The following is a 110,233-nucleotide window of genomic DNA, read 5'->3' on the forward strand; positions in this document are numbered from 1 at the left end:
TCATGTATATGCTAATTATCATATAGCATATACATTGTATGTTGAACCAGAATAAATTCATATGTTATATATAAATACACGTATTTATATATACATTACAAGTATTTGAAAAAAATCCATGCCAGGTTTGATTGGTAATATCTGGACTTTCAATCAGCCACAGCAGTAGGGTTGTCTTAGAAGGAATTCTCTTTGAATAAAGGTAGATTCCTGTAATGCTTTTGAACACTTAAACCAACCATTTTCTGACCCACCTTCAGGTCTTATTGTGATACAGTCATTCGGAGCATCTGTAAATATGCCGTGTCAGCAGCACCCTTATGACAAACCCTGTAGAATCCAGGCAGAAAACTCTCTGCCATCACAGCATCATGGCACACCCAGGGACTCCTGCACCTCCCAGACAGGCATGGAAGGAGGAGATGCTACATTCATCCTCCTAGAGACAAATCAAAACTCCAGGAAAAACAAAAAGTCAAAGAGAAGAGAATCCATGATGTCAAGTCGTATTTGACTCATTTACTGGAATACTTGGATGAGTGAATTTACGGATCAGTACACATACATAAAATCACACAATTTATATATGTGAATATTGATGTGCAAAACCAAACGTTTGTGCATCTAACAACAGTAACCATCTAACACCGACCATGAGGTAGCCATCATTCTGTTCTGGAAACTTGCATTATAACACTGAGCAATAGAGAAATACTGGAAATGCACATATCTCTACTTCTCTAAATACTGAACCTACTATATTAAACATAATTTTGCTGAGCACTGTTGATCCATGACTGTAACACTAGCTACTCAGAAGGCTGAGAGCTGAGAGTTCAAAGCCAGCCTGGGCAGGAAAGTCTGTTATCTCCAATAAAACACCAAAAGCCAGAAGTGGAACTGTGGCTCAAGCAATAGAGCACTAGCCTTGAGCACAAAAGCTCAGGACCACCACCCAGACCCTGAGCTCAAGCCCCAGGATGGCACAAAAAAAGAAAAGGGAAACTGGCAGGACTTTTAGAAGGACTTTTAAAAGTTTATTTAAGAGCCTTTTAAATTGTGACAAAACTTGAATAATATTGATCTTTTGGGATCCAAATGTAAATGCCCAGTCCAATTTGGCAACATTATACTATTACATTCTCTCAGGCAAAGTTTATTGATTCCTGCTATCCATTCTGGAAGAGCAAAGTACGTTTACTATTAGATATCAATACAGCATCAATTTACAATACCAGCCAGGAGCTGGTAGCTCACGCCTGGAATCCTAGTTATTTAGGAGGCTGAGATCTGAAGACTGAGACTCAAAGCTAGCAGACAAATCAGAAAGGCTTTGATCTCCAATTAACTAGCAAAAGTGGATACGAAGCTTGAGTGGTAGAGCACCACACTTGAGTGAAGAAGATAAGCAAGAACATGAGACACTAAGTTCAAGCCCTGAGCCAGAATATATCATATGGTATATCAAGTAAATATCAGCTTTACCTAGCACAGTAATCACCCAAAGCACATATCAAATTCAAATCCATTAAAGAAAAATGAGAGGAAAAGTAAATACCTGAGTATATAACATTCTAGTTTATTTACATACATATAAGTTGTCATCTTAAATGCATGGGCAAAAAAAAAAATAAAGAAAGAAGGAATGAGTGAGTTAATGAGCCATCAGAGAGACGTAATAGACGCTTTGCTATCCTAATAAATGAGGAAACATTTCTCTAAATTTACTCAATAAATACTATATGGTACATTTGAGGCAAGCCACATATTTACTAAAAAGTAGATGATTATGCAAAGAAGTTGTGTGCCCATATTAAAATATAAGTTTGGGATTGTGCAAGGAATACCTCTTCTCTCTGGGCACTGATGTCTCATGCCTGCAATCCTAGCTACTCAGAAGGCTGAGATCTGAGGATTGTGTTTTAAAGCCAGCCTGGGAAGAAAAGTCCGTGAGGCTCTTATCTTCAATTAGCCAGAAAAAAAAGCTCGGAGTAGAAGTGTGGCTCAAGTGATAGAGTGCCAGCTTTGAGTGAAAAAGCCAAGGGAGAGCAGCAGGCCCTGAGTTAAAGTCCCATACTGGAATTGTTGTTGTTTTTTAAAAAGGAATTTTCAGCCCAGTGCCAGCGGCTCTCGCCTGTAATCCTAGGAGGCTGAGATCTGATGATCATGGTTCAAAGCCAGCCTGAGCAGGAAAGTCCGTGAGACTCTTATCTCCAATAAACCACCAGAAAACTGGAAGTGGCACTGTGGCTCAAGTGGTAGAGTGCTCGCCTTGAGCTGAAGAGCTGAGAGACAGAGCCCAGGCCCAGAGTTCAAGCCTCGTGACCAAAAAGGAATTTTCAAGTTGTTTGTCATAGGAGATATCCAGTGCTGACTAATGTTGTTGGCTCATTACTTGTTTAGGTTATCCTGAAGATTATATTTGATGACAAGACGCTGGTATAATGAGCGCTATTAAAGTTGAAATCGACTTAGTACATTTTTACAAACCACCACTAGGTACCCCTTACTAGTAATTTTTAATTTTGTTTAAATTATCTTTAAGTAGTTGTACAAAGGGGTTTTAATTCATTATGTCAGTTTCTGAGTATGATGTATCTTTTTTTTTCTTTTTATTGTAAAGACGATGTAGAGAGGGGTTACAGTTACATATGTAAGGAAATGAATACATTTCTTGTGGAACATTGTTACCCCCTCCTTCATTTTCATCCACTTTTCCCCACACTCCCCTCCCCCCCAAGTTGTACAGTTCATTTCCAAAATAGTGTCGAGTGAGTATCACTGTTATACAGCTTCATCCTTTTTCCTTTGTCTCACCTTTGTCCTTTGTGATTCCCCTTCCCTTCCCCAGATCAGATAAATGTATATATAATACCAAGGGTACTGAAATCAAAAACAGTGACAACAGGGGGTAAACAAAAGGGGAAAAATACCCATGATCCTCAGATCTTGATAAAAGTAGATATATTAAGAATTTTGAGGATAAGTATTTAAAAATTTTAAATGTAAAGATTTGCTTACCACTACTAAGGATTTCACCTGTTCTCTCTGTCTAAAACTGCTTGGCTATTTCAGTCAGGAACCAAAAAAAAAAAAAATTGAGAAAAACAGGATGAACCAATTGAATACCTATCTTTGGGTGCGAAGGGTGAACAGGCAAAAGCGCAGCTCAGTGAGTCCATGCACAGTGGGACAGGTCCTAGTGGGGGAGTTACACATGGTGGAAGAGGCAAACTGGCACAAAGGCAGATCACCTATCCCTAAAGAGTCGGATGGGTATAGTCCATTCTATCGGAAAGGCCGAGTGTCCTTTGTCCTGTCTCTTTTCCTTGCAGATGGACAATGGAAACCTAGTGGTAAAGTAAGCGATGTGATGATGGGATTGATATTGCTAGAACTGCCCCTTGGATGTATTAAAATTGAAGAAGCTTTAAAAAGAGGGTTAAATGTTTGTCTGGGTAATGTAATTTGGTTTTTATGCTTATTTTGCAATTGGATGTATTTTTAAAAGGCAATAAGGGCCTAGTGTTTTTGCTTTTTTTGCACAAGGCTGGCACTGTAACACTTGAGCATGCCTCCACTTACAGCTTGAGAGTAGTTCTTTGGAAATAAGAGTTTCTTGAATTTGTCTTTCCCAGGCTGGTTTTGAACCTCAATCCTTAGATCTTAGCTTCCTGGTACCACCGGCACCTGGCTCTTGTTTAATTTTGACAACGTAAAATATTATCTCTTTTTGTAGGAATAAATGTGTGACCTTCATCATATCACACAAAAAAACAAGCCATTATCAGAAACTGTTGTGGTTGATCTGAATGTTTTTAAGAACACAGTTGCACACTAGACACTGGTGGCTCACGCCTATAATCCTAGCTACTCAGGAGGCTGAGATCTGAGGATCACAGTATACAGCCAGCCAAGGCAGAAAAGTCTGTGTGATTCTTATCTCCCATTAACCAATTAGAGCTGGAAGTGGAGACATGGCTCAAGTAGAAGAGTGCTGGCCTTTAGTGAAAAAACTAAGGAACAGCCCTGAGGCTCTGTATTCAAGCTGTAGTACTGGTCCCCCCCAAAAATAAGAACAGTTGGAAGGCAAAATTCCTACTATGTACCTCTTAATGTCGAGCTCTGTGTTTTAGAAGTATAACCCCATAGAAGGGAAAATATGATTTGACCACAACAAGCAGGCCAAGGCTACAAAACAGGATCATTTTAGAAATGGCCATCTGGGCCAGGCACAAGTGGCTCTCACTTGTAATCCTAGTTACTGAGATCTAATGATCACAGTTCAAAGCCAGCCAGGGCAGGAAAGTCCATGAGACTCTTATCTCCAAATAACCACCAGAAAACCAAAAATGGCACTATGGTTCAAATGGTAGAACCCTACTCTTAAAAATAAAATTGGAAGAAGATAAAGGAAGGGAAGTAGAAGATATTTTTATTCTTCTCTGCTGTCTCCAACTCCTCCAAAAGCAAGCAAGCAAAACTAAAAAGGAATAAGTAGAGAGGGAATACAACAGAGGGAATATAACGTATGTTCAGTGAGGCATGGAAAGGCACAGGGCCACAAGCCACAAATGAGGCTGCAGCAGTGCCAGACCCTGTGGCGTCTAGACGGGGATGAGAAGAGAGCGAACCCCAGACCTGCCAGCGCCTGTCCCGAAGGATCTTCACCAGGATAACTCATCCCCCCCCCCAAAGCACAAAACACCAAACAACCAAAAAAGCCCCTTGGTGGCAAGATTGAGTTGTGTATGAATCAGAATCCATGAGGAAAGGGACAGGGGTAAAGGGTGCCCCTTCAGAAGAATTAGGGTGGCATCTCAGAATACAGAGGCAAAACAAAAGGATGGGCTATGCCCATTGGAATTCATTTGCTGTGGGGAACTGTGGGGAGGAGAGGGAGAGAGACAGGGAGAGAGACTGACAGAGGCAGAGAGAGGGGAGGAGAAATGGAAAGGACAAGGGACTGAGGGGAGGGGAGGATTTGGGAAGAGAGATGTTTCACAGTTCAGTGCTTTAGCTAAGGGAGACCTCTGGAGGTGAAGGTGGGTGAATGAGGGAAAGAAAATAGCTATATCAAAACTGTAATAATCAATATATTCTTCTCTCATTTTTGTTTGTGACTGTCCTGGGGCTTGAACTCAGGTCCTGAGTGCTATCCCTAAGCTTTTATGCTCAATGCTAGCACTCTACCACTTAAGCCACAGCTCCACTTCTGGTTTTTTGGTGTTTCATTGGAGATCAGAGTCTCACAGACATTCCTGCTCTGTCTGGCTTCGACTCATGATCCTCAGATCTCAGCCTCCTGAGTAGCTAGGATTACAGGCGTGAGCCACAGGCATCTGGCAATATATTCTTATCTTAATTTTATATTAATTTTTATTACCTTATATCAGTTATACAGTAAGGAAGTTTGTTGTATCTCTGTATATATTAATGCAGATGTAATTATGTATACGTTATTACAGATGTAGTCTTGTGTGTGTGCTGGTACTGGGCTTGAACTCAGGGCCACTCTCTCCCAGATTTTTCAGTCAAGGCTAGCACTCTACCATTTGAGTCACAGCTCCACTCCAGGCTTTTTGGTGGTTATTTAGAAATAAGAATCTCATGGATTTTTCTACCCTGGCTTTGAACTTAGTAGCTAGGATTACAGGTGTGAGCCATAGCTGTCTTAATAGTGTTAATAGTATTCTTCTATTATCATGGTATGTATGTATGTGTATATGTGTGTGTGTGCATGCATATGTCTATGGATGGATGGATGGGTGGATATATGTATATATTTACAAATAAATGAAATGAAAACCAAAATCTGGATAGTGTAAAATGGTTAATTTTATTTTACAGAGGGCAGTTTGCTTAAGAGAAAACAAGGGGCTGGGCACCAGTGACTCATGCTTATAATCCTAGTTATTCAAGAGGCTAAGAAATCAGAGGATTGAAATTCAAAACTAGCCCAGGCAGGAAAGTCCATGCGATTTTTTTTTTTTTGGTTGGTCATGGGGCTTGAACTCTGGGCCTGGGCACTGTCCCTCAGCTCTTCAGCTCAGCTCAAGGCTAGCAATCTACCACTTGAGCCACATCACCGCTTCCAGTTTTCTGAGTGATTTATTGGAGATAAGAGTCTCACGGACTTTTCCGGGCTGGCTTTGAACCGTGATCCTCAGATCTCAGCCTCCTGAGTAGCTAGGATTATAGACCTGAGCCACCTGCGCTTGGTGTCCTTGAGATTCTTATCTCCAGTTAAGCACCAAAAAGGCAGAAGTGGAGCTGTGGCTCAAGTGGGACTGTGCCCAGACCCTGAGTTCAAACCCCAAGACTAACATAGAAGAGAAGAAAAGAAAAGAAAAGAGAAGAGAAGAAAAGAAAAGAAAGAAGGAAAGGAAGGAAGGAAAGAAGGAAGGAAAGAAAGAAAGAAAGAAAGAAAGAAAGAAAGAAAGAAAGAAAGAAAGAAAGAAAGAAAGAAAGAAAGAAAGGAAGGAAGGAAGGAAGGAAGGAAGGAAGGAAGGAAGGAAGGAGGAAAGAAGGAAGGAAGGAAAGAAAGAAAGAAAGAAAGAAAGTGCAAGAGAGGAAGGAAGGGAGGAAGGGAAGGAAAAAAGGAAGAAAGAGAGGAAAAGAAAAGACTTGAAGGAAGGAAGGAAAGAGAGAGAATCTACATCTCAAAAGCAGCTTCAAGAAGATGGTAGGTTCACACATTCTTCAGTACAATCGGAATATGAAAAATGGCTGCAGAATCTAGCATCTGTGGCCGATAGCTACAATACACAAACCAGTCCAGCAAGTCTCAGTAATATCTGAAAACAATGCTCTGACTTTCTGTGATATGATTCTTGCACTGAAGTGGAAATTCAACCTTTGGAAAAAGTAATCTTGAGTTTGGGTGTAAGTAAAGATAACTGAAAATCTCCTTGAAATACTAGAACTGTGGATCAGAGTGGAGCAAGGTTTATGATTTTTTTTATGGCTGAGTCTCCAGCTCAGCCAGGGAATGTGAATTTGAGAGAGGAGCAGAGACAAAATTTCTTGTGCCAATACTGGGACTTGAACCCAGGACCTCATGCCCTTGATTGGCTTTGTCTTTTTTTTTTTCTTCCCAGAACTAGGGTTTGAACTCAGGGTCTCATACTTTCTTTTGGTTTTTCATTCAGAGTTAGCTCCCAACCACTTAAATATATCTCCCTCCCAGTTTTTTGCCTTTTTGGTGCTTAACTGGAGACAAAACTCTCATGGACTTTCCTGCCTGGGCTAGCTTTGAATTTCAATCCTCTGATCTCTCAGCCTCTTAAATATCTAGGTTTACAGGCATGAGTCACTGTGCTCAACCCCTTGTTTTTTCTTAAGCAAACTGCCCTCTGTGTAATAAAATTAACCATTTTATACTATCCCAGTTTTTTGCTAGTCATGGTGCCAGATAAGAGTCTCTCATCTCCATTTACGCATTTGTGTTTGTTGAGCCTTCCTTCCCTGGAATGAATCAACTTACTACTCATGGTGTCATGTTTTTTCATGCTATTTAAAGAGGAAATTATAGGCAAGAATACCTGGAGAAGAAAAGGCATAGAAGAGACTAACAGGTAACAAAAAGGATGGGAAGGAAGAAAGGCTAAGGTAACAATAATTTTTTTTTTGGTCGGTTATGGGGCTTGAACTCTGAACTTGGGCGCTGTCCCTGCGCTGTTCAGCTCAAGCGAGCGCTCTACCCCTTGAGCCACAGTGCCACGTCTGGTTTTCTAGTGGTTTATTGGAGATAAGAGTCTCATGGACTTTCCTGCCCGGGATGGCATTGAACCACGATCCCCAGGTCTCAGCCTCCTGAGTAGCTAGGATTACACAATAATTTTATTTTATTTTTTGGGGGGTCCGGTCGTGGGGCCTGAACTCTGGGCCTGGGCGCTGTCCCTCAGCTCTTCAGCTCAAGGCTAGCGCTCTACCACTTGAGCCACAGCGCCACTTCTGGCTTTTTTCTTTTTGCTTATGTGGTGCTGAGGAATCGAACCCAGGGCCTCATGCATGCAAGGCAAGCGCTCTACCACTGAGCCACCTTCCCAGCCCCCACACAATAATTTTAATAACAAAGAAGAAGGAAGTTTTGGACAAGGTATGTAAGTACTGGTAACTAGGTTCTTACATGTCCTTCCTCTTCTACAGAAATACTGAAAGTTAAACAACATTCTGGACAACTTTGGAGATAAGAGTCTCTTAGATTTACTTGCCTAAACTGGCTTCAAACTAGGATCCTCACACATCAGTCTCCCCAGACACTGAGCCAAGGCATTGGCTTATAGCTTTCTTATTTGTAATTGCCAATTTTTGAAGCAATTAACATGTTTCAATAGTTAACTAGAGAAATAAATTGAGCTTCTGGGGAAAATGGTGGGTTAGATATTTCCTCTGTGTAAATTATTGGATGAGAAACTAAGGAACGTCATATTCTAAGGAGACAGAGAAAAAGCACCAGGAGTCAAAGATATAACAGGACAGTTAGAAATCACAGAAAGTCAGGCACTGACTTTCCTGTAATCCTAGCTACTCAGGGGTCTGAAATCTGAGGATTTCTAGCCCAGGTAGGAAAATCTGTGAAACTCTGATCTCCAATTAACACCCCCCCGCCCACTTAAGCTGTGGCTTAAGTGGTAGAATGCTAGCTAAAGGCGAATGGTCAGGTGCTGAGTTCAAGGCCCAGTACCAGTACAAAAAAAAAAAGACGAAGAATTCTGTCAACATTTCTTGCATTCAAGCTGCATATCATGCTGTAAAATATACCACAGACACACTAACTGTTGATGCAGGCTGGAACATAGCTCAAGAGGCAAAGTGCCTGCCTACCCAGTCCCTCTTCAATCCCAATCCTCAATGCCACCAAAGAAATCAAAACTACAAAAAACAATTGTGTTAGAAGTTAGAGGTGCTAGGGGAAATTATTTCAATATAAGAGTGAATTCTGAAATAATAACTAACATGTGTCTAACCTTTATCTATCTGCAGAGCCTTGTTTTATCTCCTATTTTATTTTTGTGCCAGTGCTGAGCTTGAACTCAGGGATTGGGTACTACCCCTGAACTTTTTTGCTCAAAGCTAGTGCTCTACCACTTGAGCCACAGTCCCACTTGTGGCTCTTTGTTTTGTTTTGTTGGTACTTTGTTGGAGGTAAGAGTCTCACAGACTTTCTTGCCCAGGCTGCCTTTGAACCACAATCCTCAGATCTCAGCCTCTTCAGTAGCTAGGATTTCAGGAGGGAGCCACGGTGCCAGCTGCCACAGTTTATTTTTTCGTGTGTGTGTGTGTGTGTGTGTGTGTGTGTGTGTGTGTGTGTGTGTGTGTGTGTTAACAGACTACTTGAAGGATAAAAAGAAAAGGCTATTTTCCCATTTTTGTCTCAATGTATTCTCCTCCAATAAACCCCATGATTTGTGTAAAGTTTTCCAGAATGTTGTTTAACTTTCGGGATTTCTGTAGAAGAGGAAGGACATGTAAGAACCTAGTTACCAGTACTTACATACCTTATCCAAAGCTTCCTACTTCCTTGTTATTAAAATTATCATTATCTTTGCCTTTCTTCCTTCCTATCCTTTTGTTACCGTTAGTCTCTTCTATGCCCTTTCTGTTCTTTCTTCTCCAAGGTCTTCTTGCCTATAATTTCTTCTTTAAATAGCATGAAAAAACATAAAACACCATGAGTAGAAAGTTGATTCGTTCCAGGGAAGGAAGGCTCAACAAACACAAATGAGTAAACAAACCAGGGCAAAAATTAGGTGTTAGCCAGGCACTGAGGATCGTATCTGTAATCCTAGTTACTTAGGAGGCTGAGATCTGAAGATCACAGTTCCAAGGCAGCAGGAGTCTATAAGACTCTTAGCTTCAATTAACTACCAAAAAAAATCCAGAACTGGAGCTGTGACTCGTGGTAGAACACAAACCTTGAGCAAAATAAAAGTTCAGGGACAGTACATAGGCCCCAAGTTCAAGCCCCAGGACTGGTACAAAAAAAAATCACATGTTTATATCAATAGATGCATAAAAAGCCTTAAGCAAAACCCAATATCCCTGCATGATTAAAAAAGAGTATCTGGAAAAATTGAGAATAGAACTTCCACATAATTAAGAACATAATAGAACATAATAGAACTTCAACATAATAAATATATAATAAGCAGATGGCTTGTTATGTATAGAACAAACTAAAAACATTTCCTCTCAAATCAGAATGACACATGGTAGGCCATTCTCTCCTCTCCTATTCAAAATAGTGCTTGAATTCTTAGCTGCAGAAATAAGGCAAGAAAAAGAACTAAAATGAATACAAGTAACAAAGAAAGCAGTAAGATTATTCTAATTTGCATATGATTGATCTTTTATCTAGTTAGTTATTTTAGGCCAGTCCTGGGGCTTGAACTCAGGCCCTGGGTACTGTTGCTTTTGCTCAAAGCTAGTTCTCTATCACCTAAGCACCATTTGTGGCTTTTTTTTTCCTGTTTAATTGGAGATAAGAGTCTGCCCAGGCTCACTTTGAACCAAACTCCTCTTCCTAAGTAACTAGGATTACAGGCTTGAGCCACCAGCACCCAATTGTGAGCCTATATTTAAAAGACCCAAAAGACTATACTAAGATACTCTTAGATCTGATAAATGCATTCAGTGAAGTTGCAGCATACAAAACTCAGTAGCTTCTCTATATACCAATAGTGAAAAGGCTGAAAAAGAAATTCATTCACCAAAGTCTCAACAACACTAACAACCCAAAAACTTATCAATTACAGGACACAGAAGAAAGAAACTGCCTAAGACACTAGAAAATAGAAAAGTTCCCATATTCACGTATCAGCAAAAATAATACTATGGAAATGAGCTTTTTACTTACTACACAGTAATAAGTATATACTTAGTTCTTACTACACAGTAGATGCAAAAGCCATCAAAATTCTAATGTACTCTAATCCCAGCTTCTCAGGAGGTGAGAGCTAAGGATTGAGCTTCCCAGGCAGGAAAGTCCATGAGCCTCTAATCTCCAATTAATTACACACACACACACACACACACACACACACACACACACACACACACACACACACACACACACACACAAAGCTGGAAGTGGAGCTGTGGCTCAAATGGCAAAGCACTACCCTTAAGGGAAAAAAAAAAAAGCTCAAAGACATCGCCCAGCCTCTTCTGAGTTCAAGCCCCAGACCTGGCACCAAAATAAACAAACCCAAAAAAGTCAGCAGTTGTCATGGCAGGGAGAGAGACAGCTTGTCAGAGAGACATGAATAGAAAGAATATATGCACTTATAAGGCAGCCAAAGTGCTTTATATGATAAAGGAATTGTGAACGGATCAGACATTTGTCCAAACCCATGAGATACATAACACCAACAGTAGAACCTGATGCCCACTGCATGGCCTGGGCTGGGGATATCAGCGAAGATGTACTTACAGCCCAGGCTTGGGCCTGCGCAGGTTGCGGGAAGGGAGGGGCTGTGGAAAGGCTCAGGAGAACTTGGTGTGTACAAGGCTCCACAGCCATTGACTCTAATATAGAGGCTCTGCCTGTAAAGCTGCCATTATCAGTGGCCCTGTGGAAAACCCAAGCCCTGTCTGTTTGGGTTTGCAACAGGCTGGTAAGGTTCTAACCTTTGTTTCCCTTGTGGACCCAGACCCGACATCCCATCACAGCCTTGATTGTTGAGTAACAACTGGGCTGGAACTGTGGATGTAAGCACCCATCTTAGACAACACATCACAGCCCCACAGATACACTGGGAGATCAGGCAAAATAAACTGTTGAAAGACACCCAGATGACCTTCCTTGGCAGAACTTCTTTGAGTGACTCTGAACAGCCCTGTGCCCTGCAGCAGGGTGAAGCTATCTTCTTGTGGCCAGGAGGGAAGCCAGTGTATGCCAGACATAACAGAAACACCAGCTCTGGGCCTGTAAAAAGCTTCCCTCCTATGTAGTGTCCTAACTCAGGTCACTCATGTCCAATTCTCTGAACCCAAAAGGCCTTATCTGTGGAGCCAAAGCCTGGATTTCCCTGGTTAGGTGCCAGAGACTCAAGAGAAAGAGGAACTAAAGGAAGCAAAATCAATTAAGCAATTAAGTATGGGCAGGGACAAGCAAAGTTCCTTTCTTTCTCCAGCCTAGCCATGATTTGAATCTCTCCAGTGTAATCATTATCAATGACACCCAGGTAGACAATCAGTCCTTTCATGGTCCAGCTGGACCTGCTCAACACCAACCCTTCTGTCCCAGGTGGCAAAGGGCCCCAGGTCGGTGTGGTGACTGCGACTGGAGGAAGATCTCCCTCCAAATACACCTGTCTACTGTTTGCCTCAGTCTTGTAAGACAGGACAAAGTTGGAAATCCCCAGTCCCCTTCCCCTCCCCCCTCCAGCAGTCAGTGTAGCCTTTTGGACTGCAGACATAGGTGGAGGAGTCTGAATTAAGAGTGGCTGGTACTGCCTTCCCTATGATAAAAGGGGAAGGCAGTTTCTCACAGGGCTGGGATTGGCCCATGACCCTGGAGGGTCTTTGTCTTCTTCACAGAGAGTGTCTAACACAGACTTTCAGTGCTTCTAACACTCCCATACTCTGACTGACCGTCCTCTCTTCCTCATCTGATGCACCGAGCATGGTCTCTTTATTCTTCCCCTCAGACAGGGATTGTATAGAAACAATTTCAGTCTGGTTACTGGGATCAAGACTCTGTCGAATCATACTCCACCCAGAAAATGTCTGAGAGGACATAGCATGTTTTCCTCTGATTTTTATCTGATTCTTTAATTCTGGACCCACCTTTTGCCGTATGGCCAAGTCCACCGTTCCCTCTTCTGGGAACCAGGGGCAGAGATTCTCTATGTAAGATACATTCAATAGGTAGGTTTCATTAGGTAGCTGATGAAGAGAACACCACTCTATTCAGATTTACCGGATTGCTGCCCGCACCATGCATGGTGGAGAGGCATGGCTGAAAAAAGAGGTGGGGGGGGCACCCATTCCTGGCCAGGACTTATCTAGGCCAGGGACAGGAAGAGGTGTGGTCAGGTGGGGGAAAGGTGTGGCCACACTGGATCTGAATGTGATTTCAGGGTCTGGGACCCTCCTAAGGTCTGATGGGAGGCAAGTGTGACCAGAGGTGGCCCAGGATGTGACCTAGCAGGAGGGGAAGGTGACTGCTTCCAGGTCTGCCAGTTACCTAGGTAACAGATACTGGTGGAAACTTAGCCAAGAGGGAGGGAGGTGTCCCTGTGCAGACCTTACTCTCTACAACCTCCAAAGGTTCTTCTAGCCCCTTGGAACTAATCTTTCAGCCTGAGGCCAAGAGGGCCCTCAGAAACAGTTGCCTCTCTTTGCTCTGTTTTGCCCCCCCCCCAACCCCCTGCTAGTCTCCCTTTCCTTTCCCGGTAGGCGCTTGGAGGCCCCCTTACGAAACTACTTCTGTCTCCAGCAGAGAGAACTCCTACCTGTGACTTCCTCGGGTCTCTGTTGGGGCGCCAGTTGCCGCCTGGGCAAGGGTATTGATGAACGAGACGCAGAGAAGGCTGAAGGCACAACTGTTCATTCCAGCCAAAGCCTCAGCCATATACACTGTCTATGTTTGCCAAGTGCGTGCATCACCTCATTCTGAGACCCATTGTGCCCACAAGCGCATTCTATTTCCGATCAGACTTTGTCCACCACGCTCCCTCACAGAAGCCCCAGGCCAGAAGCTGCGGGGACACTTCCTCAAACAGAAGGGCCAGTACTTGCAGCCCGAGGGCTGGAGGCCGCAGAGCCTCTGCTCACACCACCCCAGGGTCTGAACACCGGGAGGAAAAGTCCCTGCCACTCTGATCTCCAGTTAATCGCCCGAAAGCCAGAGGCAGGGCAGCGGCTCCACGCAGTAGGCGAGTGCCAGCTTGAATGAAAAGCCAGGACAGAGCGCGAGTACAGAGTTCGAGTCTCAGAATCCCCCCCCCCACACACACACAGAGCACGTTTAACCGCGAGGCATGTTAATGAAAGAAATCACACACAACAACAAGACTCACGCTCGCAGGCAAACGACCTCTACACCGCAGACCTCTAAGTGCGCGGAGGCCGGGGAGGCCCTGCGCGCAGGAAGTTGGGGAGCCCCATGAAGGCGTCCCCCGCGAACCTGGCCTGCGGAGACCACGCATCTGCGCGTGGGCGCGTGCGTGCGGGGACGTGCAACCGGGGGTGTGTGCGTGTGCGTGGGGGTGTTGCAGGTGTGGGCGTGCGCGCGCGTGTGTGTGCATGTGTGCGCATGTGGTGTGCCTACGTGTGCACTGTGCACTGTGCAGGTGTGGGCATGCGGACGGGTTGGGCGTGCATGCGTGTGCGGGTGTGTGCGGGTGTGAGCTCGTGTGGGGTTAATCGCAGACCCGCATCTCGCACACATTCCTGCCTGGCTGGCTTTGAGCGGCCTTCTGGGCCCGGCACACACCCTGCGGGCCCAGAGCCTCCCCTTGGATCCTCCGGCCTCTTTTGCCCAGTGCCAGAGACACACCTGAAATCCAAGCTGTAATCTCAGGAGGCTGAGATGGGAGGATCGCAGTATAACCCAGTTTTGATGGCTGGTTTGTTACAGATAAACATCTCACAGATTTTTCTGTCCGGGCTGGCTTTGGAATATGATCCTGGAATAAAATGGATTATAATATATTGTATGTAATTATATATTATATATTGATGCACATTCTATATTATATTATTAACATATTTAAGTAACATAATTAGTGTATATTTTAGGTATAGTTATATAGATATATATGTGTGTCTGTGCTCTGGTTTAGCTTTTCTGATTATGTTCACCTTTCTAAATCATTTAGATAATTTTAATGTACTAATCCATTTTTTAAAAATGAGCATCTTTCCATGCAACAATGTATTTCCTGTCAGTTCACAGCACGAGTTAGAAATAGACTGTAGAGGATCTAAAATTAGGGAAAACTATTATCTTCATCATCATCATGGTAAGTGCTTTCTGGTAAAACATGTTCCATATTTTTGGTCATCTTTTGCATGAGGACAGGATCCCTTCTACCAAGAACAGGACGGTTTCTCAAGTCCATTATGAAGGGCCATCTGGGCTGGGGCAGAATGACCTCAGACAGCCAGCAGGAGCTGCCAGCCCACACCCAGAACCTTAGCTACTCAGGAGGCTGGCATCCAAGGGTCAGGGTTCGAAGCCAGCCCCAGGAGAAAAGTCCTCAAGTTTTCTTTTCTGTATGGATTGCCTTTCCCCTGTGCTATGCCCAACTTCCACAGCTTCAGAGTAACTTCCTCTTTACCTGCATCCAGACATCCCTGCACCGTGTGTGTGTGTGTGTGTGTGTGTGTGTGTGTGTGTGTGTGTGTGTGTACTACAACTTGAACTCGGCCTGGATGCTGTTCTTTCAAACTTTCACTTAAGGTTGGCATGCTAACATTTGAACCACAGCCTAGTGGTTGAACCACAGCCTGGTGCTGGCTTCTTGCTGGAGATAAGTCTCACAGACCTTCCTGCCCAGGCTGGCTTTGAGCCTTGATCCTTAGATCTCAGCTTCCTGAGGAGCTAGGGTTACAGGTGTGAGCCACTAGAGACTGCCTGCCCTTGGATTTCCATGCACCCTCAGCTGCTCTGCCGCAATGGCCCACAGGATTCACCTGTGACTGGAGTTATAACTGAACCTCTTTCACAAGTCACCAGTGGGTTCTTGGACAGTAGAGAAGACCTCACTAGCTTCTCATTGCATTTAGACATTTAGTCTGAAGAAAGGAGACCAGTGCTGGCGGAAGGAGCGGGTAGGGAGTGGTCCATGATTCTACCCTGGATTCAGGTGAGTCACTTGATTCAGGTGAGCCACTGTTGCTAAGAAAACTCAGGTCTAGAAAGAGGGCCAGCCAGGAAGCAGAGCTATGGCTCAAATGGTAGAGCACCAGCCTTGAGATTACAAAGCCCAGAGACAGCATGAGGCCCTGAGTTCAAGCCTTAGTACCAGCACAAAGTAGAGAGAGAGAGAGAGAGAGAGAGAGAGAGAGAGAGAGAGAGAGAGAGAGAGAGACAGTCTCATTTATTTGGGTCCACACAGGTCACTTGCTTCCCTGGGTTACTTTACTTAGATGGAAAGCTCTCTGTAATACAACTATGTCTAATAAATTAAAAATGAAGCACAGGAAAGTATTTTTTCTGGTAAAATCCTGCTATTATAGGTTCTTTGTAAATATTAAAGTCAAGTGTCAGTTCTGACATTTAGCCAGCTAACTTTAATTTGAATATTTAATAATTGAGTCTTTGCATTTATTTTCTTAAAGAAACACAGAAAGAATTGTTGTCAAGGAAGCTGTTCAAGCAAGCTATTCAAGTGTGTTGACATGAATAACGACTGATTTGAGTTGAATATTGAGAACTCTTAGAATGGAAGTGTTTACACATTTTTCTTTTTACTCCTCAGGAAAAGAAAAAAAAAACCTCCAGAGAAAAGAAAAAACATATAGGAACCTGTTGCAACAATGAGAAGTACAAGTTGTCATGTCCAAAACGAGCTTTACAACGTCGGTGCGGGGGGGGGGGGGGAAGGGGGGGAAGGAGAAGGATTGGGATTGGGGGGGAGGGAGGAGGCTGGGAAGGGATGTGAAGGGTAAACAAAGGAGGAGGCTGCAATGCTTGGTAAGAAATGTACGCATTATCCTGCCCATGTAATTGTAACCCCTCTGTACAGTATGTTCACAAATAAAATTAAATTAAATTTAAAAAAATGAAAAAAAGAAAAAAAAAACATATAGGACAAAAAATAGACTACATACACACAAAAAAGAAAAGGAGATAAAGGGAGAGAGAAGGAAAGAAGGAAGGGAGGGAGGGAGGGAGGGAAGGAAAGACCCAAGCTATAGAATCAGCCTAGGCATCCATCAGCAAATAAACAGCTAAAGAAAATGATGGCATGTTATGTCATTTGCAGGAAAAATGGATGGCATTGTTAATCTTTTTTTTAAATTAATTATTTATTTATTTATTTTTGGGTCAGGTCATGGGCCTGAACTCTGGGCCTGGGCGCTGTCCCTCAGCTCTTCAGCTCAAGGCTAGTGCTCTACCACTTGAGCCACAGCGCCACTTCCGGCTTTTTTCTTTTTGCTTATGTGGTGCTGAGGACTTGAACTCAGGGCCTCAGGCATGCAAGGCAAGCGCTCTACCACTGAGCCACCTTCCCAGCCCTGCATTGTTAATCTTTAAGTGAAATAAGCCTGACTCATAAAGACAAGCACCCTGTTTGTTTTTCTATATAGAATTTAAAGAAATCCATAGGACATTTAAAAGTAATTTAAAAAAAAGAAAAGTGAGGGAAAGGTGGGGTTGGGAGGGTGGGTGAGAATGTGGAAAGGGACATTGATCAAGACCCACTGTATTCTTAAACTGCTTTGGTGAATAGCAATTCCTTCATACAACTACTTCAAGATAATAAAAATATTTTTAAAGCAATGTAGAAAACAAATGGGAGAGGATGAGAGGGTAATGGAGGAATATGATTAAGGTATGTTGCAAACGTAGGTGAAATGTTACAATGAAGCCCATTACTTTGCATAATTAATATACAGTAATATAAGAATCATAGAACTGGAGAGAGAAGCCAGGTGCTGGTGGCTCACACCTGTAAGAAAGAAAGAAAGAAAGAAAGGAAGAAAGAAAGAAAGAAAGAAAGAAAGAAAGAAAGAAAGAAAGAAAGAAAGAAAGAAAGAAAGGAAGAAAGAAAGAAAGAAAGAAAGAAAGAAAGAAAGAAAGAAAGAAAGAAAGAAAGAAAGAAAGAAAGAAAGGTCATTACATTATTTTGTAAGAGATTAAATATTACAGGAATATAGAAATACAGCTTCACGCACATTCATTCAAAAACCATAAACATATATCATTTCAAGTTGAGATGCTGTGACTATTCACCACCATCATTTTTTAATTCTTTTAATTTGTTATATTTAGTTTCTTCCAGTTTCAGTTGCAAACTGAAAATAATGATAGTGTCTACTTCACACAATTTTTGTCCAAATGAATGAATAGATGAAAAGTACTTACAACATTGTCACAACTAATAGGTATTCATACAAAAGCTGAGACTTTCAGGCATTAGGTATTTCTTCTAGATTCTTCTAGATTTTTCTATAATGCAAATGACAGAACTGTATGAGTTGACATCACCAATAGCAAATAGAAGTGCAGTTAGAATAAAGAAAGCCTTTCTCAAACCCTGTTACACTGTAGGTGAGAATGCAAACTAGTGCAACCACTATGGAAGACAGTATGGAGAAGAGGCCTTTAAAAAGTAAACCTGTAACTAAGCTACGATCCAGAAATGCTGTTCCTGGGCATTTATCCAAGATGACAAGTTAGGATATAGTAAAGACACCTGCACATCCATGTTCACCATGGTCAAATTATGGAAATAGCTCAGATGCCCTAAAATAGATGGGTAGACTCAGAAAATATGGCATACATACACATATATATACATATATGTGTAATACATATACATACCCATACATGTATAGATATGTATAGATGTATATACATATGTATGACACATTTTCTAAGTCTGCTTACATATATGTATATTTTATGTATATATATATATGTCGCATGTGTGGCATATACATATATATACATGAATTTTACTCATCCCTCAGCAAAAATGATGTATGTCATTTCTTGCTTTTTTTTTTTTTTTTAGTTTGCACTTTTATTAAACTAGTCATAAGTCAGAGTACAGGTTAGGCCCTGGTTTACTCCATACCTCAACCCTTTTTCAGGGAGACCATAAGCCTTCATAAATCTCCAGTGTATGGGAGGGAAAGAAAGGAAGAGGACCATCATAGCTGATTCAAAATAAAACATTCATATTACATAATTTTCACAAAAGCAATGTTGTCACTTTATCTCAAATTGGTACAATAGCCCCACAGATAACACTATTATACACAAAAACACGATTAAATTTTTTGGTCTAAATACTGTGCTCTTGTTTCATTGATGGCTACCACTTGAGCCACACCTCCACTTTGGGCTTTTTGCTTGTTAATTGGATATGTCTCATGAACTTTCCAGCCAAGACTGGCTTCAAAACCCAATCCTTAGATCTCAGCTTCCTGAGTAGCTAGAATTACAGGTGTGAGCCACCACTGCCTGGCAAATTTTTTATTTTTAAAAAAATGTTATAGGGCTGGGAAGATGGCTCAGTGGTAGAGCGCTTGCCTTGCATGCATGAGGCCCTAGGTTCGATTCCTCAGCACTACATAAGCAAAAAGAAAAAAGCCGGAAGTGGCGCTGTGGCTCAAGTGGTAGAGTGCTAGCCTTGAGCTGAAGTTACATTCTTCATGGTACATACAAGTTTAGACTTAGGTCCCATCACTGAAATTGCTCATTATGTGTAAGTAAAGATGCCCAAATCAGGAAATACCCTGTCTAAAACACATTCTGGTCTCTCACATTTTGGCTAACAGCTTTTCAGTGCAATCTCTATAAAAATAGCATGAAAAAGGAAGCCTTGCTACAACATACAATTGCCTTCTCCTAGCAAATCCCACCTTCAGGAGAAGTGTTAAGGAAACAAAAAGATATAAAGAACCAAAATGCATACAAGGGAAAGTTTTATTAAAGAAAAACTGTGCACTCTTTACTTTTCTCCAGTTTGTTCTGGCATGCTTCTAATGATATTAGAATCACCTGGATCAATGATAGCCAGTGTGCATACTCTGTAGTATTTTCCACATGCTGTACCCAGTTCAATATTATTGCCACTGTAGTGATGGACACCAGTTTTTGCCAACATAGCATAGTATTCTATTTCAGATTTCCTCAAGGCTGGGCAGTTGTTGGCAAGGATGACCAATTTCCCTTTGCCCTGTCTGATCATCTTCAGCGTCTGCTTGTACCCCAGCACGTACTTTCCACTTTTCATAACAAGTTGAAGTCTGGAGTTGATCGACTCCAGGGACTTTTTCGTCTTCTTGGCAGCCACCATCTTCCTGCCTTAGGTGCGGGAGGGCTCCCAACCGAAAGCAGCAGACAAGAACCATTTCTTGCTTTCATAGGTGGAAATTAGATCTAAATTATAAAGTATATAAAATACATCTAGAGCCATATGCACATATACACAGATAAACGTACTGAAGCCTGTTCTGCACAGGGGAGAATCCCCGTGGTGTCGCTCCTCACAGAATGAGCACTGGGAAGCTGGAGTGCTCAGAGCGTGAGGTCACGAGAAGAGGCAGATGAGTGGAGAAAGAAAGGCTGGTCACAATAGTCAAGGTTCTTATAGTCGAATTATTCAATGTACATATGTGGAAATGGAAGCAGGGAACTTGAAGGAATGTGTGGAGTTGAGACAGATGGAGAGGAGGAGGAACGGTGACATTGATCAAGATTCACTGTACTCACAATTCACTTGTTGAATTGAAACCCCTTTGTACGCCTACTTAAAAGATTTTAGATATTCATATCTTATTTATATGTATTTATTTTATAATCATTATATGTGATATATATTTAACTCATAAAATGTATATCAAGATAATCAAATTCAAATATAGTTATATTAATATGTATAATATAGTTACATAATATCTTATATATTGTATTAATATATAATTAAATTATATATCACAATGTATATTTAATATAACATTTAAATATATAATAGATTTATATTATATAAATTATATATAATAAACATAATTATATGAAAATATTAAAATAAGTTAGAAAATTATATGTGGCATATACTTATATATTGTATGAATGATGATTATTTATATTACATATTCTATAACAATATATTAATAAAATTATGTTCTATATGTAATGCTATATATTTATACTATATAACATTACACATAATATACTGTATCACATATTTTATTAAAATACAATGTATGAATATATTTATTTAATATATATTAAATATTAAATCCCTTCTTCAGCAAATGGTAGCCATGGAACCAGGTTGAATTTTCCATGTGTGTGAGGGGTCTTCATTATTTGTGGAACTGGAAAGGTTGATTTGTGTTACTTTGAAGACCAGGGGTGTACTCTTCAGATGATATTTCAGTGCTGCGTGTGGCCTGGTTTTAAGTAGGCCAGTTGGAGGCTAGGGAATGGATTCCGAGCTGATGCAAATAAAAACTACACAGAAATTGTCTCATCCCGGGGGGGGGGGGGGGGAAGATTGGGTGGGGGGGTGTATGGGTGGTATGGGAAGTATCTTGCCCATGTCATTGTAACCCCTCTGTACAGTATTTTCACAAAAGAAATTGTCTCATCCCAGTCAAAATGGCTATCATCAAAAAAGATTGTTTTAGTGAAAATGGGGCGGGGGGGAGGGGAATCCATATGTACCGTTGATTAGCCTAACCAGTATTGAAATCAGTGTGGATGGTTAGAAGGAAAAATACTGGGAGAGAATGAGGGAGGGAGTGACACTGTTCTAAAGGAAATGCACTCATAGCCTTACATATGTAACTGTAACCCCGGTACATCTCCTTTACAATAAAATTTTAAAATAAATTTTAAAATAGAAATTAAAAAAAAAAAAAGAAAGTGAAGGTTCCAACTCACTTGGTGAGCTCACTCCTGTAATCCCAGCTACTCAGAAGCTTGAGATCTGAGGATCTCAGGTCAAGGCCAGCTCAGGCAGGAAAGTCCATGAAACTCTAATCTCCAAATAACTAGCAGAACAGATGGAAGTGGGGGGGGGTGTCTCAAGTGGTAGAGTGCCCTGGCCCTGAGTTCGAGCATGGGAAAAACAACTAAATAAATAACAATAAAGATTGTATCCTCAATAAACATCATTTAATTATGTACAACCCCATTAGCGAGAGAAAGAAAGGAGAGAGAGAGAAAGAAAGAAAGAAAGAAAGAAAGAAAGAAAGAAAGAAAGAAAGAAAGAAAGAAAGAAAGAAAGAAAGAAAGAAAGAAAGGAAGGAAGGAAGGAAGAAAGAAAGAAAGAAAGAAAGAGAGAGACTGACTTATTCCTGGCTTTGAGGGATAATGTGGGGAATGAAGAAAACATCTGAGAGCTAGCGCAGCCTGGCCAGCAGCCAATGAGGAAATGAGCCCCCAGAGCTTCAAGGCAGCCTGCAAGGAAATTCTTTCAACTAATTGAGCAGCTTGGAAGAGGACCTGATGTCACAGATGAGGTCTTAGCCTGCTCAAACCTTACCATTTCCACCTGCGAGCAGAGAGCCCAGTCTTGCCTCCTCATCCCCTGCCTTGTCTTCATGGCTGCCCTGCAGCTTTTGAGCTGATAACACATTATTTTAAACCATCCAGCTGTGGTAATTGATTGATGCAATTGAGAATGAATTCAGGGACTTTGAACAAGGAAGTCCACATTCTGTAAAAAGAGATCATAAGCCCCAAGCACCAGCCTTCTAGTTACACAATACACTATTTTTTATGATGCTTTTGAAGATAAAAACTGAAGCTGTTTCTGTTATCAGTTAGGAGATGTTATCAGTTAGCAGAAATATTACTTGTCCTTAAACAAGTACTAGGGAAAGGTAGCATTTCTCTGAAAGAGAGACACAGAGACAGAGACAGAGATTCCCAGCAACCAATGAGTAAATGAGCCCAAGAGCTTCATAGCAGCTAGCAAGGAAATAAGGAAATTCTCTCCAACTAATTGAGCAGCTTGGAAGAGGACCCCTGGTTACAGAAGTTTTATACAATTTCCCATTTTAGGATGTCATTACATGACCCAACATATTATTTTAGACATGTTTTGTAGGGTTGTTTTGTTATATATACTAAGTAAGAACTTCAAGACAGAGTTACAAAGAAATACTCCTCCTATGGAGTTGAGGAAATGGTAAGTCATTAAACAATGGCAAGGGAGAAAAGACTTTGGAAAGAAAAACCTGTCGAAGTGCTGATGTGAATGTGAATTAGTGCACTATGAAAGGAACTATGGAGATGCCTCAAAAAAATTAAACATAGAACTTCCCCCATAATCTTGCCATGCCACTCTTGGGCATTTATCCAAAAAAATTACAAATCAGAATACAGTAAAGACACTTGCAGATCCATGTTCATTGATGCACTGTTCACTATAGCCAAAATATGGAAACAGCCCAGATGCCTTTCAATGGACAAATGGATGGAGAACCAGTGGTATTTATAATATATGAAATAGATGTAATATATTATATATTCATATATAAAATGTATAATTATATAAATATATGATAGGTTACATATTTATATGTATGTTTATTTAACCAATTATGTAATATAAAATATAGTATGTAACAGGTTATATAGTATATATATATATATAATTTTTCCAGGATATGAAAAGTCATATATGTGAAGTAATATATGTATATATATATGGACATATGAATATATCCACAAACATTAATTACAGTATGGCATGTGCTGAGAGGATTCCAATGGTGTAGTTCTCTTCAACAACTGACTTACAGTTTACCAAAATACACAACAGGTGGCCAGAACTTGTGGTTTTGCGGGAGGGAAGGGGGAGGTCAAGGAGAGGGGCAGAGTGGGGCAGGGAGGAAGAGTAGGAGACTGCACTCATAATACTCTATGTATGTATGTGAAAATGGAAATAGGAAAGTGGAGGGGATGGGTAGGGTTGGGAGAGATGGGGAAAACTAAAGATGCATTGCACTCATAAACTGACATGTTAAGAGCCCTCGGTATAACTACTTAAAGATAACTTAAAACACTAAAATTTTAAGCTGGGCACTGGTGTCTCAGGCCTATTCTCCTCCTGGCCACGCAGGAGGCTGAGATCTGAAGAGGATCCCAATGTGAAGCCAGACGGGGCAGGAAAGTCCAGAGGACTCTTATCTCGAAGGAACCACCAAAATAAACAAACAAACAAACAAATAAATAAATAAAACCCTAGGTGGAGCTACCGCGTGAGGGGCGCAGTGTGAGCCTGGGGCGGAAAAGCTCAGGGACAGAGCCCAGGCTGCGAGTTCGAGCCCCAGAGCCGGCACAAAAATTAGTTTTTTTTTTTTTTTTTTTAAAGAGAAAGTGGAGGTTCGTTACGGTATCATTCATTCACTCGCTTCTCTCCCGCGACCGTGAGCCACAGTGGGTCTCGGAGGCTGGGCAGCGTGGGGACGGCCGGGCTTGGGCTGGCCGCTCCCGGCCCGGGGCGCGCGGGCGCGCGGGGCACACGCGGGGACGCGCCGGCCGCTCACACTGGAAGCCAGCTGCTCGGGGGCGGAGACGCGCACCGCCGCAGTCTGAAGCTGTCCCGGGCGGGGTTGGGGGCAGCCCGTGTGAGCCTGTTAGGGCCACGCGGGAAAACGGCCCCTTCGCCCCGCGTGGCCGTTTCCTGGTCCTGGGAGCCCCGGCCCGGCGTTCCTGGCCGGGCAACCCCGGGGGCCGGGGGCCGGGGGCCGCGCGGAGCCACACCCTCCCGCTCTCCCACATCAGCTCAGCCCTCGTTCAGCCGCCGCGTGCTCAAGCCCTCTTCCCTCCCCCTGAACCCCTGCACCCCTGCACCCCCTGCACCCCTGCACCCCTGCACCCCCTGCACCCCCTCCACCCCTGCACCCCTGCACCCCCTGCACCCCCTCCACCCCTGCACCCCTGCACCCCCTGCACGCCCTGCACCCCCTGCACGCCCTGCACCCCTGCACGCCCTGCACCCCTGCACCCCTGCACGCCCTGCAACCCTGCACGCCCTGCATGCCCTGCACCCCCTGCACGCCCTGCACCCCTGCACCCCCTGCACGCCCTGCACCCCTGCACGCCCTGCACCCCCTGCACCCCCTCCACCTCGTGCCGACCGGTAGTTCGCCCTCCCCCCAGGAGACACTTTTCTCTCCACGTGGAGAGGCCTCCTCTCGGTCCAACCTTCCAAATTCCATCTCCGGCTAACCAGCCAAAAGCCAGAATGGAGGCATGGTTCAAAATACAGAGTGCCAGCCATGAGCAAGAAAGGCCGGAGCTTGAAGTTCTCAGCGCAAACCCCGACACACACACGCGCGCGCGCGCGCACACACGCACACACGCAGAGTCGATTAAGCATTTTTAAAGAGAATTCTATTAAAATACTTACTGGATAATGGTCGTGTGTGTGCACGCACGTGTGCGTGCGTGTGTGTGTGTGTGTGTGCGTGCGTGCTGGTTGCTGGAGTTTGAACTCAGGGCCTCAAACTCTTGTGTTTCTGCTCAGAGCTGGCACAGTACCACTTGAGCCACAGCTCCGCTCTCAGCTTTTTGCTCCTGAATTGGCAAGAAGAGCCTTGGATTTGTCTGCTGAGCTGGCTTGGAATCGGAATCCTCAAACCTCAGCCTCGGGAGTAGCTAGGACTGCAGGTGAGAGCCACCGGTGCTCAGCTTGACCTGGTCTCCAACCACACATCTCCAAAGATACCTGTGGGGATGTATGGAGACACGCCTATTGACACATTCCACCCCAGACTGATTACCTTCATTTACTTTTTAAAGTGTGTCCGTAACGTCTGAGCTGGCTTTGAACCAGAATACTCCTATCTCTGCCTCCTGGGTAGCTGGGATTCCAGGCGGGCGCTATTGGTGCCCTGCTGATTGTCCTCAATGCTGCCGATTTATCTGGGAGTTTGCCTTGTCACACCGTCTCGGGAAAGGGCTCTATTTTGGGGGCCTGGCCATCTCTCCAGCCAAGTCTCGGTGACAGCGCCAGGTGTGTCTTTTAGAACGGAACGAGGGCGGCACCGCCTGCCCGCCGTGCCCCGCAGCCGCCACCAGGCCCGCACCGGCCCGGAGCGCGCAGAGCCGCTGGCTGCCTCCGGAACTCGCCCACCTCGGTGTCCACCTCTGGGTGGCTGTCTTTTCAATCCAGTGCTCGCGGATTCTCCCAGGGTGCCTGGCTTTCGCTGGGGATGTGCAATGGAGGAAAAACGAAACAAAGCTGGGGTCCCTCCCGGTCTTTCTTGCTAGGGGGGAGGCTGGGGATGGACCGTCCTCCAAGGGATCAGGGGGCCTCCCTCCTCCCTCCTCTCTGCTCCTCCTTCCTCTCCCCGAGTGACAGCCGCGCGGCCCGCGCCGCGGACGGAGCGAGCGGCGGGACCCTGCGCCTTCCTCCCGCCCCGGGCGGGCGGGCGGGCGGCGGCTGCGGGCGCCCCGCGCGGACGATCGCGGGCGGGCGGCGGCTTCCCCGCCCCACGCCGGGCTGCCAGCTGATATATAGAGTCACTGGGGAACCCCGGAGCAGAGCCGCTTCCCGGTGCCCGGACCTCCTCCCGCACTGGAGGGCGTCGGCGTCGAGTGGAGCGCGAGCTGCCAACCCAGAGCCCCGTGCACGGAGCAGGTACTCCGGGGGGGAAGCGAGGCTGGGGGCCCGGGCGCGGGACTCAGGGGCGAGGCTAGGGGCCAGGGCGCGGCGGGGAGCGAGGCTGGGGGCCGGGGCGCGGGACTCGGGGGCGAGCCTGGGGGCCGGGGCGCGGAGGGGAGGAGCAGCGGATCCCCCGGGTGCGCTGGGCCGGGTGTGGGGAGCAGGCGAGGGAGAGGTTGCTCCGCCACTGCCCGGATCCCGCGCTCGTGTGTCCGTGGCGCTTCGGGGGGTCGGGCGCCACCGGGGCTTGGGGAGCGTGGAGCCCTGGGAGCCGCGGCCCGAGGCTGGCGGTGGGCCTGAGGGTGTCCTGTGCCCCAGGCGGTTCCAGGGTCTGCGCCACGCACCCCATCCCCCGCCGTTCCCGCACCGGCCCGGGGCGCCCACCCGGGTGGAGCAGGAGGCCTGCGCGGGACTGGTTCCTGGTTCCGGGTCCTGGACCCTTCTAGAGCGTCTGGGGAGGGCAAAGGGGCGGTGGGGTGGGGGGACATGGAAGGTTCCTTCTGGAAGGTCTCACACACGCACGCATGCACATGCACATAGGCACATGCACGCACGCACACACCTGTGAGCGAAGATTGTGCCCAAGGCAATTGCCAAGCAATTAAAAACCTTATTCTAGAAACCGGAACAATGTGTCCCAACTGCCAGCCCTTGTCACCATTTACAAGGAGTAAGGTGATGAATATATGACTATACATACATTTGAGTGAGCAGGCCCTGCCCTGAGTTCAAGTCCTGCGACCGGCAAATAATCATAATACTATTATTATTTGTCATCTTGGCCGTCTCTCTTTTCACTTGCCTTCTCTCCTCTCCTCTTCCCTCCCCTCCATCTCTGTCTGTGTCAGTACTGGGGCTTGAACTCATGTTCTCCCTTACCTTTCTCTCAAGGCTGGTGCTCTGCCATTTGAGGCACACCTTCACTTCCAGATTTTTGCTGGCTACTTGGAAATAAGAGTGTCAAATCTGTCTTCTTGGCCTGGCTCTAAACCATGATCCTCAGATCTGAGCTTCCTGGATAGCTAGGATTACAGGTGTGAGCCACCGGCGCTGGCTTGCCTTCCTGTTTCTTTTTTCTTTTTTTTTTTTAATTGTGGAAATACCATACAGAGCAGTTACAATTACATGGCAAGGTAATGAGTACATTTCTTATCAAGCATTGTTGCCTCCTCCTTGTTCTTCCTGTTTCTTGAAGATGCATTTATTGGTAACATTTGGTCTGCTTTAAGAATCTTCTGTTTTCTAGTTAATTTCTTGTGGTCATTAAAACTCACTTCCCAAATAGTGTGGTGCAGTGTCATAGCTAGCATGCCGGTTCCTGCTAATGCTTTCTAGTGTTGTGACTTCTGTTGGGTTCATTTATTTCTTCTTAAAAAATTGTGAGTGTGAGTGTGTGTGTTGTTCTCACAATCTTGACATTTTTGCTCAGTGCTGGTGCTCTACCACTTGAGCCATACCTCCACTTCTGGCTTTTGGCTTGTTCATTGATAATTAGAATCTCATGGACTTTTCTGCCTGGGCTGACTTCAAACCATGATCCTCAGATCTCAGCCTTCTGAGTAGCTCGGATCACAGGCATGAGTCAGGATGAGTTTTCTAGCAGGAACTGGAAATTTCATGTTCGGTGTCCTGAGACAAGTCAGAAAGCTTTTCCTTATCTCATTTTCCCCATTGGCAAAACAAACAGAGCACACAGTATGTTCCATTTTATTTAGTTGTATTATCTCTGAGAAAAAATGTCTACTGTAAAAAATGTCTACTGACCTTGAATGGTTTCATTGTCAAAGGCTTAACCTTTCTATTCCATCTTTCAGAAGTAGGTTGAGGAGAATTGCAGAACCTTTATAAGTTCATAGAACAGAGAAGAGAGAGAGAGAGAGAGAGAGAGAGAGAGAGAGAGAGAGAGAGAGAGAGAGAGAGAGAGAGAGTCAGAAACAGAGTCAGAGTGCGATGCAAGCACTTTCTACCATTTGAGCAATGCTTCCAGCCCAGCTTTTCATAATTAGTTATTTGGGAGATGGAGTCTTTTTTTTTTTTGATCAGTTGTGGGGCTTGGGCACTGTCCCTCAACTCTTCAGGTCAAGACTGGCGCTCTACCACTCGAGCCACAGAGCCACTACCAGTTTTTTCTGTTTATGTGGTGCTGAGGAATTGAACCAAAGGCCTCATGCACTCGAGGCAAAGACTCTACCACAGAGCACCTTCCCAGCCCAAGATGGAGTCTTGAAGACTTTTCTGCTTGGGCTGACCTTGAACCATTATTTGCCAGATCTCACAGGCTTGCAGCTGTGAGCTGCTGAATGTGCCCTGTAACCCTTCTATTGCAGTAGAAGGAAAATCAAACACAAAGTAAAGTAGTAGTCAGTATTTTCAACATTCCTTCAGTATTATTATCTGGACCAGATTGAATTACCTCTTAGGTCTCAAATATGCTTCCTAAATTAAATTAATGTTTTCATCTAATTCATGGATAAATTGAACCATGAGGAAATGAGTCAATGTTTGAAGTTTTTTTTTTTTTTTTGCTTCATCTAATTTTTTAAAAGGTTGTAGGAGCCAGGCTCCCAACCACTCTGGAGGCTAAGATCTGGAGATCTGGGCTATGAGTCAGCCCTGGCAGAAAAATCTGTGAGACTCTTATCTCCAATTATCCAACAAAAAGCCACAAGTGTGACTCAAGTTACAGAGTGTTGGCCTTGAGTGAAAAAGCCAAGCAGGAGTACAAGGCCCTGAGTTCAAGTCTCACTACCAGCCCCAAAAGTAAATTGTATGTTCACAAAGTCTTAATCAAATCATCTTTTGAAATATCCAAGAGATGTCTAATCAATATAAAACCTGCTTCTCCCTTACCAAGCTCCTCTCGGCTCCATAGCTCCGGAGCCCAGTGAAGAAGAGCCTGGAACACTTGGACCATCCCTCCAAGCCCACACCCCATCCTAGACTGCCCTCCTCTGAGGGCAGATAACGCGTTCGGAAGTTTTGAGTGCACAAAGTAAAAAGAACTGGATGAGACTTCCATACTGGGGTCTTGTAACGGGGGTCGAGGGGGATGAAGATGGCTGCCCAGGGCTGGGTGTGGCAGAGGGCCTGAAGTCCAGTCCTGTGGGCAGTGAACTTGAGACTTCATTGGCAAGCCAGAACAGGTAGCTACCAGGTTTTAATTGAGTTATTAATTTTTAATTAGAATGTTAAGTGATTAAGGCATTTATTAATTAGGTATTAATCCTATAATTCAGGTGTTAAGGTATCAAGGGAAGGGGTGGGAAATGCTTTGAACAAGGAAGTGAATAATAGAACAGTCTCTCTGGTGGGGGTCAGACTTTTCTTGCTGAGTTTTGACTTTTTAGGGAATTCTACAAAATTCCATCCAGGTGATCACCCCCCCCCCATAAGAGCAGCTATAAAAGTACTAGCAATATATATATTTTTTAAATCATGTAATGCAGTCATACCTAAAGAAGAAGTAATTCAGGAAGTGGAAGCATGGCTTAAGTGGTAGAGCATCAGCCTTGAGCAAAGAAAAAAAAAAAATGCTAAGGAAGAGCATGAGGCCCTAAGTTCAAAGCCCAGAACCAGCATACACAGGAAAAATGAATCCATAAATAAATAAATAAATTTACATTAAATTAGATTCAAACATAATAGAAAATGCCATGGGGAGGGGATTAAAGCATTTCCCTACTTTTTTGGCCCCTCTCTAAAAGCCAATACTGGAGCTTGAACTGAGACTTTTCCCCTGGGCCACACCTCCACTTGCAGCATTTGCTGATTAGAGATAAGAATTTCCCTTTTCTGCCTAGATTAGCCTTGAATTTCAGTCTTCAGATCTCTCGGCCTTCTGAGTAGCTGGCATTACAGGCAGGAGTCACCATTGCCCATCCTTTCCTTTTTGACAGCATGTTTCAAACAGTGTGTTTGTGGGCCCCTGGTTTCTTGGGCTATTCATCGTTGGCTAAGTGATTAAGAAAAGTTTCTCAGAACATATAATTCTGATAAATACTTGGTTTAACCTAAGCAGGTTTATTGAGGGTGTTGTCGATGCCTTTAATATACTAATTCATATTAAGAATCATTAAAAAGAGAGAGAGAAAGAGGCTGGAATGTGGCTTAGTGGTAGAGTGCTTGCCTAGCATGCATGAAGCCCTGGGTTTGATGCCTCAGTACCACATAAACAGAAAAAGCTGGAAGTGGCCCTGTGGCTCAAATGGTAGAGTACTAGCTTGGAGCAAAAGAAGCTAAAGGACAGTGCCCAGCCCCTGAGTTCAAGCCCCAGGACTGGGGAGAGAAAGAATGAGGGGGGGGCGAGAAAGAGAGAGAAGGGGAGGCATTTTATGTCACTTTTTCAAACTCCTTTGACTTGAGTTTTTTTTTTCTTTTTTTTCTGATATGTAACAGAATCAGCATGTAGCCTCCTCTGGGAAACACTGCCCTATATTAATAGATTAAATTTTAATAGCCCCAGCTCTCTATTAACCATAAGCTTTGTGGGGGATGGGGAAGTACTAAGGCTTCAACTCAGTGTCTGGGTACTGTTCCTTAGCTTTTTTGCACACAACTGGTGCTCTACCACTTTAACCACACATATCTCCACTTTTGGCTTTTTGTGGTTAATTGGAGATAAGAACCTCACAGACTTTTCTACCTGAGCTGGCTTCAAACCTTGACCTTCATATTTCAGCCTCCTGAATAGCATGTACCACCAGCTCCTGGAAATAGTGGGTAATTATGACCTTCAAAACCTAGTAGATATAACTTCTGATCCTGTCAACAAAATGGGTTCCTAATTCCTAATTACCAATCCCAGGTAATACTAATGTCTTTGTTTTTTATTTGATGGATTCATTAATGATTGGATGTGGAGATAGATAACTTATTGTCATTACTCTAACAATACCCTATTTAAAAATAGATGAGTAATATAGCTAGCATAGTATTGCTATATGCAATGTGAATTGAAGATAGTGATTTATATTTAATTTTTGACAATACTGGGATTTGAATTCAAGCCTTTGTGTTTGCTAGGCAAGTGCTCTACTAAGGAACCATGTCTCTCCCTGCCCCCCCCCTTTATTTTTGCTAGTCATTTTCTAGATCTGCTCAGGCATTCACATAGACCATAATCTGCCTAATATGTAGATTCCCAGGAAGCTGAAATGACAGGTATTTGCAAGTGAATCCAGGTATTTATCAGTCATTAAGATCCAATCGTCAGAATGTCATCCTCCCAATTGATTCAGATTATAGACATGAGCTACCAGTGCCTAGCATAGTTGTATTTTCCTTTATCTTCTAAGTAACCCATGTTCTCATAGTGAATTCAGCCTCATTACAATTGTGTTTTGTTTACATGAGCACCTCAGCACACTCTGTTCTACCGATAAGCTCATGATGGCAAAGATAGACATTTGTTCTTTCACCCAAGGAGCTTTGAGAACCTGGAAATCCATTTATGGGCTTTTGCAGAGCAGCAGGGATCTCTGATGGCTTGAACGTGTTCCTTGCTCTCAACCAAAACGAGTAGCACCCTGTGCTTGTCAAGACTATTTTCTTTAGTAAGATTATAAGATTGCCTGCCTCTTCTTTTTCTCATACTATTTTGGGCTGGTGCTGCTAACTCAGTGTTTATGCAAATACTGTTGGGTGCAGGACTGGATTTAGGTAAATACAGGTCTCTGCTTTTTTTTTTTTTTTTTAGAACAGACTAGGTCTCCACTTTGTGTGTGTGTGTGTGTGTGTGTGTGTGTGTGTGTGTGTGTGTCGGTCATGGGGCTTGAATTCTGGGCCTGTGTGGACTTTCCTGCCTGGGCTGATTTGAACTGTAATCCTCAGATCTCAGCCTCCTAAGTAGCTAGTATTACAGGCATGAGCCACCAGCGCCTGGCATTCCACTTTTTTTTAGAAAAGATTTTGAGTCTTTTTAGAATTAGTCTTCCCTGAACTCTGAGATTTACTCAGTGTTGGCATATACCACACCATCTCTGTGTGTGTGTGTGTGTGTGTGTGTGTGTGTGTGTGTGTGTGTGCATGTCAGGACTTGAGCCAAGGGGGGCCTTGTACTCTCACTTGGTTTTATCACTCTAGGCTGGTCCTCTGCCACTTGAATCATACCTCCACTTTCAATTTTTTGCTGGTTTATTGGAGGTTAGAATCTCTTGGCCTTTTCTGCCTTGGCTGGCTTTGAACTATGGTCTTCAGAACTCAGCCTTCTGAGTAATTAGGATGACAGGTGTGAGCCACCCTCACATGGCCATTTTTGGTATTTCCACCATTTTAATTCAGTGTGCTAAAGAGGCACGTATTTCAGTAGTGAACTAAGAAGAAATGAAACAAGAAGTGCCTTTAGAAACCTGGTTTCTGGGCTAGGCTTGCTATTTCTTAGCAAGATGCTAAAATGTTCTGTATCTGATTCTTTCATCTGTAATGTGCCATGAAACACAGATTAAACAGTGCCCCTGCCATCTTGGTCTGTAGGACTGGGTGTTAGTTTCGTAGGGCTGAGTCAAATCAGTCCTGCTCCCGCTTTGTTCCAGGGTCGTCACATCCAGAGGACAATGAAGGGCGTCACAATGCCCTGGAAGTGCATCCCTTACTTCTGGCACTCTGCCGTTTGTTCAGAATATTTTGCACCAAATTTAATCATGAATTTCCCTTCTCCTTCTTTGACTTGAGCAATCCTGAGGCCTTGGTTAGACAACTAGTCCTTCAAAGACAAATGGTGTTCCTGTTCATCATTGGTTGAACTCAGGGCCTGAGCACTGTTCTTGAACATCTCCCCCTCCCCCCACCCCAAGATAGTGCTCTACCACTGGAACCACAGCTCCACTTCTGGCTTTTTCTGAGTAGTTTGTTGGAGATAAGAGTCTCAAGGACTTCCCTGCCTGAGCTGACTTTGAATGGAGATCCTCAGATCTCAACCTTCTGAGTAGCTAGGATTACAGGTGTGAGCATGAGCACCAGCTGACATGATTTCTTTTTGGGTGCATGTATGAAGCTATTCGATCACGGAGCTCTTCTAAGTTTGATGGTGGTCTCAGACTCAAGCTCCTGGTGATCTGTTTCCTCTAGCAAGGGTGGCTTTGGCAACGTGTGCACACACAGGAAGGAAGGAAATACTCCAACGGTCAACTGTTGGATAAGAAGTCAGGGCTGATGAAAATCACCCTTATTGCTTAGTGAATGTTTTTACAAGTGCATAGCTCTGTTCAAAAGCAATAATCATATCACTTGTGGAGCTCACACATTACACACAGGTGGCATCTGAGACCCAGGAAGCTGAGGACATAGCTGGGAGGCGGATATAAAGGATCAAATGTGATCACTGTCAAAGCATGACTTCAGTGAAGAGAAAATTCCAGTGCAAGACTCTACTCTAGAAGTGGACCAAAGTATTTTTAGAGCCAGACACAAGTCGCTCACACCTGTAATCTGAGCTACTAAGGAGACTGGGATCTGAGGATCATGGTTTGAAGCCAGCCTGAGCAGGAAAGACCACTGTATCTCCAATTAACCAGCAAAAAGCTGGATGTGGAGCTGTGGCTGAAGTGGTAGAGAACCAGCCTTGAGTGGAAAGGGGGAGTGAGAGCATCAGGTTCTGAGTTCAAGGCCCACAAATACCTTTAGTATTAAAATATTCCCATTTGGGGCCAGAGGCATGGTTCAAGTGGTAGAACAACTGCCTACCCCTTAACTGAGTTCAAACCCCATTATGAGCAAAATAAAACACAAACAATTCCAATTACTTTTTTTTTTTTTTTTTTTTTTGGTTGTAGGGCTTGAAGGGCCTGGGCGCTGTCCCTCAGCTCTTCAGCTCAAGGCTAGCGCTCTACTACTGGAGCCACAGTGCCACTTCCTGTTCTGGTGGTTAATTGGAGATAAGAGTCTCACAAATTTTCTTGCCTGGGCTGGCTCTGAACAGCCATCCTCATATCTCAGCCTCCTGAGTAGCTAGGATTAGAGATGTGAGCCATCAGCACCCGGCAAAACAATTCCCATGTTCTTTGGATAGATTACATGCCTGTTTGAAAATCAGCATCCTTTTTGCCTGACCAGAAAACATCAATGATTTGATGTTTATATTGTGTGTGTGTGTGTGTGTGTGTGTGTGTGTGTGTGTGTGTGTGTGTGTGTGTGTGTGTTCTGGTCCCAGGGCTTGAACTCAGGACCTGGGCACTGTTCCTGAGCTGTGTTGCTCAAGGCTAGGGCTTTACCACTTGAGCCACAGCTCCAGTTCCAGCTTTTTAGTGTTTAATTGGAGATGAGTCTCACAGACTTTCCTCCCTAGACTGGCTTGGACAGAAAGCTGCAATCCTCAGACCTTGGCCTCCTATAGTAGTTAAGATTATACAGGTATGATGCAACAGCATCTCTTCATTTAAAAATGAACAGCTTTCTCAGAAGCTAAATCACTGTATGGTTTTACTCTTAAGAGCTGGTTTGGAAGATAGTTACCCCAATAGATAAATATCTGGTGCCTCAGGACAAAATTAGGCATGAATTAGAACCCCCTTGCAAAGCCAATGTTTTGAGTGTCCAAGTCCTAATGGTTGCCATAGAAACAGGGCAGCAAACAGAGTTAGCAGGTGTACGTGCTGGACGTTGTTATATAGGAAAATCGGTACAAAAACGGATACCTGGTAGACAGCTTTTCCTAGAACCTCGGGCAGTTTCTTTCACCATTTTTACTCAATTTCCTCCTCTGTGGTTTCAAACAAGTACCCAACAAGCTCCTTCTCAGACCTTTGGAAGGAAAGTACTAATTAATTTCCATTAAATGCCTCTGTGTGTGTGTGTGTGTGTGTGTGTGTGTGTGTGTGTGTGTGTGTGTGTGTGTGTGTGTGTGCAAGAGAGAGAGAGAGGAGAGAAGAGAGAGGAGAGAAAGAAAGTACTGGAACTTTAACTCAGAGACTGGACACTGTCCCTGAGCTTTCTTTTTCTTTTTCTTTTTTCTTTTTTTGCTAGTCTTGGGGGTTGGGCTTGAATTCAGGGCCTAAGCACTGTCCCTCAGCTCTTTTGTTCAAAGCTAGCACTCTACCACTTTGAGCCACAGCGCCTCTTCTAGTTTTCTGGTGGTTAGTTGGAGATAGGAGTCTCATGGACTTTCCTGCCTGAGCTGGCTTTGAACCATGATCCTTGGATCTCAGCCTTCTGAGTCACTGTGTTTACAGATCTGAGCCTCCAGCTTCCAGCCTCCCCTGAGCTTTTTTGCTCATGGCCAGTGCTCTACCACTTGAACCACATCTCCACTTTGGACTTTTGGCTGGTCAATAGGAAGACTTTTTGCCCAGGCTGGCTTTGATCTTCACATCTCAGTCTTTGGAGTAACTAGGATTCCAAGTGTGAGCCACCAGCACTTGACCTGAAAAGAATAAACTATGAGACCTAGAACAACTCTGCCAGGTAGGCTGAAGATCAGCTGACCACTTTGTGTTGTTAAAGCAGCCTCTGCTTTTTCCCTGAAGGAAATTCATTCTGCCGTCTCCTGCTCCCTCCCTTCTAGAGAATTCCTTGAGGTTTAGCAAGAATCTGGCTTACACAGATCCACTGCTTTCCAACTTCTGAGAGTACTTGAGAGTCCACGCAGTGCCCCAGGCATGCAGGGCGGGCTCTCTTTGATGGTGCTGTCCTGTGGGCATCTGACCTTCCCAGTTTAGGAACCTCTGCCAAGGCCAGTTCTCATGAAGCAGCACTGACTTCCCACTGCCACTCCCCAAATCATGAAGTATGACACTTCATAAGGGCATGGTGACGTGTGTGTGTGTGTGTGTGTGTGTGTGTGTGTGTGTGTGTGTGTGTGTGTGTGTCAGGGCTGGAGCTTTAAACTTAAGGACTTCACTTTTGCTTGTCTTTGTCACTCAAAGCCAGTGCTCTACCACTTGAGCCACAACTCCACTTCCACCTTTTTGCTGGCTAGTTGTTAGAGATGAGTCTCATCGACTTTCCTGCCCCGACTAATTTTGAAATGGAATCCTCAGATCTCAACCTCCTGGAGTGGCTGGGATTCCAGACATGAGCACCAGCACTAGCTTACTCATTGCTTTTTTCCTGTTTGTATTTTGTTTCATTAACAAACCAATGATCTTCTCACATTCTGATTTTTATAACTTTCTATTCTTCTTGTTCCTATGTGAGCATGTCCATCCTGCTGTCTATAATTAGCTATCTTATGGAGGGCAGATCAGGTCATTTGTGGGTTCACAGGACTGTCTACAGTGCAATCACAGTTCATGAATTGTCCTGACACTTCATGTGGTGAGTTACTTAGTGACTTTCTTGGGTGGTGATGCATGGTGACTCACTGAACAAGGAAGTTCGCTTTTGATGAATGCATGACCCTAGCTTGCTGCTTGAACCAACACAGTGGATGATATTTGATGCCTTTTTAGTAAACTTCATAGATGAAACAAGAACTTCCAAAGATGGCAGCCGTAGTTATAACAGGAAAGTACCCCCATAATTAGTGACTAGTTATGAGATTGTGTGGTGTGTGGTGTGTGCACGTGCGTGTACGCTCACTTGCACGTGTGCTTGCTCGTGTACTTCCTGGCACAGGCTTGAACTCAGACCCTCATTGCTTTCCTTCAGCTTTTTTTCCCTCAGGGCTGGTGATCTACTGCTTGAGCCACAGATTCACTTCTGGTTTTGTGCTGGTTGGTTAGAGATAAGAGTTCACAGACTTTCTTGCCATTCTGGCTGCAAACTGGAATCTTCACAGCTCAGCCTTCTGAGTAACTAGGACTACAGGTGTGAGCATCATTACCTGGCTAATAATGAGATTCTTAAAGAGATTACAAGTGCATCACAAGTAAAAAGTGTAGAGGAAACAAATGTGCATGTAGTCATAGATGAAATACAAGATGGTTCAAAAGGAAGGAGGGAGAGGGAAGGAAGGAAGGAAGGAAGGAAGGAAGGAAGGAAGGAAGGAAGGAAGGAAGGGAGGGAAGGAGGGAGGGAGGGAGGGAGGGAGGGACGGGGAAGACCTTCCTGCTCTGTTTATCCTGAGACCATCGGGGAGTTACTGAACTTTATGCTTGCTACATAAAAGGAAAGAAGACAATTAGGTGAACCACTTGTTGACAAAAGTTGCAGATATTTATGATACTGTGTGTGGACCTGGGCAATTTTCACTGTGACAATTGGCATTTTGGCATTTTTGGCATTTTGGCATTTTGGATCACTTCACTTCTGGGTTCAGAGAGAGAAAGAGATGACTTTACCAAATTATGATTCGGAGCCAGGCACCGGTGACTCACACCTGCAATCCTAGCTACTCAGGAGGCTGAGCTCTGAGGATCACAGTTTGAAGCCAGCCCAGGCAGACAAATCTGAGAGACTTTTATCTCCATTTAACTGGCGAAATACTTGAAGTGGAGTGTGGTTCAGGTGGTAGAGTGCCAGCTTTGAGTGAAAAAGGCAAGGAAGAGTTGTAAGATCCTAAATTCAAGTCCCAATACACATTCTCTCTCTCTCTCTCTCTCTCTCTCTCTCTCTCTCTCTCTCTCTCTCTCTCTCTCTCTCTCTCTCTCTCTCTCACACACACACACACACACACACACACACACAGCATGTTCCATGTCTATATGTTTTGAGCCCTCATTTGTAAAGAACCAGTTCTGGAAGAATCAAAGGCTCTCACATGAAAGAGCTCAATCACTGTTTTAGGATTTGGTCAGAAAGTATTTGGAGAGAGACAGAACACCTGATATGTGACCCCTTCTGGAACACAGTGAAATTGAACCAGACTTCTTTATCTTCTGATAGAATCTTCAGGCCCCAGGAAACCTTCTTGTTAGAGAGATTTTATCTGATCATTTTTCCTTTCTTCAAATCGTGTATTTTCCTAAGATTGCCTGTATTATTCTATTAGCCCATTCATCCATTTATTTGTCCATCCACACATTCAGTCATGCAGCTGTGCATGCATCCACCAATCCATGAATCCATCCATGCAACTATGAATCTGCCCATCATTCATTAGTACATTTTTGTCCATGTGTCCACACATGCGTACATGAATCTATGCATCTATGTGTCTATCCATCCACGCATCATCCATCCATGGGTCGACCCATGCATTCAGCCATGCATCCTCAATCCATGCATTCAGCCATCATCCATACATCTGTGCAAACATCTACATGTTCATGCATGCATGCACATGTGTCCATGCATTCATTTATGCATCTATTATCCCTATATGAATGCATGTGTGGAGGCATGTATAATCCACACATGCATGCATATATATGGGCATCTATGAAATCTATGCAGCAACTCACAGATGCAACCATGCATCTATGCATGCATCCAGCTAGCCTGCAGTCATTTATCCATGCATTCATTCATTAATCTATTAATCCATTCATGCACCCATGTATAGATCTGTGCATTCACAAATTCATCCATGAATCCATGTATCATCCATTCATGGATCCATGCATTCATACATCTATCATTCCTCCATAAATGCATAGGTGCATGATACATCAATACATCTATGTACACATACACATGAAAGAATACATGTAGCATGCATAAATCAATGCACAAATGCAACCACGTATCTCTGTGTGCATCCACCCACCCATGCAGAGATTAATCCATGTGTCCATGCATTGATCTGTGCATCCATTCATATATTGACCATCTATGCATCCTTGCATTGATCTATACAACCATAAATCCATTCATGCATCCATCCATTCGTAAATCCATGCATTCATATATACATATATCATCCCTCCATGGATGTATGAATGGATCAAATATCCATCCATACATAGACAGTTGTGAATCTATGTTTCATCTATTTGTACACACATAGAAATATACAGGCATCTATACAGCAGTGTGCAAATGTTTATGTATGTCCATCCACAAGGCATCCACTCTGCAGCCATTTATCATCCATGCATGCACCTGCACATCAAACCATGTATCTATCATTCATCCATCCATGCATACATATACACATATATGCATATGTGAATTTGTGCATGCATCCACTCATATATTCATACATCTACCCTCCATCCATAAGTGCATATACCCATGCTTCATGCATATAAGCATACAGGCACTCATACAACAATGCAAATGCATTCATATATGCATCCATCTACCATGCAGTCACTTACCCAGGCATCCATACATCCATCTACTCACCCATGCACCATTCATTTGTCCACTTAGGCATCATTCATTCATTCATGTATGCATCCATTTGTCCATGCATTAATCTCTGCATACATCCATTCATGCATCCATGCATGTATACATACATATACCCAGGCACCATACAACCATGCATTATTCATTCATCCATTCATTTATCCATGCTTTCGCTTATCCATGCAGCTATCCGTTCATGTATCCATCCATTCATCCATGCATCTGTGTATCCATCTGTGAGCTCACTTATTATCCATCCATGCATCCATCCATTCATCTGTGCATTCATGTACGCACGCATCCATCATCCAGTTTTTAACTTCTCCATCAACTGTAAAGCCACCAATGATCTCCATTTAAACCCACAAAATACAAAGAGTTGTAGTTCTCTGAATTTCCTGAGAAGGCATTTGTTTCTCCCATTTACTAGTTACTCTGTGTAAAGGGAGAGAATCAGCTTGTGGCACATCTTCCCTCAACATTTTTGGTAAAAAAGAAGAAAGCTTTTTTCCCTACCTTTTGCATGCCTTGATGTATTTACATACTTAAAAGCTACTGTGTATGATTTCATTACCCTTAGCCTTCATTGGCTGTTATATAATTGTCAGAAAAATACATAATTGTATGTTTAGTATGTTACTCAGTAACCAACATTCCCCTTAACATTATGCTTTTGAATTTTCAAATATCTCATGTTAAAAATTGGGACTTGCCAGGTGTGGATGGCTCACATCTGTAATCTCAGCTACTCAGAAGGCTGAGATCTGAGGATTATGGTTCAAAGCCAGCTTGGGCAGACATATCTGATATTCTATCTTCAATTAGACAGGAAAAAAGAAGTGGAGATATATCTCAAGTTGAAGAGATTTAGCCAAGCAAGACTAAGAGGTCCTGAGTTTAAGCTTAGTACTCTAGTACTGGCACACACACACACACACACACACACACACGTAAAATGGGAGCCTTTCTAGATTAGTTCTCATGAAGTTCATATACAAAATGCCCACTAAAGATTGAATTCTCTATAGCTGCCAGTAATCAAATTTGATTTAAAATGCACTGATAGTGCTTCAGAATATTACACTTTTTTTTGTTTGTGCCAGTCCTGGGGCTTGAACTCAGGGCCTGGGACTGTCTCTGAGGTTTTTTTTGCTCAAGACTAGCACTCTACTACTTGAGCTCCACTGGCTCTGTTGGTAGTTAATTGGAGAGTCTCATGGGCTTTTCTGCCTAGGCTGGCTCTGAACCACTATCCTCAGATCTCAGCCTCCTAAGTAAGAAGGATTACATTACATTCTGAGCCACCAGTACCTGGCTCAGAATATAACACATTTTTGTATTTTTTTATAAACTAAAACAGAACATTCTCCAGTCAGCATTTTACCTTGGTTGGCAATATATTCAAATTTAATTCTTATCATTTGTATATCAAGCTCAAAGATTTAGTTTTCTTTTTCACTTATGCCTTAATCAACTAAATTTAGTTGAAAATTATAGTTACTGAAAGATTCAGATTTCCAGAGTCTATGTTATCTTCTTATTTCATGAGGAAACACCTTTAAAATTCCCTTGATAACCCCAGCTTCACATAATAACACAGACTGTGAGCTTGATTCATTTGGTTGAATGCCAGTGTGAATTACTACATGCCACTGAATTAACTATGTTTTTAAATGCTTTATTTCATGATCTAAGACTTTCAAAACAAAGGTCAAAAGTCTCAGAGAGGCTGATCTTCCTCCTCCATAAAGAACCTTATGTAACTCCGCTGGGATCCTTGTCTATCTAGGCCACAGAAATCAATTTGAATCTGCAGTTCTGGTGTGAGATTAGGTCACACTTTCAATAAACTTCAGGCAAGTTAAATGATCTCAGGATACTCTGTATGTGTGTGCACACACAAGCATGCCTTTGCATGCCAGTGCTAGGACTTGAACTCAGTGCCTTGAGCTTTCCCTTTACTTTTTCTCTCAAGCTGGTGCTCTGTCACTTGAACACATAGCTCCATGTCCAGCTTTTATGGTGCCTAATTGAAGAGTCTCACAGACTTCCCCGCCTGATCAGTTCTGGAACCACAATCCTCCTATCTCAGCCTTGTGCGTAACTAGGATTACAGATGCGAGCCATCAGAGCTCATCAGAGCTCAGCCAAGTGTACATGTCTGATGCTATGAGTTAAAATGAATGGTGTACCAGACCACACGTGGCTAGGCTGTCATCCTGAAAGCAGTTCACTGATGAGCCAGGAACACTGATTCATCTACTTGTGCCAAACAACACATGCAACAAACACGGAAAAACTGGATGCTAAGGACTCAGTGACTGTTGCCATTGAAGTGCTAAGTGGCTAGGTTTACAGTTTGTATGAGAACTGTAATTGAAACTTGATATTGGTTCATTTACAAGTTCAGCCAAAACATTATCTTACCAGGTCATCACATTCACCTGGTGTTTGAAAGTGGCTTTGTTTTAGGCTTAAGGGAGAATTAACTTGAACTGAAGTGAAGAGATTTCATCCTTTGAGTCTCAGACACTCCCCGCTCTTTCTGTGTACTCCACAGAACTAGCTTGCTAACAGAGCTTTCCAAGGCTTCCACTGAATTCACACTTCTCATGAAACAACTACTCCTTTAAAGTACATAGTGGACTGAGGGTTTCACAGAAAGTCAGTTGCTTGACTACTTATATATCTAAGCAGATGGATTTCCTGTGGCTTCCAGATAGCAGTGAAGGAACCATGGCCACGGGAGTAGCTTTTGTGAGAAATAACATTTTTTTCATTCTTAATCACACGAAAACAAGAAATGAATCAACACAAATAATTTCCTTCACCATTTTGTTACTGGATCTCCAGAAACTAAATACATTAAATTTTTTTTGATTGTGCATATTTGAATACTCCCAGTTTAAAATTTTAAAAAAGAGCTATCAATGGAGCTGGGGTGAGAATTGAGTGATAGAGCACTTGCTTAAATTGTAGGAAGCCATGGGTTTGATCCCCATCCTGGGTGTGGATGGGGGGGTGGGGAGAAAGAAAAAGATAACACAAAGAAACAGAGAGAGAGAGAGAGAGAGAGAGAGAGAGAGAGAGAGAGAGAGAGAGAGAAGAAAGAAGTGCCAGGAATAGGAGGGAAGGAAGGGTAGGAAAGTGGACGAGAAGGAAGGAGAGTGGGAAGAAAGGAGGGATGGAGGAAAGAAGAGAGGGAGGAAAGGAGGGAGGGAGAAAAAGAAGAAGGGAGGAAGAAAGGGTGCTGGGAAGGAAGGAAGGAAGGATTAGATGTAGGAAAACCCTACAAAGTTTTAGAGTACTGAAAAATGGTTGACATTTGTTAAGCAACTTCTGTTTTTGTTTTTGTTTTTGGATCCGGTCGTGGGGCCTGAACTCTGGGCCTGGGCGCTGTCCTTCAGCTCTTCAGCTCAAGGCTAGCGCTCTACCACTTGAGCCACAGTGCCACTTTTGGCTTTTTTCTTTTTGCTTATGTGGTGCTGAGGAATTGAACCCAGGGCCTCATGCATACAAGGCAAGCACTCTACCACTGAGCCACCTTTCCAGCCCCTAAGCAACTTCTGTATACTGTATACTGTATACTGGATACTGTGAAGGATGCTTTATGTATACTATCTCCTTTAAGTGTCTCTACATGAGCGATGACTTTGCCAGTCACAGTTAGTCATTGATGGAGCCAGCACAGGACTCTATTTGTGGATAACTCCATAATCTCAGAGTTCTTTCAACGACATCTGTTACATTCTCAGATTTCTAGTTTGGAAAATAATACTTGCGGTATGTTTCCCTGATATCTATAAGGTTTCAGGAAAGATTGTATTTAGCTGAGCACTGGTAGTTCACACCTTTAATCCACACTACCCAGGAGGCTAAGTAAGATCTGAGGATCCAGGTTCAGACCAACCCAAGCAGGAAAGTCTGTGAGACTACTAATTAACTATTAAAAAGCCAGAAGTAGAGCTGTGTTTAAAGTGGTAGAGCTCCCCCAGCCCTGAGTGCGACAGGACTTAAGCCCTGACTTCAAGCCCTAATACTACACACACACACACACACACACACACACACACACACACACACACACACACACACACACACACACACACACACACACACACACACACACACACACACACACAGAGCTCTTATTCACATAATGGAGCTCACCTTTTGAATAAGTATAGACATACTAGTTGATGCTAGTAGGTCATTTAGAAATGTGAGTGTGTGTGTGTGTGTGTGTGTGTGTGTGTGTGTGTATGCTAATCTTAATGTTCTACCACTTGAACCATAGCTCCACTTCCTGGTTTTTAGTAGTTAATTGCAGACAAAAGTTTCACAGACTTTCCTGCCTGAACTGGCTTAGAACCACAATCCTTAGATCTCAGTTTCCTGAGTGGATAGGCTGACAGATGTGAACCACCAGCACTTGGCCTACATTTTTTTAAAGAAAAATTTTAGGTTCATATCAAAACAGGAACCCAAGTTCCAGAAAATTCCCAAACCTACCTTGTCCCACACCATGCAAAACATGCTTTTGTCAGTGTCCAGCATCAGAGTGACCCATTTGTTACATTGATGAACCCCAGGTTCATAGCTCACATTAGGGATCAGAGTTGGTTTTGTACCTCTTATCAGTTATTACAGATACATTATATCTATTATCATTCTGATGTTATTCAGAATCATTTTCACTACCCTAAAATCCTGGGCGTTCCACCTAAAATCCTGGTTATCCCCATTTTGATCCAAGCAACACTTGGATCAGTCCCAATTGCTTAGATCCAAGCCCAGCATCGCTCTTTGACTTCCTTTTCTTTTTCTGGTGTCCCCAGTGTGAAATCATATGCCATGGAGCCTTTTCAGACTGACCCTGTCACATGTGCCTAACATGTGTTTTCCTGATTTGAGAGTTCTTTCCTTTTTGAGAGTTATATGATATTCTGTTGTCTAGATATACCACAATTTACTTATCCACTCGATGACTAAAGAAACATTGTGATTGATTTCAAGTTTGGGCAACTGTGAACAAAAGTGTTATCGACATTTATGTGCATGACTTTTTACTTTGGGCATGGATGTAAGTTTTCAGCTCCTTTGAGTAAATACTAAGAAGTTTGAGGGTTTACTCATATAGTAAGAGTGTGTTTCACTTGATGAGCAACCCACTAATGATGTTGTACTACTTCATATTCCCTTAGCAAGCGATGAGGGTTCCTGTTGCTCCACATCCTCCTCCACATTCAGTGGAGTCTGTGTGCTGGATCTAAGACATTTTAGTGGGTGTAAAGTGAGGACTCTAAAACACAGTGTACAGCCAGGCCCCTGGTGGCTCATGCCTGTAATCCTAGCCACTCCGGAGGCTCAGATCTTTCTTTCTTTTTTTTTTTTTTTTTTGGGTCCAGTACTCTGGGGCCTGAACTCTGGGCCTGGGCACTGTCCCTCAGTTCTTCAGCTCAAGGCTAGCACTCTACCACTTGAGCCACACAGCCATTTCCGGCTTTTTTCTTTTTGCTTGTGAGGTACTGAGGAATCGAACCCAGGGCCTCAGGCATGCAAGGCAAGCGCTCTACCACTGAGCTACCTTCCCAGCCCACCGAAGATCTTTCTATCATGGTTCAAAGCCAGCTCAAGCAAACAAATCTAAGCCAGCCTAGAGCAAAAAGCTAAGGGAGTGAGAGAGGCCCTGAGTTCAAGCCCTGGCATGCACACACACACACACACACACACACACACATACATAGAAGGAAAACAATGAAAGTTTCTGCTATCAGTCTATCACAAGGGTTATCTAATTACAGAAACTCATCTTCAACATCTCAGGTTCTGAAATTTAATCATGGAGTTTTGTTTTGTTCGGTGCCTGTTCTGGGACTTGAACCCAGGGCCTGGACGTTCTGCTTTAGGTTTGCTGCTCAAGGATGGTGCTCTACTACTTGAGCCATACCTCCACTTCTCTGAAATGCAGTCTTGGTATTGCCTTAACATAGATGAGATTCGGTGGGATAGAGTTCCCATATACAGACTTAAGAAAGTGGGTTTGAAAACTAGAATTTACTTTAAGTTTCTTATAGATGCAGATTTTACCATAGGTACCAAAATGGTTATTTTTACCTTCTAAGGGACCTTCTGTTTAATACCATGTTCACTTGATATTGTGGTCATTCTGGAACAGACCACTGTCCCTAAACTGATGTGGATTTTCACAGGTGACTCCATCACACATCTAGAATGTTCAGGACTGATGCCCCCCACCTTGAAGTTTCCTGGGAGAGCAGACAAGGCCTCTTCAGCTTACCTGAGAATGGTGTGAAAGAGAAGGAATCTGATCACACATTTTAACTTTTCTTTTTCCTGGTACTGGGGCTTGAACTCACCTTCATTTCTGGCTTTTTGCTGGTTAACTGGGGATACGAGTCTCTGATTTGTCTGTCCAAGGTCATATTGAACCTTGGTCCTCAGAGCTCAGCCTTCTGAGTAGCTAGGATAACAGGTATGAGTCACTGGCACCTGGCTAAATATTTAATTTTAAACTGCTTGTAAGTGGATGAACAGTGTAGGTTCTGTGGCTTTTACAGTCTAGGTGAGAGATCCATGACTCTGAATAGACTCCTAATGACCTGCGGGGGAATGCTGAGCCCCAGAGCTAGAGAGAAGACACATGAAGCAGCATTCTCCTTGATCTCAAATGTACGCCAGACTGAAAATACTAAATGGAAAATTCCAGAATGAGCAATTCTTTTGTGTGTGGGGGGGGGGGGTAGGGAGAGGGAGAGAGAGAGAGAGAGAGAGAGAGAGAGAGAGAGAGAGAGAGAGAGAGAGAGAGAGAGAGGAGAGAGAGAGGTTGGTTGTGTGTGTACTGGGTCCTGAACTCAAGGCCTCTCACTGTCTCTTAGCTTTTTCACTCTCCTACTTGGACGGTACCTCCACTTCCGACATTTTGCTGGTTGATTGGAAATGAGAGTCTTTCAGAGTTATCTGCCCAGGCTGGGAACTGGGAACCTCAACTCTCAGCCTCCTGAGTAGCTAAGATTTTAATTGTGAGCCACTGGTGCCCAGCTATCGATTCTTTTGTCAGGGTTACATCCAAATACTATCTGTGAAAGAATGGTGCCCTCTGCGCTATGCTTCTGCCTGCAGCTGCAGCGCAGGCTCTGTGGGCAGAGTCCTTCCCGCCCCACCTCTCATGCCACCAGAAGCACTTGAGTTTGTTAGGTATCTCCCTTTCCCTCTCCTGCACCTGAGCATCCCATTAGTCTAGTTGTCAAACATTGACCTGAGCTCCAGGTATGAGGCAGATGGTAGAGCTACGGAGATAAATCACATCTCTATTATCAAAGAACTAAAAGTCTGAAGGGGTGCACAGATTTGGAAAGTCTTGCAGTATCTACGATAAATGAATGCCACACTGTAAGGTAAAGGCCATTTACCTGCTCTTTACCATCTGGTAAAACTGTTAAGAAAGCCAAAGATAATAGGTCTGACCCAAGAACACACCCGCATTGGGAAAAATGGTAGAAGTTGAAAATGATTTGAAATGCACACACAGAATAATAGCTTAAATAGACTATTTGGAAGCCATGATTAGGAATTCGTATTTTAGCCAGAATCACTGAATTCACCAAGTATAAGAATTAGAAGCTGGGTGCTGGTGACTCATGCCTGTAATCCTAGCTATTCGGCAGGCTGAGATCTGAGAATCACAGTTCAAAGCCAGCCCAGATAGGAAAGCCCATGAGACTCTTTATCTCTCCAATTAACCATCAAAAAAAATCCAGAAGTGGAGCTGTGGCTCAGAGTGGGCATGGTAATGAATGCATTTTGAAAAAGATCTCATAGGAAACAATATGGCAGAAGAATAAATACGATTCACATAAAAGATGGCAGGCCAGTACAGAAGGCCTTGGGAAAGCCAAGCATGATTATACACAAAACCGTTGATGGAAGGAAGAAGCCAAAATCTCTGAGATGCGCACAGATTAAATTCATGTGAGGAATGAATGTGGTAAAATAATATCCATGTTTGTGGCTCCAACAACAGATGGGTATGTGCCTAAAAGTTTCTTGTTAGGGGAAACATTAAGCAAGGTTGGAGATTAATTCACTTGTTATATTCTATGATTGTGGTGCACGGAGCCACTAAATATAAATATGAATATAAATCTCAAGCTCCAGAAAAAAGTCTAGGCTATGGATAATAGAATGGATTAAGAGTCATCAGTGACTCATGAATGATAAAGTTCTGTGTATGAATGAAACCATCAGTGAATACATTAAAATGAAAACCAAGAATGGCCTATGGTGGCCCTGAAGAAGAGTATTTCCTTTTTAAGGGACAAAACAGGAGCCCTCTTGGCCTTACAGTGCCTTTGTGTGATCTATAGAATGCCTTTATTAGGTAGGCTGCAAAGGCAGTTAGTTTTGGTCAGTTAATGACATCTACAGGGTGATGGACACACCATGTGACCCAACAGTATTGTCAACTAGTAAAAAAAAAAATCAACTAGGAAAGAGACTTAGAAGGAACCCCAAGCAGATGAGAAGAAACCAAGTAGTATTACATAAATATGAAAAATAGAGTTTCAAGTTAAAATGGTCAGTGCTGCAGCTTGTGATTCAAAAGTCAAATGAGGAATCGAACCCAGGTCCTCAGGCATGCAAGGCAAGCACTCTACCACTGAGCCACCTTCCCAGCCCTCAAAAGTCAAATGAACTGATTGGAAAAGATTTGCTAATCTAGGGGCTGAGAAGGTGGCTCAGTGGTAGAATGCTTGCCTGGCATGCATGAGGCCCTGGGTTCGATTCCTCAGCACCACATAAGCAAAAAGAAAAAAGCCGGAAGTGGCGCTGTGGCTCAAGGGGTAGAGCACTAGCCTTGAGCTGAAGAGCTGAAGGACAGTGCCCAGGCCCAGAGTTCAGACCCTATGACCAGACCCAAAAAAAGAAGACAAAAAATATTTGCTAATCTAAAACTCGAATGCTTGCTCTCTCCTGCCTCTTTGTTTGTTTGTCAATCGCTGGGCTTGAACTCAGGAACTGGGTGCATTCCTGAGCTTTTTTTTTTTGTTCAAGGCTAGTGCTCTATCTTTGAGCCACAACGCCATTTCTGGTTTTCTGGTGGTTAATTGAAGATAAGAGTCTCATGAACTTTCCTTCCCAGGATGGTTTTGAACCATAGTCCTAGGGTCTCAGACTCCTGAGTTGCTAGGATTATAGGCAGTGTGAGCCACTGGTTCCTGGCTCCTCTCCAGCTTCTTGAAGATGCTTTGATCCTCACTACTGTCCAGCTCTCAACCTTCTACCATGTGAACACCCAGCACTATCTGTTCCTGTATTTCTATTTCCTTATGCTTAATGGCTTTCTAAGTTCTTCTTTTAGATTTTTTTTTTGGAGGTCCGGTCACGGGCCTGAACTCTGGGCCTGGGCACTGTCCCTCAGCTCTTCAGCTCAAGGCTAGCACTCTACCACTTGAGCCACAGCGCCACTTCCGGCTTTTTTCTTTCTGCTTATGTGGTGCTGAGGAATCGAACCCAGGGCCTCTGGCATGCAAGGCAAGTGCTCTACCACTGAGCCACCTTCCCAGCCCTTCTTTTAGATCTTGACAGGTTTCCTCCCATCATATCCCAATCTGTTCATAGCCACAACTATCTCTTATATTTGACACTATAATATGCCTTTAGGGAGATTATAATAAACTTCTTTGAAGTTTTATTTACAAAGCTGTTCAGTCTTGACCACAATTCTCTGAGATGCCTGCTAGAAGTGTACACATTAGTCCTGAAATATAAGTTCCTTTAGAATGAGGCGCTAAAGGAACTTTTTAAAAAGTTAATCATTCCTTTTTATAATTTTTATTGCAATTAAGTGATTACATAAATTGCACAAATTTCATAATACTTAAAGTCACAAATACATTCTAACCTTCATGAGGCAAATTGTCATTATCATGGTCTATAAAGTTTGTGAATTCTATGAGCTTTGACAATACAGCTATTTCTTCCTTATTGTGTGGGATGGACATTTCTTTCTTTTTGTTTAGTGTCAGCTGTTCCCTCTTTCCCTCTCATTCCCTCCCTCCCATCACTGCCATTGAGTTGCTTAGTTTGTTTTCATCAGTGTCCAGTACAGCTGATGGGCCCCTGTTTCCCTCTGTTTCTGTGCCCTCCTAGCTTTCCTCAGATGTGCACACACACACACACACACACACACACACACACACACATATATCACATATGTGGTCAAGAACATGGGATCATTTAGTAATAATACAACAAAATGAGTGGAGGTCCTTTGTTTCTCAAGTCCTGTTTACTTTGCCATATCTCCTTGCATTTGGATTTAACATCTATAAATAAGGTAGAGCGCTAGCCTTGAGCTGAAGAGCTGAGGGACAGCGCCCAGGCCCCACAACCGGACCCAAAAAAAAAAAAAAAAAAGAAATGTACTCATTATCTTGCCCATGTAACTGTAACCCCTCTGTACAGTATTTTCACAATAAAAAATTAATCAAAACAAAATCTACAAATAAGGGAAAGCATGTGCTGTTTGTCTCTTTGCTATTGACTTACCTCACTCAAAATGATTTTTTCTAGTTCTATCCATTTCCCTGCAAATGCCATTATTTTGTCCTTTCTAATGGCTGCATAATATTCCATTGTATATAGGTAGCACAATTTTTGGATCCATTCATCTATAGTGGGCATCTGGGTTGTTTCCATATCTTGGCTATTGTGAACAGTGCACTACAGGGAATTTGAGGTCTCCTGCATATGCTACCATCTTTGTATGTAAGTGTGTCAACACTAAGGCTTACACACAGGGCCTTTTTCTCTTGCCTTTTTTTTAAAAATCAAGGCTGGTACTCCACCAATTGAACCATACCTCCATTTCTGTCTACATTATCATCTTTTTGGATAAGAAAAAAAATTAACCTAATTTCAGATAATCATGCCAAACTATCTGTCCCATTAACTTAAATGAGACTTCTGACTTTTCATTACAAGCAGACTAGATTTAGGAGCATAAATATGTCAAATAATACACTACCAAGAGAAAGAACTTTATTTCCTAACATGTTTATTGTGAGATGAACTAGTTAGTAACTCATAAAGGTATCATCCATATTTTACTCATTAATGATGAATTTGATAATAAAAATGAAATAAAAAATAAATATTCCAAGCTGTGTGCCAGTGGCTCACACCTGTAATCCTAGCAACTTGGGAGGCTGAGATCTGAGGACCCCAATTAGAAGTCAGCCTGGACAAAAAAGTCCCAGAGATTCTTATCTCCAGTTAACCAGAAAAAAGCCAGAAGTGGAGAAGTGGCTTAAGTGGTAGAGTTCCAGCCTTGAGCCAAAGAACCCTGAGTTCAAGTTCCGGTACAAGCGCAGTGGCAGTGGTGGTGGCGGCAGAGGCGGAGGAGGAGGCGGAGGAGGAGGCGGAGGAGGAGGCGGAGGAGGAAAGAGGAAGAGGAAGAAGAAAAGAAAGAAGGAAGCGGAGGAAGAGGAAGAGAAAGAGGACGAAGAGGAGATATTGTTTAATATAAAGATAACTTCAGAAGATAGGACTGCTACTTAGCTACTTATTTAGCTACTTAGCTTATTTACTCTTCAGAGAAGTAAATCTACCCTCTTTCCAAAGGAGAATTACAGTCAAGAGGTTCTGTGTATCACAGGGGAATTCACCCCAGAGTAAAGTCCTTCTGTGAACCCTAATGCATGGCAGGTGTCTGCCTGCTTACATGTGAGCTCAAGAATACTCGTGTCAGGGCAATGGAAGCCAGGCACTGGTACTCACACCTGTAATCGTAGCTACTCAGGAGGCTGAGATTTTAGGATTACAGTTCAAAACCAGCTCAGAAAGGGAAAGTCCATGAGATCTCCAATTAACCACTAGAAAGCCAGAAGTAGAGGTGTGACTCAAGTGGTAAAGCACCAGCTTTACGTGAAAAAAAAGCTAAGGGAAAGCACTCTGGTCTTAAGTTCAAGCCCCAGTACAGGCACAGAAATAAATAAAAATATGACAATGGAGTCTGGGGTTTTTTTTTTGTTTTTTTTTTATTTATTGGGCGGGGGGGTGGCGTCCAGTCATAGGGCCTGAACTCTGGGCCTGGGTGCTGTCCCTCAGCTCTTCAGCTCAAGGCTAGCGCTCTACCACTTGAGCCACAGTACCACTTCCAGCTTTTTTTCTTTTTGCTTATGTGGTGCTGGGGAATTGAACCCAGGGCCTCATGCATGCAACGCAAGCACTCTACCACAGAGCTACCTTCCCAGCCACAAGAGTCGGTTTTTTAAAATTATAATTCATTCACCTTTGAGTTCACTGAAGACCTTTAACTTTGCACAGTATTACTTTACCCTCAGAAAATTAAATAAATATATAAACCTGTAAGTCAGATTAGGTATAAAGATCTGTAGCCAAGAGAGGGCTGTTGATAACACTAGCAGCTCAACATTGCAGAAGATTGTGACTTAGATGTGAGAGATAAATGTCAGAGATAAAATGTAATCATTCTGCAAGTTTCCCAAGTAGGAATATCTAACATGATTTTGTAATCACTAACTTGGTAAACAGTATATTCAACTCCCAGCCACTTGCTTCTACTATGTGTGCATGGTAGCAAATTAAAAACAAAAACAAAAACAAAAAAACCCACACATCTTATACAACCATACAACTACCTATCCTGCCAATCTGAGGGCACAAAGTAGCCACTTCACAGTGCGGAATGATCATGTGAGAAGGGGAAAAACAAATAAATAAAATGTGAGTACTTAACAGGCCACTTAAAGGGGAGGGGAGAGGAGGGCTGTGGTTAGGAAAGATTCAGGTGAAGGGTGGAAGGGGGTGACATTGATCAAGGTGCCTTGTATTCAGAAACCTCTTTGTGCAACTTGTCATTTTGGTGAGTCCAACCAGTTATTACCCAAAGCCCCAGAGCAAGCTCTGAGGATGAGAAATGGAGAAGCTTCCGGTGACCCTTTGATTCTGAGCTACATAACTGTGAGGACCAGATGCACACATTTTCTCATGACAAAGAAATGGAAACCATCTGTATGCTCTGAAGGCATCTTTGCATCCTAGCAGCTCAGATGTCTCTTATTTTAGGAAGATGGTACCAAGTATCTGGACATTGAAGAAGGCTAGAGATATTTAATGTTAAATATGAAAGGGGTCCCTAGCTGACTTTTGGTTTTGTTTGTCAACAGAAGCAAAATTGTGGCTTGTGACTGCCAGAGGCTGGTTATATAAAGTATATTTTATGTGAGCATGCCCTGGTACTTGGGCTTGAACATAGGCTCAGGGCAATCTCCTTTAGCTTTTTTGATGAAGGCTGGTGCTCTACTACTTGAGCCACTTTGGCCTTTTTTGGTGGTTAACTGGAAAGAAGAGTGTCACATACTTTATTGCCCAGGCTGAGTTTGAACCACAAGCCTCAGCTATCAGCATGATAGGCATGAGCCATTGGCGCCCAGCTAAATTAGGCCTTATCAATCCCTTCTTTTGATTGGGAACTGGACAATCTCTCTTTCTGATAATCATCACTGAGGACTAGAAGTATAAGAATCATTCTATTTTTTCAGTGGCGTGTCAATTCATGTACTTTGGATTCTACAAGAGATGGTATCCAAAGCCAATGAGACAGTGATACCCCAACTGGTACCTGATTTACTTTCCCAAGACACTAATAACTATTGTTTAAGGAGTCAGTAGTCCAAATCTTTAGGCAGAATTGAAATGAAGTAGCTCATCCTTCATTTTGTTTTCTTTTCTGTACCTTAACTGATTTTGTTTTTGTTTTTAGAGTGTTAGAATCAGAGATCTAAGAGTCAAGGTACAAAGCCAGCTTAGGCAGGAAAGCCCATGAGACTCTTATCTCCAATTAACCACCCAAAAAGCCTGAATTAGAGCTGTGGCTCAAGTGGTTGAGCACCAATTTTCATCAAAAAAGCTAAAGGAGATCACACTGACCCAAGTGCCTGTGCACACACACATCTGTGCCCCTCCCCTTCCCCCCCCCCACACACACAAAATAAGCTTTACAAATAAGACTTGATGTGCTGGTAGGGTGGCTCAGTGGTAGAGTGCTTGCCTTGCATGCCTGAGGCCCTGGGTTCGATTCCTCAGCACCATATAAGCAAAAAGAAAAAAAGCCAGAAGTGGTGCTATGGCTCAAGTGGTAGAGCGCTAGCCTTGAGCTGAACAGCTGAGGGACAGTGCCCAGGCCCAGAGTTCAGGCCTCATGACTGGACCCAAAAAAAACAAAAAACACAAAAAAAAAAACAAATAAGACTTGATATGAAAATCAATTAAGATACCATATTCCAAACGTGACAGTAAGGTTTACTTGGCACAATTATTTGTCTCCTTAGAACTATGACTGATTGAGAAACTGCTAGAATTTCCTAAACATGGCTTGTGTTCAACTTGGCATGAGGCTCAGACCCTGAGAACTACTTACATCCCCACAGTATGTGTGACTTGCCCCACACAGTGTAGCTCAACTGTCATGGATAAAAGGAGATTTTGTCTTTGTTTCATAGCTTTGAATCATTCAGTCAATCCAAAATGTTTATGAACCCCACCCCAACCCTCAATGACATGGAAGGTATAAGAGGATTCAGCGTTCATGATTTCCATCTGTGAGGAATTAAGACCTAGCAAAATTTAAGGAAGGTAAAGAATAGAGAATGTGATCAGAAGACATGACTTTTATATAAGAAAGCATGACTTTGTGTGACAGGGCTTACATAACCACAAACCACTGTGGGACTGGTAGAAGGAGGCGTACCTGCCATCCCAGAGGGGAACAGCATGGACGGCATGGGCGGATGAGGTTGTACTCTAGCCAGGCACTGGTGGCTCAGGCCTGTAGTCCCAGCTACTTAGGAGGCTGAGATCTGAAGATCACAGTTCAAAGCCAGCCTGGGCAGAAAAATCTGTGAGACTCTTATCTCCAATGAACCACCAGAAAACCAGAAGTGGTGCTGTGGCTCAAAGAACCCTCACCTTGAGCTGAAGAGCTGAGGGACAGTGTCCAGGCCCAGAGTTCAAGCCCCATGACCAACAAAAGGAAAGAAAGAAAGATAGAAAGAGAGAGAGAGAAAGAAAGAAAGAAAGAAAGAAAGAAAGAAAGAAAGAAAGAAAGAAAGAAAGAAAGAAAGAGTGCAAGAGAGGAAGGAAGGGAGGAAGAGAGAGAGAGAAAGAGAGAGAGGGAGGGAGGCAGGGAGGGAGGGAAGGAAGGAGGGAGGGAGGGAGGGAAAGAAAAGACAGAAAGAAAAAGAAAGGACAGAAAGAAAAAGGAAAGAAAGAAAGAAAGAAAGAAAGAAAGAAAGAAAGAAAGAAAGAAAGAAAAGAAAGAAAGAAAGAAAATAGAATTTTTTCACTGTTATATCACTCCTGAACCCTGGGCCTGGGCGCTGTCCCTCAGCTCTTCAGCTCAAGGCTAGCACTCTACCACTTGAGCCACAGCGCCACTTCTGGCTATTTCTGCTTATGTGGTGCTGAGGAATCAAGCCCAGGGCCTCATGCATGCATGCAAGGCAAGCACGCTACCACTGAACCGCCTTTCCAGCCCCACACTCCTGATTTTTCAAATCTATACCCTGCTTGGAAGCTTTCGTTGGCCAGAAAATAAATGTAGACAGCATTACACTAAATGCTGCTTCTCTCAGATAGGGTCCTAGTGGTTCCTATAAGAATGAGACTTATAAGCACGAAGCACAGCCACTGTATGAAATCTCCTAAGTGAAAGCCGGGAGGGGCCCCCACAAAGGCTGCACTGTCACTGGAAAGGATGAAGAGACTGGAGTCTGCCATTTCCAGAATTACAGATACCCTCCCTGGGGCATCGGTCTGCTTGCTATTGTGGCTTGTACTGTTGTCTTTCTCCACTATTTTCTTATTGTTTTGTGTTTTTAAGAGTGGACCAGGAGCTGGGTGCAAGTGGTTCATGCCTATAATCCTAACTGCTCAAAAGGCTGAGATCTGAGGATTACAATTCAAAGCCAGGCAGGCACAAAAGTCTTTTCAACCAGCAAAAAATCAGGTGTGGCTTAGCTAGTAGAGCGCTATCCTTGAGACATAAAGCCAAGTGACAGTGTGAGGTCCTGAATTCAAGTCCTGGTACCGGTGGGCGCATGCACACATGCATATGTAAATCAATTACTTTTAATTAATGAAAATTAATAATAAAGTAAGAACTACTTTTACAACAGCTGCAATACAGATTCTGAAAAGGAAATTATCCGTGTACTAGAGTGTTTCTCTGAAGCATGAGATTAAGGTAAGATTACCTGTGCGTATGTATGTGTGTGTGTGTGTGTGTATGTGTATGTGTGTGAGTAGGTGTTCTGTGCCTCTGTGTAGATATATACCAAGATGGCGATGCCATCCAGACCTTGATACTAATGAGTGAGTGCTGCTGAGTCCTTTGGGAGCACTTGTAGTAATTCTGCAGTCACGAATGACATCAGTTTTCCAGCTAGATATATCTAAGAACCGAAATATGTAGCTTTAGGCAAAGGAAGAGCACGTGTGTGCCACGTTCTGTTCCCATTTCCCTGATGAATTATTCATCCTCCTAAAATAATTGACTTGCTATCTTGTCCTAGATGTTCTATGTATAAATGAAGCAAGGTCTGCATTCTGCACAACTCAGGGACAGGAGAAGGCTGGCAGTGTGTATTTAGAAAACATTGTGGGAACAAGAGCACACTAATTGCCTTTACAGCTTCTTGAATACTCTAGACCCCAAGAAAAAACAATGCTTCAGATTCTCTTGTGAAAAAGATAATTAGCCAGGCTGGCTTGTCTGAGCTATTCAGAAGGCTGGGATCTGGAGGATCATAGTTCAAAGCTAGCTTTGGCAGAAAAAGTCTGCGAGACTTTATCTCCAATTAACCAGCAAAATGCTGGAATAGAGGCATGCTTCAAGTGGTAGAGCACCAGCAAGAGTTTTGAGGCCCTGAATTCAAATCCCAGTCCTGGCACACACACACACACACACACACACACACACACATTCAATAGCTCAAATTGCCACTATGACACACTTTGGCATTCTTAGTAGTTATTTTACTATCAATTTCATGATGGTCATTTAATGAAAAATGTTACATGTTAGCTCTTTTAAAACAATCATCCATTTTCTGTTTAAATGTCTGTAACAAATCTGAAAACAAAGCCTAAAAACAGATGATCCAGAGGGTTTTCTTGTTTTTTTTTTTGTGCCTGTCTTAGGGCTTGAACCCAGGGCCTGGGTTCTGTCCCTGAGCTTTTTTGTTCAAAGCTAGTGCTCTGCCACCTGACCACAGCACCACTTTCAGGTTTTTGGTAGTTAATTGGAGGTAAGAGTCTCATGGACTTTCCTGCCCAGGCTGGCTTTGAACCATTATCCTCAGATCTCAGTCTCCTGAGCAGTTAGGATTACAGGCGTGAGCCACCAAGACTCAGCCAAAGGGTTTCCATTTTATCTTTCTTGGAAGACCTCTGTGATTTTATGAGAAATGGCAGCATGATTGTTTTTAAAATCTCCTAATGGAAAATGTAAACTTTATGTTGAGAGGTGGTGTACTTTAGAAACTACTCAAAAGTCATAGAAATAAAAAGTGAGTCATCTTGAGATAATCTGCTAATTCCTTACTCATGCTAATTCCATACAGAACGGTGCTCAAATGTTCGTGTATTTTCTCATAATCTGGGGATTCTCTAACCCAAAAGTTGAATGTAGCCGGGCGCTGTTGGCTCATGTTTGTAATCCTGGCTACTCAGGAGACTGAGATCTAAGGATGGTTTGAAGCCAGCCACTGCAAAAAAAGTCCTTGAGACTTTTATCTCCAAAAACTACTCAGAAAACATTCTCTTTGCTTGCTTTTGTAATCTGCCTTTTTTCACATCATCCTTGCCTACCATAAGAAAACCTCTTTTAACTTTTTCACATTTCCCTATTGTCCTATGTATAGAATAAATCAGATCTATTCCTAATCCTAATGACATGCATGTGTGTGTGTGAGTGTGAGTGTGTGTGTGCGTGCGCGCACGCGCACTCGCGTAGTACTAAGGTTGAACTCAGGGCCTTGTGCTTGGCTTCTTTACTCAAGACTGGCCCTCTACCACTTGAACTACACCTCCCCTTCTGGTTTTTGCTGGTTAGTAGGAAACAGGAGTCTCAGGAACTTTTTTGCCTGGGTTCATTCTGAACCTTAATCCTCACATTTCAGCCTCTCGAGTAAGCTTACAAGGGTGAGTCAGAAGTACTGAGTATCACTTGACTTTCAGATGCTTGGTTTTTGTTTGTTTGTTTGTTTGTTTTTGGGTCCGGTCATGGGACCTGAACTCTGGGCCTGGGCGCTGTCCCTCAGCTCTCCAGCTCAAGGCTAGCGCTCTACCACTTGAGCCACAGTGCCATTTCTGGCTTTTTTCTTTTTGCTTATGTGGTGCTGAGGAATTGAACCCAGGACCTCATGCATGGGAGGCAAGCACTCTACCACTGAGCCACCTTCCCAGCCCCTGGCTTTCAGATTCTTAAAGAGAAAGTGTCATAACACTCTTTCTAAAATCACAAAGAAGTCTTTATTCAAAAACAACTATAATATGAATCAAGATGACTTAACAGAAGTCCAAGGGCAGAGGACAAAGAGGAGCATCAGACCCAATGGGAAGAAGATGAACATTTACCAAAGATCTGGCTTAAGATACCAAACAGGGTGATATGGGACAGAAACTTGGGTCAATAATGAGGGAGGAAGGATTTGCTGTCAGCTCAGCCGGTCCAAGTCAAGGCCTAATTTAGAAAAGAGTTCAAGTAGGGAATCTTTGTTTTTAATTCCTTTTTTAGGATTCATCCAATGAAGACTAGTAGATATATTGGTCTTATGTATTTTGTTTTATCAAGTAGTAAAAATTAACTGTGTGCTTTTGGCTCACCCCTGTCATCCTAGCTGTCCAGGAAGCTGAGATCTGAGGATCACAGTTGAAGCCAGCCTGGGCAGAAAAGAACTGACCACCAAGAAACATAAAGTGGAGCTGTTGGTGAAGTGATAATCTTGAGCACAAAAGTTCAGGGACAGTGCCCAGGCCCTGAGTACAAGGCCTAGGACCTGCACAAAAGAAAAAAATAAAACAAAAGGAAAAACTGTTTTAAAAAAAATCCAAGGGGCATACTAATACTTCTTGGAGCCTCAGAAAAATAAACTTCATCATTCATAGAGGCTAATACCAACTGTCCTCATCCAAGCAGAATAGCTCATACAAGTCCATCTATGTTCAGACAATTTATTTCAAAACATTTCCAGGAAAGAGGATCAACTTCATTAGGTGAGGAAATGCTTGCATTTCTAGTGAGCTAATTTTTTTGCTTGAGTCATTTACATATGCAAATTCATTCATTCCTTTCTAAAATCCTCTGAGGGAAATTATTTTATTACCTCTTTCCCAGGATTACAGACTGACACACTAAAACACAGAGCTCAGTTAATGTATAACAGAGCTGGAACTGGAACCTAAGAAGGTGAAGTGTGTGTGTGTGTGTGTGTGTGTGTGTGTGTGTGTGTGTGTGTGTGTGTGTGTGTGTGTGTGTCTAGGTCCTGGGGCTTGAACTCAGGGCCTGGGTCCTGTTCCTGAGCTTTTCTTTGCTCAAGGCCAGCACTCTACCACTTGAGCCACAGCACCACTTCCAGCTTTTTGGTAGTTAATGGGAGAGAAGAGATTTTTCTCCCAGACTTTTCTGCCTGGGCTGGCTTTGAACCTCAATGCTCAGGTCTCAGCCCTAAGTGCCCAACCAGCAATCTCTGACTTGAGTTTAACACAAAATAAGCCATGGATAATTCCCCTCGATGGTGAACTAGCAAGCTGCGTTCACCACATGGCTCTGTACGTCGTTTCTGGTTGTCTGAAGATGACCAGGCTGTGTTTCTCACACTCGTGTGCTGGGTTGGTGGCACAACCTGGGTGTCACAACGCAAAGGTGATTGCAGTATGCGTGGGTGGGCAGCCCACACTGCCTTCTGGGTTCTGCGTGGCACTCTCCAGGGATAAAACTGCACTGCAAGCCGTTCTCAAGGAAGCTCCAGAGCTGCCAGTTCAGAGCCGCTGGGCTAAGACACCTGGAGCCAGTCCCGCTGCTCTGAAGAAGTGATTGAAATTCTGCCACTTTGGGATCCAGCTCTCATTCATTCCTGCTGGTCTTAGAGAAAACTTAAGCCACAGGGGAGGGAAACAAACAGCAAGCAAACAGACAAACAAGAAGACAAGGTAAGAGGAAAAACCAAGCAAGAAGTGGAGTCTCAGGTGTGGCTAAGACCAGATACATAGAATTGGTGATGGGAATGTGTCTCCAGAGAGACACCCTGGGGCTGCGTTTGGTTTTTTAAATCTTATTTACACTTGTACTCAATCCATCATAGCTCGGCAGAACTCAGTGATCCTAAGAAATCAAAGGCTAATGTCCTGGGGAGTGAAGATCAAGAAATCTGGAATATTTTCCATTGGTTTAAAAATGAGTGCTTGGAGCTGGGGGCTAGGGGCTCACACCTGTCATCCCAGCTACTCAGGAGGCTAGATCTGAGGATCTTGGTTCAGAGCCTGGGCAGGAAAGTCCATGAGACTCCTGGCTCCAGTGAGCCAGCAAGCAGAGGCCTGGCAAAAGAGGAATCTTGCTGAGGGAGCTGGGGAAGGGGGGTGGGGAAGCTACAGAGGTTCTCAGGGGCTGCTGTCATTCAATTCTGCCATTAGCACTAGATCAGCAAGTTTGGCTTTGAGACACCTTGTGTGTGTGTGGGGAGGGAGTCACCACTGAAGGTTTGCAGGTGGAATTCACACACAGGTGAAAGGAGAAGGGAACTGGAGCACCCCCAGAGCAAAACATGGATCGCTATGGAATTTGCCTAAAAAAAAAATCAGTTAAAACGCAGAACCGAATTTTTACCCTCAGAACACAGATTATACATTTTAGTTGTATCTAGCAATAACTAACTTTTTTTTGTCTTTTGGGTTTATTAATGAACTAATTTTGAAGTATTTGGGAGGCTAATTGTTCCCATTTCTGTGGGGGGAGGCATGGGGAAATTGGGACAGTTCCTTCTTCTGTAATATTTCACTTGTGTTTTTTTTTTCTTCATCTGGTTTCTCCACGGAATTGTTTCTCTAAACTGTGATTTATGAGAATTCATAAAAGCACTAACAGTGCATTTAAATCACAAAGTAATGGAATTAGTATAGTAGTATAGAAGCTGATTGTCCAGAGCAATTCAAGGGAATATTAATGAACCAAATGAATGTTTATTACCCTCTGCCCTTGCTGTGTGTGTGTGTGTGTGTGTGTGTGTGTGTGTGTGTGTGTGTGTGTGTGTGTGTGTGTGTGTGTGTGTGTGTGTGCTGGCACTGAGGGTTGAACTCAAGATCTGGGCACTGTTCCTGAGCTTCTTTCTCAAGGCTAGTACCACTTGAGTCACAGGTCCTTTCTGGCTTTTTGCTGGTTGATTGTGAATAAAAGTCTTACGAACTTCCTTGCCTGAGCTGGCTTTGAACCACAATCCTCAGATCTCAGCCTCCTGAGGAGCTAGGATTATGGGTAGAGCCACCAGTGCCTGATAGTTCATGCATCTTCATCAGTGTAACCACTTTCACTATTCTCCCTCCTCTTTCCTGCCATCAGTCCCAACCCCACCGGTCCCTTCGAGTTATCTACTTCCTTTATATTAGCATCATTGTTAATCAAAGCTTCTAAGTACAGGACAGCCCTAGTTACCTAAAGGCCAAAGTCATTCACGTTGTTTTTTTCTTGGAAGATTGATCTCTGGAATATTCTATACTATTCTGGAATTTATTTATTAATTTATTGGTGATGGTCTTGAGGCCTGAACTCAACTCAGGGCCTAGACTTTGTCCCTGACCTTTTGTGCTCAAGGCCAGTGCTGTTCCACTTTGACATCTTCACTTCTGCCTTTGTTTAGTGCTTCATTGGAGATAAGAGTCTCATGGACTTTTCTGCTCTGGCTGACTTGGAGCCCTCATCCTAAGATCTCAGCCTCCTGAATAATAGGCCTTCTGAGATTCTTGTATGACTGTCTGTGGGAAGGAGCAGAACTCACATTGACTCCCTTTCTAGCAGCCCAGTAGGAAACAAACATTGATGTAGAAATCATTAAGACGAGTAAGTAGGTTAATGATAACAATGTTCTGTCTCAATGTGCTGCCCCTGCTTTGCTCAACAGTAGCCATCCCAATGAACTCTCAGTCATCTCCAGATCTCACACTGTTTCAGTTCCAAAACGGATTGCAGCTTTCATTATTTCCACACTCAGAAGCAAGGCATAGAGGTGAAAGTTCACACAAGCCGCCCTGCTCCTCCTCTCTCTCTCTCACACTTACCCAGGTATGCACACTCCCAGGGTCGGTGTCCCACCCACCACTTCCTTGCAGATTGTGTGAGACTGTGTGGGATGTGGTTTGCAATGCAGTAAACTGTCCTCAGTCCAGTCCAGACCTTTATGATGGATGGCATTTGTATTGAGCTCAAGGGGATGGAGGGAAGATGAAGGGTGAGCAAATGCAGTCAGTCAGAATAGGGAATGTACACATGTGAAAATGGAACCAGGTACTGCTGGGGCGGGGGGGGGGGTGAATCGGGACGGGAGGGTGGGTGCGCCTGGCAGAGAGGTGGAGAGCTATGGAGGGGTGACACTGGTCTGGATGGCGGGCACTTAGGAACTGACATGTTGATTTACCTTTGACTCTTGGTACAACTACTTAAAGATTTTTTTTTTTTAATGTGAAGTTAGCCAGGCCCTGGTGGTTCATACCTGTAAATCTTTGCTACTTAGAAGGCTGAGATCAGAGGGTCGCAGTTCTAAGCCAGAAGTAGGGCTGTGGCTCAAGCACCAGCTTTGAGCAAAACACTCAGGGACAGTGAACTCAGACCCTGAATTCAAGCCTCAGGACCAGAAAAAAAATTTTTTTTAAATAAGAAAAACATGAGTAAGAAGTAGTCCTCTCTCTCTCTCTCTCTCTCTGTCTCTCTCTCTGTCTCTCTCTCTCTCTCTCTCTCTCTCTCTCTCTCTTTCTTTCTCTCTCTCTCTCTCGCTCACTCTCTCCTAATTTGCTTGTCTATTAACCAACTCTTGATATGCATTAGCATTTGTGCCAAGGTTTTCTGTGTCATCCTCTTACTTGAGACATTATACCTGTTGGTTTATAGGCTATTTTTTTCAAGCAGATTGACTTTTTTTTAAATTTTTATTTATTTATTTATTTATTGTCTGTCATGGGGCTTGAACTCTGGGCCTGGGCGCTGTCCCTGCGCTCTTCAGCTCAAGGGGAGAGCTCTACCGTTTGAACCACAGCGCCACTTCCAATTTTCTGGTGGTGTATTGGAGATAAGAGTTTCCTGCCCGGACTGGCTTTGAACCACGATCCTCAGATCTCAGCCTCCTGAGCAGCTAGGATTACAGGCATGAGCCACCAGTGCCCGGCTAGCAGATTGACTTTAATAACCAATTTCAAAACATTGTAGGGGAAATGTCTCAAAAGAAAATGAAACACAAGAGCATTCTTTTCCTAAGAATTTTTGTGTTACATTTAGTTTCTTAGAATAAATACAATCTGTTTTGTTCTACATGAATATTAGAGCAGAATAATTTGCTGAAGTTAAAATAATTGGTTTTCCTTTGTTTTGTTTAAAAGAACTGATGCTTTTCAAACTTTCAGTTGCTCATCTAATTTACATTCTTCTCAGCAAAATACCTTAATAGTCTGAAATCACCCTTCCACATTAGTCATTTTGATTCCAAATGAAACAAACAAAAAATATAATACAAGTAATTTTTAAAAATTGAATATTTTTGGTTTGCTTTACAATATTGGAGAAAATAGAATTTCCCTTAGAATTACATTTACTTAGAATACTTACATTTTAAACAATTTACTATTTTTAAGTATCATGGTAATCAACAGACTTCCTGTGGAAACTTGCTATGAAATTATTTTTATAATGATACATTTCTATCATTCTTGACCAGCAAAAATTTCCCCTGCAGGGCAGATATTTCTGACTGGCATTCTGCATAATTGAGTGAAATCCACTAAAGAATATTTTTTGATTGGTTGGTTTCTTTTGGTCGGTGATGGGGCTTGAACTCTGGGCCTGAGTACTGTCCCTCAGCTCTTCAGCTCAAAGCTAGTGCTCTACCACTTGAGCTACAGTGCCACTCCCCAAAGAATATTTTTTAATCTCAGGATAGGAAGAAAAACACGCTCCTTCCCGTATAGAAATAGCCATGTTCTTTCTTTAGTTTGACAATCTTTGGAAGGTATATCAATAATGGCTGTGTTTAAATTATTTTCCCATAGAGTGCTCCCCTTACCCCTCCACGCCAGTACTAGAACTTGAACTCAGGGCCTTAAGCTCTTGCTAGTCTGGTGCTTAAGCCACACTTCCAACTGGAGATAAGAGTCTAACAGACTTTTCTTACCCAGCTAGATCCTCTTGTCTATCTCCTGAGTAGCTAGGATGACAGGCATAAGCCACCAGTGCTGGACTCTATTTAATTTCTAAAAAAACACTGATGAAGCAGATGGTGTCCCTACCCTCACAGTTCAAAGTACAGTGATGAGCAATTGTGCTCAGTACATTGTGTGGATAAACATAAGCCCACAGACAATGGCAAGTGTTGTCATGATTCCAGTATGACATGACCCCACAGGATCGTGTGCTAAAAACTGGCTTTCCATCTGGTGGTACCATTTTGGAAGATGGTGGAAACTTTAGAAGAATGACTATGGGGTGAGGCCTTCTCTTTCTCCTAAAGATCTTCTTCCTTTTTCTTCTTCTTCTCTTCTACTTCTCCTCTCCCTCTTCTTTCTCCTCCTCATTCTGAATATCCTCCTTCTTCTCCCTCTCCTTTTCCTCCTCCTCTTCCTTCTCATTATCTACCTCTTCTCCTCCTTCTGAAGATTATCCTCCTTCTCTTCCTTTTCTTTCTCTTCCTCCTCTTTCTTCTCTTCCTTCTCCTTTTTCTCTCTCCTTCTTTTCCTTCTCTTCTTCTTCCTCCTTCATCTCCTTCTCCTTCTCTTCTTCCTCCTGCCTTTTCTTCCCCTCCCTTTTCTCCTCTTCTTCCTCTTTCTCTTCCTTCTTGTAAAGACCCACCTCTCTCTCCTTCTTTTCTTCCTCTTCCCCTTTCTCCTCCTCCTCCCTCCCTCTGTCTCTCCCTTGCTCTTTCCCCATCTGACTTTTCCTGTCTTTCCTTTCCTCTCCCTCTTTCTCCTTTTCTTTTTCCTTCCTTCCTTCCCTCCTTCCTTCCTTCCCTCCTTTTCTTCCTTCCTTTCTTCCTTCCTTCCTTCCTTCCTTCCTTCCTCTCTTTCCTCTTCCTGACTTCTCCCACCCCACACTCAGGTTACCATAATGTTCTTCCTCCCCATGGGGCCCTAAAAATGGAGCCAGTTGAATTTAGATGGAAACTTCTGAGAGTGAGAACCATAACAATGCTCCTTTAAATTCTGTTTACCTCAGATTTTCTGTCACAATGATGAATAAGAACACGAGTGTTTGCAGGGGAAAAATGTATGGTAAGAGTCAAATTCCCACGTAGAATGTGAAGATCAGGGAAGTTCTCTTGATAAAAGCAGCAGGTAGGCTAACATCTAAGGGGCCTGGGCCTTAATAAAACAAAGATGGCTAGTTAAAAGGCCCAGAAAAAGGGAACAGCCTTCTTGAGGTAGTCATTCAACATTTCAAGCACAGCTCTTGAAGCTTAGGATACAGTGGTGAGCTCAATTGCTCTACCCATATTGAGATTATATTTTAACTTTCAAGAGAAAAGAAAAAAAGAACTAATTTTTTTTAAAAAACAGATATACAGCCAGGCATTGGTGGCTCACACCTATAATCTTAGCTATTCAGAAAGCTGAAATCTGATTCAAAGCCAGCTCAAGCAGCCAAGTCTGTGACACTTGTATCTCCAATTAACCACCACGAATCAAGTGGTAGAGTGATAGCATGGAGCAAAACAAGGCTCAGAACAGTGCAGAGGTCCTGAGTTCAAGCCTCAGGACAGAAGCACACACACACACACACACACACACACACACACACACACACACACACACAGAAAAAGATATAGTGATGATAGATGAAAAATCATGTTTGTTAATCATGAATATCATGAAGAAAATTAATTAAAGGCTGAGCTGAGTAGAGAGTAGAAAATGTGAAGGTGAGATAATTTGGGGAAAAACAACCTGGGACTGAGCATGGAGACTCACATCTGTCATTCTTGTGACTCAGGATAATGAGATCTAAAGATCAGCGTTTAAAGCCAGCCTGGGTATACAAAGCCGAGAGACTCTGATCTTCAATTAACCAGCAAAAAGCTGGAAATGAAGACATGGCTCAAGTGGTAGAGCGTCCACCTTGAGTGAAAAAAACTAAGCGGGTACACAAGGCCCTGAGTTCAAGCTCCCCAAAAAGAATAACATAGAAACATCCTCCTACCAAGCAGCCTTGATGGTGAGGCCTGAAGGAGTGGTGTCACCAAATTGTGTGACCAAGGGAGAGGTACCCTCTGGGCAAAGGCAGAAGAGACCTGAGACCCAGAGCCAGGCACTCCTGGGCGAGGCCCATGTGTGAGCACAGGCCTGGTTCAGAGGGACAGAGAGCCACGTGAGGGCCTGTGAACTGGGAGATAACAGGCCCCACTGGTTCCATGTGTTTTATGAGAGTGGGAAAGGCTGTCATTAGAAAACAACTCTTTTGTTTTGTTTCAGCATGCTGGTCCTGAGGCTTGAATTCAAGGCCTGGGCTTTGTTTCCTCCAGGCTGCTGTACTACCACTTGAACCACCGCTCTACTTCTGGTTTTGTTTTGTTGAGTACTAGTTAATGGGAGATAATCGGCTCATAGACTTTGCTGCTGGGGCTGTATCTGAACTCCAGTGCTCAGATCTGAGCCTCCTGAGTCACTAGGATTACAGGTGGAAGCATACTTAGCAAGTACTAACAGACATTACCTGCGTCCCCTCCCTCCCCCTCCAGCATTGCCGGGGCTAATGGATACAAAACCGTTAAGTGGAGCAAGGGCCGGGGCGGCAAGAACTATTTCAAGATGATTGCAGTAATGGTTTGGACCAGTTTGGTAATAAGCCAAGAGATGTGGTTATATCCTGGATATCTTTCAAAGGTAGAACTGAGAATCTGCTGAAGGATGTGTGTGTGTGTGTGTGTGTGTGTGTGTGTGTGTGTGTGCGCGCGCGCGCGCGCGTGCGCTGGTCCTAGGGCCCGAACTTAGTGCCTAGGCACTGTGCCTGAGCTTCTTTTGCACAAAGCCAGCTCTGCTTCTGGCTTTTTGATTGGAGGTAAGCATCTCATGGACATTCTTGCCTGAGCTGGCTTGGAACCATGAGCTCAGATCTCAGCCTCCGGAGTTTCTAGGATTATAGGATTATAGCCTTTGGTGAGCCACACCAAAGGCTGCCTCTGCCTCCTGCTTTTTTCATTTCCCTCCATTTCTAAGTCCTCATGTTTACTCTCTGAGTATCTTTTAGATGTCTGCATTTCTAGACTTACCATGACCTAAGTCTTAAGTAGACTTTCCCTGCTGGTCTTAATTAGGCTGTCTCAACTAGCTGCTGGGTTTCCCCCATCATCCTCCTATGTTCACTCTCACATCCTTTCTTCCCTCCACATCTTTGCCAGACTTTAGTCAGGATCAGTTTGGAAACAGGAACTAGCTAATCCAAGACACTCCTCAATACTTCAACAGCATGCTGTGTGCTTTCCAGTGGAAGGCCTAGACCTTCCAAGGCAGCTGCCAAGGTCTGGCCTCTTAAACACAATGGACAAAATATGATCTCCAAAAGCTGGCTTTGCTTAGACGCTATTCTGCCAATTTACCTGAGCAATCCAGCCCCGCCTGCCCACAGGACTAGTGTATCTCAAGTTACTCCTCACTCACAAAGTTTCAAAACACACCTGAGCTACCAGCACTTCCCCATCACACGCCCCTCCGGCCATCCCTGCTCAGTGAATCCAGACTCTAGCCTAAGCCGGGCGCAGGTGTAATCCTAGCTACTCAGGAGGCTGAGATTTGAGGATCACGGTTCAAAGCCAGCCCGGGCAAGAAAGTCCATGCGACTCTTATCTCCAATAAATCATTAGAAAACCAGAAGTGGTGCTGTGGCTCAAGCAATAAAGTGCTCGCCTTGAGCTGAAGAGCTGAGGGATAGCGCCCAAGCCCAGAGTTCAAGCCCCACAACTGACAAAAAAAAAAAAAAAAAAGAAAAGAAAAAGACTCTAGCCTCTGAAAGTCTGAATCCTGGGGACCATCCTTGGACTCATTTTTCTTTTCTTTTTTTTTTTTTTAGTCTGAGACTGGGACTTGAACTCGGTACCTGATGCTTTTGCTCATGGGCTAGCATACTATCAACTGAGCCACAACTCTAATCCCATTGGAATCGTTTTCTTTTGTAATATTTTTTTTGGGGGGTCCAGTCATGGGGCCTGAACTCTGGGCCTGGGCGCTGTCCCTCAGCTCTTCAGCTCAAGGCTAGCGCTCTACCACTTGAGCCACAGCACCACTTCTGGGTTTTTTCTTTTTGCTTATGTGGTGCTGAGGAATCGAACCCAGGGCCTCAGGCATGCAAGGCAAGTGCTCTACCACTGAGCCATCTTCCCAGCCCCACTTTTGTAATATTTTATATTGAAAATCCTTCAGCAGAGCGCATGTCTGTAATCCCAGATGCTCAGGAGGCTGAGATCTGAGGGTCACAGTTCAAAGCCAGCCCAGGCAAGAAAGTCTGTGAGATTGTTATCTCCAACCATCTAGCAAAATCCTGGAAGTAGAGCTGTGGTTCAAGTGATAGAGTGCCGCCCTTGAAAAAAAGGCTAAGAGTAGTATCCAGGCCCCGAGTTCAAGACCCAGTACTGCACACACACACACACACACACAACACACACACACACACACACCAACCACCACCATCATCACCATCATCAACCACCACCACCACCAGCAGCAGCAGCAGCAGCAGCAGCTCTTGAATTTCTGGCTTGGTAAACTGGAATAGGATCAGGCTTGGGTAAGATCTAGGCAGGAGAGATTCATTAAGAGAAATCCCCAAACTGCCAGGCAAGATAGTTTGGGATAGAGGGATAAACAGGAGAGGAAATAAGTGTTCAATTGTGTATCTGATTGAGGAGCTCGGAGAAAAGAAAATTCAAACACAAGTATAGACACAGGCCTAAGGTGTTATTTAAAAGGATGACACAAGCCGGGCGCTGGTGGCTCACACCTGCAATCCTAGCTATTCAGGAGGCTGAGATCTGAGGATCATTTGAAGCCAGTCCAGACAGGAAAGTCTGTGAGACTCTGATCTTTAGTTAACCAACAACAACAAAAAATACAGAAACAGAGCTATGGCTCAAGTGATAGAGTGCCAGCTTTGAGAAACGAAGTTCAGCCTGAGTGCCCAGGCCCTGAATTCAAGCCCCAAGACTGGCAAAACAAACAGGAATGCTACAGGCCTTGTTGCATGCCTCAAATGGTAACGTGCCTGCACTAGGTCCAAATCTAAGTACCACCAGAATTTTAAAAAATAAACTACAGGTACCAGTAGACTTACTTCATCACGTTTATTTGTGCTTATTGCTAGATTTATTTAACAAACATATTGTCAATGGACTGTGCACCATGCACAACTTGAAATACTGGGGACACAGAAATTTAAAAATAATACAGACAATACACTCCTTACCATAAAGAGTGTCATAAACACAGGCCACACTACCATACTGTTATAAAAGAGCTCAGAGAAGCCAGGTGCCGGTGGCTCTCGCCTGTAATCCTAGCTACTCAGGAGGCTGGAATCTGAGGATCATGGTTCAAGGCCAGCCTGACCAGGAAAGTCCGGGAGCATCTTATCTCCAATTAATCACCAAACAACCAGAAGTGGTGCTGTGGCTCCAATGGTAGAGCACTAGCCTTGAGCTGAATGAAGAGCTGAGGGACAGTGCCCAGGACCAGAGTTCAAGCCACACAACCAACAAGAAAAAAAAAAAAAAAGCTCAGAGCTATGGGACAAATACCAGCATGATTGATAGACATTAGTTTCCCAACATTTCAAGGAATGATATAAGAAGTAAGATACAATGGCCTATAATAGTTGGGGAGAAAACATATCTCAACAGGGTCGGGAGCCAGGCACTGGTGTAATCCTAACTACTTAGAAGGCTGCGATCTAGGATCTAGGATGGCAGTTTGAAGCCAGCCAGGATAGGAAAATTTGTGAGACTCTTAACTCCACTTAACCACCAAAAAAGAAAAAAACAAAGCCAAAAGTGGAGGTGTGGCTCAAGCAATAGAGTACTAGTCTTTGGCAGTGGTGGAAGGGCAGGGGTGGGGGGAGGGAGTTCAGGGATAGTGCCTAGGCCCTGAGTTCAATCCCCAGGCTTGGCACATGCATCACACGTGCACGCACGCACGCGCGCGCACACACACACACACACACACACACACACACACAAGTGTAGGGAGTCTCCAAGGAGAGAATTTGAATTGTGTGATTCATGCCTGTGAGGAGACAATTGTCATTTGCAACCTACAGTGAAGGTCTCAGGTTTGACCCAGTGTTGCAATCCTGGGTGACAAACTAGTGACATTTGGTCACCAACTTTCTCCTGGAAAACTAGAGCAGAGGCCAGCTTGTGCTTGCTCTGTGCTTCCTACCATTCTCACCACCCGGGACAGTGCTCCTGCTCCTGTCATCTCAGACTTTCCATCCTTTACCAGCATCCATGTTACAAAATATTTAGTCAGCTGTCTTCCCCCACATTATTTTTTTTTGGTAACTTTTCTTTTGTAATCATTTTTCAAGGTTTGCCTATTTTTTTGTTTTTTTTATTATTATTTTTAAGTAGCTATACAGAGGAGTTGCTATTTAACAAAGCAGTTCATGCCTATTTCCACATCTGTATGTGTGTGTGTGTGTGTGTGTGTGTGTGTGTGTGTGTGTGTGTGTGTGTGTGTGTGTGTGTGTGTGTGTGTACTGGGGTTTGACTCAAGGCCTCACACTCTTGCTTGGCTATTTCAGTCAAGGCTGCTGCTCTGCACTGGAGCCACAGCTCCACTTCCTGCACCTGTGTTTTAGAGACTTGCAGGCAGGCAGACAGTCAGGCAGGGTAGTGAAATGAAGAAGATGGGCCATTGACTGGGGAGCTGGGGGATTGGTTAGGAGATCTATCACCAGCATTCTGTGGTTAATACTAACTTGAAAGTGAGCACAAAAAGAGAAGCTTAGCCGTGGTTAATTGTTGTTGAATTGGGGCCATTTATGACAGGGTCCTTTGTTTATCTTCTTGAGCTATTAGGAGTATTAGCCATCTGTCTTCCTCCAGCCTGACTTACAACAGGTTGGCCACTTGAGTTCTTTATTTTTTTAAAGATAAAAGATGGTTTTCCTGGGCTGGTTGCTGTGATTCATGGGTCATAGTTCTATTTTATGATGGATGATGATTCTTCTTAGCTCCTGGCTTGTCTGCTCAGTTTCTCAGGTGCAGTCATGAAAAGACGTCATTACAGAACAGTTATGCAGGGGAAATGGAGGACGGCTATATAAAGCGTTCACCCCACTGTCCTCGGGATACTCGCTGAGATGTCGATGCTGAAGTGTGTATCAGAAGTGGGGGGATGTCACAGGTACCTGGAGTGTCTCAGTCCAAAACCAACCTGTGTAGAAAAGTCCCTAGGAAGGTGGCTCAGTGGTAGAGTGCTTGCCTTGCATGCATGAGGCCCTGGGTTCGATTCCTCAGCACCACATAAGCAGAAAAAGCTGGAAGTGGCACTGTGGCTCAAGTGGTAGAACTAGCCTTGAGCTGAAGAGCTGAGGGACAGCACCCAGGCCCAGAGTTCAGGCACCACGACAAAGAAAGAGAGAAAGAAAGAAAGAGAGAGAGAGAGAGAGGAAGGAAGGAAGGAAGTAGGCAGGCAGGCAAGAAAGCAAAGAAAGAAAAAGAAAGAAAAGTCCCAGAGACTTTAATCTCTAATGAAACAGCAAAAAATCCAGGCTGGAGGTGTGGTTCAGGTAGTACAGCAACAGCTAAGCAAACAAGCTGATCAAGTGCAAGGCCCTGAGTTCAAACCTTATACTGACGAAAAGAAAACTAGATCATCAGTTCCGTTAAATGCCATTAAAAGTGTCATTGCAGAGTTATTAATTGGCTTTGGAAAGTCATTAATTGGCTTTATAAAAGAAAGTTCTAAATGAAGTTAATATATAAATAGGGAACTAACTCCAATCTTCAGCAAAAGAGCTCAGGGACAGTGCCTAGGCCCTGAGTTCAAGCCTCATGACAGACAAAAAAAAAAAAGATTTCTATTTTACCAAAGTAAATTTATTTGCATATGAAGCAACTTCTGTATTAGACTTCCAAAAAGAAAATGACTTCTCACCTGGTTAAAGAATAATTATTTAGCTGGACACCAGTGACTCATGCCTCTAATCCTACCTGAGATTTGAAGATAATGGGTTCAGAGCCAGCGAAGGCAGGAAAGTCTGTAAGACTTTTATCTCCAACTAACGAGCAAAAAGCTGGAAGTTGGAGGTGTGTCCTAAGTGGTAGAGTACCAGCCTATTTAGAATGTGAGCCCCTGAGTTCAAGCCCCAATACCAGCACACACACACATACACACACACACACACACACACACACACACACACACACACACAGATTAATTATTGAAGCCAGACACTGGTGGCTCATACCTGTAATCCTAGCTATTCAGGAGGCTGAGATCTGATCACTGTGATTCAGAACCAGCTCAGGCAGGAAAGTCTGTGACTCTCCTATCTCCAATTAACCAAAAGCTAGAACTAGAACTGTGGCTCAAGTGGTAGAACAGTAGCCTTGAGTTCAAAAACTCTATGATAGCAGTGCCTTGGCCTTGAGTTCAAGACACAGGACTGGCACAAGAGAGGGAAAAAAAATACTGATATGTGGCAATGGCTAAGCTCCTAGAATCTTACTTCACAACATAAACACACACACACACACACATACACATATGACATACATACCGAACATGTTCTTTTGATTGATAGTTAACAAATTATCTTTTCATTGGCATTAATAAATCTGATAACCAACTACCTGCAAAGAAAAGTTTATTTATTTATTTATGTATTGTTGGTCATGGGGCTTGAACTCAGGGCCTACATACTGTCCCTGAGCATTTTTGTTCAAGGCTAGCACTGTACCACTTGAGCCACAACACGACTTCTCTAGTATGTTTTTATATATAAAATACCATAGTCTTTTTGTACAAATAACAATTTGTACAATTTTTTGGTGTTAGTACATGAGTCAATAGTCTCTTAGGTTCATGATGCTAAATCAAATCCTTTCATTAGGGCCTTATTAAAGTCTTCACAAATCCTAATCATTTTGTTTCCAAACAATTTCCTCAATTAAATTCCTCTTGTTGAATTTCTAAATATCTGTTTGTTTCAAGTTTTATTTTATGTCAGAACCAGGTCTGGAACTGAGATCCTCGCATTCTTGCTTGATTTGTCCACTCAAGGCTGGCACTCTACCACTTGAGCCACAACTCCACTTCCTACATTTTGCTGTTAAATTAGAGATAGTCTCTCTGATTTGTCTGGCTGGGCTGATTTTGAACCTCAGTCCTCAGACTTCAGCCTCCTGAGTAGCGAAGAATATAGATATGAGCCACTGGCTCCCAGCTTAGGTATCTGTTTTCTTTCCATTTTCTCTTTTTTTCCCCTGATCTTGCAGCATTTGATGTATTGACATCAGGTTATGGTGTTTAAGCCTTAACTTTCCATCTTAGTAATTAGATAATTATTAAGGAAAAGAGGAAACATAACCAAGTAATTTATATCCTTTTCTAGGGAAAATCTGGGTGCATTTGGGATTGTTAGAGATAGAGCATGTCAGCTGGGGTCACAACCTTGGATTTGGGGTTTTGAATGGAGGATCTGCCTGATTTCAAGAGACACATATGGGGAACCAAGTTACCGTGAACTTGTGATGGTTAAATTTTGGGTGTCCACTTGTCTGCCCAGATACTTTGTCACACGTTATTTCTGGATGTTTCTGTGGTGATGTTGATTGTGTGGGATGAATATTTACATGGTTAAAGTCTGAGGAAAGCAGATTCTCCTTCCAAGACAGAAAGAAATATGTGTGGGACTCACCTATTTGTTCAAAGTCTCAGTAGAATAAAGACACATCTTCTGGAACAAAAAGAATTTGGCCAACAGAGAGCTGTGGGTTCTGAGCTTCAGCGCTTGTCTGGGTCTCCATTCTGCAGGCTTTAGACTTGCCAAGCACTTGTGATTGTGGGAGCAGGGGAGCAGGTGCCTTAAAATCCGCCCCCCCCCATGTCTCCCTCTGTCTCTGTCTGTCTGTCTGTCTCTTTCTCTATCTCTGGACATAGACAAACACATGCAACTACAAATCCACACAAAAATCCTCTTGGTGGTTATTCTGGAGAACTCTAAATTAATAGATAGGTAATTGAACAAGGTGGCTCATGCCTGTAATCCCAGATACTCAGGAGACTGAGATCTGAGGGTCTCAATTCAAAACAAGCCTGGTCAGAAAAGCCCATTTGTCTCTTTTCTCCAGTGAACCAGCAAAAAACCTGAAGTGGCAGTGTGCCTTAAGAGGTAGAGCGCTCTGCCTTGAGTGAAAACACCGAGTGCAAGGCCCTGAGTTCAAGTCCTAGTACATACTACCCCCCACACACACATACACAAGAAAGATAACCTATGTCATCACTTTACAAAACTCTTGAATTCTTAGTAAAGTATGAAAAATGTTTTGCTTCCTAGTCATTCAGTTTCATTCCTATTCTCTTTCAGTTAGTGCTCAACTGAGCTTTTATTTGTAATCTGACTCAACTGGTAAACCAGCCAGAGAAACTAGGAAATATGGAGATTGACATCTCTAGATGGCAGTCTGGCTACCATTTTATAATCCTTAACATGGAACTAATCTTTGACTGACTTCTTAGGAACAATAATAACACCTTGCATGTTTAGAATGCTTCCCCAATTTACAAATTCATTATTGACACTTAAAGTATGTAGCATATTGTAGGTACTCAAAACGTGTTTAATCAATGATACTAATTAAATCTGCTTGACTTTGGAAAGTTTAATAAGCTCACAGAAATCACATAGGAAGAATATATTGGAGTGTTTGCTAAATTTAGCCTTCTTTCCCAGCTGCGACTTTTGCCAGTTTGGTTTTTCTTGACTATGGCGTTTGGCTGCTTCAATTAGTGAAGCCTGCAGGTCCCCATAAGGCCCTGGGCACTGCTACTCCCCCACTAAGTTTTCCAATGGAAACTCTAGTTTTTATAATAAACTCACTGGTGAAAGGAACCTAAGATTGCTAAGTGGTGCTCTCAGAAATGAGAGCACATGTCACTACTTGGGGCTTGAATTCAGGGCCTGTGCTCTTGCTTGTGTTTTGTTTTGTTTTGTTTTGGTTTTCCTTAAGGCTGGTACTCTATCAATTGAGCTACACCTCAAGCTGACTTTGACTCTCAGGATGTCAGCTGCCCAACTAGCCTGGATTACAGGCATGAGCCCCCAGCACCTGGGCTTAGGTGCATGTTTCTGACAGCAAGTAGAGCAGTAGCTGTGCAGAATTTGTATTGCTTCCAAAGATTCTGGAGCTAACCTGTATGATGAAGTTGATAGCTTTATCTTCGTTTTCTCCTTTTACAGCAAAAAAGCACTATGTTGGTTTCTGATGATAACCTGCTGAGACCTCATTAGAAATCATGTCAAGAGTAACTCACAAATCTTTGTGGGTGTGGGAGCTATTGACAAAGCTGGTTAGAAATCTGAAGTCCTAGCTACTCAGGAGGCTGAGATCTGAGGCCAGCCTGGTCAGAAGTATCCATGAGACTCTTCTCTCCAATTAACCAGCAGAAAGCTGGGTGTAGAGGTGTGGTTCAAGTGGTAGAGCACCAACCTTGAGTGAAAAAGCTCAGGGACAGCACCCAGGTCCTGAGATCAAGCCCCACGACCAACAAAAAATAAAAATTATATATACATATATATATGAAATCAGTGTTCTTGAAGAATTACTAGCATTGACCAGAGTGTTTACTAGCAAGGTGTTTGCTCTTTTCTTCTAGTTTTGTTATTGTTTTCTCTTTTAAAGTCTTTGGGTTGCATCTGTGGCAGGCAGGCAGGCAAGGACTTCCAGCTGGTGGAGAGAAAGTACACCTGTTCCTGTTCAGTGTTGGTCCAAGCGATGCATTCTCACCTGCAATTCCCAGTCTTCAGCTATTTCAGCTTAATGGGGAGACAAAACCCTGGAGCTTTCCTCTCCAACAAGTGTTACTCTTTGTGGCAGCCATAGACTCCCCATGCTCTTGCTACATAAACTTGAGCAGCTGCTGCTTCCTGAACCCCAAAGACTGTGATCTGGGTTTCCCTCCATCAGCCTCTCCTATCTCTATTCTTTTTTCCAAATGGCTCAATGCCAGGAGCAGCACTGTAGCCCTGGTCTTGTCCGAGGAGGGACATGTCACAGACACTCAGAAATGGTAGGATGAGACAAGGTGTGTGAGCGCAGTCATCATATTCAATGTACACAGGTGAACATGAGCCCGAGTAACTTGAGGGGATTGGGTAGGGGTGAGGGGGGGGGAGAACAATGGGAGGGGTGACATTGATAAAAAGGTACGGTACTCCTCACCTGACATGTTGAGTTGAAACCCCTTTTACAACTACTTTAAAATAATTTGAAGAAAAAACTGGCTAGCTGTTGTGAGATGGAACTGTGTGAGCTTGGGCTGTGAGCGCACTCATGCCGACCCGCCTGACCGTTCCCTACTGTGTTCAGATTGTCTGAAAGCTTCGGCTGGTCACCAGTGGCTGTGGGTTTGAGGAGCTCGGCGTGTTGCCCTCAGCTTTGTTGTCTCCTCTTGATTTTTTAAGGAACATCTTCCAGGGTCTGTAAGTGCCAAGAAGGAGACAGCATGTCCATGATTGCGGCTTTCTACAGCAACAAATCCATTCTCATCACCGGGGCCACAGGCTTCCTGGGCAAGGTGTTAATGGAGAAGCTGTTGCGCACCAGCCCCAGCCTGAAAGTCATTTATATCCTTGTGAGACCCAAGGCGGGCCAAAGCCTCCAGCAGAGAACCTTCCAGATCCTTAACAGCAAGGTAAGCCCTGTGCAAGGCTTGCTGGGGGCCACAGCATTTCAGGGAACAGAACCGGTCCTTCAGGGTCCCCATGTAATCCCAAACATCAAGGAGGGAACAGAGGTGCTTTTCTCAGCCTAGAGCAGGGGAGATTCTTAACAGAAATTAATTGAAAATTGTTCAAGGCTATGGCAAATGTTAACAACATTTACAATTGTAATGTTGAAAATTTAAAAAAAGATTGGCTCTGAAAATTATTAAAAACCAAAGCACTAAATAAAGACAACCCTGAGATACCACCTTACCCCAGTCAGAATGTCCCACATCCACAAATCAGCCAACGACAAATGCTGGAGGGGATGTGGAGAAAGAGGAACCCTATTACACTGCTAATGGGAATGTACACTTATACAACCACTTTGGAAAGCAGTCTGGAGGGTCCTTAGAAAGCTAAAGATTGACCTCCCTTACGACCCAGTCATACCACTTCTAGGCATCTACCCTGAACAACAGGAACCAATATACAAGGACACATGCACTCCATGTTTATTGCAGCACTGTTCACAATAGCTAGGATATGGAAACAACCCAGATGCCCCACTACTGATGAATGGATCCAAAAATTGTGGTATCTATACACAATGGAATATTATGCAGCCATTAGAAATGACAAAATAATGGCATTTGCAGGGAAATGGATGGAACTAGAAGAAATCATGTTGAGCGAGGTAAGCCAAGAGCAAAGAGACAAATGGTACATGGTCTCCCTGATAAGTGGATACTAAATCCAAAATGTTAGGTGATACGACAAAACTAACAGGACTTAAGAAACAAAGAACTTCCACTCATCTGGTCGAACCACTACTAAATATCTTCATGCTACTGATCACATGTATGGTGTATAGTGTACACCGTTATATGTTATAGACTGTGATAGACAATTTGCTCCAGGAAAGTTAGAATGAACTTGTGACTTTAACTGAGCATCATTATTCCACAATACTGTGAAATTTGGGAAATTATGTAATCACTTAACCACAATTAAAAAAAAAAGAAGAACCTCGGGGAAAGTAGGAAGGGAAGGGATGATAGGAGAAAACCAATGGAGGGGCTAACAATACTCAATAGGAAGTGTACTCATTACCTTGCTCATGTAACTGTAACCCTCTATATACTATATTTACAATAAAAAATTAAAAAAAAAAAACCAAAGCACTGCCTGTGGTAGTATTGATGTTCCAGAAACTTCTTGAAGTGTTTACTGCAGTGGAAGGGTCTAAATATAACACTGACAGCGGGCACCAGGGCTCATGCCTGTCATCCTAGCTACTCAGGCTGTTGAGATCTGAGGACTGAGGTTCAAAGCCAACCCAGACAGGAAAGTCCACAAGACTGTCATCTCCAATTAACCAGCAAAAAGCCAAAAGGGAAGCTGTGACTCAATTGGTAGAGTGCTAGCCTTGAACAAATAGTTCAGGGACAGTGCCTAGGCCCTGAGTTCAAGCCCCGGGATAGGTACACACACACACACACACACACACACACACACACACACACACACACACACACATCCATAAGTGGAGTTGTGGCTGAAGCAGTAGAGCATTAGCCTTGAACACAAAAGCTCAGCACAAAAGTGGCACTGGTGGCTCACACCTGTAATCCTAGCTACTCAGGAAGCTGAGGTCTGAGGATCATAGTTCAAAGCCAGCTTGGGCAGGAAAGTTTGTGGGACTCTCACCTCCAGTTAACCACAAAATGCTCAAAGTGGTGCTGTGGCTCAAAGAGCACTAGCCTTGAGCAATAGAGCTCAGGGATAGCACACAGGCCCTGAGTTCAAGCCCTAGGAGAGTGACACAAAAAATGAAAGGCAAAGTGGCAAAAGCAAGCAGAAAAACTTTGCCATAACCCTGAGTTGTGTTTATTAGGAAATCCTACTTGACACAGACAAAAAAGGCTTTCTCAGTGGGTCAGGGGAAGGTGGGGTGCTTCCTCACATAGCCTCCAGTGAGAAGCCGCCTCTTTTTTTCAATCATTTTTGGGGTTGTGGCTAATGGCTCCAACCTTCTGGAACCTTCTAGAAGGTTCTTTCTTATTACCCTCCAGCAGCTGTCTAAAGGTGGCATTTGCTCTTCTTGTTCATAGATTTCATTCTGAAGACCAGAACCAAAGGGTGTGGTCAGGTTTAAGCTTTGCTGGCTGGTTGATTAGTTCATTTGGAGAATGGAGTTTAAATTGGGCATTACACTCACCAGGCAGGTGCTCTACTACTACTTGAGCCATACTCCCTTTTGCCTGAAGTATTTTTCAGTTAGAGTCTCCTTCCAGGTCCAGATCTGGACAGCGGTCTTCCTATTGATGCTTTTTATTTACCTGAGACTACAGGCATCCACCACTGTACCAGGCCCTAGGGTCAGTTGTTGGTTGACTCAGAGGCTATGGAAGAAGGAAAGCCCATGGTTCACTCACAGAGTGTCAGACTTCACAAGTAAGACACACAAATGAGAGGATCCATAAAGAATTATAAGAAAGAAGAACTGTGTGTTGGGTATAAAGTTATCTAAAAAGAGATCAAATATCATGTGTTGAATTTGTACATTCAACAATCATTGATTGGGTATACCTATTAAGTTTCTTTCTCCCTCCCTCCCTCCTTCCTTCCTTCCTTCCCTCTCTTGTTTTCTGTTTGTTTTTGTCGGTCATGGGTCTTGAACTCTCAGCCTCAGCACTGTCTCTGAGCTCTTCAGCTCAAGGCAAGCGCTCTACCACTTGAGCCACAGTGCCACTTCTGGTTTTCTCATGGACTTTCCTGCCTGGGCTGGCTTTGAACTATGATCCTCACATTTCAGCCTCCTAAGTAGCTAGGATTGTGTTCGTTTTGAAATCCATTTGTTATACAGAACCAGATAAGTGGATCCATTTTCTTATCTATGACTGTTTTGTGAGCACATTATACCACTTAAACAGACTTGTCAAATGCAAGGGAAGGGGTCTGAATTAATGGCAGGTTCTGTGTGTGTGAGTGTGAGTGTGTGTGTGAGTGTGTGTGAGTGTGAGTGTGTGGCCTCTCACACTTAACTTTTTCTCTCAAGACTATTGCTTTGTCACTTGAGCCATATTGTCTCTTGTGGCTTTTTTGCTAATTAATTGAAGAGTCTCATGGACTTTCCTGCCTGGGCTGGCTCCAAACTGTGATCCTCAGATTTCAGCCTCCTAAGTAGCTAGGATTACAGGTGTGAGCCACCAGTGTCTGTCTTGAGTGTTATGTTCAGAGGTGAAAATCAGGTCTTATTCTAGATATGAATTGCCTTTTACCTTAGAATGAAATTCCATCGAATTTTTGCTTCACTCATTAAAGCTTGCTGTTTTTTTTTTAAAATTTTCTAATTATGTTTGTTTTGCTAAAACATCTTGTGCATCTGAGCTAGTTTTTTGGGAAAGGCTGATAATTTTGTTTGGAAAGCAATTATTTCAATAGAAATGGAAATTATAACCATTTGTAAACATGAAACTAGAGCAGGGTACAGTGGCTCATACCTGTAATCCAAGCTACTCAGGGAGGCTAAGATCTGAAAGATCATAGTTCAAAGCCAGCACAGGACAGACAAGACTCCATCTCGAAATAACCAGCAAAAAGATGGGTTGGTAGTATGACTCAAATGGTCAAACACCTGCCTTGAGCAAGCAGGCTGAGCTAGTGGGTGAGTCTCAGAGTCCCAGCCTTGGTGTGGATCAGGGCAAGATGTGAGGAAGCTTTTCCCTTCAGGCCTAGTTCCAAGTTTGTAGCCTAGCTGGGCACTAGTGGCTCACACTTGTAATTCTAGTCATTCAGAAGGCTGAGGATCACAGTTCAAAGACAGCCCAGGCCGGAAAGTCCTGAGATTCTCCTTGCCAATTAACTGCCAAAAAAGCTGTGGTTCAAGTTGATAGAGCACTAGCATTGAGCAAAAAAGGCTCGGGGCAAGACCTAGGCTCCGAGTTCAAGGCTCAGGACTAGTACATGAGTGCCCACACATGCACATACACACACACATATGCATGCACACAAAATACTCAGCCTGTTGGTTACTAGAACTAACCTTTATAAAGCAGCAGGAATGACTTTCATCTACATGAGAGAAAGTAAGCAGACCTTACGTCAGGAAGCACCTTGCTTGAGTGGTCCTAGCGTCACAGCAATACCAGTGAGTTACACCAGGCACACGGCATACCGCAGTGTGGCAGTGGCGGCAGTGGAAGTAGTGATGCCTTTGCTCTTTGCACATGGACTTCTCTTGCCATTCCAGCTCTTTGAGAAAGTGAAAGAAGCATGTCCGGACGTTCACAAGAAGATCGTGCCCATAGCTGCCGATCTCAACCACAGCGACTTGGGCATCAGCGAGGAGGACATGCAGGAGCTCCTGTCCTGCACCAACATCATCTTCCACTGCGCAGCCACCGTGCGCTTTGATGAAAACCTCAGGTGTGGCCCTGGCCTGGGTGCCACATGCATCACTGTGTGCCTGCCTGCATGTGACATGCATGTGTCCTGCTTTAGTTAGCATTGTTGTAAAAATCACAACAACAGCACTAGTGGCTCACGCCTGTAATCCTAGCTACTCTGGAGGTTGAGACCTGAGGATCATGGTTCAAAGCCAGCCTGAGCAGAAGCATCCATGACACTCTGATTTCCAGTGAACCACCGAAAAGCCAGAAGTAGAACTGTGGCTTAAGCGGTAGAGTTGCCAACCTTGGGTAAAAAAGCTAAAGGACATCACACAGGTCCCGAGTTCAAGTCCTAGTACCACCACCAAAACTAAAACAACAGTAGCAGGGGCTGGGAAGGTGGCTCAGTGGTAGAGCACTTGCCTTGCATGCATGAGGCCCTGGATTCGATTCCTCAGCACCACATAAGCAAAAAGAAAAAAGGTGGAAATGGTGCTGTGGCTCAAGTGGTAGAGCGCTAGCCTTGAGCTGAAGAGCTGAGGGACAATGCCCAGGCCCAGAGTTCAGGCCCCAAGACCGGACCCCAAATAAATAAATAAATAAATAAAATAAAACAACAGTAACAGGGCTGGGAAGGTGGCTCAGTGGTAGAGCGCTTGCCTTGCATGCCTAAGGCCCTGGGTTCGATTCCTCAGCACCACATAAGCAAAAAGAAAAAAGCCAGAAGTGGCACTGTGGCTCAAATGGTAAAGCACTAGCCTTGAGCTGAAGAGCTGAGGGACAGCGCCCAGGCTCAGAGTTCAGGCCCCACGACCGGACCCAAAAACAAACAACAGTAACAAAACACACACATATATGTATATATACATCTGTATGTGCATGTGTGTGTATATGTATATGTATATATATATATATATATATATATATATATATATATATATATATATATATATCTTCCATGAAAAGAAAAATACAGACAGGAAAAAATTTTCCATAATGTCACCACCAAAGACTATCACTGAATGTCATAGACAGCACACACACATCCTGACTTTTGTTGTTGTTTGTTTTATTTGCTAATTCTATTTCTTAAACTCAGGGCCTGGTTGCTGTCCCTGAGCTTCGTTTGTGCAAAGCTAGCACTCTACCATTTAGCCACAGCACCATTTCTAGCCTATTTTTTTTTTTCTTTGGCGTAGTTTATTGGAGATGAGAGTCTCACAGACTTTCCTGCCCAGGCTGGCTTCAAACAGCAATCCTTATATCTCAGTCTCCTGAGTAGCTAGGATTACAAGTATGAGCCACCGGCACCTGGCTACATCCTGACTGTTCTTTTCGAATATAAAGCTATTTAGAAATATGTTCCACATTTAAAAGTAGTTAGAAATATGTTCCACAAAAAAAGAAATATTACAAAAAGGAAAAAGACATCCTGTTGAGAATTTTTGCATCCTACTCAATTGTTTTCTGGCTACCCTTCATTGTTAATACTTAATGCTACTTTGCAATGTCCACATTGGTGTCACAGGGTGTGCATGTGTAAAGCAATCAGCTATTCTGTATTGGTGGAGGTTTGCAGCCCTATAAACACCTCAGCAATGAGCTTCTCGGTGCATGGTTTTTAATGCCTTTCTGTGCGCTTTCCATGAGGTCAATTTTCAGAAGCAAAATGGTTAGGTACATATTACATGTCCTAGGTTATAAGGTTACAAACAACATACAGGTTTTTGTTGGTGGTGGTGGTGGTGCTGTCCCTGAATCTTTTTTTTTTTTTTCCTGAAGACTGTCTACCACTTGAGCCACAGCCACAGATCTATTTCTGGCTTTTTGACCGTTAACTGGAGATGTGTCTCCTGGACTTTCCTTCCCAGGCTAGCTTTGAACTGCAATCCTCAAATCTCAGCCTCTTGAGTAGCTAGGACTCTAGCACATGACTTGTTTTTAACTGTTTGAAAAAGCTGTTCTCCACAAAAGATTCAACTGTTATTGGCCCTGTGTTTATAAATGCCTCTCGATAACTCATACTAAAATTCTCTAATCTATTGTGGGTTTTTTAAAATAATAGTATTGGGACTTGAACTCAAAGTCTCATTCTTTCACTTGTTTTTTTTTGTTTAAGCTTAGGACTCTACCACTTGAGCCACCAAAAAGCCACTTGAGACACAAAGAAAGCCACTTCTGGCTTTTTGCTGGTTAATTGGAGATAAAAAATCTCTCAGATGTGTCTCATAGGTTGGCCTTGAGCCCTGATCCTCACATCTCAGCCTCCTGAGGAACTAGGATTACAGGTATGAGCCACCAGCACCTGGCTCAGTTCTCTAATTCTTTGCAATGCTGCCACTATGTATGATATGCATAGTTTTATGTTTTCCTTTGATGATTCGAAGATGGCAATGCTTATGTCCCTGTGCCAATGTTTGTCTCCTATGAAATACCTGTTTGAGTTTTTCTTCTTACTTTCAATTGAAATGTTTTTTTTTCATTAATTTTGAGACTTCTTGGAAGATCAGCATATATCAAAGCTGTCTTTTGTAAAACATTTCAACAGTTTACCACTTAAGCAGCTATTCCATTCGTTCTTTAAACTGCTTTACAGTTTTACTTTTAAACTTAGTTCTTTAATCCATCAAAAAAATAACCTAATGTTAAAATTGGAAAATTCTACTACTAGAAGAGTGATGTAACTATAAAGTAGCATCATGTATTTCTAACTGATGGTTATTCTTTAAATTTAGTTAACAGTTTATCAATCATTTTAACCATTGCTTAACAACTTATTAAACAAATATTTAACAATAAATATTTACTATTATTTAACTATTTAAACTTATTAGTTTACCAATTAATTTTTACTCTATTTTAAATGAAACTCATAAATTCCTCAGACTATTCTTTTGGTGTGTGTATGTCTGATGGGACTTCAACTCAGGGCCTTGCACCCTTGCTTGGCTATTTTGCTCAAGGCTAGTGCTCTACCACTTTGAGCCACAGCTCCACTTCTGGTTTTCTGGTGGTTCACTGGAGATAAGAGTATCATGGACTTTCCTGCCCAGACTGGCTTTGAACTGTAATCCTCACATCTCAGCCTCCTGAGCAGCTAGGATTGCAGGCATAAGCCACCACACCCAGCTCTTCCTTGTCTTTTTATGTGGACAATATCCTGTGGGTGGAGGGGAGGCTGAGGCAGGCTGTGTCTACCTCTGCTTCTTCCTCTCCAGACGAGCCGTGCAGCTGAACGTCACCGCCACACAGCAGCTGCTGCAGATGGCCAGTCAGATGCCGAAGCTGGAGGCCTTCATCCACTTCTCCACTGCCTTCTCCAACTGCAACCTGGAGCATATTGACGAAGTTATCTACCCAAGTCCTGTGGAGCCGAAGAAAATCATCGCATCCATGGAGTAAGCCGGCCAGAGGGAGGGCCAGAGGGGCTGCTGTTTCTTTGATTCTTTGGATCTGATTAATAAAGTAAGTGAGTAGGATGCTTGGAAGCCACTTCAAAGCCACCACAGGCAGACAATCTTCGAGCCTACTGTCTCCAGCTAACCATCAGAAAGTTGGAAGCAGAGATGTGGCTCAACCGATAGAGGGCCAGCCTTGATCAGAAAAAGCAAAGGAACAACGCCCAGGGCCTGAGTTCAAGCCCTAGTACCAACACAAAATATATACATACATACATACATGCATACACACATGCATATATGTTGTAAAAAAACAAAAATAAGAAGTTAGCTGGGCGCCGGTGGCTCACACCTATAATCCTAGCTACTCAGGAGGCTGGGATCTGAGGATCGCGGTTCAAAGCCAGCCCAGGCAGGAAAGTCCGTAAGACTCTTATCTCCAATAAACCACTAGGAAACCGGAAGTGGCACTGTGGCTCAAATGGTAGAGCGCTCCCCTTGAGCTGAAGAGCGCAGGAACAGCGCCCAAGCCCAGAGTCCAAGCCCCACAATCAACAAAAACAAATTTTTAAAAAAGTTACCCTGTACTAATGTAGATCGATTTTTATTGCCATTATCCCTTATACGATAATCTATAGCAAGGATTTACATTTCCATTGTACTAGATATAAATAATCTAGTAGGTTTAGTAGTGCATGCCTGTAATCCTAGCTACTTCAAAGGCCAGTACAGTTTGAGGTCAGTGCAGCCAAAGTTAGCAAGTCTGTCTCAAAAGCAAAATAAAAGGGTGAGCAAATGCAATCCTGCTATTCAGTATGCAATATGTGGAAAATGAACTGTGTAAGTTATGGACAGGGATGGGAGGGGGAAGAGCAAAGGGACATAGAGGTGACATTGTCCAAAAAGGAAGTATACTAATTACCTGACTGATGAGCCAGTAGCCCCTCTGTTCAACACCTTAATAGTAACAATAAAATTGTATTTTAAAATATAAAAAATTAAAGTTAGATGCACCATTTTATGGAAGAGACTTGAGCAACTGTTGACTTTAGCATCTTCAAGGAGCCTGGATCCAGTCCCCTGCGATCCTGAAAAAAAGCTGTATCCTCATAAAGATGGGGAGACCCTATGTTATTCTTAGCAGCCCGTGGCCGTCTGCTGACCATGCACATTGAAGTAGCTGCTGCATCTGTATACACATAGGGCTGATTTTAGTTGTAGGAACTTCTCAAAACACCCTTTTTCAACTTTAATCAAAAAGCATTTGAAGCCAGGTGCTGGTGGCTCACACCTGTCACCCTAGCTACTCAGGAGGCTGAGATCTGAGGATCACAGTTCAAAGCCAGACGAGGCAGGAAAGTCTGTGAGACTCTTATTTCTCATTTACTACCAGAAAACTAGAAATGGCGCTGTGGCTCAAATGGTAGAGCGCTAGCGTTTAGCAAAAAAGCTTAGGGACAGTGCTCAAGTTCTGAGTTCAAGCTCAGTGAACAACAACCACGAAGAAGAACCTGAGTTGTGCATCAGTGGCTCACATCTATACTCCTAGTTACTCAGGAGGCAGAGAAATGGTGGATTAAAATTTGAGGCAGAAAGTTTGCCAGACTCAATCTCCAAAATAACCAGCAAAAGCAGGGCTGGAGGAATGGCTCAAGTAGTAGGGTGCCTGTCAACCAAGCATGAGGCAGAGCTCAAATCCCATTCTTGCCAACAATGTGATAAATAAATCAAGGAAAAATAAAACATTAAAGACGATCTTTACATTCCACTTCAGTAACAAATGAGTACTTAAAATTCAGAATCATGATTCTCAGTAAATCTTAGTCCCAAATACATCTTGAATGCTCAAATAACGTGGTCATAGGTGCCAAGCCCTGCCAGTTAAGATTGTCCATGATCCAAGCCCAGAGCTGATGGTTCATGCCTGTAGCCCCAGCTACCCAGGATCTGAGGATCACAATTTGAAACCAGCATGGATAGGAAAGTCCTTGAGACACTTTTTCCCAATTAACCACCAAAAAGCTGGAAATGGAGCTGTGGCTGAAGTGGTAGAGCGCTAGTCTTGAGCAAAGAAAATAAAAAAAACAAACAAACCCCAAACTCGGGGACAGCACCCAGTCCCTGAGTTCAAGCTCCACGACCGACAAAAAGAAAAGAAAAGTAGACTGGCTATCTGTTGCATTCATCTGCTTGCCTATGAGGAAGGACAGCGTAAGATCTGCCTGAGGTTAGAACAGGATTGCTCCTTCGTCCCCAGTGCTGTCACCGGCCCAGGGGTGGCAGGACTCGTTCTCAGTTCTCCAGGGCTCCTCTCCTCCTGTCCCTGAGGCCTGCCACTGTCAGAATTCTGTCTCCCAACAGGTGGTTAGATGACAAGATTATTGACGATATCACTCCCAAGCTCATCGGGGATCGGCCCAACACGTACACCTACACCAAGGCCTTGGGGGAGACAGTGATCCAGCAGGAAGGCCAAAACTTGAACGTGGCCATCATCAGGCCCTCCATCGTGGGCGCCACCTGGCAGGAGCCCTTCCCGGTAAGTGAGCCACCTCCTCCCGCTGGCCTCCCACCACCTGGGCCTTCCCATGCAGTGCCTCTGCCCGCCCTCCTCCTCCCCACCCCAGGCCAACCCCTGCTCCTTGGGATTTAGAGCTGAGCACAGCTAAGTGAATGGGAAAGCCATTGATCAGGGCTCCATTGAGAGCTGCTGTGACTGCCCCACACTGGAGGCTCATGCCTGTAATCCTAGCTACTCAGGAGGCTGAGATAGGAGGATCATGGTTCAAAGACAGTCAGGGCAGGCAAATCAGAGAGAATGTTATCACCAGTTAACCACCAGAAAGCTGAAAGTGGAGCTGTGGCTCGGATGGTAGACTGGAAGCCTTGGACAGAAAAGGCATCCAGGTCCCAAGATCAAGCCTCAGTACCACACAAATAAAGGCATAAATAAACAAACTAGGTGGAGTTGGAGTCCTTAAATATCCTCTAACTCTCATCTCAAAATCCCCATAGTTTCACAACTTATGCTTCTCATTATCCTTGCACTATACCAGAATGTTCTTCATGGCTAAACTGAAAAGTACCATCACTGCGGTGGTGAACAGGAAAACTCCACTTTCTTCACTAGGGACTAGTTTGGTTTTAACTCCATATACCATTATATCCCTAATGTTTCTGTGTGTCAGTACTAGGACTTGAACTCAGGGCTCTGTGCTGTCCCTTTAGCACTCAAGGCTGGTGCTATATCACTTCAGCTACAGCTCCACTTCCGTTTTTTGGCTGGTTCATTGGAAAGAAGAGTCTCACAGACATTTCTAGCCAGGCTGGCTTCTGATAGACCACAGCCTCCTGAGTAGCTAGGATTTCAGCGTGCTCCACCAACACCTTGTTGAAGTGTTTTGTTCAGCAGATAAAATCAGGCCCCTGAGGGAGAAAATTACTTTTGATGAATTTGTTAGAAGATCATACTAAGACTGAATCATAATAATAATAATCCAGGAAGCCACTCATACCTCTAATTATGAAAATCACTGTGAGCAAGATTTTTATTCTTACAGTTGAATAAAATGTTAAGATTTGCCAGTACTTTGTCTCTGGTGTTATTTTGGTGTTTAGACTTAGTGAATAGTTGGTCTCAGCACTCCAGTCAAAACCTTAGCAAGACTGCACTGCAGCCAGGCACCAGGAGCTCATACCCGCAATCCCAGTGATTCAGGAGGCTGAGATCTGAGGGTCATGGTTTAAAGCCAGCCTGGGCAGGAAAGTCCATGAGATTCTTACCTGCAATTATCCACCAGAAAACTGGAAGTGGAATTGTGGCTCTAAGTTGTAGAGCACTATCCTTGAGTGAAAGAGCTCAAGGACAGTGGCCAGACCCTGAGTTGAAGCCCAGGACAAACACAAATACATATACATACATACATATATATATATATATATATGCAGATATTATACTTAATAATATTTTTCCTAAATGCATTAACCAATAGAAATTTCCTTTTTTTTTTTGTAGGGTTGGGTTGATAACCTAAATGGACCCAGTGGATTGATTATTGCCGTATGTATAATGGAGAGGAAGTAACTGTTTGTAATGTAGTAGAGAAGGAATGACAACATTCTCCTTATCTTAAATTTCATGAATCAAAAAAACCCCACCCATAAATGTCACTGTAGTAACAATTAGAACAACATATCTCCACTTTACTACACACACACACACACACACACACACACACACACACACACACACACACACACACACACAGGATGCCACTGCTTTTATTCTGTGAGAGCTTCATTATCTGCTTAAACACTAAAAAAGGAGACAATTGCAATGTTTTAGTCTTTCAAAGGGTTTGAACATTGAGAATTTTCCTTTCCTTACCACAAGATGAGGGTATTTCTTCTTTTTGCTGCTTTTTGTTTGGCTTTTTAATTTTGTTCTTGTTTGCTATTTTTGTGTTTGTGGTCTTGAACCCAGGGCCTGTGTGTTGTCCCTTAGTGTTTGTACTCAAAGCTGGTGCCACACCCTCACTTCCAGTTTTTTGCTGGTTAATTGGAGATGAGTCTTACGACTTTCCTGCCTGGGCTGGCTTCACACTGCAATCCTCACATCTCAGCCTCCTGAATAGTTGGGATTATAAGCATGAGCCATAGCACCTAGCAGGAAACCTTAATTCTTAAAATATGAAGCAGGGCACTGGTGGTTCATGCCTATAATCCTTTTCAGGAGGCTGAGACCTGAGGCTCATGGTTCAAAGCCAGCCAGGGCAGGAAAGTCCATGAGACTTATCTCCAATTAACCACCAGAAAACCGGAAGTGGTGCTATGGCTCAAAGTAGTAGAGTGCTGGCCTTGAGCAAAAGAGTTCAGGGACCATGCCCAGGCCCTGAGTTCAAGACTCAAAAACCTTATGAATTAATTTGCAGATGTGAAAACTTAGTCCTGGTGTTGGTTCCTTAATTAAGTACATTGATTTCACCCAAATTTGACATTTCCTAAAGAAATCTAGTAAGCACTAGTGTTCATGGAAATGTTGGCTCTTGCTATGAACTGGACAGAGAGGTCAGACATCATACAAGAATTTAGGAAGCCATAAATCAAAGTTTGCTGCTTTCCCAATAGTACTGATGCCATCTGTAGAATTGAAATTTAGCTGTGGCTAGATCTAATATTTAATATTATGGCTTCACATTAAATACCACAGCTAAATTTAATAGTATGGTTTCCTATTAAGCATTACAGTTTGTATTTAATGTTATGGTTTGATGTTATCTGGGCTTCATCCTGTAAAGGCTGGGAAAGGGTTCCTGCGGTCCATTCGTGCAAACCCCATGGCTGTGGCAGATGTGATTCCAGTGGACACGGTGGTGAATCTTACCCTTGCAGTGGGCTGGTACACTGCAGTCCACAGGTGAGGATGCCATGAGGCTGAGGTGGGTGATAGCCACATTTACAAAACATAGGTGTTTTACTGCCGAAGACAGCAAAAGGGACCATGTGTTTGTTTCAACGTTTTGTCTACTTACCAATATGCTATACCTTTATTGAGTTGTGTAACTGTTGCTTGGGATTTGGTCTGATCATTAAGTAACATGTCATAGGAATCATTTAAACAATATTCGTTTGTTTTGGTGCTGGTCCTGGGGCCTGAATTCAGTGCCCAGGTACTGTCCCTGAGCTTTTTTGCTCAAGGCTAGTGCTTAGCTACTTGAGCCACAGCTCAACTTCTTGCTTTTCTGGTGGTTCACTGGAAATAAGAGTCTCATGAACTTTTCTGTTCAGACTAACCTTCAACCTCAATCCTTAGATCTCAGTCTCCTGAGTAGCTGGGATTATACTGGCACCTGATTATATAATATTCTTGATAACCAAAAAGCTTTTCTTTCCAATCAGTTACCTACACCACAGGTTCCTTTTATAAGTCAAAGGAGAGAAAAGTCAAATATTTTGTATTTCTTGTTCCTAGTAAATGCTGAGTTTAAACTACCACAGATAGGAACATAGAAAGCAAAGATAAGTGGCTTGGGAAACAGGAAGTCAAGTGGTAGAACACGAGCCTTGAGAAAAAAAAGTGAGACCCTGAGATCAAATCCTAACACCAACACAAAAAATAGTGACTTCTATATTTGTTTGTAAATGATGCACAGAATTAAAATGTTCTTATGTGAACAAGATACTCTACAATGTCTCACCTGTTTGTTGGCTTACATGAACAAACAAACACACACACACACACACACACACACACACACACACACACTTTTGTTTGTCTTTAACTCAAAAAGGATATGAAAATAGAAATGTTTCACACGTTGTTGTATTTCCCGTGTGTGTGTGTGTGTGTGTGTGTGTGTGTGTGTGTGTGTGTGTGTGTGTGTTGTGTATGTGTGGTTGCTGGTACTGGGGCTTGAACTCAGGGCCTAGATGTTGTCCCTGAGCTTTTGTACTCAAGGTTAGCACTCTACCACTTGAGCCACAGCACCACTTCTGGCTTTTCTGGTGGTTAATTGGAGATAGGAATCTCATGAACTTTCCTGCCCAGAATGGCTTTGAACCATGATCCTCAGATCTCAGCCCCCTGAGTAGCTAGGTGTGAGCCACTGTGTCCAGCTGAGTCATACTATCTTAATGTTATTTTCTCTTCTCTTTCATTGCTTTTCATTTTGTTTTAATTTTTCTAACTTTTATGTCATCCTCCAGACCTAAAACAACATTAATCTACCACTGTACATCTGGGAGTCTCAATCCATGTAAATGGACCAAGATGGGTGAGTGCCATTGGCAATGGAACTGCAGGGCTATTAGTGCTTGACTTGGGAAGAAGTTAGAGTGACTCATAGAGAATAGCAAAAACAAACTATAATTGGTAGAGAGAAAATAGGCTGGATGCCTACTTAGGCGGCTGACATATGGTGATCATAGTTTGAAGGTGGCTTACAAAGGAAAGTCCGTGGCTCTTATCCCCAATTAACCAGCAAAACGTCATAAGGAGAGGTATAGCTGAAGTGGTAGAGCACCAACCTTGAGTCGAAAAGCTAAGGGACAGCACCCAGGGCCTGAGTTCAAACCACACAAAAAAAGAGCTGGTGCTGGTGGCTCACACATGTAATCCTAGCTCCTCAGGAGGCCAAGATCTGAGGATGGTGGTTCGAAGCCAGCAGACACCAAAATCTGAGACTCTTATCTCCATAAACCTTAAAAAAAAAAAAAAGCCATTCATAGAGCTGTGGCTCAAGTGGTAGAACACTAGCCTTGAGCATAAAAACTTTAGGATGGCACCCAGGTCCTGAGTTCAACCCTCAGGACCAGCAAAAAAAAAAAAGAGTGGAAAAAATGTAATTGTAAATTGTTATAATTCACTAGAATGTACTGTGGTATATGAAAGAAACAAGTCAGTAGGATTATGGTATAATATAAAAGATGAAGGGCCCATTGGCCTCAGAGATTTTAAAAAATAAGAAAACTGGAAGTAGCGCTATAGCTCAAGTGGTAGAGCGCTCACCTTGAGCTGAAGAGCCGAGGCACAGTGTCCAAGCCCAGAGTTCAAGCCCCACTACCGACACAAAAAAAAAGAAAAAAGAAAAAAGAAAACCAAGTAAAAGTTGTGAATTTCCAACTATGTTAATGATAAATTCTTCCCTTCTGTGGAGTGACCACTCTTCCCTCATGGTGTATTGCAAAGAAGGTGAAATCACCAATGGCCAAGGAAAGTGAGGAAATCAGATGATAGTACTCCTTTGTTCTTGAGTCATGAAGCTCACTTACCTTGCATGTTTAAAGCAAGTGTAAGCTTGAAAGTAACCAGTGCCTAGTGGAAATTGCATATTTTTTTCTTTTGCATCAGTCCTGGGGCTTGAACTCAGGACCTGGGTGCTGTCCCTGAGCTCAAGGCTAGTACTCTATCACTTAAGCCACAGCTCTACTTCAGGCTTTTTGGTGATTACTTGGAGATAAGAGTCTCACAGACATTCCTACCCAGGCTGGCTTTTTTTTTTTTTTTTTTTTTTTTTTTTTTTTTGGTCGGTCGTGGGGCTTGAACTATGGGCCTGGGTGCTGTCCCTCAGCTCTTCAGCTCAAGGCGAGCGCTCTACCACTTGAGCTACAGCGCCACTTCTGCTTTTCTGGTGGTTTTATTGGAGATAGGAGTCTCATGGTCTCTCCTGCCCGGGCTGGCTTTGAACTGCGATCCTCAGATCTCAGCCTCCTGAGTAGCTAGGATTACAGGCGTGAGCCACCAGCATCTGGCTCCAGGCTGGCTTTAAATGGCAATCTTCAGATCCCAGCCTCCTGAGTAACTAGGGTAACAGGTGCAAGCCACCGGTGCCTGGCTGCCTTCCTGACTACACAGCAAGTCCTCCATTGTTGATACTTCGACACATGGTAATGCCTTCCAATAGAATGGCTGCTAAGCTTTAAGACTTCACACTTTTTCTACTCCCCACGCCTACCCCTAGGATTCCAAGTCTTGGCAACCTTTGAAAAAGTCCCATTTGAGAAAGCTTTCAGAAGACCAAATGCTGACTTCACAACCAACAACTTCTCAATACAGTACTGGAACGCAGTGAGCCACTGGGCCCCGGCCATCATCTATGACTTCTACCTGCGACTCACCGGAAGGAAACCCAAGTGAGAAGCCAGGGCTGTGGGGCTGGGGCAGCATGGCATAAGAGACTTTCAGAGTCATTAGTCCTCCTTGCAGCCAATGATCGAAGGAGACAAGAGAGTCACACACACACATACCACTGGGAACACAAACTCTAGTCATAACAAGTAACAAACCGCTCTTTCCCTTAAAGCCCTCTATAATAGATGTGTGTGTGTGTGTGTGTGTGTGTGTGTGTGTGTGTGTGTGTATGCATACACCAATACTGGGACTTGAACTCAGGGCCTAGGGGCTGTCCCTGAGCTTTACTGCTCAAGGCTAGTGCTCTACCACTTTGAGCTGCAGTTCTACTCCCAGTTTTAATGGTTAATTTGAGATAAGAGTCTACTAGAGTTGTGTACTTGTGCTGGGTTTGAACCATGATCTTCAGATGTCAGCTTCCTGAGTAGTTGTGGTTATAAGTGTGAGCCACCTGGCTTCAAGCAAATTTCTTAATATTGACTTTCTTTAGCCAGGCACAGGTGATTCATGCCTGTAATCCTAGCTACTCAGGAGGCTGAGGTCCGAGGATCATGAATGGAGGAAAGTCTGTGAGACTCTTATCTCCACTAAATTAACAAAAAAGCAGCAAGTGGAGCTGTGGCTAGCTAGTCTTGAACAAAACAAGCTCAGGGACAGGGGCTGGGAAGGTGGCTCAGTGGTAGAGTGCTTGCCTTGCATGCATGAGGCCCTGGGTTTGATTCCTCAGCACTACATAAGCAGAAAAAGCTGGAAGTGGTGCTGTGGCTCAAGCGGTAGAGCACTAGCCTTGAGCTGAAGAGCTGAGGGACAGCACCCAGGCCCACAGGTCAGGCCTCAAGAACAAAACAAAAACAAAAAACTCAGGGACAGAGCCCAGACCCTGAGCTCAAGCCTTGGGATGGCATGAAAGAAAAGAAGGAAAAGAAAAAGAAGGAGTGAAAAAGAAAAAGTGAAAAGGAAGGAGAAAGAAGAGGGAAGGAGGGGAGAGGAAAAAGGAGGACAAAAAGAAAGAAATCTGCTTGAAATTTTTAGAAAGTAGTTGTTTAGATGAAGCGCAAATGAGGCTGTCACTGGGATTTTCTGAATAGGGTGCAACATTAAACTTTACAGTAATCCTAAGTCTCCTGCACAGGGCTAAGAATATTGCATGGTGACCTTAAAGATGAAAAGCGAGGGAACAAGTGTGAATGACGTCAGGAAGGGACGAGGATGAGCCAAGGATGTGTCCATCATAGTGTCCATGCCAGCATTATGAACTCCACTTACTGCCACCTAAGAGAATGAAGAGGGCAGTTCTGTCACCCTCTAGTGGTGCAAGCCTGGAACAAATCCCTTTCTCACAAATCTCATTCTCACTTGACTGGAGTTAGTGGTTAGGGGAGTCACCACTGTAATTACCACAGTTACATGTAGCTGGCGCTGGTGGCTGAGATCTGAGGATCACTGTTAGGAACCAGCCTGAACAGACACAAATCCTAGAAACTTATCTCCAATTAACAGCAAAATGAGGAAATGGAGGTATGGCTCAAGTGGTAGAGTGCCAGCCTTAGCGAAACTAGAAGCTGGGTACTGGTGGCTCATGCCTGTAATCCTAGCACTCAGGAAGCTGTGATCCAACAATGGAGACTCAAAGCCATCCCTAGCAATAAAGGCTGAGACTTTTATCTCCAATTAACCACCAGGCCACTTCAAGGCCTGAACTCCTCCCTCCATGGGTCAACTGGGTCCTCTGCCTTTGACATCTAGTTTTTTTTTTTCTGTGAAGAACACAGGCACCAGTGGTTCACACCTGTAACCCTAGCTAGTCAGGAGGCTAAGATCTGAGGCTCATGAGACTGCTATTTTCAATAATAGTACCCCAAAAAAGCAGGTAGTGGAGCTATGGTTCAGTTGATAGAGCACTAGCCTTGAGCACAAAACCCAGGGACAGTGCCCAGGCTCTAAGTTCAAGCCCCAGGACTGGCACACACACACACAAAAAAAGCCAAAAAAACTATGAGGCCTTGAGTTCAAGCTCCAGTACTCTCTCTTTCACATATAAGAATCAAAACATAAATCATTTTACTAGCCCCTTTAGAAAGGAAGAAGTCTGTCTCAGAATATTTTTCATCCATATTAAGCTAATTCATGTTTTCAGGGAGCTCATTTAAGACTTCTGCAAGAGAAAATGATAATATGACCATAGGAAAACAATCTGAATGTAGTTTATTAAAAATAGATGGGCATGCCCTGGCATCCTAGCTACTCAGGAGGCTGAGATCCAGGGATCTTGATTCCAAGCCAGTTGGGCAGGAAAGGCTGACACATCTCCCTAAACCAACCAGAAGTGGAGCTGTGGCTCGAGTGGTAGAGTGCTAGTCTTGAGCAAAGAAGCTCAGGGACTGCTCAGAATCTGAGTTCAAGCCCCAGGACTTAATCGACTCTCCCCCTGACCAAAAGAAAAAATGGGCAATGAAGAATAAAGCCAACATGATGGGCAGGAATGCTAAAGCCTCCCAAATAGGAAGATGTGGATCAAAAAGAATTTAAGTTCGATGTGTAAAAAGAAAAAAAAAGTCGAGGGAGAGTCCAAAGCAGTCCATGTGTTTTGTTTATAAGAAATTAATTTGTACTAAAAAAGGAGCTGTTCTTTTTTCTGATAGAAATTTTTAACAGTGACTTTTGTGGAAGGAAAAGCTCAAATCCTAAATCTTTTTCCTTCAGCTGGTTTGATACTGACAAATGGCCATACCTAAATCAGGGCCTGTCTTGATGGTGAATAATGAGTCCACAGACAGAGAAATTAAACCGCAGTGATTTATTGGAGAAAAAGCTAAGCAGAGCTCCTGGTAGATAGGAGGGTTGCAAAGGAGGGCACTGCCTGGGGTGGGTGTGCAAGATGAAGGAGGTCTCTCTAGGAGAAAGCTATGTAAATCTCAAGATCATTGGACAGCCTGGGGGCTGTAGCAGCCCTGAGAGCCAATCAGAGGCTTCATATAGTCCACATGTTTGTCATACATACTTTAGCCCTTCTGATTGGATGCCTGGTTCAATGGTACACACTTTTGAGGTCCAATCAGCTCAGTGGTCTAGACTGGACTGCTTAAGTCCACGGTGAGGATGCAGAGCCTCTCTGGGAGGGGCCTCTGCCCTGACTGCCCAGCCAGGCTCTTTTCTACTCTGTGTCCCTGTGTGTCAGCGACAAGGCCTTTATATAAATGTATGGGCATTGATCAGTGTAGTTATACATTGAGGCATTCCACCCAGTGTCATTTTCTGCCATCAAGAATGAGGTGACAACTATCAATTCATTACTGTGCAGTGTATCACCATGTCTGTGGTGTGCTTCATGAGATTTCTGGATTAAGGAGACATTAATCTTTTTTTTTTTTTTTTTGGTGTGTGTGCTGGTCCTGGGGTTGGAACTCAGGACCTAGGTGCTATCCGTGTGTGTGTGTGTGTGTGTGTGTGTGTGTGTGTGTGTGTGTGTGTGTGTGTGTGTGTGTGTGCTGGTCCTGGGGTTGGAACTCAGGACCTGGGTGCTATCCGTGTGTGTGTGTGTGTGTGTGTGTGTGTGTGTGTGTGTGTGTGTGTGTTGGTCCTGGGGTTGGACCGTGTGTGTGTGTGTGTGTGTGTGTGTGTGTGTGTGTTGGTCCTGGGGTTGGAACTCAGGACCTGGGTGCTATCCTTGAACTTTTCTGCTCAAGGCTAGTGTTCCACCACTTGAGTCACAGCACCACTTCAGACTTTCTGATGATTAATTGGAGATAAGTCTTAGGGACTTTCTGTCCAGACTAACTTCAAACCACAATTCTCAGATCTCAGCCTCCTGAGTAACTAGGATGACAGGAGTGAGCCACTGGCACCTAGTTGGGCCATGAATCTTTTAGCTCAATTTCTCCAGACTCAATTTTCACTATCCTAAATGCATGAAGGTACGAAACAGTGTTTTTCTCATTCACATCAATGCTTGACAAAAATCAATCCTTTTAATTGTCATACTCATGAAAAGGAATTGTACTTTTGTTTTTTTTATTCTCCAGATTGCTGGACTTTCATTCATTCGCTGAACATTTCTCTGCAAATTGCCCATTTTTCCATTTGTTTTCCTTTATCTGTGAGAATTTGTATGCTTCTCTGTGTGTACATCTTGCAGATATTTTCATATATGTAGCCATAGGTACACATATTTATTATAAAAACCTACATAATACAAGCAGAGCTACAGATATGGTTGGGCCCAGGAATGTGGATTTTGCAGGCAGACTTCTGAGGTTTGAATCCTGGTTTCAGTCACTTAGCCATGAAACCAGTTGCTATCTCTGAATTCCAACTTCTACTACAATACAAAGGGAATAGAAAGCAAGAGGCTGAGATCTGAGAGTAGAGGTTCCAAGCCAGCCCTGGCAGGAAAGTCTGAGACTCTTCTTTCCAATTACCACCAAAAAGCCAGCAGTGGAGGTGTGTCTCAAATAGTACAGTGCTAATCTTGAGTGGGGATGCAGAGGGAAAGTGGGAGGCCTTTCAGTTCAAATCTCAAAATAACAGGACGGAAGGGAGAGATAGAGAGACAGAGATACACAGGCAGACAGATGATAGGCTATTCTTGAGAAGTAATAGAAAAGAAGAGGCATCTGGTGGTATTGAAGTGTCTGATGGAAGTTCTAATGAGCTGGGGAAAGAGAAGAGGGATAAATTTGCACCCCTGCGGGGCTGGGGAGGTGGCTCAGTGGTAGAGTGCTTGCCTTGCATGCATGAGGCCCTGGGTTTGATTCCTCAGCACCACATAAGCAAAAAAGAAAAAAGCCGGAAGTGGTAGAGCGCTAGCCTTGAGCTGAAGAGCTGAGGGACAGTGCCCAGGCCCAGAGTTCAGGCCCCACGACCGGACCCAAAAAAATTAAAAAATTAAAAAAAAATAAAATTTGCACCCCTGCACTCTGACATTTCCTCCTCTCTGCTCTCTCCATTAGGATGACAAAGCTCATGAATCGCCTGTTGAGAACCATCTCCATGCTGGAGTATTTCATCAACCGAAGCTGGGAGTGGAGCACAAACAATACCGAAATGCTGATGTCAGAGCTAAGTCCTGAAGACCAGAGGGTAAGAGAGCTCTCACTGGGAATTTGGAAGTATTTGACCTGTAAAGCCGATGAAGGTGTAATCCTAGCTACTCTGGAGGCTAAAATCTGGGATCAAGGTTTGAAACCAGCCAGAAAAGTCCATGAGACTCTTATTTCCAATTAACTACCAAAAAGCAAGAAGCAGAGCTGTGGCTCAGTGATAAAGCCCCAGCCCTGAGTTCAAGCCCCAGTACTGGCACAAAGAAAGAAAGAGAGAAAGGATGGGAGGGAGGAAGATGAGAGGGAGGGAGGAAGATGGGAGGAAGAGAGGAAAGGAGGAAGGAAGGAAGGAAGGAAGGAAGGAAGGAAGGAAGGAAGGAAGGAAGGAAGGAAGGAAGGAAGGAAGGAAAGAAGGAAGGAAGGGAAGAAGGGAGAGAAGGAAGGGAAGGAAGGAAGGGAAGGAAGGAAGGGAAGGGAGGGAAGGGAGAGAAAGGAAGGGAGGAAAAGGGAGAAAGGAAGGGAGGAAAAGGAGAGAAGATGATGAGGAAGGAAGTTCTGGTTATAGACAGTTGTTTGTCAGTTAAGAAAACCAGGCCATGTTTATCTACAATCACAGGAAATAAATTAAATATAGGAAAGAGATCTACATTTTGGACATTGGTTAAATTTTCATTCCTGTTCTGCATTCATATTTCATACACTGCAATTCAATCACTTCGTAAACCCTCAGTATTTATTTTTTGAGTAAGCTCTCAGTTCCTGTTAGCCCATCTTTTTTTTTTTTTTAAATGCTGTCACTAAGCTTGAACTCAGGGCCTCACACTGTTGTTTAGCTTTTTTGCTCAAGACAAGCACTCTGCCACTTGAGCCACAACTCTACTTCCAGCTTTTTGCTGGGTAGTCAGAGTTTCATAGGCTTTCCTGCCCAGGCTGATTTTGAACCATGATTCTCAGCTACTCAGCCTCCTGAATTACAGGCAAGAGCCACCAACAAATGTTTATGAATGCCCAAAATATTAGACAGGCCCACTAACATTTAATCACTTCCTTCTTTGGTCTAAGACTGTTTCTTGGTGACTAATATTTAACATTTATTTTCATATAAAAGAGGCAAAATAAATAGCTCTAGAGAACTACTAATCTTTAAGGTATCAAATTGAATTATATTTGTTGTAAGCTTAATATTCTCTAGATAAAAGGAAACAGTCAATCATAAACAACAGGTGCAAGTTATAAAATAAACACGACATTCTCACACATTGCACCTGTTTTAAAGTGAATAAAGTGAGTGGTGACTGGCTTTTGGGATTTGACAATGTCTCTTATTTGGTACAGTCTAATCCTCCATCAAAGACTAGTGCTAAACAAAGAACAGTTTAATGAGGTTGCACTCATATACATCTTTTATAAGGATCAAATAATAGAAGAACTTTATAGCAACAAGAAAGGCACTTTTAGTTTTAAAATATGAAGGAGCAGATGAATGCTCACATCTATGAATCCCAGCTACTTGGGAAGGCCCCAAGAAGACAATCATGGCTGGAGGCTAGCAAAAAGTTCAAAGTATAACTAATATTCCATCTGAAAATAAAAGAAACAAAAGTGGGGGTAGAGTGGGGGTTCGAGGCACAGCTCCGATAGTACAGCAAGGCCCTGGGCTCAAAGGCCCAGTGCCAGCCAGGAACCACCTGTCATCCTAGCTATTCAAGAGGCTGAGATTTAAGGATTGAGATTCAAAAAACAAGCTCAGGCAGAAATGCCAGTGATCTTATCTCAGATTAACAACCAAAAAGCTGGAAGTAGAGGTGTGGTTTAAGTAGTACTGTGCCAGCCTGGAACAAAAAAATAAAGGACAGTGAGAGACTGAGTTCAAACACCAATACTAGCACAAAAATTTTTTAAATTAAAAAATGAACAAGATTTCATGTTAAGGTTTGGGAAGGTAACTCGGGGAGAATATGTGGCTTAGTTTATACAAAGCTCTGGGTTCATCTCTAGCACTCCTCAAAATAAATATAATTTTATTGTTATTATTGAGGTGCACAGACGGGTTACCATTTCACAATTCGATAATGAGTATAATGAGTCACTCCTTCCTTCACTCAAAATAAATATTAATATTAGAAAGTTAATTTGAGCTAGGCACTGGGCTCCCATTGGTAATTCTAGCTACTCAGGAGGCTGAGATCTGAGGATCATGATTCAAAGCCAGCCCAGGCAGGGAAGTCAGGGAGACTCTTATCTCCAACTAACCAGCAAAAAAAAAAAAAAAAAAAAAAAAAAAAAAATCCAGAAGTAGAGCTGTGGAACAAGTGGTAGAGCACTCCCTTTGAGCAAAAAAGCTAAGGGACAGTAGACAGTACCTATGCTGGTAACTCATACCTGTAATCCTAGCTACTCAGGAGGATGAGATCTGAGGATCAAAGCCAGCCTAGGCAGGAAAGTCCATGAAACCCTTATCTCCAATAAACCACTATAGAACCAGAAGTAGTGCTGTGGCTCAAGTAGTAGAGCGCTGGCCTCGAGGTGAAGAGTTGAGGGACAGGCCCAGAGTTCAAACCCCAGGACCCCCCCCAAAAAAAAATACATGTATACGTGTGTGTGTGTGTGTGTGTGTGTGTGTGTGTGTGTATGTATCCCTAATGCTTATCTTTATTGTCAGAAAGCTTTGAAATAACATCTCTGTAATCCAACCTAGATATCCCAAACTAAATGTCATTTCTTTATGTAGAAGGAGCTTGGTCAGAAATCATCAAGAAATCATCACCCACTGGTACGATTCTGGCAACGCCATGCTCTCTCTCCTTGCAGGTATTCAATTTTGATGTGCGCCAGCTGAACTGGTTGGAATACACTGAAAATTATGTGTTGGGAGTTAAGAAATACCTATTGAAAGAAGATATGGCTGGAATCCCAGCAGCAAGGCAACACTTAAAAAGGTAAGCATAATCACCCTAGGCACCAGTGGCTTACACCTGTCAACCTAGCTATTCTGGAGGCTGAGATCTGAGGATCATGGTTCAAAGCCAACTTGGACAGGAAAGTCAAGGAGACTCTTATCTCCAATTAACCACCAAAAAGCAAGAAAGTGAAGCTGTGGTTCAAGTGGTAGAACACCAGCTTTGAGTTTTGAAAAAAGCCCAGGACCTGAGCTCAAGCCCCAAGATCAACACAAAAAGGGAAAAAAAAAAAAAGCCCAATCATCCCAGGGAATATTTGCAGAGTCCTCCCCTTTGTATCTGACCTTATACTACACAAAATTTGAGCAGGTTAAGCAATTCGCCCTCCAATATGATTTCCTTTATATTTCACTACGCCCCAAGGAGGCAGATATGATTTCTTTTAGTTCTTATTGTGGATGTTGTGGGTGCACACCAGTAATGAGGCTCAAATTTAGGGCCTTGCACGCTTCCATAGATTATTTGCTTAAGGCTGGCACTCTTACCATTTGAGCCACATCTCCATCTCTGGCTTTCTGCTGGTTAACTGGAGACCAGAATCTCTTGGATTTGTTGAACTGGGAACATTAGATCTCAGCTAGTATTACAGGGCCACGGGCACCTTACCTGTTTGTTTGGTTTTTTATTTTTTTTTTTTTGGTTGGTCGTGGGGCTTGAACTCAGGGCCTAGGCGCTGTCCCTCGGCTCTTCAGCTCAAGGCTAGCGCTCTACCACTTCAGCCATAGCGCCACTTCTGGTTTTGTGCTGGTTTATTGGAGATTAGAGTCTTACAGACTTTCCTGCCCGGGCTGGCTTTGAACCGTGATCCTCAGATCTCAGCCTCCCGAGTAGCTAGGATTACAGATGTGAACCACAGGCACCCAGCCTGTTTTCTTATCTCTATCACAGAAAATAGGCTCAAAGGAGGGAGTAGTAGATCCTCCATGGCCATCAATAGTAAATACAGGCACCCTATGTAAAGAGGCACCCTATATAAAGAGGCACAGGATGCAGACCTCAGGGTAATTGATCATGCTGCAGAAGGGGGAAAAGGGTGGAGAGAGACTTAGCCACTCAAGTCCCTTGACCTCTGTATGTCTCTCCCAGTCACAAATTCAGAGGCATAAAGAATTATAGCACACAGGGAATAATTCCAAAAGCACAGAGATGGTAAGGATGGATTCACACTCTCTCTCACTCCAGGGTAAGAACTTCAGAATTTACTCTTTAGTTAATAGGAGCCATGGATTTAAGATATGGTCTTAAGATCGAAGGGTATTTTTGAAAAGATAAACTGGTTATGCTTGTAAAATAATTTCAAGTTGGGAAGAATAGGAGAAAGAGTAAGTAGTCAGGGGAATGTGGTAGAAATCTGATTCCCTGGAAGGAATGGTTTGGGAATGAGACATGAAGGCCATGAGTTCAAGTCCCATAGACAGTGACTATTTAAATAAACACTTGGTCAGTCAAGAGACAGGTGTGCTTTAGGGCAATACAGTTTCTGGATACCATGGTTCACTTTGTGTGTCTGTCTTCCCTCCAGGCTCCGAAATATTTACTACCTCTTTAACACAGTCCTCTTCCTCATCATCTGGCGTCTTCTCATCACCCGGTCTCAGATAGCACGGAACATCTGGCTATTCATTGTCAGCTTCTGTTACAAGTTCCTCTCTTACTTTAGGGCCTCCAGCTCTCACAAGGCCTAAGAATGTTCAACGACCACCTTTTCTCTGAAACCTCTCCTCAGATACCTCTATATCAGCAAACTGTGATACTTCAGATCAGGAAATAAGAAGGAAGCCAAGTGGTCAAATGGTTATACATTGGCTCCTACGTCTTCACTGTATATTCTTTTTATTCCAGTGACAAAAGCAAGCTATAGTTTGTCTTCACATATTTTTGGGGAGGCAGGGAAGCCTCAATTATTTCCTAGCATCTATTCTACACTCTTACATATTAAGCATGAAAGTGCCCACATTTCTCTGCATTTCGCTTACCTTTTTTTCCCTGAGGATCAGTTCGACTCAATAGGCAAAGAAGACTTGGTGGAAAGCAAAATAAGCTAAAGAAAGGCCGTACTGGCCAAGGCTTGGTGGCTTACATCTGTAACACTAGGTACTCAGAGGTCAAATTGGGTGGGATGTCAGCTTGATACGGTTTGTGATCCCAGCTATGTGAGAAATGGAAATGAGAGAATCACAGTCCAGGATGGCAGGGCAAAACTTGGAGACCCTACCTGAAAATGAGCTAAAAAGGGAGAGGGGTGGTTTAAATGGTATAGCATTTGCTTAGCAAGTGTAAGTCCCCAAGTTCAAACTTCAGACATACCAAAAAACCATTCTGAAATACCAAAGAAAGTAATTCAAGATCAAGATAAGAAACACTGTAAAATCTTCACAAGTGCTGTACAAAAAATAACCTCCCACTAGAAATGTCTCTCCTTTAAACATTCCATGTTATATGTCAAGGGTAGAAAAATGTGACTCCTCTTTACCATTTTGTCTGGATTATATCCACTCCTTAAAACTATAAAAAAAAAAAAAAAGAGGGGGGGGGGAGCCAGGAATTGTCAACAATGATGTTTATGAGAACTTAACTGTAACTGCAGTCAGGTAATTCTCTATAGCTTCTTATACACTTTGAAGACCTCAGAATTTTGCCAACTCTCAAAAGCTTCTAATCAGTTTTTCTGAGGACCTTCTCTTGAGCTTCCTTCTTGCTCAGTGATGTGACAAAGCCCTGGTGCTTTATCTTTATTCCACTCAGACCTTGCTGAGAGTGGCTGTCAGGGAGAGAGAAGGTCCCAGACTAGAATTTACATGTAACTGCATAACCCCAGCTTCTTGCATCAAGTTGTGGGGGGGGGGGGGGCGGGGGTCACTCTCTATGATCATGAGGATTATCAGGATTTTGTTCATTCTAATTATACCAGGGTAACTGTACAATGTGTGGCAGAAAAGTGGATTTCATTACCTCTAAATTTAGATTAACAGGGTAGTTTTTTATTCTTCAATATTTTATATATAATACAAATCTAAAAACTTTCTATATTAAGATTTCTAAACTAATAACTGTCCCTTATGTTTAAGGATGAGGGTATGTTGGATTGCAAAGTAGAATATTCTTAAAACATAAGAGTTGAGGCCACATAAGTAGTGACAATTAAACAGGCACAAAAGGTTAATAAAGAACAGCAAGTATCTGCCAGGCACCATGGTGCATACCTGTCATCCCAGACACAGGGGAGACTGCGATCTGAGGACCAGAAAAGAAAGTCCATGAGACTCTTATCTCAATTAAGCAGCAAAAAGTAAAAAATGGAGGTATTGTTCAAGTGGTAGTGTGCCAATCCTTGAGTGAAAAAGTCAAGCCAGAGCCTGAGGCCCAGAGTTCAAATCCCAGTACTGGCACAGGCATGCATGCATGCATGCGCACACACACAGAGGAGCAGCAAGTATATTTATGCTCACTTTCTGGAATAATTAGTAATATTTAAACAAGGTTTGCAGGCAGCGTCTAACCTGACATCGCCCCCTGACCTCCACACAGGACATCTTCTGGGTTAATGTTTGTCCTAATCAGGCCTGAGGTCTGGGTCTGCTTTCCACTAGACAGGTCCACATGCAAGCACCTAAAGACTAGTTCCTCCAAAGACAGTAATGATTGCCATGAGAAAAATACAGGATTGGTTTAAATGGTAGTAATAGTTCTAAGAAGTTCCTCTTTTTGATGATCATATCTGATCAAGAATTGTCCTGATCGAATATTCACATTTGACTTTTGATTGAATGATCTTTAAAGTAAAACTGTTTCTGTCTCTCTTCTACTGTTGTATCTTTGCTTCCCGGTTGATGGGCAGTCCTGCCTGCCCCAGAAAACTCTACAACCCCTCCAGGGAAAAGGAGATAACCTTCTAAAGAACTTTCAAATCAGCAAACCCCAGGAATCAGATAAACATAAAAACTCACGCCTTGCTTTGTTTCTAGGGCAGGTTTTACACAAGGGTCCTATCTGTGGCTTTGTCACAAATGGAGATCCCTTGGGAAGAGTACATAATCAAAATAGGTAACTACATGAAAACCCCATGCAGATGGCCCTCAGGACCAATGAACAATTACTTGAATCCTCAATACATACAAATCAATGGGAATTTTTTTAAAGGATGAAACACACAAAGGTTAAAAAGGGTCTAGTAATCTGTCTCTACCCACACAGTAACTTGATACATACAGTCCATCAAACAAAATACAAGACAGTCACTACCTATGAAAATACTAGAAGAGAAGGAAAACAAACCGAAGGGAGGTGAGCACAACTCAGGAAAGCACTTCCTGAATTTAGTACTAACCTGACAGCACCTCAATTTCTGTTGTTTAGATCTTAAAGTGAACAAACAACACAGTCATTGGGAAGTGTTACCTGAAAGACTCAGGAAAATCATGTCAGCTTGAAGTCCCAAGGAACACCAGGCACTTTTAAAAACCCACAAGAATTGCAGGCATACTTCCACATGGCTACTCTTCTGGAAGTTATCCTGACTATGTCTGGGAATATAAGCTTCTTTGGAGATCCCACATTCAAGCATGGGGGAGAGTGGGGGGAATGCTCACTGTCTGCTTTCTAGAAAATAGTTCCTTAAATTTAAAAAAAAAAAATTTAAAAGCAAGACTGGGAACTAACTTGTGGATGTGGCTAGTTTCAGAAAGTAATCCCCTGCAGAGGAGCCGTGTGGCAAAGGCCCAAACATCTCCATGGGCATACAACTGTTGTAGGTGTTGAGCAATTTTATCGGAAATGCTGATCTAGTCTACCATTGGCTCTGGGTAGATAAGTATATGAGAAGGGAAACTTGGAACAATTCTAGAAAAGGGGGAGGACACACTCATGCCTGTAATCCTACCTACTTGGGAGGCTGAGATTGTGGTTTGAAGCCAGACCAGGTGTATAAATCAGAGACACTATCTCCAATGAACCAGCAAAAAAGCTGGAAGTGGAGTTGTGGCTTCTTTGAGTAAAAGCCAAGAGCCTTGAGTCCAAGCCCTACAATCAGCACACGTGTGCACGCACACGCACGCGCGCGCGCGCACACACACACACACACGAAGCAAGGTAATTTTATCAGTAGAGAAATACTACATAAAAGAAAAACTGATGACATCACAATAATAGAACGAAAGGCTACTTATTCAAGTGTTCTATCAAGAGGGAGCACATAAATATTTTGAAAAAGGTTGACTTAGACTTGCTGAAGGTCTCCTAGAGTTCAAAAAAGAGAAAAAAAAATACAGCTGGGCAGAAAGGGATGGCATTGATCAAGATGCACTGTACACAAAACCAGAATATGGAATTGTAACCTCTTTGGACAACCATTTACTACTTTACAAAAAAGAAAGGGTGCACTGTCCAAAAAGAAATATACTCGTTACCTGACTTATGCAACTGTAACCCCTCTGTATATCACCTTTATATATATATATATATATATAAAGAAATCCAGGGGTTGGAGGTATGGCTCAGGTGGTGGAGTGCCAGCCAATAATCAAGAGCAAGCATCAGATGCTGAGTTCGTTTGGACAAAAAAAAAAAAAATAGCTAGAACACCTAATCCCACATGTATAAGCCACACCTCTTTCCGTTTATGCAAGGTGAAGACAGGACTTCAAAGAGGGTCTAGGGACTTCTAGCTGCTCCAATCTTCAATTCTGCTTCTCTGATTCTGTGACAAGTATGCAGCAATGATAAGTGCCTTACCAAGCAAAAACAGCAACCCCGGTATTCGAAGAGCAGAATCACTAAGCTCCATTGAACTGTGTGTACTGATCCTGAAACTTGAACTCAGAGCCTAGGTGCTTCTAGCCACCCTCCCCCCCCCCCCCCCCCCCCCCAATTCTAGCATGAGCCATAGCGCCACTTCCAGCTTTTTGGTAGTTTGTTGGTATGGACTTTCCTGCTTGGGCTGGCTTCAAAACTCAATTCTCAGATCTCAGCTTCCAGAGTACTTAGGATTATAGCCATGAGCCACTGGTGCCCAGCTTGTACTCTTAAATTGACAGTAACAGGAACCAAATTAGTTACAGAGGATAATAAGCCCATAGCGCTGAGGGCCAGTTTAATGACAGTTCCATCGTGTCAGTGCTAAGCACACCATGGGCTCTGTCCTCTGAGAACACTGGGAGGGCCTGAGCGTGCTGTGCACCCAGCAGCCCTTGGACTGTCACTCAAGCCCTATGATGCTTTTCACTTTCTTTTTTGTATGCTTTCTAAAACTCCACAGCAGAAGAGAAATAAAATCAACTACCTGGATATAAAATATTACTTCATTGTGATAAACCTCACAAGAATCTAAGATAATATTTCATGCTGTTAAATCCATTTGGGGCCAGACACTGGTGGCTCACGCCTGTAATCCTACCTACTCAGGAGGCTGAGATCTGAGGATTGCGGTTCAAAGCCAGCCAGGGCAGGAAAGTCTGTGACACTCTTATCGCCAATTAACCACCAGAAAACTGAAAGTGGTGCTGGGGTTCAAGTGGTAGAGCACCAACCTTCAGCAAAAAAGCTAAGCATCCAGGCCTTGAGTTCAAGCCCCAGTACTAGCACAAACACATTGTGTGCACACACACAATATGGCGGCTTGAACATTCATAAACAGATATTTTAAGTATTCTAATAAAATGAAAGGATCGAAGGAGAAGCTCCGTAACAGGCAGTTCACAAACTACTGCCAGGAACAAACAAGAAAGAAAGGTTGAGAACAGAAACTCTTCAACATATTTCGGTATTTAAAAAGCTGCCCTATATTTGAATTTTCACTAATTCTTACTCTATTTGAAGATGGAATTTTTTAAGTTTTAAAATGAAAATCAATGGCAAAGCAGGACTTCGCTTTAAATGAATTATTTTATAGCTGAGTGGAGTCCCTCATGCCTGTAATTCTAGCTACATCGGCTGAGATTGGACGACTATGGTTTAAGACCCAACCTGGTCATGAGACTCCATTTCCCCACTTTAACCAATGTCTGGGCAGAGTTGCTCATGCCTGACACCCCAGCTATATAGGAGATGTAAACAGCAGGATTTCAGTCCAGGCTATCTGGACAAAAGGTAAGTGGACCCTATCTCTAAAAGAACTGGAAATAAAAAAGGCCAGAGGCATGGCTCATAAGTAGAGCACCTGCATACTAGGTAAAAAGCTCTGTTTGCTGGGCGCCAGTGGCTCATGCCTCACTCCTAGCTACTTAGGAGGCTGAGATTTGAGGATTCCAGTTTGAAGCTAGCCCAGGCAAGAAAGTCTGTGAGACTCTTACCTTCAATACACTAACCAAAACAGCTAGAAGTAGAGCTGTGGCTCAAGTGGTAGAGCACTAGCATTGAGCAAAAAAGCTGAGAGTGCCCAGGCTCTGAGTTTAATCCCCAGGACCAGCACAAAAAACAGTATTTAAAAAAAAAAAACACCTCTGAGTTCAAGCCCCCATATAAAAAGAAAAGAAAAATCATTACTTTATAATCAGTTTTAGTGAGACAGATTCATTTCAATAAAATTTTAATACTGTATTTAAAAAACATGGAAATAATTCAAAATCATATAAAGAATAATTTTCAAATCTGTTTGAAGATACTTAACTGCTGTAATCCTGAAAGTCATCCTAAATCAGCATACTTCTTCTCCCACAAAAAAAAAAATCATATTTTCTAACAAGTAGCTTTAGAAAACAACATTCAGTCTTTCATTGTGACCCTCTTCCAGTTCAAACTCTGAGGTGCTCTATTCATTTCTTGCCTAATTTTGTTGCAAATATTTGGGAGGAAATTTTAAAAACTCAGACAAGACTAAATCATTATTTGGAATTTCCTGATTCAAAAAATTTTAAAACATATGAATCAGTTAACCTTTTTTTAACTCAGGGAAACCAGTATTTTCCATAAAATTCACACCTAACATTCTACATGAACTTCAGTTCAAGGTCTTTCTACCATGATTCCTTTCATCATTAATGTCCACTCTCAAGAATTTTATATCATTAAAAGGTATTTTATATCATTAAAGGTATTTTCACAATAACCTGTGACATTGTTCTCCACAGCCATTTGATTCGTTTACTTTTTGTTTGTTTTGTTTTTTGGGTCCGGTCCTGGGGCCTGAACTCTGGGCCTGGGCGCTGTCCCTCAGCAATTCAGCTCAAGGCTAGCGCTCTACCACTTGAGCCACAGCACCACTTCTGGCTTTTTTCTTTTTGCTTATGTGGTGCTAAGGAATCAAACCCAGGGCCTCAGGCATGCAAGGTAAGTGCTCTACCACTGAGCCACCTTCCTAGCCCAATGATTGGTTTACTTTTGCTTGGTTGTTTTGCCAGTATTGGGATTAGCCCAAGGCCTCAATGCTAAAGCCATTTTAAATCTAGTTGTAAATGAAGTCTTGTTATTTGTTGAGGACGAATCTTTCAGTCCTCATCTCCCTGGTATCGTTTCTCCACTCTCCTAAATGACCCAAATGGTAGCGATGGGTAGAGGGCTCATTTCTTGCCATTATTACAAAAGCAAAGCTGATATTGGCACATGTCTTCCAAGTAGTTTGTAAGAGTACTGAGTAATCACTCTTTTTCATAGCCTTAATCTTTTCCTTTTTGTGCTGTGGGCTTGAACTCAGTACCTGGGCACTGTCCCCTGAGCTTTTGGCTTAAGGCTAGAGCTTTAGCACTTGAGCCACAGCTCCACTTCTCGCTTTTTGATAGTTAATTGGAGGTAAAGAGTCTCATGGACTTTCCTGCCCAGGCTGGCTCTGAACCATGATCCTCCATATCAGCCTCCTGAGCAGCTAGGATTCTAGGCATGAGCCACCCACCAGCTTGTAGCTTAATCTTTTTGTATTATGGAAATTTGCAACCAAGAGTTTGAAAATGAGACCAGTACCATCTAGTACAGTATCATCTTCAGGACATACCGAAGTTAATACTTCTTTCCTAATCATTTCTCATCTAATGGGCACTGTTTGCGCACACCACATCTCTCAGACCCTGTCATACTGCAGGCCTCACGTGGTTTCAGTAGCTGCCCCATTCCCCACTTGCCATATGTATACTTACTATCTAGGAACAGATATTGTCACCATGGATGGATCTGCTTATTCTTGTTTCCC

At 43.2% G+C, this 110,233-nt stretch overlaps 1 protein-coding gene and 1 pseudogene across 5 annotated transcripts; one reads left to right on the forward strand and one right to left on the reverse strand.

The window, feature by feature from the left end:
• Window positions 1–19,606: 19,606 nt before the first annotated feature.
• Window positions 19,607–20,038, reverse strand: LOC138836167 (large ribosomal subunit protein eL30 pseudogene; annotated as a pseudogene). The gene has a single exon (XR_011374925.1). The product of XR_011374925.1 is annotated as a large ribosomal subunit protein eL30 pseudogene (transcript).
• A 6,144-nt stretch (window positions 20,039–26,182) lies between these two features.
• On the forward strand, window positions 26,183–103,951 carry Far2 (fatty acyl-CoA reductase 2). 4 transcript variants are annotated; one of them, XM_070038193.1, is made up of 12 exons: window positions 26,183–26,294; window positions 76,459–76,688; window positions 80,954–81,129; window positions 84,311–84,490; window positions 86,852–87,029; window positions 88,506–88,550; window positions 89,788–89,906; window positions 91,196–91,263; window positions 92,950–93,121; window positions 98,069–98,198; window positions 100,970–101,097; window positions 102,641–103,951. In XM_070038193.1, the coding sequence occupies exons 2-12, from the start codon at window positions 76,500–76,502 to the stop codon at window positions 102,801–102,803; spliced, it is 1,548 nt and encodes a 515-aa protein (XP_069894294.1). In that variant the 5' UTR covers window positions 26,183–26,294; window positions 76,459–76,499; the 3' UTR covers window positions 102,804–103,951. The 4 variants fall into 4 exon arrangements, with proteins under 4 accessions (XP_069894294.1, XP_069894321.1, XP_069894303.1 ...); XM_070038220.1 differs by lacking the exon at window positions 26,183–26,294 and adding an exon at window positions 64,253–64,272; XM_070038202.1 differs by lacking the exon at window positions 26,183–26,294 and adding an exon at window positions 65,038–65,117.
• Window positions 103,952–110,233: the final 6,282 nt, after the last annotated feature.

Source organism: Dipodomys merriami, unplaced genomic scaffold, assembly GCF_024711535.1.
Source record: "Dipodomys merriami isolate MVZ:Mamm:240054 unplaced genomic scaffold, mDipMer1.0.p SCAF_10, whole genome shotgun sequence".
Lineage (NCBI taxonomy): Eukaryota > Metazoa > Chordata > Mammalia > Rodentia > Heteromyidae > Dipodomys > Dipodomys merriami.

Excerpts from the sequence above, each read along its gene's own strand:
- Far2 (XM_070038193.1), top strand. The coding sequence starts at position 76,500 with ATGTCCATGATTGCGGCTTTCTACAGCAACAAATCCATTCTCATCACC. Across the intron at positions 76,689-80,953 it reads TCCAGATCCTTAACAGCAAG|CTCTTTGAGAAAGTGAAAGA; the intron begins GTAAGCCCTGTG and ends TTGCCATTCCAG. Across the intron at positions 81,130-84,310 it reads CGCTTTGATGAAAACCTCAG|ACGAGCCGTGCAGCTGAACG; the intron begins GTGTGGCCCTGG and ends CTTCCTCTCCAG.